Source organism: Somniosus microcephalus, chromosome 13 (genome assembly GCF_052327205.1).
Source record: "Somniosus microcephalus isolate GS21.2 chromosome 13, FLI_Smic_1.0, whole genome shotgun sequence".
NCBI lineage: Eukaryota > Metazoa > Chordata > Chondrichthyes > Squaliformes > Somniosidae > Somniosus > Somniosus microcephalus.
The window spans coordinates 9,711,346-9,855,524 of record NC_140999.1 but is presented as its reverse complement, the minus strand read 5'-3'; the positions used below and the strand labels follow the sequence as shown (position 1 = coordinate 9,855,524).

At 46.1% G+C, this 144,179-nt stretch overlaps 4 protein-coding genes across 4 annotated transcripts in view; 3 read left to right on the top strand and 1 right to left on the bottom strand.

Annotated features, from left to right (window-relative positions):
* Positions 1–6,514: 6,514 nt before the first annotated feature.
* On the bottom strand, positions 6,515–8,136 carry LOC147108043 (growth arrest and DNA damage-inducible protein GADD45 beta-like). The gene is made up of 4 exons (XM_086004476.1): positions 7,964–8,136; positions 7,687–7,788; positions 7,279–7,492; positions 6,515–6,960 (listed from the first exon to the last, which is right to left on the bottom strand). Exons 1-4 carry the CDS (start codon positions 8,005–8,007, stop codon positions 6,847–6,849), a joined length of 474 nt encoding a protein of 157 aa, XP_085860602.1. The 5' UTR covers positions 8,008–8,136; the 3' UTR covers positions 6,515–6,846.
* Positions 8,137–22,287: 14,151 nt separating this feature from the next.
* On the top strand, positions 22,288–28,346 carry LOC147108042 (uncharacterized). Its single transcript, XM_086005984.1, has 3 exons — positions 22,288–22,420; positions 25,794–25,870; positions 26,795–28,346. Exons 1-3 carry the CDS (start codon positions 22,288–22,290, stop codon positions 27,668–27,670), a joined length of 1,086 nt encoding a protein of 361 aa, XP_085862110.1. The 3' UTR covers positions 27,671–28,346.
* A 15,597-nt stretch (positions 28,347–43,943) lies between these two features.
* Positions 43,944–126,162, top strand: LOC147108041 (semaphorin-4E-like). Its single transcript, XM_086004474.1, has 15 exons — positions 43,944–44,103; positions 76,581–76,959; positions 79,427–79,572; positions 98,660–98,722; positions 104,537–104,635; positions 107,270–107,369; positions 109,211–109,321; positions 113,474–113,616; positions 115,412–115,587; positions 119,083–119,239; positions 120,656–120,878; positions 122,743–122,858; positions 122,968–123,131; positions 123,339–123,391; positions 124,712–126,162. Exons 2-15 carry the CDS (start codon positions 76,845–76,847, stop codon positions 125,494–125,496), a joined length of 2,451 nt encoding a protein of 816 aa, XP_085860600.1. The 5' UTR covers positions 43,944–44,103; positions 76,581–76,844; the 3' UTR covers positions 125,497–126,162.
* Positions 126,163–143,612: 17,450 nt separating this feature from the next.
* Positions 143,613–144,179, top strand: part of cope (COPI coat complex subunit epsilon) — a 29,272-nt gene continuing 28,705 nt past the window's right edge. The window contains exon 1 of the mRNA XM_086004473.1: positions 143,613–143,755. Coding sequence (XP_085860599.1) covers positions 143,654–143,755 — 102 coding nt within the window. The 5' untranslated portion in view covers positions 143,613–143,653. The remainder of the gene's footprint in view (positions 143,756–144,179) is intronic.

Below are 144,179 nucleotides of genomic sequence, written 5' to 3'. Positions count from 1 at the left end.
CGGGGCAGGTACCCGCTTCCTTTGAAACTGGCATGGAGGTGGGTTTGGGTGCGGGATGGGGTTGGGACCCCTGATTTTGGGATTTTAATCCCCCACATGCCTCCAATCCCGCCTCCACGGCCCAATGAAAATCCAGCCCATAGAGTACAAAAGTGTGGAAATTATGATGAACCTGTATAAAACACTGGTTCGGCCCCAACTGGAGTATTGTGTCCAATTCTGGGCACCGTACTTTAGGAAGGATGTGAAGGCCTTAGAGAGGGTGCAGAAAAGATTTACGAGAATGATTCCAGGCATGAGGGACTTCAGTTACGTTAATAGACTGAAGAAGCTGGGGTTGTTCTCCTTGGAGCAGAGCTGATTGAGAGGGGATTTGATAGAGGTGTTCAAAATCATGAGGGGTCTGGACAGAGAGAGAGAGAAACTGTTCCCATTGGCAGGAGGATCGAGAACCAGAGGACACAGATTTAAGGTGATTCGCAAAAGAAACAAAGGCGACGTTAAAAAAAAACATTTTTACGCAGCGAGTGGTTAAGATCTGGAATGCACTGCCTGAAAGGGTGGTGGAGGCGGACTCAATCGTGGCTTTCAAAAGGGAGTTGGATAAGTATTTGAGGGAAAAAAATTTGCAGGGCTACGGGGAAAGGGCGTGGGGAGTGAGACTAGCTGAGAGTCGGCACGGGCTCGACGGGCCGAATGGCCTTCATCCGGGCTGTAACCATTCTATGATTCTATTGTATGAAAACGCTTTGGGACGTCCTGAGGTCGTGAAAGGAGCTATATAAATGCAAGTCTTTCTTCCTCACAGCCGCTCCCGATCCTCCCTTCACATGACGTCCAGACATGCATGCGGTTCAGCAGGGGACACTGGGCAGCCAACAGGAATATGAACCTTGGTTAATTTCTTCCTCTCTCTAGCCCAGGAGTGCAGAACCCAATGGTAGGACCCCAACTACAGCCCCGGCTGGGGTTGGCAATTGAAGCTGGTAACTTCTGGTCTGTATGGGTCAGTACCACACCACAATTCAGCCGTCAGCAGGGCTTATGTTTTCAGCTCGATCACCATAGAAGTTCCAACACGGGAGGAGGCCATTCAACCTGTCGTGGCTGTGCTGGGACTTGCTCAATGTTGAAGTCATTACTCCAGTGTCAGCTGTGGCTCAGTGGGTAGCACACTCGCCTCGGAGTCAGAAGGTTGCAGGTTTAAGTCCCACTCCATGGGCCTTGAGCACATAAAGCTAGGGTTGGCTGACACTCCAGTGCAGTGCTGAGGGAGTGCTGCACTGTCAGAGGTGCCGTCTTTTGGATGAGACGTTAAACCAAGACCCCCCCATCTGCTCTCTCAGGTGGATGTAAAAGATCCCATGGCACTATTTCGAAGAAGAGCAGGGGAGTTCTCCCCGGTGTCCTGGGGCCAATATTTACCCCTCAACCAACATAACAAAAACAGATTATTTGGTCATTACTGTTTGTGGGAGCTTGCTGTGCGCAAATTGGCTGCTGTGTTTCCCACATTACAACAGTAACTCCACTTCAAAAAGTACTTCATTGGTTGTAAAGCACTTTGAGACGTCTGGTGGTTGTGAAAGGCACTTTAGAAATGCAAGTCTTTCTTTGTAATTCACCGGTTCTTACTCTTTACTCTTCAATATCTTTCTTCTTCAAGTGTTTCATTCCCTTATAAATGTGGTAAACCATTCCATAACGTAATAACCCTTTGCATGAAAAAATAATTCCTTTTCGCCTGCCCTTTGTACCTATTGTTGTGCACCAGACAAGATCATGTCCTCTCTCCTCACTTTTTTGTCGACCTGCCTAACAAGATATATGTGAGATAGCTTATCAGATGGGGGTGGACCTTTTAAGTGTACACATAGGCTGGCTAGACTGTGGTAGTTAGTGAATAATGAGGTAATAAACTGACCTAGTCAGACAAGCATCTAACGAGCTGTAATCCTGCCATTTCTCTGATGAGCTGTCTCTCAGTCGTAGACACAGTGATCAGTGTCAGTGAAATAACACTGTTAAATAAATCCTAACTACAATCAGTTTCACAAAATGCAGTCCAAGCACAGAATTCCAATTGGGAAACCACTTCCATTGCATAGAATTCCTGCTTCAAACATAAGAGACTTTTATACTGGTCTCTCTTTTAAGTCAGGTTCTGTGAGCGGGAGCATCTGTGATGTGGCTCCGGGAATTTAAGTTGTTAAATCTGGTTTCTGTAGGCCAGCAGCAGAATGGTAGGCCAGGATTGAATGTGAAGCCTTCTTGATCCATATGGCTGTTACACACTGCTTCCATGGTTAGACAGCCCCGCTGGCACACGAAGAACGGCCAAGTGTTGAAGTCATTACTCTAATTCCAGTTACCTGTCCTCTGAGTCATGGTTGTGGGTTCAAGTCCCACTCTAGAGACTTGAGCACAAAGTCTAGGCTGACACTTCAGTGCAGTGCACTGTCGGAGGTGCGGTCTTTCAGATGAGACATTAAACCAGCTCTCGGGTGGATGTAAAAGATCCCACAATTTGAAGAAGAGCAGGGGGAGTTCTCCCCAGTTTCCTGGCCAATATTTATCCCTCAACCAACCTCAATAAAACAGATTATCTGTTCATTATCTAATTGCTCTTTGTGGGAGCTTGCTGTGCGCAAATTGACTGCTGCATTTCCTACATTACAAAGGACTACACTTCAAAATAGTACTGTAATTGTCTAGAAAGCGTTTTGGGACGTCCTGAGGTTGTGAAAGGCGCTACAAGAAATGCAAGTTATTTCTTTATTTGGGTGATGTTACAGAGGGCTGTAGGCACGAGAGGAGGGAAGAAAAAACAAAATACTGCAAGCTGGAATTTGGATTCAGGTCTGCATTTGCACCCTGGATTGTCTGCACACAACAGGAACTTCGGCAGCACCTTCCAAACCTGCGACCTCTTCCACCTAGAAGGACAAGGGCAGCAGGTGCATGGGGAACACCACCACCTCCAAGTACCCGTTCAAGTCACACATCATCCTGACTTGGAAATATATCGGCCATTCTTTCATCGTCGCTGGGTCAAAATCCTGGAACTCCCTCCCTAACAGCACTGTGGGAGCACCTTCACCACACGGGACTGCAGCGGTTCAAGAAGGTGGCTCACCACCACCTTCTCAAGGGGCAATTAGGGATGGGCAATAAATGCCGGCCTTGCCAGCGACACCCACATCCCGTGAATGAATACATTAAAAAAAAAACGCACTCTGAAAGTTAATTGTGCCAAGCCATTTGACGAAATGATTAAGACTCTGCCATCAAGGGTTAGTATGTGGATGTTTGAGAGGAACTCTTAGCTTTGCGGCAGAGATCTCACTGTGGGACTTGGAAGTATCGGTATCTGCACCAGCTCAAGATGCAAATAAAATCTAGTATGGATTTTAAGTAAGTCTCCACAAATCCTTTGTTTGTTAGCTTTTATTACAAAGGATTTGGAGTATGTGAGTAACTAAGTCTTACTGTAATTATATAGGGCCTTGGTGAGACTACACCTGGAGTACTGTGTACCGTTCCGGTCTCCTTACCTCAGGAAGGATATAGAGAGTGCAGCAAAGGTTCACCAGACTGATTCCTGGGACTAGGGGATTGTTCTATGAGGAGAGATTGAGTAGACTAGGCCCATATTCCCTAGAGTTTAGAAGAATGGGAGGTGATCTCATTGAAAGGTATAAAATTCTTAAAGGGCATTGACAGGGTAGATGCTGAGAGGTTGTTTTCCCTGGCTGAGGAGTCTAGAACCAGGGGTCACAGTCTCAGCATAAGGGATCGGCCATTTAGGACTGAGATGAGGAGAAATTTCTTCACTCAGAGGGTGGTGAATCTTTGGCATTCTCTCCCCCAGAGGGCTGTGGCGGCTCAGTCGTTGAGTATATTCAGGACAGAGATCGATAGAATTTTGGATACTAAGGCAATCAAGGGATATGGGGATAGTGCAGGAAGGTGGAGTTGAGGCAGAAGATCAGCCATGATCTTAGTGAATGGCGGAACAGGCTTGAGGGGCCAAATGGCCTACTCCTGCTCCTATTTCTTATGATGCATCTCCAAAAATGATTTGCGAAGTTTATCGGGGAACTTCCTCTCCTTCCCCCCACCCAAAAGAATCAAGTGCACTTAAATGGCTTACGGGTCAATGACCAATTCAACTGGCTGTAGACTTTGCAATCCTGAAGCAATTTTACGCTGGTAGTTTGCTGCTAGTAGCAGATGGGTGCTATCCCCAGTGCCAATGGTGTACGATAAAGAAAGTGAACTCTGTACCTTGGGTGGCAGCTGAGACCAGAGGCTTCACTCGCCCTGAGGACCAAGGTCACAGGTTTGGAAAACATTTTCCCATTGGCCCTCCCAACTGGGACTAGCAGCCTAAAAAAGCGAAGTCTAAGGCTTGCAGGAGTCCCAGTCCCAATATGCTATTTTGTCTGGGCCAAGAGAATTGGGCGCAAGCCAAATGCCACAAAAACTGCCTTTTGATCCCACTATATAGGCTCAAAGGATTGACTCCTTTGATAATTTAACAAGATTACAGTGTTGTAGAACAGTCTTAAGGGCGCAGTTATACCACAGGTACCTAGTTTGAGACTGAAACCTACTTACAGCGATACAGAGGCAGCAGAGCCAGCATCTGTCGCTGGCACTGCCTTGCTCTGGTCAGGAAGAGAGAGCGGCACAAGCCATATGATGGTTAAGTTTCAATTTCAGGTAACAATTAATGTGACTATCTGCTGACAAAGTTACATTTTAAAAGTGACTCTACTTTTTCATCTGTTGCAATTACTTGCTGTGGAGCCAAAGCAATAGCCTTGAGCTGGCATTGCGCCAACTTAAGATTCCCCATAACACCATCACCAGTTCAGCAACTTCACACCCAACTTACAAGTGTGTCGACACATAGCAGTTTTAGCTTCACATCAACAGTGGATTGTACCAGCAAAGATTGGTAAAATCATTGAAGCCTTATAGTTCATAGAATAGTACAGCACAGAAGACCATTCGGCCCATCGAGTCTGCGCCGGCTCCTTCGAAGAGCAATCCAGTTAGTCCCACTCTCTCGCTCTTTCCCCATACCCCTGCAATTTTTTCTTCCAAGTATTTATCCAATTCCCTTTTGAAGGCTACTATTGAATCTGTATCCACCGCCCTATCAGGCAGCGCATTCGAGCCTAACCACTCGTGTAAAAAAGTTTTTCTTCCTGTCGCCTCTGGTTCTTTTGCCAATCACCTTAAATCTGTGCCTTCTGGGTAAGCAACCCCTCAGCCATTGGAAACAGCTTCTCTTTATTTACTCTATCTAAACCTTTCCTGGTTTTAAATACTTCCATCAAATCTCTTCTTTAGACTTCTCTGCTCCAAGGAGGACAACCTGTTTAGCCTTAATTTAAAAAAAATGTCAATTCAAATTGTACCCAAGTGAAAGCCATGGTCACACAAACATCCTATGATGCCAGGATGAGTGAGCTGTTCCACTTCCTTTAAGTCACAAGACTCATCACAGGATAGCTATGAAGCCAGTAACTCTAATCAGTCTTGTAAGGGAGCTGAAGCGAATTGAAAAGGTGTACAGAACTAGAACACCAAGTCACCTTGCAGTAAGGCAGGTTTCTGTAAAGTTAAATTCTTGATTTAGTCATTCTCCTGCCATGTTAAATGGCAAGCAGTGCACAACTGTAGCTGCCCACTTTTGCCAAAGGTGGTTGTGTCTTACCTGTACTCTGCTGTCTGTTGCTAATCAAAATTCCATGAAAACCCACTTCTGCACATGGAGATCAGCAAGTGAAATAAAAATTGAATTTTAAAAAGGAGACAGTCGAGTGCCGAACCAGACAGGTGCATTGCTAACGTGTTGATTTGCCTTTTCAATGTGTTGCTTGCTGGCAGAATGCAACAGGTGTCAACCTCCTCCATCGAAAAAGGTCATTGAAGTATTTCACCCCACTCCCCAAAGCAGTGGATGTTCAGATAACACAAGTCAGACCAGCATGTACTTAAGTCTTAAAATATTTATTGTAAATGTAATTTGCAATAGAAACACAAGTTTATTTTATTACATATATATCTTGGAAAAGACAAACGAAGATCACTCAGCGTTATAAATAACAACAGATTTTAAAAAACTCATGACATTTAATAACAGAGTTGAAGATTAAATTGCACAACGCCCTTTACACAACTTGGATTCTTTGTAGAAGTTCCCAGTACTGACGTTAAATGCAACAGTTCACTTCTCGACAGCTGCTGCAACTCGCCTCGAAACGAAAAACAGTAACTCGTTGTTAGGGATGATTCCCGTTTAGAAATTTAAAAAAAACAGCTCCCCAAATCTTTCTGGTGCAGCCTCGCACGGTGAACAGTGGTTTTCCTCCACTCCCGGATGTACAACTCCCATCGATCAGTGTGTGTGTGTGTGTGTGAGAGAGAGAGAGAGTCCTCTTGCATTCTCAGATCAAACATCCTTTCCTCCTCTCTGCATTTCAGTCCAGTCCTTTTTAAAAAATATATATATATGTAATGTCCTGCTTCGAAACCTCTGTTCCAATTCCAAATCTGTTTTCCCATCTCCAGCTCCTCCTGACTCCCATCTCGGTCCCGGGAGCGGTTGCAATCCACTTGCCGCTTCAAAACCAGCCAAGCCTCCTCCTGGTATGCCGATTTCTTTTTATCAAAATAGTGCCTTTGCAAACAAGATTTTTTTTCCTCCTCATCCATCCGCAGCTTCTATTTTTTAAATATAAAACCGGCATACATTTTCTGTCGTTGAATTAAAGACGCTTTTTTTTTTCTCCTTCAAGCTTGCTTTTTTTTCCCCTGCCATCAGTTTCTCTTTCAGCGTTCTTGCAGGGAAACGATAGGAACCCACTGGTTGTTGCTTCTGCTTTCCTCGCAGTAGCTTCCGACTTCCTCCAGCGCCTCGCATTTCCAAACGTCGGTGTGAGAGTTCTGGAAATAGAAATTGAAAAAAAAAAGAGTTTGAGAATCGCGTCAGCACCACCAGCGCGTCAGTTCCAGTCAGTTGCAGCCTCCTCACGCAACGCTCGGCTTTACGGTCATTGCAACAGTTTAACTCTACAAATGCCACGGTCAAATAAATAGCATTGCATAATTGGGAGGTTAAAAAAAGGAGCTAGTTTCTTTTGGTTGCTGCATATTTTACAAAACTTGCACGCTTTAATATTAGGTGGCAATATTTATAAATAGGGAAGATATTTAAAATGTGCGTCTGCACGGAAGATTTCCGGTGCTTGGAAAGATTCTTACCGTGACAAGCATGCAGTGCATGTCCCGGGGTTCGGCGCTCTCGTCCCCAGTCTCCAACAGCTCCTCCAGCCGCTTGACTCCCCGCAGCCGCACAATGTTGATGTCGTTGTCACAGCAAAAAGCCTGGATCAGGGTGAAGTGAATCTGCAGGGCGATGTCGCCCTCGTCCTCCTCATCGGCCGCCAGGAGACACAGAACGACACTGTCTGGGTCACTGCACGGGACAAGAAGACAAGAGACGATTAGAATCACTAGATCAGGTAAAAAAAAAAATATATATTTTTTGAAAACACTTGCTATTAAAATGCAATAAAATAAAGCTGCATTAAAAAAAAAAAATTATAATTTTTTTTTTTGCATGCACCCGGTTGTAGCTGCAGGTTAAAAATTCAGGAGCGGAATACTTACACATTCATCAGCTTGGCGGACTCGTAAACACCGACGGTTAAACAGCCCTGGCGCTGGGCTGCCACTATCAAGTCTTCCAAAGCTTGGTCAATAGTCTGCATTCTGAACAGAAAAAAAATAGGAGAAATATATTTAATAAAACGATTCCTCTTCAAAAAGCTGCAAATTAACAAGCACATATCATCTACGCGTGGTCCTTGCCACTTAAATAAAAGCAAAACAAATGTGCATTTTTTAAAACAATAAAAAAATAATCATCATCTGGGTGCTTGCTTACTTTTTGCTGGTGTTGTCAGTTCCAGTGATATCTTCCAGAGTCATGTTGCAGCGATTAGATCCGAGGTAAGAGAGTTCAGCTCGCAGGGTGTGCAAGAATTGAAGTGATACTGTAGCAATGCCTGCCGATCGAGTTGATACAAATCCAGCTCTTGTTCTTTCTGCAGCTCTAGCGCGGCCGCCGGTGGCTTTATAAACCTTCCGCTCCGCCCACCGACTCAGCGACACGCCGCTCCTGCTATTGGCTGCACCGACCGGTAATTAATATTCTACATACTCCCTCCTCCCACCCCCCCCCCCACGTGGGGGTAACCCAGATGTCGCGTTTTTCTTTGAAAAAAAAGTTCTGGGAATTTCCTTGTTTCTCTCCACCCACCCCGTGGTGTTTTTCTCTCTCTATCTCGGTGACTCAGTTTCGCGTGCTTACAGGGATTATCAAGCAGCAAGTCTTGTCTGCATGGGAATGAAATGAATCCCGATTCCTTTTTACAAGAAAACATAAAACCGCATAATGCAACGTGAGGTTAGATGACGAGGAGTGTTCTTGCAATTCCCCAACACCAGATGTTATATATTAAAAGCCTTATTTATTTTCCATTTCAAAGCATTTTTTTGTTGCATTTTAACATTGGGTCCACAAACAAATTGTCTGGACAATTATAATTGAGGGGATGCTTGTAGAGTTTGCCATAAATTGTTCCAAATGAATTGCTGGGAAAGTTAGGGATTAATCCGCTTTATATATTTTCAACATTTTGCAAGATGTAAGTTTGGTTGCACTTATTGATCGAGGTGATGAAAGCTGAAGTCATGTTTGGCAGCACAGACACCGTTGGAAGTTTCGAGTGCGGATTGTAGGTGAAACTAAATATTAAAACTGTCCTCGTTGGAGCGGAATGCACCAGAAAATCAAACACACACACAATCAGTTGCTGTTCTGAAGTACAAAACATAACTGAATGTACTTTGACTTCTGAATAGTACACTGCGTGCGAGATCATAAGGAAAGAGAAGCTGTCTCTCTAGTTTCCGATGGGGAGTATTTACTGTGCGTAACGAGTTTTCCAAATCGGCGGAAAACTCCGCCTGCTAGCCGAGTCAAAAACAAATCGTATGCAAGCCGGAGCAGCTAAATGTGCTTTCTGTAAGTAAGCAGATAGAAAGAACATCATTGGGATAATTGCAAGACGTTTTTGCATAAAAGCTCGCAGACATGTTTTGCAAAGTAGATGCACTTTTTTAATTCTGACATTAATGTTTTTCTGATGTTTTGCACTGCGCCTGATTGTTTATCCTTTGACGTCATTATGTTATGAAGGGCAGACTGCCCTCCCCCCATGTTCCTGCAGGAAAATAATAAAATGTCCTAAATATCTTCGTTGTATTTGTGACTGCAACGATTCTGCAAATCGATCAGGTGTGCTGACAGGCAGCTTATTCAGCTTAAACACACTCGATCGCTTGCTTTGTGAACTGAAAGATCAAACCTCTGAGAAATGGTTTGAATTCCAAACAGAATGCACGTTGATCAGCTGATTCCCCCCCCCCACTACCCTGAAAGCCGTTAAAAAACGAACGCAACTTGTAAACAAATTCAGAAATAAATACATTGCATTTACAACGAGAAACCCTTAAAACTAATCGAACAGCTCCGCCTGGCGGCTGTGCCGGCCGCTGCGCCTTCTGTTATTAGCTCACTGGTTCCATCTGGCGTTAAACTAAAGGACAACTCAAGACAGGCACCACACGATTTGCTACTCCCTAACATTAAGTTATTTTGGGGGAGGGTGGTGCATTAAAATTATTTGAGGGGCGTTGCTAGTTTGAGCACCGCCAATATTTGTTTTTTTAAATGATTATATTTAATGGAGCGATCCGCTTTAATTGCTGTTGGCAGTAAAATTACTAATATGGAGCTTTTAATTCGCGGAAGCTAAATTTTTGAGACTTCTGATAGCAATTCATTTTCTTTGAAGGCAGCCAAGACCTGCTCTGCTCAAGTAGCTCAGATGATAAGTGCACCACTTGCTTTATTATTGAACTCTATATCCGTCTTTCGGGTCAGACGTTAAACTGAGGATCCGTCTGCCTTCTCAGGTGGACAACAACAACAACAACGTGTACTTATATAGCGCCTTTAACGTAGTAAAACTACCTAAGGCGCTTCTTCTTCTTAGGCAGTCCCCTCGGAACTGAGGATGACTTGCTTCCACATTAAAAATGAGTTCTCAGGTGACTGATGAGTCCAATGCAGGACCTACAGTCTCTGTCACAGGTGGGGCAGACGGTGGTTGAAGGGGCGGGTGGGTGGGGTGCTTGGGTTGACGTGCGCTGCTTGCGCTGCCTGCGCTTGGCTTCCGCTTGTTCCTGGCGAAGAGACTCGAGGTGCTCGGCACCACAGGAGTATTATAAGACAAAAAATTTGACACTGAGCCACATAAAGAGAAATTAGGACAGGTGACCAAAAGCTTGGTCAAAGAGGTCGGTTTTAAGGGGCGTCTTAAAGGAGGAAAGAGCGAGGCGGCGAGGTTTAGGGAGGGAATTCCAGAGCTAAGGGCCTCGGCAGCTGAAGGCGCGGCCGCCAGCGTTGGAGCGATTAAAATCGGGGATGCAAACTGAAGAAATAACTTGTTGTTGGGAGGTGCCGTCATCTCAGCACGTGGAGAAAAAGAGACAGAACGGAGAGAGTGAGAGAGGAGTAAACAAGAGTCCTTATTTCATGAGAGAGAGTATGGCAGAATCTGTTGTCAAATGCGGGGCTATCCAGTGAGATGAAGTGTAACTAAAGGGAGCCATCTTTAGCTGGGCCTACTAAACATGTTGGAATGTTTGGAGGGTTTTATTGACTTGGTGGATGTAGGATGCTGATATCGGATTATCTCAATTTTGAGAAAGAATTTGTTAGAAGCCCTTGAGAGGAAACAGTTTCCTTTGATCGAGCATTGATTGACAGCATCTTGTTCTCCTCACAGTTGAGAGTGAAATATTAACCTTTGAGCTTTTCCTAGGTAAGTGCATCACCTGATGTGGTAAAGACTCTACACCTTTTATATGTTGATTTCAGTTATTGATGGCGGTGCCATCACCAATAAAAAAAGTAATGTTATAAATCTCATCATCATCTTGAAACTACTCATGAAATAACGCTGGACGGCCAGCTGGTGGCGCCATCCAAGGAGTATAAATACTCGGGCGTGGGCCCAGCTTGGCAGGGACATTTTGTAAGACAAGGAGCTAGTGAACTACAACTAGACCTCCATGTTCTGAAACAAGTTGATTAAAGCCTTGCTTTACACTCAAACCAAGTGCGTAGTGAGTTTTATTACGTCACCCCCTTTTAAAGGGGCACAACCAATAAACCGCGAATTGAACAAATTTAAATGAAACTTAACAAATCAAATCAGAATTTTGTCTCCGGGGCTGATGAAAGCACCCCAGTCCCTCCGGTGCCCACTGGTCACGGAAGGCCTCTAGCCTACCGGCGGACACCGCGTGCTCCACCTCCAGCGACACCTGGGCGCAAACACAACCGCAGAGGAGAGGCAGGCAGTCGGGCCGAACGACCCCCTCGACCGCCCCCCTGCCTGGAACTGTTGATGGCCACCTTGGCCAGGCCCAGGAGCAGTCCAACAAGGAGGTCCTCCGATCTGCCCGCTCCCCTCCGCATCGGGTGCTGTAATGACTCTACAGATATCTGATTCCAGTCCTGATTTTCCACTTCCCACACCAGCTGTTGTGCGGCCACCCTGAGTGCGATTGATAATTTAGTACCGATTAGGGGCAGTTTGGTGCTGTGAGCCTTTGTCCAGTAGGCAATGGACTGAGAACTGCCCAAACACAGCTAAGTGTCAGCCGTGGCTCAGTGGATAGCACTCTGAGTCAGAAGGTTGTGGGTTCAAGTCCCACTCCAGAGACTCGAGCACAAAAATCTAGGCTGGAACTCCAGTGCAATACTGAGGGAATGCTGCACTATCGGAGGTGCCGTCTTTCAGTTGAGACGTTAAACCGAGGTCCCAATCTGCCCTCTCAGGTGCATGTGAAAGATCCCACACACTATTTCTCCCCGGTGTCCTGGGGCACTCAATCAACATCACAAAAACAGATTAATCTGGTCATTTCTCGCATTGCTGTTTGTGGGAGCTTGCTGTGTGCAAATTGGCTGCTGCGTTTCCTACATTACAACAGTGACTACACATCAAAAAGTATTCCATTGGCTCTCAAGTGCTTTGGGACATCCTGAGGTCGTGAAAGGCGCTATTGAAATGCAAATCTTTCTTTTTTTCTCTGTGTTGACGTTCTGTTGCTTTGCATAAAACGGGGAAGCAACTTTCGCCTGAATGAAAAAGTAAGTTTGCTTTCTGAATGTAAACATATTGTTATGAGTTGTGCATGCTGCTGAAGAGAAATTACTTGGAAAAAGATTGAAGAATTTTGATAAGACCTTGTCTCCAGGATACAGATTATCAGTGTTCGATTAGCTGTTGCTAGGAGATTCTAGGCTTCTGTTTTCCTGGTTGTAGAATGAGGGAGAAGATAACATGCATTGAATCACCAATTCCTGGATTGTAATTTACATATTTCCATTCTGGAAATCTATTTTTTTTACAAGTGAGGAAAATGTCTTGCGGAAAATCGTTGTGAAAGCTGCTATACAAATGCAAAATCTTTCTTTTCTTTCTAACAATTATTTTCCTGTTTTGGGGAATATTGGGAAGACCGAAGCCATTGTTTTCGGTCCCCGCCATAACCTCCATTCCCTAGCCACCGACTCCATCCCTCAATTTCAAAATTCTCATCCTTGTTTTCAAATCTCTCTCCACGGCCTCGCTCCTCCCTATCTCTGTAATCTCCTTCAGCCCCACAACCCCCCAAGATATCTGCGCTCCTCCAATTCTGCCCTCTTGAGCATCCCTGATTATAATCGCTCCACCTTTGGCGGCTGTGCCTTCTGTTGCCTGGGCCCTAAGCTCTGGAATTCCCTGCCTAAACCTCTCCACCTCTCTACCTCTCTTTCCTCCTTTAAGACACTCTTTAAAATCTACCTCTTTGACCAAGCTTTTGGTCACCTGCCCTAATTTCTCCTTATGTGGCTCGGTGTCAATTGTTTTTGTCTTATAATAGTCCTGTGAAGTGCCTTGGGACGTTTTACTACGTTAAATGTGCTATATAAATACAAGTTGTTGTTGTTGTTGAATATTCTCCCCATCTCTCCTGAAGGCATTAACTATTGGTGGGATACAGGCACTGATCGCCCTCTAATACCCCACCCACTTGTCCACTTATCATGTGAGCACTGGCAGGATATTTGACCACAAGGGGGCATCACTGCCAAGCTCGATCCTGTCCCCGCACAAACTCCGCACACATACGCTTTCTAACATAAGTTATTGGAGAGCTGTCAGGAGCAGGAACCCTGGCTGATCTTTCCTCTCCCCAACCCAGCCACAATGTGACAAATTGTAGCGGTTCTGCACCGGCTGAGAATTGCCCAACCTGGCACAGTCCAGGGATCAAAGCTTGTAAAGGTGTTAACCAGCACAGCATAGGAACATTAGGAGCAGGAGGAGGCCATTCAGCCCCTCGAGCCTGCTCTGCCATTCGATTAGATCATGGCTGATCGGGACCTGCTTTATCTGGGAAACCATAGAAATTGACAGCGTTAAAGGAGGCCACTTGGCTCATCATGTGTGTGCCGACTCTTTGCTAAGAATCTAACACCTGTTGCCAGAATCTACAGAGAAAAAAAATTCCTTCTAATCTCAAGTTTGGAGTGAGATTTCTTTTACACACCTAGTCTCTTGCTCGTAGTCTAAATTCAATAACCTGTTTGAATCTGTATCGTTGCCATTCCCTCTCAGAGTTTTATAAACCTGGTGACATGAATCAGTCATTCAAGAAAGAAAGACTTATGAAATAATACTGGGTGGCCTGCGGGTGGCGCTGTCCAGGGAGAGTATAAATACTCGGGCAGGGGCCCAGCTTGCGCAGGACATTCTTAACAGGAACTAGTGAATAACACAACTAGACCTCCATGTTGTATAACAGTTGATTAAAGCTTTGTTTAACGCTTAGACCAAGTGCCTAGTAGTTTTCTTATGTCACCTGGATCATGTCCCCCCATCTCAATCACCTTTCCTTTGTCAACAACAGCCTCGGGTATGTCAGTATGTCCCCATGACTTCCTTGGGGGGGCAGTGCTGAAATGGAGACTATTGGCCACTGAAGCTCCTTCAATACATCAGTGTCCTCTTACAAGGCATGATGCCCAAACCACACGCAATGGAACCTCACTGGTGCTCTATATATTACAGTAGCTTGTTTTTTGAAGTGTAGTCACTGTTGTAATGTTGGAAACGCGGCAGCCAGTTTGCACACAGCAAGATCCCACAAACAGCAATGTGATCATGAATGTAAAACATCCCACGACCACTCTGCGATGAAGCGCAGGGGCGTTCTCCCCTGTGTCCCGGGGCCAATATTTATCCCTCAACCAACATCACTAAAAGAGATAGCCCTTGAGATGCATCCTAGTATTTGATCTATCGAGTTGATAGAGGCTTTGCATTGACCGGGATCGTGCAGTTGTTTGTGCACCTGCAATTGCAGGCATCACCTCTTTTTCCGGTACATTGATGACTGTATCGGTGCCGTTTCCTGCTCTCGCCCTGAACTAGACAATTTCATTCAATTTGCCTCCAATTTCCACCCTTCCCTCACCTTCATATGGTCCATCTCCGACTCTTCCCTTCCCTTCCTCGACTTCTCCGTCTCCATCTCTGGGGATAGGTTATTGACCAACATTCACTACAAGCCCACTGACTCCCACAGCTACCTGGACTACACTTCCTCCCACCCCGCCTCCTGTAAGGACTCTATTCCATTCTCCCAGTTCCACCGTCTCTGCCGTATCTGCTCCGATGATGCCACCTTCCACACCAGTGCTTCCAACATGTCTTCCTTTTTCCTCAACTGAGGATTCCCCTCTACCGTGGTTGACACGGCCCTCGACCGGGTCCGTTCTATATCCTGCACTTCTGCCCTCACCCCTGCCCCTCCCTCCCGGAACCACGATAGGGTTCTCCTTGTCCTCACCTTTCACCCCACCAGCCTCCACATTCAACGGATCATCCTCCGCCATTTCCGCCACCTCCAACGTGATCCCACCACCAAACGCATCTTCCCCTCCCCTCTCCTTTCAGCACTCCGTAGGGACTGTTCCCTCCGAGATACCCTAGTCCACTCTATCACCCCAGCACCCCTTCCCCTTTGCCCGGCACCTTCCCGTGCAAGCGCAGGAGATGCAACACCTGCCCATATACCTCCCCCCTTCCCACTGTCCAGGGCCCCAAACACCCCTTTCCAGGTGAAACAGCGATTTACTTGTACTTCTTGCAATCTAGTATACTGTATTCGCTGCTCACGATGTGGTCTCCTCTGCATTGAGGAGACCAAACGCAGATTGGGTGACCCCTTTGCGAAACACCTCCGTTCAGTCCGTAAGGGTGACCCCGAGCTTCCGGTCGCCTGTCATTTTAATTCACCGCCCCATTCCCACTCGGACCTCACTGTCCGCGGCCTCTTCCATTGTTCCACGGAAGCTCAACGTAAACTCGAGGAACAACACCTCATCTTCCGATTAGGCACTTTACAGCCTTCCGGACTCAATATCGAGTTCAACAATTTCAGATCATAACCTCGGCCCCTATTATATTTTTATATATTTTTTATCCACACTTTTGGTTTGTGCCTTTCCCTTTTTTTCTCTCTCCCACATGGCAGCTGTCTCTCACTCTGCCAGTGCATTTCACACTTCATCCAGAGCCATTGTCTGTTTCTTTACCTATCCTATTACCATCTCGTCTCACCTTGAATATCTCTTAATGTCTCTTCTTTCATTCCCTCCCCCATTTCCCAGCCCCCAAACTGCCTTTTAATCTGTTTCATTTCCTGCCTTTTTTTCTCAGTTCTGATGAAGGGTTTTGACCTGAAACGTTGACTCTATTTCTCTCTCCACAGACGTTGCCTGGCCTGCTGAGTTTTTCCAGCATCTTCTGTTGTTATCATCAGATTTATGTTGCAAATCAGATTAAACCGGTTTTCCTTTGAAATGTTTTCAGTTCAATTACCAATGCCTGAGCCTTCCCCGTTACCTAGCAGAACGCGAGTATATGTTCTAGCCACCTTCCTGGGGTTAATTAATTACTCCTTGACTAATGACGGGCACCTGGAGCACGTACGTGTGATCCTTATCACACCTCGGGCAATCAGCTGCAAAAAATAAATAAATGTTTCCTGTTTTGTGCATTCGCACTAGAACTCTGGAAGTCAACACCCATGAAGAACGGCTAGGAGCAGCAATTACTGTTGCTTCTGTTCCATTCCTCGTGGGTGACCTGTTGGAGGGAGTGCCCCGCAGGTGCAAGGTTCTACCATCCTCTTAGTTGGCTGGTGGGGGGGGGAGGTGGTGGGAAGAAGAAAAAGGTGCAATTGTTTATCATACAATTCTCAGTCACATAACTGTGAAGGGTGCAACAAAGTTATTGGATCAGCCCACTTTGGCTTCCCTGAAGATTCCCCTCCCCCCCCCCACCCAACCCCCCCCCCCCCATTTTCACCTCTTTTGAAGGCACTAGTTCCAAGGGCAACTTTGGCACTCCACTACCTCACCCAAATGCCCATTCTTTATGTGCCATTCTGGACTGTACATCTGCAGGCTATTCATAGAAACATAGAAGATAGGAGCAGGAGTCGGCCATTCGGCCCCTCGAGCCTGCTCCGCCATTCAATGAGATCATGGCTGATCATCCGAACTCAGTACCCTGTCCCTGCTTTCTCCCCATATCCCTTGATCCCTTTAGCCTTAAGAAATATATCCAACTCCTTCTTGAATATATTTAATGAATTGGCCTCAACTGCCTTCTGTGGTAGAGAATTCCACAGGTTCACCACTCTCTGGGTGAAGAAATTCCTCCTCATCTCTGTCCTAAATGGCTTACCCTTTATCCTTAGACTGTGACCCCTGGTTCTGGACTCCCCCGCCATCGGGAACATCCTTCCTGCATCTAGTCTGTCCAGTCCTGTTAGAATTTTATAAGTTTCAATGAGATCCCCTCTCATTCTTCTAAACTCCAGCGAGTATAAGCCCAATCGACCCAATCTCTCCTCATACGTCATTCCTGCCATCCCAGGTATCAGTCTGGTGAATCTTCGCTGAACTCCTTCCATGGCAAGAACATCCTTCCTCAGATAAGGTGACCAAAACTGCACACAATACTCAAGATGTAGTCTCACCAAGGCCCTGTACAACTGCAGCAAGACATCCTTGTTCCTGTACTTGAATCCTCTCGCTATGAAGGCCAACATACCATTTGCCTTCTTAACCGCCTGCTGCACCTGCATGCTTACCTTCAGCGACTGGTGCACAAGGACACCCAGGTCTCGTTGCACTTTCCCTTCTCCCAATCTATTCGATCATGGGAAGCCATCACAGATGACCCTGATCATGTCCTCTCACACGCGCTTTGCACCAGGGTTACTGTCCTCCTTCTTCTTAGGCAGTCCCTCGGAACCGAGGATGACTTGCTTCCACATTAAAAAATGAGTTCGCAGGTGACTGATGAGTCCAATGCGGGACCTACAGTCTCTGTCACAGGTGGGGCAGACGGTGGTTGAAGGGGCGGGTGGGTGGGGTGCTTGGGTTGACGTACGCTCCTTGCGCTGCCTGCGCTTGGCTTCCGCTTGCTCCCGGCGAAGAGACTCGAGGTGTTCGGCGCCTTCCTGGATGCTTCTCCTCCACTTTGTACGGTCTTGGGCCAGGGATTCCCAGGTGTCGATGGGGATGTTACACTTTTTCAAGGAGGCTTTGAGGGTGTCCTTGAAGCGTTTCCTCTGCCCACCTGGGGCTCTCTTGCCGTGCCGGAGCTCCGAGTAGAGCGCTTGTTTTGGGAGTCTCGTATCAGGCATGCGGACGATGTGACCCGTCCATCGGAGCTGATTGAGCGTGGTCAGAGCTTCGATGCAGAGGTTACTGTATAGTGACCAGGAACCCTGACTGATTTTCCTTTCCCTAACCTCGAGGCACTGAGACCAATTATAGTATCCTTACCAACGCTGGTGCTGAGATCAAGTAACTCAGCACACACTAAGGACTGAACATTGAACTAAGGTCTTCTTGGCCAGAATGGCTCAATTTATCAAAGCTCACCCATCCAGAAAGAATCCACAGTCTTCTATTACAACATCCAGCTACTTCTTAAAAGATGTTGGCTTCCACTGTCCTATCTGAAAGCCCATGCCACGTGTTAATCAATCTTTGTGTGTAGAAGGACTTCCTGATATCAGTCCTAAATTTGCCCCTTATCAGGTTGAACCTGTGCCGTTTGTCTTACTGTCACAGCTAAATTCCAAAAAGCGTTACGGATTTACCTTTTCTATACTGTTTGCTATTGTACGTACTGTATAAGATCTTCTCTCAGTACCCTTCTTTCAAGATTGAATAAAATAAAGATATGCATTTATACAGTGCCTTTCATGACCTCAGGAAGTTTCAAAGTGCCTTACAGCCAATAAAGAACTTTTGAAATGTAGTCACTAGGAAATGTGAAATGTAGGAAATGCTGCAGTCAATTTGCACACAGCAAGGTCCCACAAACAGTATTGCGATAATGGTCAAATCAACTGTTTTTTTTTAATGATGTTAGTTGAGGGATAAATATTGGCCAGGATACTGAGGATAATTCCCCAGCTCTTCTTCAAACTAATGCCGTGGAATCTTTTACATCCACCTGAGAGGGCAGACGGGGACTTGGTTTAACGTCTCATCCAAAAGACGGCACCTCCGATAGTGCAGCGCTCCCTCAGTACCGCACTGGAGTGTCGGCCTAGTTTTTTTGCGCTCATGTCTCTGGAGTGGGACTTGAACCCACAACCTTCATGACTCAGAGTGTTACCACTGAGCCACAGCTGACACCTCAATAGCTCAAGTTCTTCCGGTCTTCCCTCATACCTCAGCCCTCTGATGCTAGGAATTAGCCTCGTAATTTGTCTCTGCATTGCCTCCAGGGCTTGAATGTCTCCCTTGTGTCTCTGTGACTAGAACTAACAATATGACGAGTCCAGGTCAGCCACACACACAGCCCGGCATGGCGTTGTGACTGCAGTTCTGTCCCTACAATAATGTAAAAATTCTCAAGGCTCAGGGGGTTTGAGAGATACGAATGTAGCTGAATCCTTAGAGTTGAAGGATATTCTCTGGCATACTGCCTCTGTATTATCACTTTATTGGATTTGCACTTACTCGGAATGTTATCACCCTGTAACCTTGTTTTGTTAAAGGAGAAAAGATTTCAGCAGAATCACAAGAACGTTTGTGAACGGGAAAAGCCCATTAGGTCCCAAAAAGCCGCCTCTTTCGATAATCGAGCCCCCACTCACCCACCTTCTCATGTATCCCTCAATCTTTTCCCTTCAAAACGACACCTAATTGGCTCTTAAGGCCATTAATAATATCTACTTCAGTGTCCTTGCCTGGGTGCTTAACCGACAACTATTACCATATGAGTGGAGTGAGTCTTTGGCTTAGTGGGAGCATTTCCATCCTTGAGTGAGAAGGCGCCGGATTTGAACCCCACTCCAGACAATCGCAGAGACGATAGCAAAATACTGCGGATGCTGGAAATCCGAAATAACAACAGAAAATGAGCATTTTCTGTTGTTATTTCGGATTTCCAGCATCCGCAGTATTTTGCTATCGTATTAGCGTTTGGTTCACTGCCACACCTCTTCTAGGAATGCCCACCTTGAAGAAGTTCTGCTCTTCTCTTCGACGGGATCTCCGTTTGGCTCTTCAACCTTGTTCATCAGTCCTGACGAAGGGTTTCGACCTGAAACGTTGACTCTATTTCTCTCTCCGCGGATGTTGCCTGGCCTGCTGAGTTTTTCCAGCAATCACAGAGACCAGATTGCTAGCTCTGAGTTCTGGGTCGATGTCCGGCGGGGATATTTGTGCCCCTCCCACCACCTCAATCGTATGGGTTGTGGGAGCCCATTAAAAAAAAAACCCTTGCCATATTGGACTGACCCCCCCCTATCGGCTGGTATAAAGATGGTCATGGCCATGAAGGAGTGTACGAGTCGCAGACTGTCAGACTGTTAATCAGCCTGTGAATCCACCCACTACTTCACACCATGTGAAGGCACGAAAACAACAACCACTTGGGTGAAAAGGTTCTGCCTGACTTATTTTGTTACTTCCAATGTTCTAATTTTTTAAATAAAATAATAACAGAAAACGCTGGAAACACTCAGCAGGCCAGGGAAGCATCTGTGGAGAGAGAAACAGAGTTAACGTTTCAGGTCGATGACCTTTCGTCAGAACTGGAAACAAGCAGGAAATGGAAAGCAGGTTTAGGGGCTGGGAAAAGGGGGAGGGGATGAAAGAACAAAAGGAATCAAATCAAATCAAATCAAAATCAAATCAACTTTTATTGTCATTGTTAGTGCACAAGTGCAGTACAACGAAATGTAGGCTTGCGGCTCCCGAGAGTGTACATTTGGATTAAGACATTTAAACATTCAACATACATTTGGCTTGTAGTGTATTAACATAAATATAACCATAATAAAGTGCATTGGCAGATGTGCAGGCTTTAGAGTTTATTTGTGGAGTTCAGTAGGATGACAGCCCTGGGAAAGAAGCTGTTCCTAAATCTGGTCGTACGGGTGCGAATGCATCTGTAGCGTCTCCCAGATGGCAGGAGGGCGAACAGACTGTGGCTGGGGTGGGTAGGGTCTTTGATGATGGACCATGACCTCCGTAGACAGCGTTTCTGGTATATCTGCTCTATGGTCGGTAGCCGGGTGCCGGTAATGCGTTGGGCAGTTTTGACTACCCGCTGCAGGGCTTTCCGGTCATAGTAGCTACAGCTGCCATACCATACTGTGATACAGTTTGTCAGGATGCTCTCTATAGTGCAGTGGTAAAAGTTAGAGAGGATCAGGGGTGACAGGTTACATCCCTTCAGCCTCCTTAGGAAATATAGGCGCTGCTGGTCAGTGATAGGATAGAAAGCAGGAGAGATTAAGAGACATTGAGAGACATTATGTAATTTCGGATTTCCAGCATCCGCAGTATTTTGCTATCGTTCTAATTTTTTAACTTGTGTCCTCTGCTATTTGAACCACAGTGAACACCCTGCCTGGATTAACTTTGTCAATCCCCTTCACATTCAATTGGGTCAGCTTCACACCTCCTTTCTAAATAAAAGACTCAAATTCCTTCACTTTTTTTCAGCATGTGAAGTTCCTCATACCTGAAACTAACTTCCGTTCATCCCTCGGTACTCTCAAGAACTTAATATCTGCACACTATGCTTCAGCTTGCGTCTGATCATCATATCATATACAGGAGCAGTACAACCTTTCTGATTTCAGCCAAAAGTACGTCCCAATTTGCTATTGTAGAAAAAAAAATGTTAAAGCTCACCTATGGTTGGTAAATGCACTAGAATTGAGCCATAAGGGAATCAAGGGATACGGGGATCAGGTGGGAAAGTGGAGTTGAGGTAGAAGATCAGCCATGATCTCATTGAATGGCGGAGCAGGTTCAAGGGGCCATATGGCCGACTCCTGCTCCTAATTTTTATGTTCTTATGTTCTTATTTAGACCGGCAAGATCCTAGGTTTAGTCGCTGGTCTGTGCAGAGTTATAGTCATAGAACCATAGAGTCATAACGGCACAGAAGGAGGCCATTCAGCCCATCGAGTCCGTGCCGGCTCTCTGTGGAGCAATCCAGTCAGTCCCATTCCCCCGCTCTATCCCCGTAGCCCTGCAAGTTTATTTCCCCCAAGTGCCTATCCAGTCTCCCCTTGAAAACATTGAGTGTCTCCGCTTCCACCACTTCCGTCAGTAGCAAGTTCCAGGTCCTCACCACTCGCTGCATAAAAAAGTTTTTCCTCACATCACCCCTGTATCTCCTGCCCAAAACCTTAAATCTGTGTCCCCTAATCCTTGTACCATCAACTCGTGAGAACAGCCCTTCCCCGTCTAGCCTATCCAAACCCGTCATAATCTTGTACACCTCGATCAAATCACCCCTCAACCCCCTTTGCTCTGATGAAAACAAATCCAGTTTCTCCAACCTGTCCATGTAGCTAAGAGACCCCCCCCACCCCCACCCCCCTGGATCCCAGTTAGCTGGCTTCTATCTCCCTAGAGTAAGGATGGAGAAAATCAGTTCGGGTTCCCATTCCTGATCACTCGCCAGTGAGAATGGGATTGGGTTCAGCTGTGACACTCTCCATGAAGAATAGACACTTGGGTAAAGGATGGGTGGGTGTGTGGCTGGTGCCCGGGGAACCATACCCAGCCAGAGTCAACGCTGTCAAGAGAAGAAAGAAAAATGGAGGGAAGAAGAGAAACGCAATCATTTCATCTTCACCTGTAAAGTGATGTTTCAAAGTGGGCTTATTTTGCATTAATGGAGCAAGAAGGATTAACCCGTCCACAGAAACATTACATTTTTGTCAGATCACTCGTAACCATCGTGCCTTTTAAATTTACTTTTTTTCCCATTTCTTTCAACAGAGCAGAGGATAATTGTTGCTGCCTGGAAAATTCTCTCGCTACGTAATCACTCCCAAAAAATCCTGTTTCTAATGAAACCCCCAAAACCATAGAGCTTTAAGCACCCACTGTAGGGCATGTCAGACTGGAATATTGAGTAATATACTTTCAGCAGAATCATCTGGTGAGTGTGTCACTTAACATTTTAGCAGTAACTATGAGCTAAGTTTCTACAAGGTTTTGTGGTGCGCACAATCACAGATTTAATTGTCCATTGCAGATAGAGTCTAAACATTTATCCAAATCTTTAGATGTTCACAGAAATCACAGAAACCCCACAGTGCAGATAGAGGCCATTTCAGCCCATCGAGCCTGCACCGACACATGTCCCACCCAATCCCCGTAACCCCTACACCAACACATATCCCACCCTATCCCCGTAACCCCACGTATTTAATCCCCCTAACACTAAGGGTCAATTTATCATAGCCAATCAACCTAACCCGCACATCTTTGGACTGTGGGAGGAAACCGGAGCACCCGGAGAAAACCCACGCAAACACGGGGAGAATGTGCAAACTCCACACAGACAGTCGCCCGAGGCCGGATTCGAACCCGGGTCCCTGGCGCTGTGAGGCAACAGGGCTAACCACTATGCCACCGTGCTGCGGTGCTGTGGAAGTACTGGGATACCGGAGGGATAAGCTTCCATAGGAATTTTGGGTTACCAGAGGAATGAGTTTTGATGGGAGAGTTAGGGTGCTGGAGCGATAAGGTTCATTGGAAATGTTGGAGTACTATGGGGATCTGTTTTGATGGGTGGGTTGGGCTATTAGAGGGATTTGTTTTGATGAGAGAGTGAGGGTATAAAGGGATAAACTTTGATGGGCAAATTGGCTTTTTTTTCCTCAAACAAAAGTGGAGAATGCTGACAACGTCAGCAGATCAGCCAGCAACTGTGGAGAGAACAGTCAAGATAACATTTCAGGTGTAGACCCTTTCCCTGGTGAAGTACTGAGGGAGGTGCAGAACTGTCGGAGGTGCCGTCTTTTGGATGAGACGTTAAACTGCTCTCTCAGGTGGACGTAAAAGAGCCCTTAGCTCTATTTCACAGAAGAGCAGGGAAGTCCTCCCTCGTGTCCTGGGACCGACGTTTATCCCTCAACTAACACCTTAAAAAAAATTATCTGGTCATTATCACATTGCTGTATGCAGGGGCTTGCTGTGCGCAAATTGGATGCCGCGTTTCCTACATTGCAACAGCGATTACACTTCATTGGCTGTAAAGTGAATTGGGACGTACTGAGGTTGTGAAAGGCACTATATAAATACAAGTTCTTCCTCTTCTGCATTCTTGATTACTTAGGTTCTTGCATTCAAAGCAACTAACCAGGGCTGTCAGGCAAGTGAAAAACGCTTTTATTCTGTACAGTAAACGATAAAAATCAGGTTGGAACCAGATGCTGGAAGAGTGCTGCTGTGTTTGAAGTATAAGCTGTTTGGAAGCTATAGTTTTCTTTGTAGATAGTAATCCCACTCCAATTGGTTCCCCATCTCTCCTGATGGCACTGACTGAGTTAGGGTTCCACTGGCCCCCAACTTCCCTCCAGTATCTCGCCCTCTGCTCATTTTTCATATGCGAGACTAGGTAGTATCAGCAGGCTCTGCAATCCTGGATCAGGTCACTGCCGAGCCCCCGCTCGTTTCTTTATTTTCAGAGGGGAAAGGTACGACCCTTACCAGGTCAGCACAGCACCAAAAAGTGCAGTTAGCCTCTGAGCTATTAGGGGAATGCAAGACAAATATTTACTTTACTACCTACACTATATAAAAAAGGAGAAACAAGCATTAACGCAACTAAGCATTGTGATAAATTCCCTCCCTAAACCTCTCCGCCTCTCCACCTCTCCTCCTTTAAGGCACTCCTTAAAACCTGCCTCTGTCACCTGTCCCAATACCTCCTTGTGTGGCTCGGTGAAAAATTTAGTCTAACCACGCTGCTGTGAAGCGCCTTGGGACGTTTTACTACATTGAAGGTGCTGTATTAATGCGAGTTGTTGGTGTTGATTCAGCTGAGGACAGTTTCCCTTTAAGATAGGATTACTCTTCACTAACCTTCTCAGTAAAGTTAATTCTCTTCTCTGGCATGTGGCTAAAACAGTGCATGAGTGATTTACAGGAGGCTGATTTGTTTTTCTTCATTCGCAGGCTCTTCGCACTCTGCTGCTGCTCTGATGTTGAGCAGAAAGAGATCACATGGGCCACCAGAGCATGACTGAGTTGTGCCCCACGTGCTGGCTCACACTGACAGGCCTGTAGTGGCACTGAGGGGGGGGGGTGTTTTCATACCAGGCTCATCTGCTTACAAATTAATTGTAGCACCTGATCGAATCCTCACACTTCTACACTGAAATGGTCATCCAGATATGTTTACGTCACATTTTTCTGCTATTCCCTTTGATAACTCGTCCTGGGGTACAGTTCCACTGTGACCACAAGACCTCTACTACCTTCTTCAAATGTGAGCCCAAACAGCGAGGTGTTGATTTTAACCCTCCCTCGCCTAGTGGGAATGCTACAGTGTCAGCGGTGGCTCAGTGGGTAGCACCCTTGCCTCTCAGTCATGAAAGTTGTGGGTTCAAGTCCCACTCCAGGGACATGAGCACATAAAGTTAGGCTGACACTCCAGCGCAGTACTGAGGGAATGCTGCACTGTCGGAGGTGCTGTCTTTCTAATGAGACTTTAAACCGAGGCCCTGTCTGCTCTCTCAGGTGGACGCAAGCGATCCCATGGCACTATTTCGAAGAAGAGCAGGGGAGTTATCCCCGGTGTCCTGTCCAATATTTATCACTCAATCAACATCACTAAAACAGATTATCTGGTCATTATCACATTGCTGGTTGTGGGAGCTTGCTGTGCGCAAACTGGCTGCCGCGTTTCCCACATTACAACACTGACTACACTTCAAAAAGTACTTCATTGGCTGTAAAGTGCTTTGAGACGTCTGGTGGTCATGAAAGGCGCTATATAAATGGAAGTCTTCTTCTATGTGGAATTACATTCCATAGAATTTTGTAGCAAAGAAAGAAGCCATTCGGCCCAACTTTGTGCTCCACACGAGCCTCCTCCCACCTTACTTCATCTCACCCTACCAACATTCCCTTCTATTCCTTTCTCCCTTCTGTACTTCCTTAGCTTCCCCTGAAATGCATCATTTTTTGTAAATCTTTTTTTTGCAGATTTGTGTTTTGCAGGATTGATGTCAAGGCCGGTGGGCGGGAGCGGGAATTGTGGCCGGGAGTCAGCCGCATCCGGGGACCTCATGGAATGGGCCCCGACGTAAAGTAAGTTCCCAAACGGATGTCGGTGTGGGGAGGGAGAGGGAGAGCTGAGGCAAGAGAGGCCCGAGGATTACTTCCTGCTCCACCAAAGAATAAGAAATATCGGGGAGGAATTGGGCCTCGCCCATTTCAGGGCATTAATATCGGCCGGGCGCAAAGTTTAGCGCCCGCCGCTAATTATCGCTGCCGACTGCAAAATTCGTCACCATCACCCCGGAGGTGATTTGAGCGCTAAATCAAGTGCTACACACCTCTCTTGAGGCGCTAACGTCGGGGAGCGAGGCGCTACCTCAGAACGCTACCGTAGCTCAGGCGATGTCCGTTACCATGGAACTTAGACAGACTGGCGCTGTCCAGTTCTTAAAGGGGAGGGGCCATCTTGCTGCCCAGCCACACCCTGCTCACTGCAGCCTTGAATCTCGGCTTGCAAACACCTACTCAGCTTAAGCTAGTGATGGATACTCAGAGGCCCAGGGAGAGAGCTCGGCGCTTTAGCGACCAGGCATTGGTGGCTCTGGTTGGCGCAGTTGAACGGCGACAAGCAGTGCTCTTCCCAGAGACTGGCAGGAGGCTACTGCCCCGCGAGTTTACAAGAGTCTGGAGGGAGGTGGCACAGCATGTGATATCGCGGGGCCTGGTGCCGAGGACACATACACAGTGTCGTAAAAAGTTCAACGACCTCACTCGGGTGGTCAGGGTGAGTACCTGCTTTTCAATACCTCTACAACCCACCATCTCAACCTCACTTTGTGCACAGACGGTGTAAATATCCAAATGCTCAACACTCATCCAACAACGATGGCCACTTCATAAAACTCACATGCACATCCCACACCTTGCAGACATTCACGGCTATTCAACTATGGTAGGCACATCTGCCAAACACACGGCTGCACACTCACTCACACGCTGTCCTTTTTCTTGCAGGCCAAGCTTTCACATAACCGAAGAGAGACCCAGCGGACAGGAGGAGGACAGGTGGAGCTACACCCCCTCACTGAATTGGAGGAGAGAGTCCACAGACTCATTGCGAGCCAGGTCGTAGGCGCCGTGGCCGGTGGAGAGGTCGAACCCTTGGGGACAGCAACGATATGTTCATCAGCTTTCTCTCTCTCATACCACTTCCCCCTCACAACACCAGCCTTTTACACTTTCAATCTAACTAACTGTCTCCAGTCCTTGCTCCCTTCCTGTCCCCCCTGCCCTCACACCAGTGGCAGTGATGCGCCAGAGGAGGAGGAAGAGGAAACCGGAGCCTCACTGCCTGTGCCTCCCAAGGGTGACACTTCCGACACTGGGGCCACGCGTTCCCTGGAGGGGAGCAGGGGGTTAGGATCTGATGTGGGTGAAGCTCCTGGACCCAGCTGGCTGCAGCAATGCCATGGGGGTAGGGAAGCTCGGGGGCCATCTCCCCGGAGGGTGAGTACACGCACGAGTTCTGCCGCACAGGACTCGGACGAGGACCTCGATATAGCGGCCGTGAATACTCAGGCTCTGAGCATGCACACTGAGCTCATGGGTGCAATGGCAAGGGTACCCGGCAGCATGGATGCACTGGCGAGGAGCATGGAGGAGTCCGCTGCTAGCACAGCTGTCATCTGTGCGCAAACCCTGGAACCCATCCTCGCCTCATTGCAGGGGATGATTGAATTGCAGGGAGACCGTGGGGATCCAGAGCCCATGCCGCGTGTAATGGGTGAGGTGGCAGGATCTATTGCAGCACAGGCCGTCGCAAAGTGCTGCAATCGAGTCATTGGCTGGTGCCATCCAGTCTCAGACTGCTCTCATGCAGTCTCAGATTGACGTCACGCAAGCGCTGACTGCTGCCATCCTCGCTGGGTCGCCCACAGTCCACCGGGGATCTCACGGTACCGCAGCAGGCCAGCAGTCTGTGCTCGAGCAGATTGCTCCGGATGCTGAGGTACTGCCCCGTGGGAGTGGCAGTGTGTCGGTCGAGCAGGAAGGTGCTGTCCTCTCTTAGGATGGCAGCATTCCTGCTTCCACCACTGCCACTTCCCCATTGCACTTGGCACAGCCTGCAACACAACCAGCCTAGACTGCTGCCACCCATGCAGAGTCGGTGCAGTCTGCAGCCGGTCCCTCCAGGCCCAGAGCTAGTCGAGGGCGTCCTTCAAGGCCATCTGCAGTCTCTGGATCCAGCATTCAGCAGCCTCCCGCCAGCCTTGCTGCAGCCACTGGGACCACATTACGGAGGAGCAGTAGGGTGGGAAGGGGGGGAAGTGCAAAGAGGGATGGAGATCACCCTCGAAGGCCGAAAAGTAAAAATTAATAAATGGGTGGAATGTTTGTGGGAAAGTTTGACGTACATCTTCATATATTTGTTTACTCTTTTGATGCTTATCTTGATGTTGTAAGAACACGTTTTGTTAGTTTATGCATCGTTGGGTTTGTTTCTAATTGTTTATCCTGAATAAATAAGACACAGTTTGTAATATAAATAAACATTTTTATTGTAACTTTACAACTTTGTTGATTTGACTCATTGGAGCTTTGCCCGGCAATAGGGGTTGCGGGATGCTTGCGATTATGTGCTTCTTCATCCCAAAAGCCATCTTCTCTGTCATTGGTTAGAAGCGGTGTCTTATCAGGCGTTCATGGACAGCCCTTGCAGAGGCAACATTGTGCGCCTCCCTCCCACGTTGGTGCTGCTGATCCTCCTCTTCACCCTCCTCCTCCTCCGCCTCCACCTCCTCCTCCTCTCCCTCTTCCTCCTCCTGAGGTGGTGCATCAATCCCTGGTGGCAATGGCTGGGTCCTCAATGGCAAGGTTGTGAAGCATGCGGCACACAACAATGAAAAGCGAGTCTCGCTCGAGAGAGTACTGTATTATTCCTCCAGAGTGGTGAAGACAACGGAACCGTTGTTTCAAGACGCCAGTCGTCTGCTCAATGAGGTTCCTGGTGGCGCTATGGCTCTCATTGTATTGGAGCTCAACAGGGGTGTTGGGGTTACGGAGCAGTGTCATCAGCCAGGTGCAGAGTGGATAACCCTTATCCCCGAGGAACCATCCACAAGGTTGATAGAGGTCTGGGACACCAGTCTGGTGCAGGATAAAAGCTGGATTCGAGTGGGACACAGATCGCAATTATTTAAATGTGACCCTGTTAAAATCAGCCTTGCTTCCTTGTTGAGTATATTCAAGGCTGAGATCGATAGATTTTTGGACGCTAGGAAAATCGAGGGATATGGAAATCGGGCGGGAAAGTGGAATTGAGATCAAAGATCAGCCATGATCTTAATGAATGGCGGAGCAGGCTCGAGGGGCCGTATGGCCTACTCCTGCTCTTATTTCTTATGTTCCTTCATAGCTGCTGGGTGCACTGTCCGCTTTGGGCCTCCCATGCATCCTATCTGCACCCCCTCATCCCTATTAAAATTGGGGCCTGGGTGTCGGTAGGGTATCCTCTTGCAGAGCATGTCGCAGGCAGGCCCGAGCCTGTTCACACGTGATGTGCACACATGCACTTTTCCACTGGTGGCCACTGGATAGTGAGCAGTGAACCTGCTTGTTTTTTTTTAACCATTTCCTAGTCTAGGAGTGCAAAGGTCAGTTGTAGCGCTCCGACACAAGCTGGCTAAGAGCAAATAGCTCAGCTATTTGATGAGGAATCGAACCTAGCAGTTTCTGGTCTGCATGAATTAGTAATTGGCCAGTTGGTTGGTGCCTTTAGCCACTGGGCCATCGGGGACCTCTGCATGGATTTTAATAGGCAAGAGGTTTTTCAGACTGAAACTTTTCAACTTTCTTTATATGGGAGCAGCGGTACAGCAAACACTGCAACCCTTTCATTACCATCTCTATTTTATTGGTACACAACGCCTCTCTGAATTTCTCTTCTTTCTGCTAACGCACCATCCTACGCTCCCTTCTTTAGAGTAGATAACCGGGATTTTCCATTTAGGAGCCCTACTCACTCTTCCTTAGAGTACAAAACCAGGCTTTTCCGCTTGCCAACCTGCAATTTTCTGCCCATTCACTTTAGTAGGGTGGTGGGGGGCGGTTTGAAATCACCAGCGCAGAGGCAGAAAACCCTGGTGGACGTCTCTATTTGAAGAGCTAGCACTGGCACAGCTATCCAATGGCCTCTGTGTTGTAATTTCCATGATTCCTCTTCCTTGTATTCCTAAAATGCGTGGAACAGGTCCATTTGGGCAGGTGAAGCACATGAGCCCACATGAAACAGACCCTCCCCGTGCACACACGGAAGCAAAAGAGATTCCTGACATGAATCAGTCATTCATGAAAGAAAGACTTATGAAATAATACTGAGTGGCCTATGGGTGGCGCTGTCCAGGGAGAGTATAAATACTCGGGCATGGGCCCAGCATGCGCAGGACATTCTTAACAGGAACTAGTGAAGGACACAACTAGACCTCCATGTTGTAAAACAGTTGATTAAAGCTTTGTTTAATGCTTAGACCAAGTGCCTAGTAGTTTTCTTACGTCAATTCCTTTCGCACCAATGGGAAACCAATGTGAGTGTGCATTTTCCATCCGGCTTTGCGTTATCAAAATTATTGGATGGCCCGGTTCCCTTGAAACCAGATTTTCTGATTCAAAACCAGGTGACTATCGCCCCAGTCTAGACTGCTAAGTACGGCGGTGGTTTGCACCTGTGGTGCTTGGAGAGGATGAGAGTGCGAACGCTGGCTGTAGCAAGCACCATTACATTTAACAGGTTTGCTTTAAACACAGATAGGTTGTTAGTGAACACCACACAGGAGAACCACATGGAGCTGCAGCCCCGACCTGCATTGTAACAAACTGCATTGTTCTCTCAGTAAAAAGATGTACAAAAAAAAAACACTGCTCCACTCACATGGCCTGACATGCAATCTATTACCCAGAATCTAAATACAACACAAATATTTTAAGTGGCTTCTGCTCTGCATCCTGCTGATTTTGTCAATATTGCTGAACAATCGGAAGGTTGTTATTGCCTTGGAGTGCAGCATCACCTTGTCATCACCACAGCAGGTCTGGCTTAACTCTTCGAATGCTGAATGTCTTTCACAGCTTCCTGTTGGTGAATTGTTTTTTCTTCCATTTCTCCGAGGGAACATAGGAACAGAAGGAGGCCATTTAGCCCCTCGAGTCTGTTCCGCCATTCAATGAGATCATGGCTGATCTGCGACTTAACTCCATGCACCCACCTTTGGCTCATATCCCTTAATACCTTTGGTTAACAAAATTCGATCAATCTCAGATTTAAAATTAACAATTGATCCAGCATCAATTGCCATTTGCGGAAGAGAGTTCCAAATTTTTACCACCCTTTGTGTGTAGAAGTGTTTCCAAATTCCACTCCTGAAAGGTTTGGCTCTAACTTTTAGACTATGCCCCCTTGTCCTAGACTCCCAACCAGCAGAAATAGTTTCTCTCTATCTACCCTATCTGTTCCCCTTAATAGCTTGAAAACTTTGATCAAAGCACCCCTTAACCTTCTAAATTCCAGGGAATACAACCCTAGCACCCAACCCTCCCCCCAACCTTCGCTGGGGTATGATTCCGATGGTGCTAAAAGTCCTATTAAAGTAGCCATTCCTCATTGGTAAGGCGAGACAGAGGGGGCTGCGATTTCCTGCTTCAGCACTCCTGGTGCAGGCTAGGAGGGCATATCAGGAATTTCAGCGCCTCCTGAATTTGGATTTAAACTTTATATATGGCCCCTTAAGCTCTATGACATGCTTCTGGGTGGCCTACGAAGACAGATGTTTGGACACCTCAGGCCCAGGTGACACTGAAGCCACATGTTATCTCAGCACAGACAAGGATCTGAACCTGGGACCTTCTGATCAGTACAGCTTCGCACCACCTCAGCAAGTGGCAGTGTTTTACATACAAGGATATCAGGGAACTCCTTCACAACTTTCTGTCTGTGAATCTTTTCCAACACGTCATCGGATTTTTAGAAGTCAGTATAGGCCATCAAGCACCTCCCAAATCTGCGACCTCTACCACCTAGAAGGACAAGGGCAGCAGGCGCATGGGAACACCACCACCTCCAAGTTCCCCTCCAAGTCACACACCATCCTGACTTGGAAATATATCGGCCGTTCCTTCATCATCGCTGGGCCAAAATCCTGGAACTCCCTCCCTAACAGCACTGGGGGAGCACCTTCACCACACGGACTGCAGCGCTTCAAGAAGGCGGCTCACCACCACCTTCTCGCGGGCAATGAGGGATGAGCAATAAATGCCGGCCTTGGCAGCAACGCCCACATCCCATGAATGAATTTTAAAAAAGCAAAATACTGGAATAATATTCATCCTCCTGTCCCTATAAATCAACCCTATTGCACCTCCAACAACCACCGCCCCCCCCCCCCCCCCCCACCACTGCTCTGCACCTGTTCCAAACACTGAGTTCTGTGGAATATTTGTTTGTTAAAAGAATATAAAGGGCACTTTGGCAAGGTGCCAAAGGGCTGCCTATGGAACCGTACCTGAGCATGATTAAATGTCTTGAGAAAAGGAGGTCTAAGGGACATATACTCTTTAATCTTATGGTAGTCTTCATCTAACTGCCTCGCAAAGATTAGTATCTGTTACGGTTCAGGCTTTTTAATACCATTTTGGTTTTTGAGTCGGAATGAGAAGGCTGGTTGTCCGATTGAGCGCTCTCGCACAGGAATCACTCGTCAAAAAATCATGGGCTTACTGCCTGATCAGGGAGTCAGCCATGAGATTCGATTAGTTCAAAAGAGAGTGGACTGCCAATATCAACGTTAAATTAATAGTTTTTATTTTCAAAGGGTAATGACACAGCGACAATGCTGGCAAGCGTCTGATCAGTTACCCTTTCAGTGATTGCATCAGGTTATGTGAAGGAACTGCTCCCCTTGTAATCGGGAATGCATGTGGGAGCTTGCTGTGCACAAATTGGCTGCCGCATTTCTTACATTACAACAGTGACTAGACTTCAAAAAGTACTTCATTGGCTGTAAAGCGCTTTGGGACGTCCTGAGGTCGCATTTATAAAGGCGCTATAGAAATGCAAGTCTTTCTTTCAACTGCAACGTTTTCTTCTCCCCTCTCCCCAGCCAACTAAGAGAATGGTAGAACCAACTATACAGAAGTTTAGTAAGTAGGGAAAACTATAAGCACAAGAAAATATTGCAATGTACTACAACACAGAAAAGTTCTCTTAAATAGCCTTTAGCTGTTTCCATTGCTCAGGTTAAAAAATGTCTTCTGCAGTTTGGTGACAGAAACATAAGAATTAGGAGCAGGAGGAGGCCACACGGCCCCTCGAGCCTGCTCCGCCATTCAATAAGATCATGGCTGATCTTCGACCTCAACGCCACCTTCCCGCCCGATCTCCATATCCCTTGATTCCCCTTGAGTCCAAAAATCTATCGATCTCAGCCTTGAATATACTCAACAACTGAGCATTCACAGCCCCTCTGCGGTAGAGAATTCCAAAGATTCACCAGCCTCTGAGTGAAGAAATTCCTCCTCATCTCAGTCCTAAATGGCCGACCCCTTATCCTGAGACTATGCCCCCTAGTTCTAGACTCTCCAGCCGGGGAAAACAACCTCTCAGTATCTACCCTGCCAAACAGTCAAATACATTTTACTTAAACAATACCCTGTTGTTCTTTGATTTCTTTCCTCATGAGTATGCCTAACACCAGCTTTCATTATAGACTACTTCCTCTGACAGGCTGAGAAATCAATTAGATTCAGTCTTGCTGTAAGGGCATTTTCCCTTTGAAGTTAGGATTGTTAATCGTACGTCATTAAATTGAATATCAAAGTAACTATGCTGTTTTGGCACTTGGCAAAAATGCAGACTCTCTTAATATGTCTCTAACTGCTAAAATAGACATTTTGAAAGATATACAGTGCTTAGGTACAATGCAGCAGCATTATCAGATGTTGGAAATCTGCAAAAACAATCCATAAATGCTGGAAACACTCGGGGCGGATTAACGCACAGGTCTATGGGGCCCCCGGGAAAACCTGTTTCTGTTTTAATGCATCTTGGGAGGGGGTTGCGCGGGGGGTGGGAGGGGTGGATGGCGAATGTTCTTGCTGCCCAGGATCCCAAGAATTCTTAACCTGGCTCTGGAAACACTCAGCAAGTCAGTCAGCATCTGCTGAGACAACAGGTGATTTAACCTTTACAGTTATCAGATTGATTGATCGTGCGCTGATAACTTGGAACCCTCATTTTGCATGCTGTTGCTGTTCCCAATCACAGCCAGAACACTTCGCACCCAAACAGTGGCCCTGGTCTACTCTGCTGCAGAATACTGCTCTGCCTCACGGTCCTGCAGCCGCCACACAAAGATGGTGGGCGTGTACCTAAACGCCACCATGAGGGCGGTGTCAGGGACTCTCAAGTCCACTCCAACTGAGTGGCTCCCGGTGCTGTTCCCACACTGCCCCGCCTGCCATTCGCCGCGTCACCAGCGTGCTCCGTGAGAGGAAAAAAATCAGGAGCAACATCAACCTTCCAATTCACGAAGACTTGAAAAACCCAGACGTGAGAAATCTACTAGGCACTTGGTCTAAGCGCTAAACAAAGCTTTAATCAACTGTTTTACAACATGGAGGTCTAGTTGTGTCCTTCACTAGTTCCTGTTAAGAATGTCCTGCGCAAGCTGGGCCTGTGCCTGAGTATTTATACTCTCCCTGGACAGCGCCACCCGCAGGCCACTCAGTATTATTTCATAAGTCTTTCTTTCATGAATGACTGATTCATGTCACCCACCACGAAAGCGCTTAAACTCGCGCCAGCCATTATGGGAAACAGCAACCAATATTCATGCAGCTGGTATCATCGACTCACTGTCGCAGATGGACAGGATCGGGGGACGCATGCGACGTAAAGAACCAGCACCTCATCACTGACCCAACAGCAGAGGTCCCCGGCTTCGACCTCCCTCGAGTGGACAGTGCTCAACCCAATCCGCACAGGGTATGGACGGTGCGGCCGCCTGCTCCACAATTGGAAGATGAGGGGATGACCCCAAGGGCAACTGTGGCCATAAGTCCCAGACCATGGAACACATCGCATCAACCTGCCCACTGAGATCTGTTGCGGGAGGCACCTCATTTCTCAGCTCAGGAGGCCATCGAATGGATAGCCGAAGTAGACATCCCATTATAAGCTTTTCCCGTCATACGAAACAACAACAACAGCTATGTCCTGGAACAATGAGAGCCCGTATCTTGAATAATTCTCGCTCAAAAGAATCTTCCTGTATTCCTGTAGACAGGCTGTCTTTGGGCTCCCATTTTAATATCAGGGTAGCAGCAATATCCATTTTAATCTGACTTACCATAGCTTTTCATTAAAAAATATATGGGGATTATTATATGTTCTAGTATTCCAGTTGCAAAGTTTCATGCAATAGAACATATCGGAAATTCGGGTACAGCACATGCGATTTGGAGCCCACTCTGTTTTATATCTATTATTATTAAGGATCAGGAGTGCTAAATTGTAAAATGTACCCTGTATATAGAAACCTACAAGGCAAAAATTTCTATTATTGCTACAGAATCCCTTTGTAATTTTGTCACTTTGTAAATCAAAAGCTTAACGTTAATCTATTCATGGTTTCTTTCTTTTGCGTATTCTTAATGTTTGTCATTGTTCAGATTAAAAGAGCTTCTACTACTGCTTCATAGATACATCATCACTATGGTAACCCAGCTATTTTAGGCTACGTGTTCGGACCCAACGCAGCAACTGTGAGGACACAGGGCCCTGAAAGCACCAATGAGCTGTGTCCCATAGTGATAGGCCCTCAGTAACATCGCCGTCTCCATTCCTGCCTCAGCTCATCTGTTGCTGAAACCCATATCTGTGCTTCTGTTAACTCTAGACTTGACTATTCCAATGCTCTTCAGGCCAGCCTCCCTCCTTGCACCCTCCATAAACTTGAGCTCATCGTCCATGTCCTAACTTGACCTAGTCCCGTTCACCCATTACTCCTGACCCACATTGGCTCCCGGTCCGGCAATGCCTCGATTTTAAAATTCTCATCCTTGTTTACAAATCCCTCCATGGCCTCACCGCTTCCTATCTCTGTAACCTCCTCCAGTCTTGCAACCCTCCAAGATCTCTGCGCTCCTTCAATTCTGGCCTCTTGTGCAGCCCTGATTTTTATCGCTCTGCCATTGGCAGTGGTGCCTTCAGGTGCCTCGGCCCTAAGCTCTGGAATTCCCACCCTAAACCTTTCTGCCTCTCTCCCGCTTTCTCCTCCTTTAAGATGCTCCTTAAAATCTACCTGTTTGACCAATATTTTGGTTACCTGTTCTAATATCGCCTTACGTGGCTCGGTGTCAAATTTTGTTCAATAACGCTCTTGTGAAGTGCCTTGGGACATTTTACAGCATTAAAGATGCTATATAAATACAAGTTGCTGTTGTTTGTGCTTCCATTTCCCAATGGCACAAGTAAGGAGTGTGATGGAATACTCTCCACTTGCCTGGATGAGTGCAGCTGCAACAACACTCAAGAAGCTCGACACCATCCAGGACAAAGCAGCCTGTTTGATTGGCACCCCATCCACCACCTTAAACATTCACTCCCTCCACCACCGGTGCACCGTGGCTGCAGTGTGTACCACCTACAAGATGCACTGCAGCAACTCGCCAAGACTTCTTCAGCAGCACCTCCCAAACCCGCGACCTCTTCCACCTAGAAGGACAAGGGCAGCAGGCGCACGGGAACACCACCACCTCCAAGTTTCCCTCCAAGTCACACAAACCATCCTGACTTAGAAGTATACCGCTGATCCTTCATCGTCGCTGGATCAAAATCCTGGAACTCCCTACCTAACAGCACTGTGGGAGCACCTTCACCACACGGACTGCAGTGGTTCAAGAAGGCGGCTCACCACCACCTTCTCAAGGGCAACAAATGCTGGCCTTGCCAGCGATGCCCAGATCCCATAAGCAAATAAAAAAAATGGTGAGTTCTTGATCACAGGCTTGCCAGTGAGAGGAGGTGCTGAGCACAGACTAGGCTGTTTCTTATCACTTCAACACTATCCTTTCTTTTCACCCCTGAAAAAAAGTTATCACCTATCTCCCTCACTAACATTTTCTCTAACTCCCAAATCCCTCTCCTGATTTGACACTTTCCCTGACATCGATCTGCCTCTGTTGATTTACTCAATAGTTGCCCTTGTTCCCACCAGATCTTGGAAACTCCTCAACCTCCACAGTTCTTTCATGTCAATAGTCACTTTCACAGAGTCAGTTCCTAGGCCTGTAGGCTAAAGCACACATTGCTTAAGACTAGGCTCGCTACTTATCTCAATAACGCCAATATTGCCAATCGCTCTCTGCGGCCAAATTCTGCTATTATCCCAGGATCATTTTGGGGATCTAAGAAAACCCCAAACTCCTCTTTTCCATCACCAACCAAATTCTTCAATATCCTGCAACCAACCCCTCCATCCTCACCTCTGATATTAAACTTGCCAACTAGTGATGGTCCTCCTTGGGGATCTGATCTTTGGGCTCCAGATGACTTCAAGATGACACATCTGATAATGGAAGTTTGGAACTAAGTCTATGTGGAAGACTTGATAATCCGATACTTGACCCAGCAGGTCAACAGTACTTCAGGGTTCTGTTAGTCAACTAGTCTGGCTCACTAATGCAACCTGGAGGAGTAAACCTATTACTGGATGCTAGAATTCGTCACACTTGGGTCTAACTACCCCCTGAAAGCCAATGTCCTAATGGATAGGGTGGATCTTGGCTGGGAAAGCAGTGAGTACTGGTAACCATGTCAGACACCTAGATGTACAAAATAAGTAAATCTGAAGAAAAAAGCTACTGATACTGAAAATCTGAAACAAAAAAGACAGATAATGCTTGAAACACTCAGCATGTCAGCATTTGTGGAAAGGAATTGACGTTTCCAATGTGGATCCTTTGTCAAAAACCTTGATACTAAATATGAGGAGCTCATCAACTTCTTTGTTGCCAAAGATGAAAATCTGATACTAGAGGTACATGGCTAAATTCAAGGCTATCCATCTGGTTTTCACTGCCAATGTAGTATGCTTAGTATTGCCCCACTGAGATAGAAACATAGAAGATAGGAGCAGGAGTAGGCCATTCGAGCCTGCTCCGCCATTCAACGAGATCATGGCTGATCATCCAAACCCTAGCACCCGGTCCCTACACCGACAGCCATCCCACCCAAGCCCTATCCCCATAACCCCGTGTATTTAATCCCCCCTAACACTAAGGGCCAATTTTTATCATGGCCAATCAACCTAACCCGCACATCTTTGGACTGTGGGAGGAAACCGGAGCACCCGGAGGAAACCCACGCAAACATGGGGAGAATGTGCAAACTCCACACAGACAGTCACCTGAGGCCGGATTTGAACCCAGGTCCCTGGCGCTGTGAGGCAACAGTGCTAACCACTATGCCACCGTGCCGCCCTAGTTCTACTAGTTCAGCACAGACTGGGGATCAAACCTGTATACGTCCCAATCATCTACATTTTACACTATCGATCAGTATATCTTTGTTTTCCTTTAAGAAAGATGAATACATACATAAAGTCTGTATAGACTTTACAATTTTGTCACACTGTACATGCAAGAGAGTATACTAGCAAACTTAGGGTTGTGCACACTGAGGATAGGGATCATTTGACAAATCTTGGGGTTTTGCTCCATCAGAGCGACCTTGAGGTGCCTGCTTACTTACAGTGTAGAGTTATGGAGCACTGGGTGTATCTCTGTGAATCTCTGGAATTCTCTACCCCAATGGGCTGTGGATGGGTATGGTAGCATAGTGGTTATGTTACTGGACTAGTTAAGCTAGAGGTCTGGACTAATGATCTGGTTAGACATGAGTTTAAATCCCACCACGGCAGCTGGGGAATTTAAATTCAGTTAATTAAAAAAATTTTAAATCTGGAATAAAATGCTAGTATCAGTAATGGTGACCATGTTGTAAAAACCCATCTGGTTCACTAATGTCCTTTAGGGAAGGAAATCTGCTGTCCTTACCCGGTCTGGCCTATATGTGACTCCAGACCCACAGCAATGTGGTTGACTCTTAACTGCCCTCTGAAATGGCCTAGCAAGACACGCAGTTGTATAAGTTGGCTCACCACCACCTTCTCAAGGGCAACTAGGGATGGGCAATAAATGCTGGCCTTGCCAGCGATGCCCACATCCCGTGAACGAATAAATAAAAATGCTGAGTCATTGCGTATATTCAAGGCTGAGATAGATAGATTTTTGGACTGATGGGGAATCAAGGGATATGGGGATCGGGCGGGAAAGTGGAGTTGAGGTCGAAGATCAGCCATGGTCTTATTGAATGGTGGAGCAGGCTTGCAGGGCCAAATGGTCTACTCCTGCTCCTAATTCTTATGGGCGCGGGTCATTAGTCTGTGGTCCCATTCTGGCCTTGGTAAGTGGTCTGGGTGTATATGGTAGGGTGCCTGAGTCATTTGGGCTGCCAGGAAAGGGCTTCAGACTGTCTGGTACCTCTGGAATTCCAGGCAGCGTCCATACATTACCCACTCTAATTGATATATGCCCCACAGCTGTTTCACCCAAGGTTGTTGTGGGAAGAGTTGAGATTTGCCACAGTGGGAGAATATATCATCTTGCAGCTGGCACTAGCAGTTGCGCTAGGTTTTACAATGACGGAGAGGCTCGGCATCCAGTAAACATAAGCCGGGGTTCTGCAGAGAATATGAAGCATGTCATGCTCTCTGTCTGCTTCTCTAAGTGCTTCCGAGAATAGTTGAATGCAAGGAGGCACAACCAGAATGAATGTAGTACAGTAATGTGGCTTTCTGGCACAGTCCCTCCAGCGGTTGTCTCCCACAGGGAGTGATGGGATCTGTGTGGCATCTGTGGGCTGCGGTTAACTTGGTATGTTATATTGAGCTGGCACTCTGCTGCAGGTGTTGGTTCTGAGGATCTGCTTCCATTTGTTGTTGTTTAATTTCCCGTCATTACTGGTTTGTGTACAACTTTTAACTTTGAGGGGGAAAATTTTTAAATGAGCCGAAGGTTTCAGAAAGTTGAGAGTTTCAGGTGCATTTATTTCGTTTTTCATCCCCAAACAGGCTATTTGTAAAAAATAAAAATAAACTGCTGAAATATGGCTTTAAATTTTTTTTCATTTTCCTGAAAGAAATGTTGGATCTTTCTCAAACTCTGCTCTTTTATATGGCTTTATTCTTGCAGATTTTTTTTAAAAATAAAAAGGATGTGAATGTCTTAATGACCTTTTTAAAGCATTCCTGTCTCTGCACTTGTATCATTGCCAAGTTTGGAAACAAAATGGGGAATGATGTACTTGAAGTTACATTTCCACTGTAAGAAACAGAAAGAACCCTGTAGAATTCCATTGAAGTCTGTACGACTACTTTATTTTCATATTTACAATATATGTAACTTTTTCAGGACAAACCATTTCTGGCTTGAAAGGCAGAATTATAACAGATGCCAACATGTCGGAAAATAGTGTCCAGGACTTGTGTGCTTGCAAGAGATGTCTAAATCTGCCACTGCTGCAAACCATGCTTCCTTGTACTTAAGTTCCTTTTTCCTTTACAATACTACTTGTCCTGCAGCTATTGTACCGGGAGTACCATCCTGCAGTCCTGTCCGCCAATCATAGAAAACATAGAAAAATAGGAGCAGGAGTCAGCCATTCGGCCCTTCGAGCCTGCTCCGCCATTCAACATGATCATGGCTGATCCTCTATCTCAATACCATATTCCCGCTCTCTTCCCATACCCCTTGACGCCTTTTGCGTCTAGAAATCTATCTATCTCCTTCTTAAATATATTCAGCCTTCTGTGGTAGAAAATTCCACAGGTTCACCACCCTCTGAGTGAAGAAATTTCTCCTCATCTCAGTCCTAAATGTCCTACCCCGTATCCTGAGACTGTGACCCCTCGTTCTAGACCCCCCAGCCAGGGGAAACATCCTCCCTGCATCCAGTCTGTCTAGCCCTGTCAGTATTTTATACATTTCAATGAAATCCCCTCTCATTCTTCTAAACTCTAGTGAATACAGGCCTAGTTGACCCAATCTCTCCTCATACGACAGTCCTGCCATCCCAGGAATCAGTCTGGTGAACCTTCGCTGCACTCCTTCTATGGCAAGTATATCCTTTCTTAGGTAAGGAGACCAAAACTGCACACAGTACTGTACTCCAGGTGTGGTCTCACCAAGGCCCTGTATAACTGTAATAAGACACCCTTGCTCCTGTACTCAAATCCTCTTGCAATGAAGGCCAACTTATTTGCCTTCCTAACTGCTTGCTGCACCTGCATGTTTGCTTTCAGTGACTGGTGTTCAAGGACACCCAGGTCCCTTTGTACATCAACATTTCCTAATCTATCACCATTTAAATAATACTCTACCTTTCATCGACCTGAAACGTTAACCCTGTTTCTCTCTCCACAGATGCTGCCTGACCTGCTGAGTATTTCCAGCATTTTCTGTTTTTATTTCAGATTTCCAGCATCCGCAGTATTTTGCTTTTGTATCTGTTTTTTAGTATTGGTTGAGGATGCCCTTAATACTGTACTGCAGTGTCAGCCAAGATTATGTACTCAAGTCACTGGAGTGGGACCTGAACCCACAACCTTCTGACTCAGAGGCAAGACTGCAACCACTGAGCCAAGGCTGACACTTGAAATGGAACTGAGGACCAGGACAGCACTGAAATAAAGTGAGTCGGTGCTGCTGAAGAGAGACATCAAATGAAGTACAAGTAAATCGCTGTTTCACCTGGAAGGAGTGTTTGGGGCCCTGAACAGTGGGAAGGGAGGAGGTAAAAGGGCATGTGTTGCATCTCCTGCGCTTGCACGTGAAGGTGCCGGGCAAAGGGGAAGGGGAAGGGGTGTTGGGGGTGATAGAGGAGTGGACCAGGGGGTTGCGGAGGGAGCGGTCCCTTCAGAATGCTGAAAGGGGAGGTGAGGGGAAGATGTGTTTGGTGGTGGGATCACGCTGGAGGTGGCGGAAATGGCGGAGGATGATCCGTTGAATGTGGAGGCTGGTGGGGTGAAAGATGAGGACAAGGGGAACCCTATCGTGGTTCCGGGAGGGAGGGGAATGGGTGAGAGCAGAAGTGCAGGAAATAGAACGAACACGGTCAAGGGCCATGTCAACCACAGTAGAGGAGAATCCTCGGTTGAGGAAAAAGGAAGACATGTTGGAAGCACTGGTATGGAAGGTGGCATCGTCAGAGCAGATGTGGCGGAGACGGAGAAACTGGGAGAATGGAATAGAGTCCTTACAGGAAGCGGGGTGGGGGGAAATGTAGTCCAGGTAGCTGTGGGAGTCAGTGGGCTTATAGTGAATGTTTGTCAATAGCCTATCCCCGGAGATGGAGACAGAGAAGTTAAGGAAGGGAAGGGAAGAGTCGGAGATGGACCATGTGAAGGTGAGGGAAGGGTGGAAATTGGAAGCAAAGTGAATTAAATTTTCTAGTTCAGGGCGAGAGCAGGAAACGGCACCGATACAGTCATCAATGTACCGGAAAGGTGAGGGAGGTGACCTGAGTAGGACTGGAACAAAGAATGTTCCACATATCCCACGAAAAGGCAGGCATAGCTAGGGTCCATGCGGCTTCCCATAGCAACACCTTTAATTTGGAGGAAGTGAGTCGAGTCAAAGGAGAAGTTGTTCAATGTGAGAACACGTTCAGCCAGGCGAAGGAGGGTGGTGGTGGATGGGAACTGGTTGGGCCTCTAATCAAGGAAGAAGTGGAGCGCCCTCAGGCCTGGTGGGGGATGGAGTTGTAGCGGGATTGGACGTCCATAGTGAAAAGGAGATGGTTGGGGCCAGGAAACTGTTGAAGTGGCGGAGGGCGTCGGAAGAGTCGTGGATGTAGGTGGGAAGAGACTGGACAAGGGGAGAAAAATTAGAGTTGAGATAGGAAGAGATAAGTTCCGTGGGGCAAGAACAGGCTGAAACGATGGGTCTACCAGGGCAGTCCTGTTAGTGGATCTTGGGAAGAAGGTAGAAGCGGGCTGTGCAGGGTTGGGGAACTATGAGGTTGGCGGCCGTGGAGGGAAGATCTCCAGAGGAGATGAGGTCAGTGAGAGTCTTGGAAGTGGTGGCTTGATGTTCAGTAGTGGGGTCATGGTCCAGGGAGAGGTAGGAGGAGGTATCGGAGAGTTGATGTTCAGCCTCCACTAGGTAGAGGTCGGTTCGCCAAACAACAACAGCACCACCCTGGTCAGCAGGTTTAATGACAATGTTGGGGTTGATTCTGAGAGAATGGATTGCTGCAAGTTCAGAGGGAGGTAGGTTGGAGTGGGTGAGGGGTGCAAAGAAATTGAGATGGCCGATGTCACGCTGGCAGTTTGCAATAAAAAGATCTAGAGAGGTTAAGAGGCCAGAGGGAGGTGTCCAGGTAGAATGAGAATTCTGAAAACGGGAGATAGGGTCAGCTGTGTGGGGGGGAAGACTCCTGGCCAGAGAAGTGGGCACGGAGATGAAGGCGACGGAAAAAGAGCTCAGTGTCGTGCCGAGCTCGAAATTCATTGAGATGGGGACATAAGGGGACGAAGCTCAGGCCTTTGCTGAGGACTGATCGTTCGGGATGATCTGGTCATTATCTCATTGTTGTTTGTGGGAGCTTGCTCTGTGCAAATTGGCTGCTGCATTACAACAGTGACTACAAAAGTGCTTCATTGGCTGAAAAGTGGAATGTCTGAATGTTGTGAAAGATTCTACATAAATGCAATTTGATTCTTTATTCTATTTCATTCTTCCTATCATTTGGTGATTCAGCTCTTTGTGTGTGTGTGTGTGTTTTCCCTCCCTCTTCCCTTTGTTCTGTTCCTTTTGAAATGCTGTTCATTGGTAATATCTTCCAGTTTTGACAGAGAATCCAACCTTGAAATCTCAACCTGTCTTCCCTCCACAGATGCTGCCTGACCTGCTGAGTGTGTTCAGCATTCTGTTTTTGCTTCAGATTTCCAGCATCTGCAGTATTTTGCTCAAATTTATTTGACATTTGTTTTTTTTAAAAATATTTGCAAGCCATTTATGTTGATCTTGTCCTTCTGCTTTAAAGGGTAGCTTTCAGTCTCTCCAGTTGATGGCGTATGAAGTCCATTGCGATTGCCACCAGGCGCTTTCAAGAGTTTGAATTGTGGGAAATTAGAATTGGATTTTACTCTTGCTTCTAAGTTAGTTACGAAGGATTGGTCTTGGTAAGCACAACTGACTCGTAAACTCACGTAAGTTTAACACGCCGAATTAAGGTTTAGTTCATAATCTAAATGGGGAATGGGGATGAGGGGGAAATCAAGATAACAATCGCAAGAGTTTTAAGTAAACGTTTTTCTTGTTGAGTAAGTTAATGATTTATTTACCTGTCTCAGGTGAGGTGGATGGCAGACTTTTTTTTGGATCAGTTTAAGTTCTACAGTGTAGATTTGGTTAAATGAGAATGGTGACTGTGATGTTGAAGCTGGTTGTGTGTGTGTCGGGGAGGAGAGGGGGTGAGGGTCAGTGTCGGAGAGGAGAGGGGGTGTCGGAGAGGAGAGGGGGTGTCGAGGGTCGGTGTCGGAGAGGAGAGGGGGTGTCGAGGGTCGGTGTCGGAGAGGGGGTGTTGAGAATCGGTGTCGGGGAGAGGGGGTGTTGAGAGTCGGTGTCGGGGAGAGGGGGTGTTGAGAATCGGTGTCGGGGAGAGGGGGTGTTGAGAGTCGGTGTCGGGGAGAGGGGGTGTTGAGGGTCGGTGTCGGGGAGAGGAGGTGTTGAGAGTCGGTGTCGGGGAGAGGGGGTGTTGAGAGTCGGTGTCGGGGAGAGGGGGTGTTGAGGGTCGGTGTCGGGGAGAGGGGGTGCTGAGGGTTGGTGTCGGGGCGCACGGTGGTGGGTGAGGGGGGTTGAGGGTTGGTGTCGGGGCGCACGGTGGTGGGTGAGGGGGGTTGAGGGTTGGTGTCGGGGCGCACGGTGGTGGGTGAGGGGGGTTGAGGGTTGGTGTCGGGGCGCACGGTGGTGGGTGAGGGGGGTTGAGGGTTGGTGTCGGGGGGTGAGGGTCGGTGTCGGGGGGGGTGAGGGTCGGTGTCGGGGGGGGTGAGGAGGGTTGAGGGTCGGTGTCGGGGGGTGAGGGGGGTTGAGGGTCGGTGTCGGGGTTGAGGGTCGGTGTCGAGGGGGGGGTGAGGGGGGGGTTGAGGGTCGGTGTCGAGGGGGGGGGTTGAGGGTCGGTGTCGAGGGGGGGGGTTGAGGGTCGGTGTCGAGGGGGGGTTGAGGTGTTGAGGGTCGGGATGAGGGGGTGTTGAGGGTCGGGGCCGGGGCGCACGGTGGAGCCTCGCTGCCTCCGGCCGTTGGGCTGGTGCCGCCCCCGCGCGCGGGAACCCGGCGGTTGCTGCCGTCCGCTTTGGGGGTTCCATTGGGGGAGGGGCGGCCGGGCTCGAGTCCACTCCCGGGGACCGGGTGGGGAGGGGTGTTGGTGCCCGGTGTTTTTTTTCATTCGACGATATCGACCCCGCTCTATCAACCGGTTGAGTGAGTAACCCTCAAACGGGGGGGGGTGTCTGTCAGCAACTGCTGCCTTTTTCTGAGGGGCGAAAGGCTGATGGGGAGGGGGATCTGTAACATGAGGTAGAAGAAGTTGGTCTCTTTCCTGCTAGCTGGTCCTTCTGTTTCGTTGGTGTTGGCGGTGGATCAGGCTGTTGTATTTGAGTAGGGTTGACCAAGTACAACATAGAAACACAGAAGATAGGAGCCAGGAGCAGGCCATTCGGACCCTCGCGCCTGCTCTGCCATTTAATGAGATCATGGCTGATCATCCAAATTCAGTACCCTGTCCCTGCCTTCTCCCCATATCCCTTGATCCCTTTAGCCTTAAGAAATACATCTAACTCCTTCTTGAATATATTTAATGAATTGGCCTCAACTGCCTTCTGTGGTAGAGAATTCCACAGGTTCACCACTCTTTGGGTGAAGAAATTCCTCCTCATCTTTGTCCTAAATGGCTTACCCCTTATCTTTAGTGTGGAGATGCCGGAGTTGGACTGGGGTGGACAAATGTAAGAAGTCACACAACACCAGGTTATAGTCCAACAGCTTTATTTGAAGTCACAAGCTTTCGGAGTGCTGCTCCTTCGTCAGGTGAACCCTTATCTTTAGACTGTGACCCCTGGTTCTGGACTCCCCCGCCATCGGGAACATCCTTCCTGCATCAAGTCTGTCTAGTCCTGTTAGAATTTTATGTTTCAATGAGATCCCCTCTCATTCTTCTAAACTCTGTGCCCAGCTGGACATTGGGGGGGCGGGTGAGGTGCACCAGGTAACCTGTGTGTCCAAGGGCTGATGGTGCCTTTGAGCATGCGGTCTGCCCAGAGGTTCATGGTGAGTGTAGAGTAGGCATTGATAATTGGTTTTGGACCTGCTTTAGCCCGCATGCAAGTGGGATTGGGGTTGGTTGGTGCTCCATGCGTCTGGTAAGGTTGGTGAATGAGCAGGAGGGTGTTGAAGTGTCTGGTGATTTGGCAGTGGGGCGTGCACTGGTATCGTGACCTCCAATGGTGGGTTGTGGAGGAGATAGTGATGCTTCATCTGTAATAGTCAGAAATCTATTATGACCAGGATTTACTGGATATTTAATTATGTCCTGATGTGGGTTGCTTGTTTTGACTATTTTGTAAAGGGGTGTTGTATCAGTAACTATGCCAAATGTATAGAGAAGACTGTGTAATATATATATTTACTGAAGTTATATATTTGCAGTTATATATTGAATATATATATAATCTGAAGACTGTAATGCAAAAATTTCCACATAAGTAGAAAGAAAAAAGACTAGCATTTATATAGCGCCTTTCACGACCTTAAGACGTCCCAAAGCACTTTACAGCCATTTAACTTTTTTTTTAAATTGCGGTCACTGTTATAATGTAGGCAACAAGGCAGCCAACTTGGAAACAGCAAGCTCCCACAAACAGCAATGTGATAATGACCAGATAATCTGTTTTAGTGATGTTGGTTGAGGGATAAATATTGGCCAGGACACCCGGGAGAACTCCCCTGGTCTTCTTCAAAATAGCGCCATGGGATCTTTTACATCCACCTGAGAGGGCAGATGGGGGCCTCGGTTTACCGTCTCATCCGAAAGACGGTACCTCCAACAGTGCAGCGCTCCCTCAGTACTGTACTGGAGTGTCAGCCTAGATTATGTGCTCAAGTCTCTGGAGTGGGGCTTGAACCCATAACCTCCTGACTCCGAGGCGAGAGTGTTACCCACTGAACCACAGCAGATACTGTAGCCATAGACAATAGATTGTTGAAAGCGATTTATAACAATCCTGCAATAAGAATCTTCCTGTGGGTTGGAGTAAAGTGCATGAGTTAGTGCTGTGAATGCATCCCAATAGGTGCTGATAGCACTCCGTATAGTATTTCATCCATGACATTCTTCATGTGTGTGAATGGCAGGCTATTTCACCACGGGGGCATCATAGCTGAGCTTGATACTGTCCTAAGCTGACGCCCCTGTACATGCACCTTTCCAGCAAGGATTGATTTTCTTCCCATCCTCCTTCCCTTCCTCCTCCTTGCCAGGACAAGGATGCAGTCTGTTTTCTAGCACCCTTACACTGTCAGGTGAAATCAGCATAGATCTGAGACTTAGTCTGGAACCTTTCCAGTCTGTAGCTCTGTACTGTACCTGGTGGTTCATTTAATCACCTAGCAATTGGTGAAGCTTAACATTCCCACACTGCCTGGTGTGTTTTTAAAAAAAAAACGTGTTTGGAATAAGGGTTCCTCAATGGATTGGTGATAAAGGCAGTGTCTGCTATTGGAGTAAACCTTATAGGCCAGTTCCCAAATGGGCAGCATTTGGGGTGCCACAATTGGCTTCAGTGCCTCGGGTAGAGGTTATACTGTACATTGATTCCGCCTGAAAAGTACAGATGTGGATGTTGGGTGAGGACAGGATTGCACTTGGCTGTGATTTCCTCTGCAGTCCAGGTTCACATGAGAACGGTCAACTGGTCAATCTTCACCGCCTCCCCCAACTTTCTCCCCATCTTGAGTGCTGACAACTGGCGGGATACAACTTTACAGCTACTGTTCATGCCTTGCCCAAATGGCCACTCTTGCATAAGAACATAAGAATTAGGAGCAGGAGGAGGCCATACGGCCCCTCGAGCCTGCTCTGCCATTCAATAAGATCATGGCTGATCTTTGACCTCAACTCCACTTTCCTGCCTGATCTCTCTATCCCTTGATTCTCCTAGAGTCCCAAAATCTATCTATCTCAGCCTTGAATCTACTCAAAGACTCAGCATTCACAGCCCTCTGGGGCAGAGAATTCCAAAGATTCACAATCCTCTGAGTGAAGAAATTCCTCCTCATCTCAGTCTTAAAAGGCCGACCCCTTATCCTTAGACTATGCTCCCTAGTTCTAGACTCTCCAGCCAGGGGAAACAACCTCTCAGCATCTACCCTGTCGATCCCCCTAAGAATCTTATTGGTTTCAATGAGATCACCTCTCATTCTTCTAAACTCCAGAGAGTATAGGCCCATTCTACTCGATCTCTCCTCTTAATTAGTCGGCAGACCATTTGACAGTGAGAGTATCCCAGAAAATTCTTGTCCTCCAGATAATATCCATATATTTTCATCTGTCAGCAGGTGATGCTAGATAGAAATCAGACATGGGAACTGCAATAACCAGGAGTTACCCCCGTCCCCCATACAGCAACAGAATATTTAGCGTTTTGTTTAGGTGCCTGAGATCTCTTGCTGTTTGGCGTTTGTGTGTAAGGAGAGAACTTAGTGCTTCCCCTTTCATTTAATACTTCTTTGTGATATACTCTTGCATTGCTTTATTTAAAAAATCAGTACATAATCCTACTTGGATACCACAGTTCTTGCTCTGTGGAAACAGCAGCAAGTTGCAAGCATTTTGACTGCTGCACATTACAAAACTAGTGGTGCCCTTAAATGTCCAGAATGTTTCAGGATGTTTGTTGCAACTTTTTCCCTGTCATTTACACTTTTTAAAAATAAATCTGTAAATTAAATTTTGTTTCGAATTGAAGTTTGGAAATGGGTAGGAGTGTGAATATAACAATTGCACAGTACAGAGTGTAAGCAGAAAAACTGTAAAGATTAATCTGTTAACTGATAAGGCAACGTTTCAGCCGGAGTTGCAAAACTATTCTGCACTTCTCTGAATCTGATATCATTTCGGTCGCACCCAGGGCAGGCAGATTTTAATTGGGACACAGGCAATTGTTTCCTAGAACACTATCTGTCCCAGGGGATACAGGTGCTCTAAAGATAAAAATAAACCACAAATGAAAACGATTACATGGGGCCTTGCTGGCCTCGTTCCTTCCCTTCTCCCATGAATCATAGAATAATACAGCACAGAAGGAGGCCATTTGGCCCATTGAGTCTGTGCTGGCTCTTTCAGAGAGCAAGCCAATTAGAAGAAAGAAGAAGCTTTCATTTATATAATGTCTTATCACATCTTACAAACACCCCAAAGCGCTTTACGTAGAATTAATTACATGAGCAGTTACAGGTTTCTACAAAAAGCTGGTGGTGTTGGTTAAGGAACAATATGTCCAGTACACTGGGAGAACTCCCTGTTCTTCTTTGGGTCATGCTATGGGAATTTTAACAAGCAACCAGGCGAGGTATGAAATGAATATCTCACCTGAAGGATGGACTAATAGTCCTGTTTTTTTAATAGTCCTGTTTTTTTAATAGTCCTGAATTTTATAGGGTAATTCAGTGAAGGTGACTGCAGTAAGATCAAAGCTTAACTATGTTAAATAGCAAAATACTGCAGATGCTGGAAATCCGAAACAACTTGGAGTTTGCCTGATGTGCTGCTCACTATTACTGAGGCGTATAGACAAGGAAGGTCACAAATTAAACAAGTGCAAGGCAAAAATAACTACATCAGGAAATTATTCAGATTTCAGGAAGTTAACGTTAGCAATGTCTGTTTTTACATTTTGAATTGAATGTTTTGTAATGCATATTAACTGCCTGCAGGCTAAGAAATGAATGTATCTTGTTTATAATGATGCGTCACAATATGCCAGAAAAGTATTCAAAATATGCTAGATTATAACATTGTGCTAAAAGTAGTTGGGGTGACAGTAGAAGTGCACAATTGGCCTCTGCCCCTGGGCTTGGGAAGGGAAAACGAACAGGATTCCCATTTCTGGTCACTATCCATTGATTATTGCTGGAAAGTGCAAGTGAATGGCTGTTGGGCCAGGAATGGATTGGACCTGGCTGTGATATCCTCCATGCTCCAGGAACCTGCCAACACTCACTCTCTCTAGGAAAATTGCAAACCAATTCAGAATGCAAGACTTGCACAATGTCTCGTATCCCTAGTATCTCTAGTTTTGCCAAGTCAAGTGGCTTCCAGTGAATTGATTTTAAAAACCTCTTGCTTTCAAACCCCTCCATGGCCTCACCCTACCTCCGTGATCTTCTCCAGCTATTTGTGTCTGCACATGTCATTCACTTCTATGAGACTGGTTTACCCCTCCCCCACGTCCTCCGCTCCACCATTGATGGTTGCTCTTTCAAACATACATAGCAAGAAAAAGATCCTCCTCCTCTTCTATTCACAAGACAAATTCTACTTTTCACAAAATGTTTAAAGACTTTTCCATGACCTCCTAGAACCTTTTCCCTGTTTTCAAAAGCCTCCTAAAAAGGCCTTCTTTACAACTGTGTCATTGGCCCCACTCCATAACTTTGCTGGTGTCTGTTTATCTTCCCTTTGCCCAGAAAAGGCCTCCGCGGCACCTTTCTGTACCTGAGGACAGCTATAGAAGTGTAGTTTAAGATCAAATTTTGCATGCCAGAAGGAGAGTGGATCATGGAGGGATTTACCATTTATATATTTTTAAAAAATCAATAGTTTTAAGCATTCAAAAATAATTAGTTTACATTTTAATTTTGTGTTCAAGGTAATGGACAGTGGGAAACTTCTGACAAATTTGTCTAAATTAATAAACTCTCTGGTCAGATGCATCATAGGCCAGAGGCAGAGAAAAGCTTATTGTGCCCCACGGATGTACCCTAACAAACTTCCCAGTCTGAGAAGAAAACCCTCTATTGCGCCAGTGTGAGGTTTACGCACCTAGACCAATCATTCCCAGTCTTTTTCGTGGCCTTTCAGTAAGTCTCCGTGGGCCAAATTAAGCAAATGATTTGTGCTGTGGAACCCTGTCCAGTGAGAACTGGATTGCGCTTGGCCACGTTAATTTAATCCGGAACCATCCTTTTATCAGGGCTGGATTTCAGTCCAGGCCTTGGAGAGAAAGGAGCAGTGAGTCCATCTAGTCCTACTACTCTCATTGCTGATAAGTAGTATTATCAGTAATAATGCCAGCTTGGCTCACTTGTAGCACTTTTACCTCTGGGTCAGAAGGTTATGGGTTTGAGTCCCACACCAAGACTTGAGCTCATCTAGAGACTGATGGCTGCTGTGTTTACCACATCACAACAGTCACTGCACTCAGTGATTAACATGATTCCACAGGTCCACGTGGCCATTCTTCATGAGTCAGTCTTGACAGCAAGTGTTGGCAAGTTATTCAACTGTGGAAGCTTGGCTGAATTATTTTTTCTTTTCCTCCTGGGTCTCTGAAACTGATTATAGTGCCCCAACTGAGTTCCTATAACTCGGCACAGACTGGGATCAAACCCTTCAACTTTCTGGTCTAAATGGCTTAACCTGCCCACAGCTAGAGGGGAAAAAGAAACTAGCAACCAATGACATACAATGCTGTTGAACATAGTCATTAAGTTTACCTTGGCACACTTTATTAGAATTGTACGGTGGTCTTCACAGTCTTGTATGTGAATGTATTCTGTACTAATTACTTGGCTCCTCAACTGGGTTGCTGGAGCCTGAACCTCCAAAGTTGTTACCTGGTCCAAGATCCATATCAGATTAGATAGGAGACTCATTACTCCTCCGTCGAGAAGAATAGGTACAGACGAGGTAATCCACTGTCATTGATTGCAATCACTGTCTTGGTCAACGATGTCATGGATGGCATCGTAAGGGATTGAGTCAAGAGTCTCGTCTGGTTTTGAATACCTCTTAATGTCTCTTTTACTTCTTTTGTTCTATCGCAGCCATGCCTTCGATCTATTTTCTTTTCTTTCCAGTTTTGAAAAAGGGTTTCGACCCAAAACGTCAACTCTAATTTCTCTCCACGGATGTTGCCTGGCCTGCTGAGTTTTCCCAGCATTTTCTGTTGTTATTTCGAGTCAAGAGTGTTGGTTTTGACCATTTCTGAAAGAATTATGGTGCTTTTTCTAGATATTGTATTGTTGGCGGACTTGCCTGCAGATCTGCTGTGCTCTGCTCACCATCTTGAACAAATTTCTAACTAGTGGGATATAATCATATACTCCAAATCCACCCCCCATGCAGTATTGTGTCTTTGTATGGTTCAAGAGAAGATTTAGAAGATAGCTCCTGACTCCCCACCATCTACAAGGCTGAAGCGTTTGTAACCATCTTCATCCAGAAGTGCCGAGCGGATGATCCATATCCGCCTACTCCTGAGGTCCCCACCATCACAGAAGCCAGTCTTCAGCCAATTCGATTCACTCCACGTGATATCAAGAAACTGCTGAGCGCACTGGCTACAGCAAAGGCTATGGGCCCCGACAACATCCTGGCTATTGTGTTGAAGACTTGTGCTCCAGAACTAGCCGTGCCTCTAGCCAAGCTGTTCCAGTACAGCTACAACACTGGCATCTATCCGACAATGTGGAAAACTGCCCAGGTATGTCCTGTCCACAAAACTCAGGACAAATCCAACCCGACCAATTACCGCCACATCAGTCTACTCTCAATCATCAGCAAAGTGATGGAAGGTGTCATCGACAGTGCTATCAAGTGGCACTTACTCACCAATAACCTGTTCACTGATGCCCAGTTTGGGTTCCGCCAAGACCACTCGGCTCCAGACCTCATTACAGCCTTGGTCCAAACATGGACAAAGGAGCTGAATTCCAGAGGTGAGGCAAGAGTGACTGCCCTTGACGTCAAGGCAGCATTTGACTGAGTGTGGCATCAAGGAGCCCTAGTAAAACTGAAGTCAATGAGAATCTGGGGGGAAAATGCTCCACTGGCTGGAGTCATACCTAGCACAAAGGAAGATGGTTGTGGTGGTTGAAGGTCAATCATCAGAGCCCCAGGACATCGCTGCAGGAGTTCCTCATGGCAGTGTCCTAGGCCCAACCATCTTCAGTTGCTTCATCAATGACCTTCCCTTCAACATAAGGTCAGAAATGGTGACCCCCCAGGATATTGATGGTGGGGGATTCGGCAGTGGTAATGCCGTTGAATGTCAAGGGGAGGTGGTTAGACTTTCGCTTGTTGCAGATAGTCATTGCCTGGCACTTCTGTGGCGTGAATGTTACCTGCCACTTATCAGCCCAAGCCTGAACGTTGTTCAGGTCTTGTTGCATACGGGCATGGACTGCTTCATTATCTGAGGAGTTGTGAATGGCACTGAACACTGTGCAGTCATCAGCGAACATCCCCATTTCTGACCTTTATATTGGAGGGAAGGTCATTGATGAAGTAGCTGAAGATGGTTGGGCCTAGGACACTGCCCTGAGGAACTCCTGCAGCGATGTCCTGGGGCTGTGATGATTGACCTTCAATCACCACAACCACCTTCACAGTGATCCTTGTGAATGGATACAAGCAGCCCATAGGTTACCAAAACACACTATTTTCTATGGTTTAAAATTGTATTTGTTGTTTGTGTATTATATTTACACTGGCTCTTCCTTTGGCTATGTTCTTGGTGTGTGGAATCTCTAAACTTTGTGTGAGGAGAGTGCAGTGATCTGAATACACAGATTATCTTGATGTTTTACCAGCTTTACTAGAAGTACAGTTTTAAACTGTCTTCACTCCTGATAAAATGGCAGTAATTATGATTGATTTGGGTTCGAAAATAGAATATTGAAATGCTTGAGTCGGCAAAGTGGATGAAAACAGATGATCCAAACACTTTTTATGAAAAGTAGAATAGTGATCTAATTGGGATATTGATGTTCATAATGTTCTGGCAATTTTTTACAGAAATTGGTGTAATGCACTGTGCAAATTGCTCTGAACCGTAAGCTCGTGCTTGGTAAAGTGCACTAGAGTTTCCTGCACATTTATATATCTGATATTTAAAAAAAAATTGTATCTGCACACAGTTGCTGTTAACTTTCCCCATTAGAAATTCCATCTCCATGTTAATAATGAAAACTGCCCACATGTGTGTGTCATGCTGTAATTATACCCTTTTGCCAATGAATGTGCTGCACTGCTACCACTGGTGAGAGGATGCAATTACAATTTGAGAAGTTTACCCAGGCAGTTACCATTATAAATGTGAACATGGGAATTGATGATGTAAATATAAAAATAAGGACAGGTTATATGGCTTTAAAATGAGTCCTGTATTGTGTCTGCATGCCCTGATCTAGTTATTCCCATGCCCTTTCATCTGAGGGCTACACTTAGCCTTGACTCCCCATGTGTATCGCCACAGGAAGAACTCGCATTTATATAGCACCTTTCATAACCTCAGGATGTCCCAAAGCACTTTACACCCAATAAAGTAATTCTGCAGTGTAGTAATGTAGGAGATCGATGAGATCGTCTAGAGTTTATATAAATGCCAATGATTCAAAGTTCAGATGACTATTTTGGTTATTAATTCTGATGCACATTTACTAGCAGACTGTATATTTGGTTTGTAATTTGATAATATTGGCTCACCTGATGACCCTAATGGGTAAAGGCAGTGAACGGCTGCAGGGCATTCTGAAGAGGGAGGGCGAACAGTCAGAGGTCGTGGTTCACATTGGTACCAACGACATAGGTAGAGCGAGGGATGAGGTCCTGCAACAAGAATTTAGGGAGCTAGGTAGCAGATTAAAAAGCAGGACCTCAAAGGTTGTAATCTCTGGATTACTCCTGGTGCCTCGTGCTAGTGAGTATAGGAATAGGAGGATAGAGCAGATGAATGGGTGGCTAAAGAGTTGGTGCAGGAGGGAGGGCTTTAGTTTCCTGGATCACTGGGTCTGTTTCTGGGGAAGGTGGGACCTGTACAAGTCAGACAGGTTGCACCTGAACCGGAACGAGACCAACATCCTTGCGGGGAGGTTTGCTAGTGCTGTTGCGGGGGGGGTTAAACTAACTTGGCAGGGGGGTGGGATACGGAGTGGAGCTATCCGTAGGGGGTGATGCACAGCCAAATATAGAGGGAAAAACCAAGTCAGTCTGGAAGGCAGAGCAAATATGTAACGGCACAAGGGAGTATGTCAAGGCTGGATGGCATTTATTTTAATGCAAGGAGTCTTACGAGTAAGGCAGATGAATTGAAGGTGTTGATGATCACATGGGAGTATGATATTGTTGCTATCAGAGACATGGTTGAGGGAGGGGCAGGACTGGCAGCTCAATATTCCGGGATATAGAATCTTCAGGCGAGACAGAGGGGGGTGTAAAAGAAGAGAGGGTGTCGCAGTATTAATCAAGGAGTCAATTACTGGGGTAAGGAGGGATGATATCTTAGCAGCTTCCTCTAGTGAGGCCATATGGGTAGAACTTAAAAACAAAAAGGGGGCAAGCACTTTGCTGGGAGTGTACTATAGGCCCCCAAACAGTCAGGGGGCGATAGAAGAACAGATATGTAGGCAAATCTCAGAGGTGTAGAAAAAATAGGGTAATCATAGATGGGGATTTCAACTTCCCCAATATTAACTGGGATAGTCAGAGTATGAAAGGCTTAGCGGGTGCGGAATTCTTAAAGTGCATCCAGGAGAGCTTTTTGAGCCAGCATGTAGAAAGTCCTACAAGAGAGGGGACGGTACTGGACCTAATTCTAGGGAATGTAGCCGGACAAGTGGTAGAAGTGTCAGCAGGACAGCATTTTGGTGACTGTGACCATAATTCGGTGAGATTTAAGGTAGTCATGGAAAAGGACAAAGATGGACCGGAAATAAAAGTTCTAAATTGGGGGAAGGCCGATTTTAATATGATAAGGCAGGATCTGGACAAAGTGGACTGGGATCAGCTACTTGTAGGAAAATCCACATCAGAACAGTGGAAGGAAATAGAGTACAGCGCCAACATGTTCCTGTAAAGGTCAAGGGTGGGACCAACAAGTCCAGGGAACCCTGGATGTCAAGGGATATACAAGAATGGATTAGGGAAAAAAAGGGAGGCTTTTGGCAGATACAAAGGACTAAAAACAGCGGAAGCCCAAGAGGAGTATAGAAAGTGCAGGGGGGTACTTTTTTAAAAAATAAATAAATAAATAAATTAGGAAAGTGAAGAGGGGGCATGAAAAAACGCTGGCGGACAAAATAAAGGAAAATCCCAAGGTGTTTTATAAGTATATTAAGGGCAAGAGGATAACCAGGGAAAGAGTAGGGCCCATTCGGGACCAAAGTAGCAATCTGTGTGTAGAGCCGGAAGATGTGGGTGAGGTTTTAAATGAATATTTTGCATCTGTGTTCACTATGGAGAAGGACGATGTAGGCATAGAAATCAGGCAGGGGGATTGTGATATACTTGAACAAATTAGCATTGAGAGGGAGGAGGTACTAGTGGTTTTAGTGGGCTTAAAAGTGGATAAATCCCCAGGCCCAGATGAGAAGTATCCCAGGCTGCTGTGTGAGGCAAGGGAGGAGATTGCAGGGGCTCTGACACAAATTTTCAGAACCTCTCTGGCCACAGGGGAGCTGTCCGAGGACTGGAGGACAGCTAACGTAGTACCATTATTCAAGAAGGGTAGTAGGGATAAACCAGGGATTTACAGGCCAGTGAGCCTAACATCAGTGGTAGGGAAATTGTTGGAAAAAATTCTGAGGGACAGAATTAGTCTCCACTTGGAGAGGCAAGGGTTAATCAAGGATAGTCAGCATGGCTTTGTCAGGGGGAGATCATGTCTAACCAATTTGATTGAATTTTTCGAGGGGGTGACTAGGTGTGTGGATGAGGGTAGTGCAGTTAATGTAGTCTACATGGACTTCAGTAAGGCTTTTGACAAAGTCCTGCATGGGAGACTGGTCAAGAAGGTAAGAGCCCATGGGATCCAGGGCAATTTGACACATTGGATCCAAAATTGGCTTAGTGGCAGGAGGCAGAGGGTGATGGTCGAAGGTTGTTTTTATGACTGGAAGCCTGTGTCCAGTGGTGTACCGCAGGGATCGGTGCTGGGTACCTTGCTGTTTGTAGTATACATTAATGATTTAGATATGAATGTAGGAGGTATGATCAGTAAGTTCGCAGATGACACAAAAATTGGTGGAGTGGTAAATAGTGCGGAGGGAAGCCTCAGGCTACAGGACGATATAGACGGGTTGGTCAGATAGACAGAACAGTGGCAAATGGAATTTAACCCTGAAAAGTGTGAGGTGATGCATTTTGGGAGGACAAACAAGGCAAGGGAATACACAATGAGTGGTCGGACCCTAAGAAGGACAGAGGATCAGAGGGACCTTGGTGTGCATGTACATAGATACCCGAAGGCAGCAGGACAGGTAGATAAGGTGGTTAAGAAGGCATATGGGATACTTGCCTTCATTAGCCGAGGTATAGAGTATAAAAGTAGGAAGGTTATGATGGAGCTGTACAAAACGCTAGTTAGACCACAGCTGGAATACTGTGTGCAGTTCTGGTTGCCACACTATAGGAAGGATGCGATTGCATTGGAGAGGGTGCAGAGGAGATTCACCAGGATGTTACCTGGGCTGGAGCGCTTCAGCTATGAAGAGAGACTGGACAGGCTGGGGTTGTTTTCCTTAGAGCAGCGAAGGCTGAGGGGGGACCTGATTGAGGTGTACAAAATTATGAGGGGCATAGATTAGGGTAGATAGAAAGAAACTTTCCCCCTTAGTAGCGGGGTCAATAACCAGGGGGCATAGTTTCATGGTAAGGGGTGGGAGGTTTAGAGGGGATTTGAGGAAAAACTTTTTCACCCAGAGGGTGGTTGGAATCTGGAACTCACTGCCTGAAAGGGTGGTAGAGGCAGGAACCCTCACAACATTCAAGCAGCATTTAGATGAGCACTTGAAATGCCATAACATACAAGGCTACGGACCAAGTGCTGGAAAATGGGATTAGAATAGACAGGGCTTGATGGCCGGTGCAGACATGATGGGCCGAAGGGCCTCTTTCTGTGCTGTATAACTCTGACTCTTTGGAATTAATTTGTACAGGCTGGAAAGTCCCAAGCTCCGCTGTGAGTCTGTGCTGAACCAGCTGGTAATAGCTGGACAGTAGTTGAGCACTACAATAGAAGTAATTTGACAGTAGTGAATGAGGCCTGTAATTTGAGTTTACTGAGGAGTATTTCTTTTTCCATTTTCCACTCCTGAAGGTGCTGACTACTGGGGAACAGTTCTACAGACACCGCTACCAACCCCTCAGTACCTCGCCCAAGTGCTCCTCTTTCTCTGAGATGAACTGTGAGTGTCAGCAGGCTGTTGGATTGCAGAAGTTATTTGGGCAAAGCGCAATTCTGTTCTTGGCCAAGGTGCAGTAGTGCATTTTGCAGTAGGGGGCTCTAGGTCGCAATCTGGAGTAGTATTTCTTGATGATTATCCCCCCTTCCCCTCTTGTTCCTATTTCTTCCCTAGCAAAGATCAGCTACGTTGGCACTGACTGGAGATTGAACCTGGGGCCTCCCTGTTCTGCAAGCCTCAGCACCACACCAGATGATTCTGTGGGTAAATGCACAAGTGGAGGAACTGAGTTGTGGTTTCAATAGTCCTTACCACAGGAACACTTCAATTTGGCAGACCTAGTAAAGTAGAATCTCCCTGAAGGAGCAAATTCTAATTGTTGCACTGATTTTACTGATTAGGTTGGATCTCTGGACTTTCACCCTATCTGTGCACACTGTAGAAATACTCCAGAACTGAACAAATGTAGTTATCCACTTGTAATCGCTGTTCCCAGCCAACTTTAACCACACCCTTTACATAAAGTGTACATATACTAGCAGCACTGATGCTATTTTTGTCTTGAAATTTTGTTTGTGTGTACGTTTGTTTGTTTCACTTTGGGGTATCACGCTGGGAGAATAAAAACAACTTTTGATTTTGGACACTTCACAGTGGCGCTGCACAGTGTTAAGCGCCATTCGCAACTCCTCAGACAATGAAGCAGTCCATGCCCGCATGCAACAAGACTTGGACGACGTTTAGGCTTGGGCTGATAAGTGGCAGGTAACATTCGCGCCACAGAAGTGCCAGGCAATGACTATCTCCAACAAGCGAGAGTCTAACCACCTCCCCTTGACATTCAACGGCATTACCATCGCCGAATCCCCCACTATCAACATCCTGGGGCTTACCATTAACCAGAAACCTAACTGGACCAGCCACATAAATACTGTGGCAACAAGAGCAGGTCAGAGGCTGGGTATTCTGCGGCGAGTGTCTCACCTCCTGACTCCCCAAAGCCTTTCCATCATCTACAAGGCACAAGTAAGGAGTGTGATGGAATACGCTCCACTTGCCTGGATGAGTGCAGCTCCAACAACACTCAAGAAGCTCGATACCATCCAGGACAAAGCAGCCCGTTTGATTGGCACCCCATCCACCACCTTAAACATTCACTCCCTCCACCACCGGAGTACCGTGGCTGCAGTGTGTGCCATCTACAAGATGCACTGCAGCAACTTACCAAGGCTTCTTCGGCAGCACCTCCCAAACCCGCGACCTCTTCCACCTAGAAGGACAAAGGCAGCAGGCGTATGGGAAGGACAAGGGCAGCAGGCATATGGGAGCGCCACCACCTCCAAGTTCCCCTCCAAGTCACACACCATCCTGACTTAGAAGAGGACTTCATCGTCACTGGGTCAAAATCCTGGAACTCCCTAACAGCACTGTGGGAGTACCATCACCACACGGACTGCAGCGGTTGAAAAAGGCGGCTCACCACCACCTTCTCAAGGGCAACTAGGGATGGGCAATAAATGCTGGCCTTGCCAACGACGCCCAGATCCCATAAACGAATAAAAAAAATTAAAAAAAACTTCAAACTCCCCTTGGTCAGATTAGGTACAGAATAAAGCTCCTTTCACTCTGCTCCAGCAATGTGATATAACCCCAAGCTTAGAAGAGCATTCCCACTGTAGCAGTGCAACATTTTTACTAGCTAACCATCTTAATCATTATTCCTTGTTATGATTCACATATTTAATATTAACCAAATACGGTAGTGTTGGATGCAAGGTTGTAACAGATTTGAAAAAAGGGCTATGCACTGATTCTGTGCAGTTAAAGAAGACGGTAACTCTAAAGTAAAGCACTGACACTTTCAAATTGTTTGTCTTTACCCTACAACAATTTCTCTTTTAATTTAAATCTTCATTTACATATCTCCTCTTTGGAGCTCTAAATAACAGCTGAGGGTGCAAGTGTGAGTTGAGGTAACAGTAATATGAAGTACCTGGTGGAAACGTAGGAGAGGGAAACATCCAACTCAATACTGCAGCAAATGTCGGAGAGCTGCAGAGAGATGTTTACAAGCCGTGGAGGCAATGCAGAGACTGATCCTTAGCATCAAAGTTATGAGGAACGATTGCCAAAACTTGGGTTTTTCGACGTTGAAATGAGGCAACTAAAGAGGAAACCTTTTATACGTATGATAGTAAATAGCACAGGAAAAGTAAATCTGAATACTACAAATTAGCTGTGATAGTAGAACAAGGGGCTACGAGTTCAAGATAGCGAAAGATTAATTTAGGTCTGATCTCTGGAAATTCATCACACACAAGGTGACTAACAGTAGAACAGACTTCCTGGTAGTGTAGTGAAAGCAAATGCCCGGAAATCAATTAAGAAATATATTCTGCTTCGATGAGAGGACTGTCTATATTTTTATTTTCTGGGTGAATGAGGTCCATCTTTGGAAACATTGCAAATTCTGATCTTTTGCCACTGACTCCATCTCCTTCCCCAGCCACATTCTCAGGGTTAAACCACACTTGCTGCACCCTGAGCTGAGCTTTAAACCCATATTCTCTCCATCACCAAGACCGCTTACTTTCACCTCTGCAACATTGCCTGTCGCCACTCTTGCTTCAGGCACTCCGCTGCTGAAACCCTCAAGCATGTCTTTGTTACCTCCAGACTAGATCTAGGAGTGCTTCATGATGGTTGGAGTGATAATTTCCTTATCACTGACCTCATGTTGATAGGCACATAATTAAAAAAAATATGGTACTTTGGTGTGGAATTTTGAATGTTAGCTGTGGCTCAGTGGGCAGCACTCGCGCCTCTGAGTCAGAAGGTTGTGGGTTCAAGTCGCACTCCAGAGACTAGAGCACAAAAATCTAGGCTGACACTCCCAGTGCAGTACTGAGGGAGTGCTGCACTGTCGGAGGTGCCGTCTTTCGGATGAGACGTTCGACCGAGGCCCCGTCTGCCCCCTCATGGATGTAACAGAGCCCATGGTACTGTTTCAAAGAACAGCAGGGGAGTTCTCCCCGGTGTCCTGGGCCGATATCACTAAAACAAATTATCTGGTCATTATCACATTGCTGTTTGTGGGTGGGTGCCTGCTGTACGCAAATTATCTGCCGCATTTCCTACATTACAACAGTGACTACACTTCAGATAGTACTTCATTGGCTGTAAAGCACTTTGGGATGTTCGGTGGTTGTGAAAGGCGCTATATAAATGCAAGTCTTTCTTAAGGAAGTTGGCCAATAAAGTGCAGTATAGTATGGAATCAAATGCTATTTTAATCCATGGACTGGTGCAGTACCAATTCTATTATTTTTCTCCTTCTCCCAGTTGTCACCCTTGCCTTCCTTTTCTGGTGGTGTAGGTACCTTCCCGAGTTATTGTTAGTACATTTCTGCAGATTGGGAAATATTTTGTGGCACCCTCTGTTTTATTCTTTTGACTCTTTATCCAAACTAATTTATCAGTGGTTCTGACTAACAGAAGTGTACTTTTTACCCCTACCCTCGTACACGTATTTGTCAAACATTGTAATTTCTGGCTTTGGTCTAAACACCCTGCCAGTTGAAAATGCTAATAAACTCTGATTTACAGCTCCAAATTATTGTACAAGACTGAGCAAGCCAGAGATCTTAAAGCATTAGCCATTGCAGATGCCAAGTTTCCAACTTCATAAATTTCTCAATGTTTTTAGTAAGTTGAGATGTTGCAGAACCAGTCTGGGTACCATTTGGTCAGTTTATTGCTTGTGAATCAAACTGTGTGACAAGCTGGGACATTTCACCTGATCCTAATAACTGATTCAGAGGCACCTTTTTGCCTTTTCTAAGTCTGGTGACACAAAAGCCTGTTTTTCATGGTGTATCATTATAAGATTAATCACCCTGACTGCACTACTCTATTTATCCTCCATCAAGAACTTTTTCACAGCCTGCAAGTTGAATTTAACTTCTATTCCAAAAAGGCTCTAACTTTTCCCATTTCAGAAATCCCGCTTACTTAATTTGATGCACTATTCTGAACGATAAATGTTTTGAAGAATACTGTAAGAGCTTGGCAGACATCTATTTTATGAACCAAGTTTAAAAGACTAAGACTTGAGATAAAATTACAGGCTGCAGACCTGTAGCAGCAGTATATTTATTTACAGCACGAGCAAGAAAGAAAGAAAGGAGAAAGCCTTCAAATCTGAATAGGCCTTGGCTTATCAGCCAGTAGTTACCTTGTACTGCTTCAATCAAATCAACAACGGCACCAGGTGCGAGTTTGGCTCGTTTGGTAACCCTCCTCTCTGAGTCAGAGGGCTAGGGGTTCACGTACACTATGCACTTTACACATAATCTAGGTGACATTAAACCAAGGGCCTTGGTCTGCCTGCTCAGCTGGACGTAAACCATCCATTCAAATGTGCCCTGGCCAACACTCCTCCCTAAAGCAACACCACCAAAACAGACTATCTGGCCATTCACTCATTTGCTGTTCGTGGGATCTTGCTGTGTGCAAGAATTGTCTGCCATGTTTGCCTGTATAATAGTGATTGCACTTCAAAAGCGATCCATTGCTGGTAAAGTGCTTTGGCATTGTCTTGGATGAGGACAGGATTGGACTTGGAGGCAGCTACATTGCCCCATGATCAAATGGCCTGACAGCACTCGTCTCCAGGTTCATCAACAAAGAATGGTCACTTGGACAAGATACAGGCAGTCTGCTGGTGCTCTGTCGATTTGTACCCCAGTGTGAAGAAGGAGATAAAAGGGAAAAATGCACTAAGTAAAGGTCTAAATGTGTTTTTTTACATAGCGCCTTATCACATGAAATGCCTCCAAGCATTTTGTGCAGTGGATAGTTGGCTGTTGTGATGAGCAGAAAAGTGTAAAAACATATGAATTAATCTTAACTCGTTAAATATTCTTAAGATTTGTAGTTATCTCTTTCTCTCCTCTTCCCTCCCTTCCCCCCCCCCCCCCCCATAGATAAAACTAGATGAACACTGTTTTCAGGACAGTTTCAACTTCCAACCTTGCAATCCTCAAGACCAGAGACCCTGCCCACATACATGTGCTTGGTTACCACTTGGGCCTGTTTGAACTAGCTTGCTGTGATTTTCTCTGGGACTTTATTACGTTCTTTAGGTAGTTCACCTAAAGTATTAAATACATAAAGATGATGCTGGGTACATGTGGCTCAAAATCAATACAGGTCAAAAGATACATTTGGGTTGACCAGAAATATAACCCAGCAGTTGCATTTAACAAGTCCCAAAGCACTTTGCAAATATAGGTAAGTAAGGAAATGGAGGAGGGGCGGTTGAAGGCTTGGTTGAAATGATGGGTTTTGAGGAGGTTTAGAGAGGTGGAGAGGCAAAGGGTTTAGGGAGGGAATCCCAGAGAGAGTGGCTGAGGCGGCTGAAGGCACTACTGCACCACTGGTGAGATAAAGGGAGAGGGGAAACTGAGCATAATGGGGGTGTGGGGGGGAATATAGACTCCAGGTTGCAGAAGTAAGATTGGGCAAGGCTGTGGATGGATTTGTAGATGAAACTTGATGTGTTGGGGGATAGGCAGCCCTTGTAGGTCAGCAACGACGAGGGGTGATGGGCAAGTGGGACTTGCTGTGGAGCAGGATACAGGCGGCTGAGATTTGGTCAAGTTGGAGATTTTGGAAGGTGGTGGATGGAAGTCCAACAAGGGGAGCATTGAAGTAGTCGATTCTAGAGGGGACACAGCCACAGATAAAGATTTCAGCAGCAGAGGGGCTGAGGTCGGCGCAACAGTGGGCAGTGTTACAAAGGAAGCATTGTAAACAATTCCGAGGACCATAGAAGGCTACAATGTTGATAAAATAGTGGAATGTATAACGAATAGCGGATGAAATCCAATGTCCTGTTACATCTCCAGCTTTTTCCAGTTCTGATGAAGGGTCCCAGACCTGAAACGTTAACTTTGTTTCTCTCTCCATGGATGCTGCCTGGCCTGCTGAGTGTTTCTAGCGTTTTCTGTTGTTAGTCCGTAAATGTAAGGTGGTTCACTTTTGATTTTTTAAGTTGGATTTTTTACTTTGGGAGGAGGCTCAGTGATGTTGGAGAACATAGGGATTTGGGGTTTCAACCTCAAGATATTTAAAAGCATCACCTCAAGTATATTAGGCAATTTTTAAAAAAGCTAATGGAATATGTGGTTTTATGCCAAGAGATCCAGAATTTAAAAGTCAAGATGTAACCGTGAATCGATATAAAACCTTCGTAAGACCACAGTTGCATTACTGTACAGTTTTGGAGTCCACACCGTGGGAAGGATGTTCAGGCAATCGATGGGATACAGGACACATTCACTAGGATGCTGCCTGGTATGAGGATACGAAGACTTGCAAAATTGGGGCTGTTACCATTGGAACAGAAGAAATTACAGGGTGCTTTGATAGAGGTGTTTAAAATTATGAAGTGATAGGACAGAGTAGATAGAAACAGACAGTTTCCGGTGGTTGAAGGCTCTAGAACATGGGGACATAGAAGATTAAGTGTAAGAGATTTAAGATGAAGAGCAGGAGATGCATTTTTTTTTTTTTAGACAGAGTGTTGTGAAATGATGGAATGCACTACCAGATTTGGTGATTGAAGCAGAGATCATGTCAACATTTAAGAATAGGTTGGATAGGTGGTTGAAGGAAAGCAGGATAAAGGGATATGGGAACCGGGTAGGCACATGGGATTAGGGCTATTGCTCGTGTGGAAGAAAACGCTAACACAGACTGGGCTGAATTGCATATTTCCGTGTTGTACTTTGTAAGATGTTGTGTCAAGTTGTAGCATCTCTACTGCCATTCTGGCTGAGATCAGTGAACTCGGCCCAAGTCACTGGTTAAACTTTCCACTCTCGGGCTCAGTACAACACCACACAGAGCATTTACCAATTCACCCATTGGGGGCGGGAAGGGCGCAAGGGGATGGGGTGGGATGACTGGTGATTTTTAAAAATTAAAAACCCTATGCTAAAAAGTAAAATATTCTAGTGCTGCCATTTAAAGACTGCCTGATTATTTTGATATATTTAATTATGATTATCCCATTACTTGGATACATTTTTATAATCAAAGTTACAAATCTTGGTCACATAATACCATGTTGACATTCCCTTCAGTGACCTGCCACAGCTTTTCACATACAGAAGCCAAACTGCTCAATTAAGAAACTGAAGACCAAGAAGGCCTGTTTCTGTGCTGCGCACCTTATATAAGAGTACGTTGGTGTTTATAGCCTTTTGTTGCAGCAATGTCTGCTATTTCTGGAGAACACAATCCAAACATTGTTCCAGAGGACTGTAGCAAGCTCCTAGTTCAGTGACAAGTTGATTAAACACTGCTTTAAAAAAAAAATGAACCTAGCCATTCCCCAGGGGTCGAAACTTTGAGGGTTTGATATATCGTTCAGTGATATTTTTCATTAACCATTTCTCATGGATTTACTGTGCCATAACCTTTATCTGGAGCCTGGCAGCAAAAATGTTACTGCATTGTTTCATTTTTGTTTTTTCCGTTAGCTCTAATTTCCCCCCCCCTCCCACTTGAAAGCATCCATTCCTCTTCGAATATACTTCCAGTCGACATCAGCACCTCGTCCACTAAGCCACCGAGAGAGTTGTGTTCTCCTGCTGCCACACACAAGATTACTGCACAAGATGAAAAAATCACGGGATTGGGGGTAATATACTGGCATAGGTGGAAGATTGGCTATCTAACAGAAAACAGAGCGTGGGGATAAATGGTTCATTCTCGGGTTGGCAATAAGTAACTAGTGGTGTTCCGCAGGGGTCATTGCTGGGACCCCAACTCTTTACAATCTATATTAACGATTTGGAGGAGGGGACCAAGTGCAACATATCCAATTTTGCCGACGATACAAAGATGGGAGGGAAAGTAGTGAGTGAGGAGGACATAAAAAACCTGCAAAAGGACATAGACAGGCTAAGTGAGTGGGCAGAAATTTGGCAGATGGAATATAATGTTGGAAAGTGTGAGGTTATGCACTTTGGCAGAAAAAATCAAAGAGCAAGTTATTATCTAAATGGAGAGAAACTGCAAAGTGCTACAGTACAAAGGGATCTGGGGGTCCTGGTGCATGAAACACAGAAGGTTAGTATGCAGGTACAGCAGGTGATCAGGAAGGCCAATGGAATCTTGGCTTTTATTGCAAGGGGGATGGAGTATAAAAGCAGGGAAGTCTTCAGTTATACAGGGTACTGGTGAGGCCACACCTGGAATATTGCGTACAGTTTTGGTTTCCATATTTAAGAAAAGATATACTTGCTCTCGAGATCAGTTCAGAGAAGGTTCACTCGGTTGATTCCGGAGATGAGGGGGTTGACGTATGCGGAAAGGTTGAGTAGGTTGGGCCTTTACTCATTGGAATTCAGAAGAATGAGAGGCGATCTTATCGAAACATATAAGATTGTGAGGGGGCTTGATCGGGTGGATACGGGGAGGATGTTTCCACTGATGGGTGAGACTAGAACTAGGGGGCATAATCTTAGAATAAGGGGCTGCCGTTTCAAAACTGAGATGAGGAGAAACTTCTTCACTCGGAGGGTAGTAAATCTATGGAACTGCTACCTCAGAGAGCTGTGGAAGCTGCGACACTAAATAAATTTAAAACAGAGATAGACAGTTTCCTAGCTGATAAGGGAATTAGGGGTTACGGGGAGCGGGCAGGGAAGTGGACGTGAGTCTAGGTTCGGATCAGCCATGATCCTATTGAATGGCGGAGCAGGCCCGAGGGGCCGTATGGCCTACTCCTGCTCCTACTTCTTATATTCTTATGGTTTTGATAACCACGTTCCATGAATCCACTGGAAACCTGGCAGTATGTCAACCAACATCACTGAATGTTTGGTTGTCACTGTGAATGTGAATAACCTTGCCAAAATTTTACACTTATGGTGAAGTTTCTCAGAACTGTCGTTGTGTACTGATGGGTAGCACACAGGTTTGCTATCATTTTTTTCGATTAGCTTGCATGTTAGATGGTCAGAATAATAGTGTGAACAAACTGCTTTGCATTTGGTTAATAACTTGCACGGTTTTCTGCTCCTCTGCCATTGTACTATAATGTATAATTACAGTAATCCAATGCTTGAATAGCTGAAGATTGTTTTGCATTGAAAGAAGGAAGGAAAAATATGTGTCCCATTCTTTCACTTCAACAGCATGAAACCTGTGACATTTGTTTCACTTGCAGAGTTGTTGTCAACCATATGATTCTAGTCATGTCCACAGCCTGTGGTTCGGACTGACAGATTTTGAAAATAAGTACATAGACCTGACCTTTATAGCTCAGCCATTAAACAGAACTGACGGGCTTTTTTCCTTCTGATTTTGTCCAAATAAGTTATTTAGGAAGCGCATCCAAATTCATGACAACATAAGGAAATCCAGAATGGGAAAAGTCATTGGGCCCATCAGTGCTACTCTATCCAGGATCTATGTATGATTATTGTATCATGGACTTTCTCCCGCAACTCCAGAGAACATTAATTTCATTGCCCTGCCTTCCCATGGAAAAAAAAACCAAACCATGTTATTAAATATCTCTCTAACCCAGTTTCTTAACAAATAGCGACCCATCTCTTTTTTTTAAATCTCAAATCAACGACCTTCTCTGGGATTCAGTTCCACATCCACTATCCTGTGAGGGTAGCTGTGAAGTTTTTTTTTTGTAACTCTAACCTTGTACAAGAAACATAGGACAGGAAGACATCAATCTTGAGCATGATAAATAGCTTGTTTGCTTCAACCTCACCTATACCTTTCATTATCTTAATGACCTGTATTATCTCTCTCCAGTAATTTCTTCAGCAAAGTAATTTTAGTCCCTCAAGTCTTTCTTCATAATTTAGTCCCTGGAGGTCTGGGATTATTCTTGTCACTTTTTTTTCCTTTTGCATCTATATTCTTTTTTGAGATAGGGTGAACAAACCTGCATGTCATACTCCAGAGTTGGCCTCCCCATCAATCTGTATAATGTTAGTAAAGTAAATGCGGAATATTACAGCATTCAGCTTTGAACGTATCTGAGGGAAAATTTCAGGTACCAGAAAAACTATTAACGTAGGTCAGAACAACACCACAAAAATTTAGCTATTGCCTAATAGCTGTTGTGCAGGAGGTGTTAATTAGACTAGGCCATTGTAATTCCAGGAAATGACAATGAAAAGACTGTTAACACTACTAACACATACAACTACACCTTTTCAGGATTGAGAGTCTGTCTCGTTTTTCACTTTCATTCTCTTACATCGAGTCTGCAGCACAGAAAGAGGCCATTCATACCAACTGGTCTATGCAGACGTTTATGCTCCTCACGAGCCTCCTCCCACCTCTCTTCATCTAACCCTATCAGCATATCCTTTCTCAAATTCAAATTCAAATCACTTTATTGGCATGATAAGGTACATCTTATGTTGCCAAAGCATCAAAATACATTTATGGTTGAACACATAAATGCAGTTCTATTCATAGTGTATAAACAGGTATATCCCTGAGTGTATAAATATACATTCGCATTGTTTATATATACTCTTTTCTTAGTTTACTGGTTGTCCCTCTGTTCATGGCAAGCTGTAACATAGTGTGCCGCCAGTGTTACACAGCTTCTCTCCTCCCCCAGTAGGAATGGGAGTTTTTGGTTGTCATTCAGATTTCTGAATTCAGGGCATATTTGTGAGAATTTTTGGTAGAAATTCTCCCTGATGCCCTGATATTTTCCACAGGCTGTGAGGAAGTGCATCTCTGTCTCCACTACTCCCTGACTGCAGTGAGAGCATATCCTGTCTTCTCTTGGCAGCCTGGTCTGCCTTTTTCGATCGCTAGGCTATGTTCGCTAAGTCTGTACCTTGTCAAGGTTCTTCTCAGTTTGTTATCCTTTACCATGGTCAGGTAATCAGCTATGTTGTATTGTCTGTTTAGGGCCAAGTAGCAATTGAGTTTGCTTTGGGTTTTTGTTGTTTCTGCCCAATATGTCAGATATTTTTCCTTTTGCTTAGCGACGATTGTGTTGGGTCGAATTCTTTGTGTTACCCTGTCACTGTCCTGGGGCTGGTTATTGTTAGTATTGTTAGTAGTTACTTCACTGAGTCCCAGGACTAGTTGACTGAGGGTATTCTTCTTTATGGTCAGCTCTTGGCATTTCAGGGCGTCGTAGTGATAGCATTGGGGGTTGCTCATTTGTAGGTGATTCCAAAATTTGGTGGCTCTTTTTTGGATAGTGATTATTAATGGATATTGGCCTAGTTCCGCCCTGCATGCATTCTCCCTCGTGTTTATCAAGCTTCCCTTTAAATGCATCTGTGCTATTTGCCTCAACTACTCCTTGTGGTAGCGCATTCCACATTCGCGCCACTCTTTAGGTAAAGAAGTTTCTCCTGAATTCCCTATTGGATTTATTAGTGACATTCTTATCTTTATGACCTCCAGTTTTGGACTCCCCACAAGTGGAAACATCAAACCCTTTCATTATCTTTAAAGACCTCTATCAGGTTAGCCCTCCGCCTTCTCTTTCCTTATCTTCTATGTTTCTATGACAGGGTACTGAATTTGGATGATCAGCTATGATCTCATTGAATGGCGGAGCAGGCTTGAGGGGCTGAATGGCCTACTCTTGCTCCTATCTTCCATGTAATAAAAGAGTTGGTTTGTCTGTTTGTCTGTCCGCTATACACTCAAAAGTTATAGAGCGTACCTACACACATGTTATATCAAAAGAAAGCTTATTAGGGGAGTCTAATAGGCGTATTTACTTTTTGGTCAGACAAAAATTGTTTGGACACTATACAAAAAACGTTCAAAAAAAGGACAAAATCCGCTCATTAGCGGTTGACCAATCCTACCGCTCATTAGCGTTGAGTGACGTGAACGTTGACCAATCCTACCGCTCATTAGCGTTGAGTGACGTGATGGTTGACCAATTGGGGGGCGTTTCATGGCGTTTGTGGGTGGGGCCTAATCGTTCAAACTGCTGAGCGGGAGCTGAGCTGAGGTGAGTGGCGGCCATTAAACACCTGTCGGGCCTCAAGCTCAAAAAATGGTAATGGAGGTGAGGAAATTGTTGATTCATTAGTATTGACACATTAAATATAGATTTCCAGCAAAAAAAAAGTTGGTTTTAAAAGAAAAAAATCCATTTGCAAAGGGGACTCTGGCTTTCCCCCCCTCAGCGGTGGATGAGCTGCCTGCAGGCCTCGGGCCTCGAAGCCTCGGCCTCTCCTCGCCAGCCACGCCCGAGCTAGGCACCGCCCGCCCCGCTGGGCCCGATTCCAAACCAGCGGCCCGCGATCGCCGCCATCTTGGTAAAGGCTGGTGGGGTGGAACAGAGCCGAGCGTAGCCATCGCCGCCATCTTGGTAAAGGCTGGAGGGCGGGACGGAGCCTAGTGGGAGGTGAGTTGGGGTCACTCGGCCCGGTCCTCGGCTCCGTTTGCGGCCGGGGACTCTGGCTTTCCCCCCCTCGGCCCGGTCCCGGGGCTCGGCTCCGTTTGCGGCCGGGGACTCGGGCTTTCCCCCCCTCGGCCCGGTCCCGGGGCTCGGCTCCGTTTGCACCCGCGGGCCAGGGACTCGGCCTTTCCCCCCCTCGGCCCGGGCTCGGCTCAGTGTCCGGGCCACAGGCGCTAGGGAGGGAAGAGGGGAGGGAGGGACAGAGAGGAAAGCAGGGAGAGACAGGGGGAGGGAGAGAGACAGGGAGGGAGGGAGGCAGGGAGAGGAGAGGGAGACGAGGGAGGGAGGGGGAGGGGCAGGGAGAGAGAGCAGGGAGGGGGAGGGAGAGAGAGGGTGAGGGAGGGAAAGAGTGAGGGGGTGGGAGAGGGAGGGAGAGCTCGCCTTCTTCCTTCGCAGGGGTCCATCGGGCCGGGCCTGATGCGCTCCTTCCCCCCCTCTCCAGGCTAATCCTGAACTAAATCCAGCAGTCTTTCTCTCTCTTCTCCCCCCAGTCTCTCTCTCTCTCTCTCTCTCTCTCTTCCCCCCCAGTCTCTCTCTCTCTCTCTCTCTCTCCCCCCCCCCCAGAGTCTCTCTCTCTCTCTCTCCCCCCCCCAGTCTCTCTCTCTCTCTCTCTCCCCCCCCCAGTCTCTCTCTCTCTCTCTCTCCCCCCCCCAGTCTCTCTCTCTCTTCCCCCCAGTCTCTCTCTCTCTCTCTCTCTCCCCCCCCCAGAGTGTCTCTCTCTCTCTCTCCCCCCCCAGTCTCTCTCTCTCCCCCCCCAGTCTCTCTCTCTCTCTCTCCCCCCCCAGTCTCTCTCTCTCTCCCCCCCCAGTCCTCTCTCTCTCCCCCCCCAGTCTCTCTCTCTCTCCCCCCCCCCAGTCTCTCTCTCTCCCCCCAGTCTCTCTCTCTCCCCCCAGTCTCTCTCTCTCCCCCCAGTCTCTCTCTCTTCCAACAACAAATGCCTTCAAAAAACCCTCGGCACCGCCGGGCACTCCAGCTAGTCTTCTATGTAAAAGAACCCCAGCCTGTTCAGCCTTTCCTGATGAGCACATCATTTCAATTCTGGTATCATTCTTGTGAATCTTTTTTGCACCTTCGCCAATGCCTCAATATCCTTTCAATATGGAGACCAAGTGTGGTCTAACCAAGGTTTGCTACAAGTTTAACATAACTTCTCTACTTTTCAATTCTATCCCTCTAGAAATTAACCTGTTTGGGTTGCTTTTTTACCTTATTTACCTGCATCGCTACTTTTTTAGTGATTTGTGTATTTGTACCCCTAGATTAGGGTGACCATACACCCCCGTTTTCCGGAGACAGTCCCCGGATTAGGTACTGTGTCCCCGAGCAAACAATGTCCCCGGAAGAGTACCCAGTTCAGGAAACCTGTCCCCGAATAAAATGTTCGGTGATTATAATTCGTTATTGCAGATGCGGCTGATGTTTACAGTCAAAAACCTTGGTCGTCACGTGCTGGTGGTGCTGCCCACCATGTCGTCAAACCGGGGTGACTAATGATTGATGGCGGAACTGACCAATCAGAGCAGGGGGAAATTGAGCTGCATCGAAGTCATAAATTAGTTAGACAAATAATGTGCGGGCAGAGGCAAAATTATTCAGTGAAAACAGAGGGCGAGTGGGTGGTGTATTTGTGCAAGAGCAGAGTAATAATGGAGCAAAGAAAGCGTGCCAAATTTAAGAAAGTAAGTTATGTAACCATTATCTTAAGTACTGGGATATGTTGTGTTTTTACTAATTGAGGTGCTTTATGCAATCCCCAGTTCTACAGAACTCTGGTCCCAAAAAATGGAACTAATTTCATGGATGCTGATTGAGCCATTTGTTTTTGTTTAAAATTTCTAACATACGTAGTTTTATCTAATCAATCTTTACCGCCCACAGATTCACTTTTTAGGCCCCTTCGTCTTTGTTTTTAGCTTGTGTGCAGTGATACTGAAATAAACACTAGTGGTACGTTAGTGGCAAATAGTTTAGTGGGAATGGGGTCAAACGAGCCAGTAAGTGTGTCTCATTCACATAGAGCAGGAGGTAAGGGAGAAACTAGAGAAAGGCATGGGTTCAGGGCTAGGGCACAGGGGAGCCTTGGGAGAGGTTTGGCTTGGTGGACAAGGGGATTGCAGGATGTGGCAGATGAACAGATGGTCTTCATCTTCGTGACAAATAAGTCTGTGAGCTCCTTCCACATGTTGTTGGCGAGAACATTGGAATTTCCATAATACATACACTGGAGAAAATTCTGAAAGCTTTTTTAAAAAAAAAAAACCTCGGCTATAGGAGGGAAGGTGGGCTGAAGCAGGAGCCGAGATGGGCAATGTTACGGAGGTGGAAGTGAGTGGTCTTTGTGATGCAGAGTATTATGGAATCAGAAGCTCAGTTGCTGCAGTGGCGAACCATTTGGTTCAACCGGAGATAGTGGCCAGGGAACAGAGAAGGAATCCTTGGCCAAGGAACGGAGTTTGTGGTGGGGCTGAAAACAATGTCTTGAGTGTTCCCAATGTTTAATTGGAGGAATTTTTGGGTCATCCAGGATTGGATGTCAGACAAGCAATCTGACAACAAAAAGACTGGAAGTGTTGAGAGAGGCGGTGGAGAGGTAGAGCTGGGTGTCAGTCAGTGTACAGAAAGCTTGGAACTAATGCTGGATGCTGCATGGTTGTACCTTGTGATCATCAGTATGCAAACTAAAGATAGGAACATGGGTAAACCGTCCGTGACACTCCTGTGTAGTCTTTCATATCCTGGAACTATCGTACAGCAGAGCACCTGTTCCACATATCCACATTATCGTTGACTGCGTGATGGTTGATGCAGGTTAACCTCTACGTGTGTTCCACTAGCAGAAACAACAAAGTCGTCATGCCGGTTTTCTTGAAACATGGAAATAATACAACAATCATTAATAAATCTGTGAAAAATAAATGACATGGGCAGTGATGTGAAGAAAGAGATTTTCAGAATAGGCTGTATAGACAATGGGTATGAAAAACTGACGTTCCTGAACAGTGTGTTTGTATTATTTATAAACGGTGTCTGAATGCACTTCAGTAGTGTGCTGTCACATCCCCGGTAATTACATGGATATTTGTTTTGCATTTGTAATGTACCTGAGCAGCTGCTAAAAAAAATTGCCTCGCTGCGCTGCGCACCTACATTTTCCATCCTGGCTACTTTGCTGTGCTCCCACCCTTTATGTCCCCGGATTCGGTTTAGAAAATATGGTCACCCTATCCTAGATCCCTTTGCTCCTCTACCCCATTCAGACTCTTATTTTCCAAGCAGTATGTGGCCTCCTTATTCTTCCTACCAAAGTGCAACACCTCACACTTATCTATATTGAAATCCATTTGCCAATTACACGCCCATTCTGCACGTTTATTAATGTCGTCTTACATTTTGTCGCATTATAAAATCATTGAATCATAGAATGGTTACAGCACAGAAGGAGGCCATTCGGCCCATCGAGCCTGTGCCGGCTCCTTGCAAGAGCACTTCAGCTAGTCCCACTCCCCCGCCCATTCTTACTTTGTATTAACTACACCTTGCAATTTGATGTCGTCCGTAAATTTTGAAATTGTACTCGAAAGTCCCAACAAAAACAGACCAAGACACGAAAGGGTCTTGACAAAGCGCTCCATGTTTGTAAGTGGAGTAATGTGCAATGACACTTGGTGACATTTGGCCAGTTGCAATGGCTGCTACAAATTTTGAAAATTAGCTTGTGTCCTGCAAGGGAAATAGCCTGTTCAATACTTCTGAGACCCATGATGTCTGAGAGCACCCTAACATTGGGAGGAGGAGGTGGGATGAAATTCCTTCTGTCAGAATGTATTTTTAAGTCAGTACAAAATAGGATATCCCATTTTGTACACACTAACTTTTTCTTGGGACAAGTTATTGACGGGAACATTTCACCGTCTTCTGCCCCCCCCCCCCCCCCCCAATGGTGATCAGACCCTTCAAGCAGGGAGCTTTGGTAGTAGTGAAATATTCACATTTTTTCCTTCTCTTTCCCACAATCCCCTAGTGTTCTAATTCTGTGATGCAGTGTAAGTATTTGGGAAGGGGATGGAGAAGACTCTAAAGTTACATGTGGGCTGTCAAGCTACAAGCCACTAGCCATGTGGCAGGAATTAGAGGAGTTGATTCACAGTATTAAAACCTTAGTAAAGGCTAGGTTGAACGTCAATGTAGTTCATCTAAAAATGTGTTGATGCATGCACACTAATGTGCCTTGTACAACGTGGACCACTCCATACCTTGGGAACCTACTGTCAACAAGGGCAGACGTCGATGATGGAGTCCAACACTGCCTTCAGTGTGCCAGTGCAGCCTTCGTTCGCCTGAGGAAGAGTGTGTTTGAAGACCAGGATCTCAAACCCGGCACCAAGCTCATGGTCTACAGAGCAGCAGTGATACCCGCCCTCCTGTATGCTTCAGAGACATGGACCATGTACAGCAGGCACCTCAAAGCACTGGAGAGGTACCACCAACGCTGCCTCCACAAGATCCTGCCAATCAATTGGCAGGATAGGTGCACCAACGTCAGTGTTCTCGCTCAGGCCAACATCCCCAGCATCGAAGCTTTGACCACGCTCGATCAGCTCCGATGGACGGGCCACATCGTCCGCATACCCGATACGAGACTCCCAAAACAAGCGCTCTACTCGGAGCTCCGACATGGCAGGAGAGCCCCAGCTGGGCAGAGGAAACGCTTCAAGGACACCCTCAAAGCCTCCTTGAAAAAGTGCAACATCCCCTCCGACACCTGAGAATCGCTGGCCCAAGACCGCTCAAAGTGGAGGAGAAGCATCCGGGAAGGCGTCGAACACCTCAAGTCTCTTTGGGAGCAAGCGCAAACAGCAGAAAGAGCGCACGTCAACCCAAGTACCCCACCCACCCGCCCCTTCAACCACCGTCTGCCCCACCTGTGACAGATTGTAGGTCCCACATTGGGCTCATCAGTCACCTGAGAACTCATTTTTAATGTGGAAGCAAGTCATCCTCGGTTCCGAGGGACTGTCGAAGAAGAAGAATGCATAAGGAAGGACCTTGTAATAGATCATCTTTCTCTCTTTACATATTAGATCCCATGTTTGCATTATACTTCCAAAGTGTCCAAGGCTTATAGTCCATAAATAGCCAGGAACAAAAATCAGGAAGGGTACTTTCAGATTATCTTTTAGTTGGAATATTTCTCTGTAAATAAAAGCAAATGTTTTGAAATTTCAGTCTTTAGAAAGAAGTTATATCTACACACCAGAAGCAAAACCATACCTGTTTTGCTAAGAACCTATATATGGGATGAGTGGAGGGATCTGTTCAGTGTCTGTTCTGCTCTGGGTGTTTCTAAACAGCGAATGCAGACCTTTTGCTGCATGTCATAGGAAATTAACATGATTATTTTGGCAGCTTGAAATGCCAGTGCAGCAACAAAGTGGGACTAATTCTCAGTGGAGACGACGGCAGCTCGTCTTTGCTCTGTTTGTTTGACAGGCAGAACTAGAGAGGCTCGGCAATGTTTTCAATCGTTTTGGATTTCTCTGCATACAAATAAGGATAGAATATGAAAGTGTTTAAAGTGACTACTTTGGGTTTGTCAAAGCAGTAATATCCATTATAAAATTTACAGTGAAGGCTGCTATAAGGCTGGGATGTGTACAAGGTTTACTTTTTGGGGCGAAAGTCGTTACACTGAGGAATGGCAAGTTGGGCAAAGATACTGAACTGCAACTTCCATTTCAGGTTAATACTTCATGGAGGACTCTGTCAACCCGTGGTTGAAGGATACAACCTAGGAGATTGTCTCTCGCTTGAGCTTATACTTTACAACAAGTGTCTTTACCTGAGATGACATTTCACTTTTGGCACCATGTTGCTGACGGTCGTGGACCCTGGTCCTGCGAAACAACACTCCCTTCAGCAAAGTGGCTTATTGAAGAGGTTCTTAAATATGTTTATCAGTGACACCACTCCAAAGCTTTAAACATCCAAACACAGACATTGAAAATGTGCTTGTTGAAAGCTGCTGTGTTCCTATTTTATAATCTGCTGATCAGATTTCTACTGCATTCACAAGCCTCTGCACTGGATTGTACACCGAGAAAAACTGTGAATTATGAAGGTAAGAAGCTGGGTGCTTTTATTACAAATTGTACTTTTGTGGAAAATCAAGTCGCAGTTACTTCCAGGTTTCCCCTTTCTCTCTTTCCCTCTTTCCCCCCAAAATAGACCAATGGTACCTTGTAATAATCTGAGCTGTTCTGTTTCCACTATTTTGTTTTTCATTTGTTCTTGCGATCTGGATGATGCAACCAAGACTGCAATTACTGCCAATCTCTAGTTGTCCTGATAAGGCAGTGGTGGGCTTTCCCCTTGAAACAAATGGCTTACTGGGCACTTCAGAGGCCATTGAGAGTCAGCAACGTAGTGTGGAACTGGAATTGCTTGCAGGGCGAATGGGGTAGGGGTGGAAGGTTCTCTTTCCTGAAGGACCAATTGGGTTTTTGCGACAATCTGGCAGCTTTCATAGTCATTTTCTTTCTGGTGCTAGATTTATTGAATTCAATTTAACAATTTGCCATGGTGGGATTTGAACTCTGGGTTGCTAGACCAGAACCATAACCAGTGCATTATGAAACCAAAATCTAATTCCGTGCTCTGTTAAAAGCCATTTTCTCTTCCACAAATTTTCTCTCTTAAAGGCACTGATTTATGCTAGAATTACAGCCAATAGTCCTCCAATATCTTGCTCAAGCAGCCATTCTTCTTCATTGAATGCCAACAAACTTTTCAATCCTTGGAAGACTTGGTTTTGCTGTAGCTATTCAATTCCATGAAGATAGAAAAGTTGAATATCTGAATCCATCACTGAATTATGTGTGTGCCACTCCAAGATTCACTATAGCTTTGCTATAGCAGCGTGAGACACAATCGCACACTGGAGGTTCACTGAATTATTTTCCGCTTATACAGTAACTTTTTTTGCAAAAATGATGTATAGAAGCTTGAGCCTTCTAATTATACATTCCTGCAATTTAACAAAATTCTCCCTGACCAGATGTAATCTGAGGAAGGCAAATCCGATTCTGCTGACTCAAGATGCTTCAGAGGTTTCTGAGGAGTGGGACATTGGTCATCAGGAACTAATAGCTAAGAGTCTTCCCTCACTGAGTCAGTAGCAGATTTTTGAGAAGAAGCACATTACTTTATAAAATGGCCACAATTCTAACATTTCATGAATGCAAAACTAAGCCCAACTCCAACTGTCTTCTGACTCTCAAAAATTGTCGGATAATGACAGGATGGATATTCAAGGTTCTGTATCTGTTCTCCATGTCAATGTAATTTTCTGCACTTTCAAATAATCTTGATTATTAATGGTGACTTCATACTGTAGGCAACTGTATAATTATTGGCACAAATCTAATTCTAATGTGCAATGTATCTCTTAACTCTGTAATCTCCTTCAGCCCCACAACCCCCCCCGAGACATCTATGCTCATTTAATTCTGCCCTCTTGAGATTCCCTGATTATAATCGCTCAACCATTGGCGGCCGTGCCTTCTGTTGCCTAGGCCCTAAGCTCTGGAATTCCCTGACTAAACCTGTCTGCCCCCTTTTAAGACGCTCCTTAAAACCTACCTCTTTGACCAAGCTTTTGGTCACCTGCCCTAATTTATCCTTATGTGGATCGGTGTCAAATTTTTTGTCTTAAAATACTCCTGTGCAGCGCCTTGGGATGTTTTACTACGTTAAAGGTACTACAGGTCCACAATCCCTTATCCGCAATTCCGAAATTCGAAAAGCTCTGAAAACCGAAAGTTTTTTCGTGGAGCGTCACTCGTGTGCACGACATGACCCGAGTGGCGCCAAACATGACCCGACGCGGCCGATGCTTGACCCATGCAGGTGTGAAGCGTCAGTTGTGTCTCAGCGCTGCTACCAGTCACACGTGCGTCTGCTGCTCTCGGATATTTTTTGTTATTTTGTGATTTTTGAGTTTAATTTCACTGTGAAAATGTCAAAAAGAGCTGCAGATACCCCTACCGTTCTGAAATCTGAAAAATCCCGAATTCCGAAACACATCTGGCCCCAAGGGTTTCGGATAAGGGATTAATAACCTGTATATAAATATAAGGGCAGCACGGTGGCATAGTGGTTAGCACTGTTGCCTCACAGCGCCAGGGACCCGGGTTCAAATCCGGCCTCGGGTGACTGTCTGTGTGGAGTTTGCACATTCTCCCCGTGTTTGCGTGGGTTTCCTCCGGGTGCTCCGGTTTCCTCCCACAGTCCAAAGATGTGCGGGTTTAGGTTGATTGGCTATGATAAATTGACCCTTAGTGTTAGGGGGATTAAATACGTGGGGTTACGGGGATAGGGTGGGATATGTGTTGGTGTAGGGGTTACGGGAATCGGGTGGGATATGTGTCGGTGCAGGCTCGATGGGCCGAAATGGCCTCTATCTGCACTGTGGGGTTTCTGTGATTCTGTGATAAGTTGTTGTTAACATATTGACAGTTGGGAGATAAAGCCTTCCTTAAATCTTACTGTTTAATATTTTTGACAGCCTTATCTTATTACTTTTATAGATGCAAACTTGAAGACATTCGCTGAACAAGGAATCTCCAATTATTCAACGTTGCTGCTCAGTGAGGAACATAACCTGTTGTTTGTAGGAGCTAGAGATGCCATCTTTGCACTCAACATTGACAATGTTTCAGACATTATTTCACAAGTAAGCATATTGAGAGAAATCTCCTTTTTTATTTTATGGGTCATGCTCATTGACGTGAATACCAAACTGGTAACGCTGCAGGGACAGTGTACACCCAGGATGTACTGGCAAAACTGGGGTCTAGAATTTGGATCATCTGGGCTGTATGGCTCAGTTGTAGCAAATTAGCAATAGAGAGAGTTCCTCACAAAGTTCTTACAAGCAGCATTCGCATTGATCTCAGTGAGGAACAATGGCACAGGGAGACCTAAAGAAGTAGACCGGGTTAAAGGGGAGCAAACCTGAGCAACAATTCAGAAAATGCTGGAAATACTCAGCAGGCCAGACAGCATATGTGGAGCGAGAAACTTAATGTTTCAGGTCGGTGAACTTTCATCAGAACTGGGATGATGTTTCATTAAACTTTCCCCATTTAAAATCTGGACTCGAAACATTTTGAATAAGTGTCCCATTTATCGTGTTTAATTTCAAAATGTATATTTTTCCCCCTTCACTTTTATTAGCTTCTCTCCTGAGGATGCTAACTCATGCTGGGTATAATCTTATGCTGTCTCGCCCAAGTGCCCATTCTTTGGGTATGAGCTCGGGCAATGATTTTTGGCAGTCTGTTCAACTATGGGGGCAAGGGTATCACAGCTGATCCCAGTCATACTCTATACACACACTGTCCATCCACATGCACTTTTCAGTACGGAGTCGTGCATTAGTGATCAAGAGCGGGATCCCTCGTGGGTTTTTGTACCCTGCTAGCCCACAGATGCTTAAAAACCTATTTGATGAGATGGCACAACATATTCAAATACTGTCCCTTCACCTCTGGCAGCTTTATTCAGTTCTGAATGATGAAGGGAAATTGATACTTGTTTGCTAAAGGTAGAGTCCTAAGTGAAATGAGTTGGGTCTCATTCCAGTTTCCAGTAGATATGTAATCAGATTTCCTTTTGTTTTGAGTGCCTCTGCTTTTTTTTTGGTCCCTACTTTTCTCCCCTCCAACTTGTTGGCGTATGGTTCCACAGGTACTGTCCACCCCTGGTGTTTCTCCTCAGTGGCCAGTCGTCATGGTTCCACAGGTACTGTCCACCCCTGGTGTTTCTCCTCAGTGGCCAGTCTTCATGGTTCCACAGGTACTGTCCACCCCTGGTGTTTCTCCTCAGTGGCCAGTCGTCATGGTTCTACAGGTACTGTCCACCCCTGGTGTTTCTCCTCCGTGGCCACTCTTCATGGTTCCACAGGTACTGTCCACCCCTGGTGTTTCTCCTCAGTGGCCAGTCTTCATGGTTCCACAGGTACTGTCCACCCCTGGTGTTTCTCCTCAGTGGCCAGTCTTCATGGTTCCACAGGTACTGTCCACCCCTGGTGTTTCTCCTCAGTGGCCAGTCTTCATGGTTCCACAGGTACTGTCCACCCCTGGTGTTTCTCCTCCGTGGCCACTCTTCATGGTTCCACAGGTACTGTCCACCCCTGGTGTTTCTCCTCAGTGGCCAGTCTTCATGGTTCCACAGGTACTGTCCACCCCTGGTGTTTCTCCTCAGTGGCCAGTCTTCATGGTTCCACAGGTACTGTCCGCCCCTGGTGTTTCTCCTCAGTGGCCAGTCTTCATGGTTCCACAGGTACTGTCCGCCCCTGGCGTTTCTCCTCAGTGGCCAGTCTTCATGGTTCCACAGGTACTGTCCGCCCCTGGTGTTTCTCCTCAGTGGCCAGTCTTCATGGTTCCACAGGTACTGTCCACCCCTGGTGTTTCTCCTCAGTGGCCAGTCTTCATGGTTCCACAGGTACTGTCCACCCCTGGTGTTTCTCCTCAGTGGCCAGTCTTCATGTGCGAACATTAACAGTGAATGTTGGTAGGCTATTTGACTGTGATGGAGATCACAATTCAGCATGCTTTCTTTTCCCTCCTCGCTTAACATCCACACAGGCACACTTCCAGCAGGGGTCACTGAAAAGTGACCCAGGAGCAAGTTGGCCAATCTCAGCAGGGTAGCAATAAGGGAGTTACAATCCACCTCAGTGCTCCAAAGTTCAGCAACAAAAATTTGGCTGGGGTCCCGTTCCTGATGATTATCTAGAGCCACTTGCTGGAAAGCATGTGTGTGGGTGCTAGGTGTGTACGGAACTGGGCTTGGCTGTAATTTTCCTCTCTCCTAACAGACGAAAAGCCAATTGGCACTCACTATCTGGGGTCACACATAAAGCATGGTCACTTGGTGGAATGTATCAGAGTGCCTGTAACTAGTGCCTTTGCAACCATACCCATGCAACGAGTCAACTAGTTTGAGAGAGGAAGGGGTAAAATGTGGTAGATAAAGAAGGAAAGGGGGAAACTTGCTAAAGGAATAGTTTGTCTTTTCCATATAGAAGAACTACTACTGATAATTCAGTCATTTTTTCACTACATTTAGAAAAAATCCTATGATTTGATTTAAGCAAGATAAATAACATAGCAAAATAGTTTAGTGCTTAAAAAAAAATTGAAATTCTCATATATAATTTGAATTAAGAGTAGTTAGCGTTTGTTTTCCTGTGAAGCCAAGTTTACTTTCTACCAAAAGTTTTAATGCTCTTCACCAACTTAGCTGTGCTGCTGACGTTCAATCTTCTCGACGAGTAGAGTCGAACAGGTGATGTGATGAAAGAAATGATGGGTCAAAGTGAGGTGCTAGAACATAACAACAATGTGTTTTGTTACGAGAAACGTCTGGCTAGAAACCTTTTACTACCATGCTCGCATAAGGCTGTCTGTTGCCGACAGGATAATTGACCTTGGACACTGACACTTCAAACTGGTTTTGTTTATGCTTTGTTTGTGCAGTGGTGAAAGGTGTTGTAACAGGGTGTGGGGGCAACAATTATCAGCAGCATTTTAAACTTCTGTCTTTGTTAAATGTAACCATTGTGTGAGATTAAATATTAATGAAGCATTCTAATTTACAGTTGCGATTAATTGAATAAAAATAGATTTCTCAAACTCCTACTACAAAAGTCTGTTACAGAGACAATGTACCATGGGACTGCCACGCTACATTTGTGCAGCTGGCTAGGATGAGTCTTTCCTATAGCGGGCAGGAAGTTGCTGTTCTGTTGATGTCTTTGTTTTGGAAACTCTTTTTGACTTTTGGCAGAGTTTCTTTAACCGAGGCCAGGGAGTTGCTGTTGACTGTAATTCTGTGTCACGGCCCAGGATTTATCTAGCCGGGAACAGGTTGTTTCTTTCAGGTTTCATTTGCACAAAGAGTGAGGCTCTTTAAAAGGGGCCCTAGCTGCGTAAAAGTGCTATTTGGGGACGGAGAAGGGACTCGAGTTATTTTGTCACCATGATATGCTGTGTTTCAATACTTGGGTTATTTGCTAACAACAACAAATACTTCCATGAAAACCATGTTGCTTCAGTAAACAGAAACGAGTGTATGTTAGGACAGAGCAGAGACTTGAAGGGCAAGCGGAGAAAATGCAGGAACGGAGAGTGAGCAATATGTAAACAAGACAACAGACTTGGGCGGGGGGGGGGAATGGATACTGAGAGAGTCATTTTAGAAAGGAACACTATTGGTAAGAGTACAATTATCCCTTTGAAGGACAGTTGTGTACTCCTATTATGAGAAATTGTGATGCAGGTAAATCCTATAAAAAACATACTTGTAAAAGGAGTGGGTGGGGTTCGTTCGTGCGGCTTATCTTGTTCACTCTCCTGTTTTTGAAGGCGCGCCACACTATAAAGAGAACACCTTTTAAGAGAAGGAAGAAGAAACTTTGAATGATCAGAGCCGCTTTTCAGAAGTAGCTCCAGCATAACGACTGCATGAGAAGGTCCAGGTTGCTATGCTGCACTGCTGCCTTTCTTTTTCAATCTATGCAAACAAAGACTTGCTTAACCAACCTTCAAGAGTATAGTCAAAAGTAGACAGCATTTACCCACTACACATTTTCGGAGGCAATTGTATGTTCACGTTTTGCCTGCTGTGACCATATGCTTGCCTCAATCACCTATCTGACAGAATTTCCCCAGTGCTGCAGAAGCAGCAGAATCAACAGCGGGAGAGCTAGCAGGAAAGGCAGCAGAAGAATCTTAAGGTAGAGTACCTGCTCCTGATTCTGCCGCTGTCTCTCCTGTTCCTACCAGCTCTCCTGTTGGCTAAGACTTTCCACACGATCCCACTGGATTTTCTCCCATAACTTGCAGAAACCACAGCCCCTGCCCCTTGCTTCTGCTGCTGGTGGCTGCAGGCTGAATGGCTGGCTTCTTGCAGCTGCCTGTTACTTGTGAATTGGTGACTTCTGGTTACTGGTGGTAGCTAGCAAGGACTTCTAGGGTTGTCCTTGGGCTGTTGGGTTGGTTGGCCCTTCCGATCTATACAGCTCAGCTAATCACTGGAGAAACTTGGTCAGCCATCAAGGAGCCCATTTTGTGTACGAATTGTCTAGTGTGTTTCTGTACATCATGAAGTAAACACAGCATAAAAAATTTATTTGGTGTATATGTGTCTAACTCCAAAATGGCAGGAAAATGCACCGACTCTCTGATCTCTCCCTAACCGACCTCACTCGCTATACCAGCCTGATGGGTGCCACTGCCTGTTTGCCGGGTTCGGGTAGATTTGCGGAATGAACCTCCTGCCTATACAAGAGGTACCGGCTGCAGTTGACTAAATTGTGAAAAATCCAAGTTTTCTGGGGAAGCAGGGCCCATATTGCGTTCCCCCCCCACCACCCCGCCAATGAATATAATTGCCATGCATGTTATCCACTGTTAAAATGGCCACAATGCAATTAGTACACAAATGGAAATCACTGATGTCTCAGAAAATTGTAAGTGGGTGGTTGAGCCATTCAGGCTAGAAACAATAGCCACCCTTGCATTTTCCATTTACTACCGCCAGTATTTTAAAGAATCTGACTCGATAGTGCATGCTGTGATGCAAGGTTGCTGATCTTAACAACAACTTGCATTTATATAGTGTCTTTATCGTAGTATAACGTCCTGAGACGCTTCACGGGAGCATTTTCAGACAAAATTTGACACCGAACCGCAGAGATATTAGGACAGGTGACCAAAACCTTGATCAGCAAGGTAGGTTTTATGGAGTGACTCAAAGGAAGAGAGAGGCGGAGAGGTTTAGACAGGAACTAGGCAGCTGAAGGCACGGCCGCCAATGGTGGAGCGAAGGAAATCAGGGATGGTCAAGAGCCAGAAGTGGAGGAGCGCAGAGATCTAAGAGGGTTGTAGGGCTGGAGGAGGTTACAGAAATGGGGAGGGCCGAGGCCATGGTGGGATTAAAAACAAGGCTGAGAATTTTAAAAATCAAAGTGCTGCCAGATCAGGAGCCAATGTAGGTCAGCGAACTTAGTGAACATAGCATAGACTTAGTGAACATAGCCTGGCGATCGAAAAAGGTAGACACAGGCAGACCCGGCTACCAAGAGAGGACAGGATATGCTCTCACTGCAGTCAGGGAGTGGTGGAGACAGAGATGCACTTCCTCACAGCTTGTAGAAAATATCAGGACATAAGGGAGAATTTCTACCCAAAATTCACAAAAATATGCCCGGAATTCAGAAATTTGAATGACGACCAAAAACTCCCATACCTACTAGGGGAAGAGAGAAATTGTGTAACATTAGCGGCACACTATGTTACAGCTTGCCATAAACAGAGGGACAACCACTAAATATAAGAAAAGAGTATATACAAATTATATGAATGTATATTTATACACTCAGGGATATATCTGTTTATACACTGTATGGATAGATCTGTATTTTTGCGTTCAACCATGAATGTTTTTCGATGCTTTGGCAACATAAGATGTACCTTGTCATGCCAATAAAGTGATTTGAATTGAATTGAATTGATGGGTGAGTGGGACTTGGTGCGAGTTGGGATATGGGCAGTAGAGTTTTGGATGAGCTAATGGTTACGGAGGGTGGTAGATGGGAGGCCGGCCAGGCGAGTGTTGGAATAGTCAAGTCTGGAGGTAACCAAAGCATGGATGAGGGTTTCAGCAGCAGATGGGCTGAGGCAGGGGCGGAGTCTGGCGATGTTACGGAGGTGGAAGTAGGCCTTCAGTTTATGCTGAAACTTTCATGTAATTAAGTTGACGAGTCTAAGCAGTCTCCTGATGAAGTGGAGAGGATCGGTTTAACTCCACAAGCCTTCACTTCTCTGTATCGATTCTGAGTTTTTATTGCAATTATCAAAAAAAAAAGTAACTGAAAAATTGAACAATTTTAGTTCTCCTTTGCTACTGCAAGTTTGACTAAAACCTTGACATTGAATTAGGATATTTTAAGATTGTTGATGTAAATGTTAACTGCTTTTTATGCAGTTTTCCCACCAGACTAAACAAAATCCAATGGCATTTTCTTCCTAGTAGTAGTTTGGATATAAATGAGACGGAGTTAATCCAGCACTTTGTATTTAATTGAAGAGTCTGCAGTTTCATGGTTCTACAGTTAAAAGCTGATGAGAGTTTAAATCCTTTTTAATCTTATTTTCTTCTGTGACTCACAGGCCAACTCTTGCTGAGTGGGTGGGTGGGAAAATTGCTTCCAGGCCTCCCCCAGTGCTGTTCTGAACCATCTACTTGGAAGTGTGGCAAAACAGACCAATAATGTCTTGATTTTTTTTTCTCTGAGCTCCTTCCTCTGCGAGGAAGTGCTTGGCCCCTCTGCTGTGTGCTTCCCAATAGTGATGTGTCTGATGCTGGAAACTGCAGCGGAAGCATGTTCACTTGCCCATGCAATGTACTGTGCTGTCATGCAGCCCAGGCAGTTAGCCAAGTAGTTTTATGCTGGGATCTAGTTTCTCAGTACTTTTACATTTGTCCTGGGTTTTGGAAGTGATATCAAACTTACTTCTATGTGTGATTTCCTTGCCTTTTATATTCTGTCCTGTGCCTGTGCTCTACTTTAAGCCCATTAAAAAAAATTAAAACGTTCTATATATTATGCCGAGTCTTTTTTGAAAGTCCAAGGGGGCTAAATTCGGTTGATTTGCGCTAACAGGACGCAAATCAACTAGCGCTTGGACGCGACGCCGCTAACGCCTCCCGCGAAATTCAGCGGGAGGTTAGTGTTAAATCGCAAGAGTTTAATAACCTTGCTTGTATAACAATTAAAAGAGTACACAGGAGACAGAGTTCAGTCTTTGGAGCATTGTTCACGTTGCTTGATCTGCTTGTCCTGCTGATACTCTACCACGTCTTTCACCTATGGCGGTTTCAGCAGGTCAAAGTTGTTTCGTAGCTCTCTTTTGAGCAGTAGAATGGCAGGTGATGCTTTTGTGGTCGCATGTGGTGTGTTCCTGTAACTCAACAGGAAACTATTCAGACGCTGATGAAGCGTTCCCTGGCCTTGCGATGCCTTTAGAGAGTGTTTCATGGTCTGAACAAACCTCTCAGCTAGACCATTGGTCGCAGGGTGGTATGGTGCAGCCCGGATATGTTGTACGCCATTCACCTGCAGGAATGTAGCCATTTCTTGTGACACCCACTGTGGACCGTTGTCTGAGACAAGTTGCATCGGAGATCCAAATCGGCTGAACACCTCACCTAACTTCTCGATGGTCTTCTCAGCGGTGGTGGGCCTCATTATAACAACCTCTAGCCACTTACTGTGCACGTCAACAGCCACCAGGAACATTCTCTCCTCGAATGGACCTGCAAAGTCTACATGAATGCGGTGCCATGCTTCCTCCGGAAAGTTCCAGGGGTGAAGAGGTGCAAGCTGTGGCACATTGCGAACTCTCTGACATGAGGAACAGGTTTTAGCTTTGTCCTCAATCTGTCCATCCATACCCGGCCACCAGAAGTAGCTCCTCACTATTTCTTTCATACGAACCATTCCGCAGTGTCCGGAGTGTAGTTGCTGTAACACTGGTTTCCGTAGCGATGGTGGAATAACCACTCTCCTCCCCCACAGCAAACATCCAGACTGCACCGACAGTTCGTTTCTCCTTAAGAGATATGGTTTCAGGTTTGGGTCGTCGCTGTCAAGCTTGCCCCTGACGATAATGTCCAGCACTGCAGACAACACTGGGTCATTTCTGGTGTTTCGTCGGCCCTGTGTCGAAGTAACAGGTGCGTTCTCCACCTGCCTAAAATAGCAGATGTCCATGCTACGCGTCATGGGCTTGGTGACAGGCAGCGGCAACCTGGAAAGACCGTCGGCGTTGTCGTGCAGGTCAGACTTACGATATCTAATGTCAAATGTGTGTGCGGACAACAGCAGCGCCCACCTTTGCATTCTGCTCGCAGCAAGTGACGGAATCCCTGTATGTGGCCCGAAGATGGTCGTGAGAGGGCGGTGATCTGTTAGTAGGGTGAACTGTCTCCCGTACAAATATTGGTGAAACTTGCGAACGCCAAAAACGATGCTCGGTGCTTCTCGTTCTATTTGGGCGTAGTTAGTTTCAGCTCTGTTCAAAGTCCTAGATGCGAATGCTATCAGCTTCTCTTCTCCGTTTGGCATGATATGAGAAACGACCGCTCCCACACCATATGACGATGCATCGCAAGCTAACTGTATTGGTAATAAAGGGTTAAAATGCATCAAAGCCTCTGACTTCAGGAGCATGTCCTTTGCTGTCATGAACGCCTCCTGGCACTTGTTAGTCCATTCCCACTTCTTGTCTTTACATAGCAACCAATGCAGCGGCCTCAGCATCGAGGCTAGGTTCGGTATGAACCATCCGTAGTAGTTCAGTAACCCTAGAAAAGAACGCAGCTGGCTGATATTTTCAGGTGCTGGGGCATCCACGATTGCTTTGGTCTTGGACGGTGCCTTGTGGCATCAATCACATGACCGAGGTACTCAACTGATGCCTGAAAAAAATCGCATTTATCCCTGCGAACTCTGAGTCCGTAATGCCTCAGTCTCTGTAGCGTTGCGTCCAAGTTACGCAGATGGTCTTGGTCATCACACCCAGTAGCTAAGATATCATCTAAGTAGCACTGGACTCCAGGTAATCCACTAAGGATCTGGTCCATAGCACGTTGGAAAAGCGCTGGAGCTGATGTAATTCCGAAAGGAAGTCGACAATACCTAAATAGGTCTTTGTGCGTCACAATAGTCAGCATTTCTCGTGACTGTTCATCCACATGCATTTGCAGGTAGGCTTGACAGAGGTCGATTGTGCTAAACTTCTGGCCCCCAGCAAGTCCCGCAAACAAATCATCAATATGGGGAAGTGGATATTGCTCCACTGACAATACAGGGTTAACAGTTACTTTAAAATCTCCATATATCCTAACTCCACCCCCTTTCTTGAGCACTGGTACAATGGGCGTTGCCCATTCACTCACGCTGACTGGTTCTAGTACTCCGCTTTCAACTAGGGCTTCTAAGTCAGCCTCGACTTTTGGTCTGATGGCATAAGGTACGGGTCGTGCCTTCATGAACTTGGGTTTGCTATCCTGCTTAATACGAAGCTTCACAGTAATATCTTTCATGCTACCCAGTTCTCCATTAAAGACTTCTGCATGTTTCTTTAAGATGGCGGGTAAGCCTGGATCATTGTGTGATATCATGTAGACTGATAACCAGTCTAATTTTATTCTCTCCATCCACGAACGCCCCAGCAGGGAGGGGTAGTCTCCTTTTAACTACGTAGAGTGGTAACTTCCTAGTTTGTCCGTTCAACTGAACTGTGACCTCGGTGATGCCTCTCACGGTTACTCTTTCACCGGTATATGTCTTCAACGCTATGTTAGCTGGCGGAAGTGGAAGGTGCTTTAATGTCTTTTTGTAGACTGTCTCTGACATAAGAGATACTGCTGCCCTGGTATCGATCTGCATTCGCACAGGCTGCCCCTCTAGCAAGGGTGAGACCCAGTAGCCATGCGAATCCCCAGCTACAGTCAGCACGTTCAGTAATAGTTCCTCCTCTGAAGTGTCACTTGCCTCTGTTTTGTCCTGTTCTACAGAGCGGACATGCTTCTTTGTCTTTTGTCTGAATGTTTTTTTTCTTCCTTCCGTCTTTGACGTTTTCTCTGTGTCCTTTTTATTTCTGCATGCGCGCTGAATATGTCCCTTTTTACCACAGCTGTGGCAATCCATGTCCACACACCAGCATGCAGACGCAAGATGCCCCGTTTTGCCACAACGGAAGCATGGCCCTTGGCTCTCTGTTCTTACTTTGTGCACTTTTTCTGTTGCACACAATTGTTGAGCTTCCTTAGCTGCCAATTCCATGGAAATACTGATTTTGGCCTTTTGTAGTGTCAGATTACTCTCCATTAATAGCCTCTTCTGTACGGCTTCAGTTCTCATACCACACACTAGCCTGTCTCTTATAGTATCATTTAGCACGTCATTAAACTCACAATGCTCTGATAGTCTTTTTAGTGCAGCTACAAACATGGTCACTGTTTCTCCTTCTTCCTGGTTACGCCTGTGGAACCTAAACCCCTCAGCTATGACTAGGGGTTTGGGTGAAAAATGCCCTTTTAGTATCTCCACAATTTCGCTATATTGTTTAGTCCCTGGTTTATCTGGATGCACTAAAGTACGCAAAAGATTGAAAGTCTCTGGTCCCATCACACTTAACAGTGTAGGTACTACTTTGTTCCCTCCAATGTCATTTGCTTGTGTGAAGTATTCAAATCGTTCTGTGTATGAGCTCCATTGTTCGACATTCTCATCAAACGGTCCAATGTTACCGATAATTCCAGCCATTTTCCTTCTCTCAGGCTCCTAATTATCATTCACTAAGGATCCTTCCAATGTTGAACTCAACTAAAATCACGATCAGTATTTTAGTGCTTCAATTCACAGATCGTTTCACAGTTGAATAAATGTCCTTCCCGATTTACTCACTGCTTTTCCTCCCCTTCCTCAAGTCGTTAGTACCTTATACACCGTCTCGTCTTCCCGCCATTTCAAGCTCCTTTATCCTCGAGCCAGCCTCACTTTAATTAACTGTCCACGGCAAAAATAACAGTTTTAAACACGTAAAACCCGACTATCTTCCGCACAGCAGAGCCACGTAAGTTCAGACGTCCTCGTCGCCACTTTTGTTAAATCGCAAAAGTTTAATAATCTTGCTTGTATAACAATTAAAAGAGTACGCAGGAGACCGAGTTCAGTTCACAGCCATCACTTTCCAAAATCTTCTCAACTTCCTGCACTCTTTCCCATAGTGCATTGCACATCACAACTACAGTAAGCTATGTGGGACAATTCAAATACAACATTCAAAATACACAACAGTTAGCGGCAGCGCTAACTGTTTGCGCCGCCGGTGATGATGTCATCGCTGTGCACAGCGCCCCGGCTGTAATATTGGGTGGCGCCCCCCCGACTTATGCCGGATACTATGTCTGCCGGGGTCAGGGCCTACCTGCGGCCGGGGCGGCGTTAGTTAAAGGGGAGGTGGCGGGTGGCCATTTTTGTTGCTGCCCCTGGCCCCTGTGAAGCCCCGCAGGGTGCCGGTTGCTCTCCGTGAGTGCCGGGTTCGTTTGCCGGCACTCCCGATCCCTGGTGGCCCAGCTGGGCGCCAGGATGCGCTGCGCCAGGCCCCTCCCCTTTAAGGAGAGGAAGGCCTGCAGTACCGCAGCGCGATGTGCTGCAGTATATGGCGCTGCGGCGCATAGCGCTGTGATATTGGCTCGCAGCACCCCAACAGGGATGCGGGGTGCTTCCAGTAGCGCCCCTCCTCCCTCTCGGGGCGCTACCTGGGAAAATCGGCTGCGGTGAAGCTCATTTTTTCAGGGCGTTAAAATTAGCGCCCGGCGAAGGTAGCGCCCCCATCCCAATTTCCCCCCGCCCCCCCCCCCCCCCCAAAGTCTCCAATCGACCAGCTCAACATATTTCCAAGGAGAAAAAGTGAGTCTCTGCTGCAGGCAACTGAACAGAAGCCGGTACTGTAATTTTATATTCTCCAATGTCACCGACTGTTGCGAGACTTCTGTTTCGGGAATCAGTGGTACTACAATAGTGTAAAAGTGGCTCTACCAACCAGGTAGACAACTTGTAAATCTTTGTAGTACAGTTCATTTAACCATCAGTTCAGCACTGAATATAACAAATCTAGCAGAGGCCACTTAATAAAAATGCAGTGCAAGCAATGGCATGCGCATAGACTTTCAGAATACCAAGCCATTTCCCATTCACTCCCGACTGCATAGGAGTCCTGATCCAGGCACAATGTTTGATACAATGTTCTGATTCAAGCATAAACTGTTCTCCCAATTAAAGTGCTGCGCAATAAAGGGTGGGGGGTGGGAAACAGAGTGTGCTGGGAGCCATGGCTAACTGCCAGAATGTTGTCTTTATACAACCTGGCCTTGGAAATACAAAAATTATGGTAGTTGTCATAAATCTCATCATCAAGAAACTACCTATGAAATAACACTAGACGGCCAGCTGGTGGCGCCGTCCAAGGCGTATAAATACTCGGGTGTGGGCCCCAGCTTGCCAGGGACATTTTGTAAAGACAAGGAGCTAGTGGATACAACTAGACCGCCATGTTCTGCAATAAGTTGATTAAAGCCTTGCTTTATACTCAAACCAAGTGTGTAGTGAGTTTTATTACATCAGTTGTCTTACTCAAAAATCAAAAGGTTAGGGGGTAGAGTTTCCACTTTGGGTGCAATCGGAGCACGGAGCCTGGGAGCCCGGTATAAAAACCGGCGACCAGCGAGGCCCGAGAGCAGTCGGAGCACGGAGCCTGGGAGGTGAGGAGCCCAGTATAAAAACCGGCGACCAGCGAGGCACACCAACTCAGCAGCGGGGAGAGAGGTAAAAAGTAATCAGTGTGTGACGTCACCAGGGAGCAGGTAAGTGATTGATTGGTTGGTGAGTATTTCTCTTTTTTAAACTTTAACTCTGTAGTTTATAGTGACTAGGGTCTTTTCTGGTGTAGCAGGGACTGTAGGTAGACTATACAAGCGCCTTAGAGATATCTTTAATTGGTGATAGTGAATTTAATTTAAATTAATTAAAGGGTAAGTCATGCCAGGAGAGCCCAGCCCCGTGATGTGCTCCTCTTGCTCTATGTGGGAATTCAGGGACCCTGCCCCTGATGACCACGTGTGCAGGAAATGCATCCATCTGCAGCTACTAGCAGACCGCATTGAGGCGCTGGAGCTGCGGGTGGATGGGTTGTTGAGCATTCACGATGCTGAGAGGGTCGTGGATAGCACGTTTAGTGAGTTGGTCACACCGCAGGGAAGGGTTGCACAGGAAGAAAGGAAATGGGTGACCACCAGGCGGAGCAATAGAAGCAGGCAGGTAGTGCAGGAGACCCCTGTGACCATTCCCCTCTCAAACAGGTATACCGATTTGGATACTGTTGAGGGGGATGACTCACCAGGGGAAGGCAGCAGCAGCCAACTTCCTGGCACTGGGGGTGCTCCTGCTGCCCAGGAAGGGAGGAAAAAGAGTGGGAGAGCAATAGTGGTAGGGGATTCTATAGTAAGGGGAACAGATAGGCGTTTCTGTGGCCGTAGACGTGAATCCAGGATGGTTTGTTGCCTCCCTGGTGCCAGGGTCAAGGATGTCACTGAGCGGCTGCAGGGCATTCTGGAGGGGGAGGGTGAACAGGCAGAGGTCGTGGTCCACATTGGTACCAACGACATAGGTAAAAAGAGGGATGAGGTCCTGCAGCAAGAATTTAGGGAGCTAGGTGGAAGATTAAAGAGCAGGACCTCAAAGGTTGTAATCTCTGGATTACTCCCGGTGCCACGTGCTAGTGAGTATAGGAATAGGAAGATAGAACGGATGAATGCGTGGCTAAAGGGATGGTGCAGGGGGGAGGGCTTTAGTTTCCTGGATCACTGGGCCTGCTTCTGGGAAAGGTGGGACTTGTACAAGTCGGACGGTCTACACCTGAACCAGAGGGGGACCTATATCCTTGCGGGTAGGTTGGCTAGCACTGCTGGGGGGGGTTTAAACTAACTTGGCAGGGGGATGGGATACAGAGTGGAGCTATAGTAGGGGGTGATTTACAGCCAAATACAGAGGAAAAAACAAGTCAGCTGGGAAGGCAGAGAAAATATGTGAGGGCAAAAGGGAATATGGCAAGGCTGGAAGGCATTTATTTTAATGCAAGGAGTCTTGCAAATAAGGTGGATGAAGTTGTTGTTGAACACATGGGAGTACGATATTGTTGCTATTACGGAGACATGGTTGAGGGAGGGTCAGGACTGGCAGCTCAATATTCCGGGGTATAGAATCTTCAGGAGAGACAGAGGGGGGTGTAAAAGGGGAGGGGGTGTTGCAATATTAATTAAGGAGTCGATTACTGCTGTAAGGAGGGATGATATATTAGCGGGTTCCTCTAGTGAGGCCATATGGGTAGAACTTAAAAACAAAAAGGGGGCAAGCACCTTGCTGGGTGTGTACTATAGGCCCCCAAACAGTCAGGGGGAGATAGAGGAACAGATATGTAGGCAAATCTCAGAGAAGTGCGAAAATAATAGGGTAATAATAGTGGGGGATTTCAACTTCCCCAATATTAATTGGGATAGTCAGAGTGTGAAAGGCTTAGAGGGTGCAGAATTCTTAAAGTGCATCCAGGAGAGCTTTTTGAGCCAACATGTAGAAAGTCCTACAAGAGAGGGGGCGGTACTGGACCTAATTCTAGAGAATGTAGCCGGGCAAGTGGTGGAAGTGTCAGTAGGAGAGCATTTTGGCGACAGTGACCATAATTCGGTGGGATTTAAGGTGGTCATGGAAAAAGACAATGACGGCCCGGAAATAAGGGTTCTAAATTGGGGGATGGCCGATTTTAATATGATAAGGCAGGATCTGGCCAAAGTGGACTGGGAGCAGCTACTTATAGGAAAATCCACATCAAAGCAGTGGGAGGCTTTCAGAAGGGAAATAGAGAGAGTACAACGCCAACATGTTCCTGTAAAGGTCAAGGGTGGGACCAACAAGCAAAGGGAACCTTGGATGACAAGGGATATACAAAAATGCATTAGGAAAAAAAGGGGGGCTTTTGGCAGTTACAAAAGACTAAAGACGGAGGAAGCCCTAGAGGAGTATAAAAAGTGCAGGGGCATACTTAAAAAAGAAATTAGGAGGGCGAGGAGGGGCCATGAAATAACACTGGCGAGCAAAATAAAGGAAAATCCTAAGATGTTTTATAAGTATATTAAGGGCAAGAGGATAACCAGGGAAAGGGTAGGGCCCATTAGGGACCAAAGTGGCAATCTGTGTGTAGAGCCAGATGATGTAGGCGGGGTTTTAAATGAATTTTTTGCATCTGTGTTCACTATGGAGAAAGACGATGTAGACATAGAAATCGGGCAAGGGGACTGTGACATACTTGAACATATTAGCATCGAGAGGGAGGAGGTACTAGCGGTTTTAGCAGGCCAAAAAGTGGATAAATCCCCAGGCCCGGACGAGATGTATCCCAGGCTGTTGTGTGAGGCAAGGGAGGAGATTGCAGGGGCTCTGACACACATTTTCAGAACCTCTCTGGCCACAGGGGATGTACCAGAGGACTGGAGAACAGCTAACGTAGTACCATTATTCAAGAAGGGTAGCAGGGATAAACCAGGGAATTACAGGCCAGTGAGCCTAACATCTGTGGTAGGGAAATTATTGGAAAAAATTCTGAGGGACAAAATTAGTCTCCACTTGGAGAGGCAAGGATTAATCGGGGATAGTCAGCATGGCTTTGTCAAGGGTAAATCATGTCTGACAAATCTGATTGAATTTTTCGAGGGGGTGACTGGGTGTGTGGATGAGGGAAATGCTGTGGATGTGGTTTACATGGACTTCAGTAAAGCTTTTGACAAAGTCCCGCATAGGAGACTGGTCAAGAAGGTAAGAGCCCATGGGATCCAGGGTGCCTTGGCGCGTTGGATCCTAAACTGGCTGAGTGGCAGGAGGCAGAGGGTGATGGTCGAAGGTTGCTTTTGTGACTGGAAGCCTGTGTCTAGTGGGGTACCTCAGGGATCGGTGCTGGGTCCCTTGCTGTTTGTGATCTACATAAATGATTTGGATGAGAATGTAAAAGGTGTGATCAGTAAGTTCGCAGATGACACGAAAATTGGTGGGGTGGTAAATTGTGAGGAGGAAAGCCTCAGGCTACAGGAAGATATAAACGAGTTGGTCAGATGGGCGGAAAAGTGGCAAATGGAATTTAACCCTGAAAAGTGCGAGCTGATGCATTTTGGACGGACAAATAAGGCAAGGGAGTACACAATGAGTGGTAGGACCCTAGGAAGTACAGAGGGTCAGAGGGACCTTGGTGTGCATGTACATAGATCCCTGAAGGCAGCGGAACAGGTAGATAAGGTGGTTAAAAAGGCATATGGGATACTTGCCTTCATTAGCCGAGGCATAGAATATAAGAGCAGGGAGGTTATGATGGAGCTGTACAAAACGCTGGTGAGGCCACAGCTGGAGTACTGTGTGCAGTTCTGGTCGCCTCACTATAGGAAGGATGTGATTGCTTTGGAGAGGGTGCAGAGAAGATTCACCAGGATGTTACCTGGGATGGAGCGCCTCAGCTATGAAGAAAGACTAAACAGGCTGGGGTTGTTTTCATTGGAGCAAAGAAGGCTGAGGGGGGACCTGATTGAGGTGTACAAAATGATGAGGGGCATAGATAGGGTAGATAAAGAGGAACTTTTTCCCCTTAGTAGGGGGGTCAATAACAAGGGGGCATAGATTCAAGGTAAGGGGCAGGAGATTTAGAGGGGATTTGAGGAGGAACTTTTTCACCCAGAGGGTGGTTGGAATCTGGAACTCTCTGCCTGAAAGGCCGGTAGAGGCAGGAACCCTCACAACATTCAAGAAGCATTTGGATGAGCACTTGAAATGCCATTGCATACAAGGCTATGGACCAAATGCTGGAAAATGGGATTAGACTGGACAGGGATTGATGGTCGGCGCAGACATGATGGGCCGAAGGGCCTCTTTCTGTGCTGTAAAACTCTATGACTCTATGACTCTGAATCGGGAAGTTGGGCCCAGAATGTGCTCAGAATTGCGCTGGCTAGATTACAGTCCCCGTTTCCACTAAAATTCATCTTCCATGAACCGCCTCAATCGAGCAGTGTAATAGAACGTAATTGGGTTTTTTTCTTCTTTAAAAAGAATTCCTTGATGTATTTAAGACTGGTAACCTGATGTAGTTTTATTAATACAACTGAAAATGGGTTTATCACAAAATGTTAGCATTTTTAATAAGAGTGTCCAGTCCTCCACCTGTGAGGAACCTGATTCAAAATCACTGAAAATGACTTAAAAAAAAAAATCTATACTGAACCATTCACTAGTTTCATTGGTGTACACTGGTCTGTTTCTTAGTAAATTAATTAGTTTTTGAAATGAAAAAACTTTGAAAACGTGCCGACTGGTGCCTGTGCGCCCAAGAGAATGAGCGCAATTTGAAGAGCCTTCCCGAACCAGCGCCATCGACGGAATCTCGCAATTTCTACCTGTGGGCGGGGCCTGATCCGGGCAAATTGAATCTTGACCCAGTGTAAAAGTTCACGGAAACTCGAGCACAAGTGTTTTTGGGTGTAACTCACTTGCGTTTTAAATTCCCCGATCTCTTACTCTGGTTCGGCCGATTCCGCCCGGATTGCGCTGATATTATTGGCGTAAAGGAGAGGAAACTCGACCCCTTGTTAGCTATGTTTTTTAAATTCGCGAACGGAGCTATACCAATGATGCAGATGCGCAAAGATTAGGTTGTTGCTGGATGTTGTATTGAAATATTCCTTTTTACCCCCGTTTTTTTTTTCAATGCTCAGCAATTTAATTGGGCGAACAGTTTATGCAATTATCAGAACTTCATATTCAGCAGTGTGTTTGGATCTGGAATTTTCCCAACTCGAATGACTCTGGAGAGTTGTCAGGTTCTGGAACGCTCTACCTGAAAAGGTGCTGGAAGCTGATTGCATAAATAAACAATTTAAAAAGGGATTTGGAGAGGTACTTGAGGATGAGGAACTTGCAGGGTTACGGACAAAAAGCGGGGGGGGAGGGGGTGGGACTAGACACGACTGCTCTTTCAAAGAGCCAGCACGGGCTCAATGGGCCGACTGACCCCCCTTCTGTTCTGTCATTTTCTATGATTCTATGACTGGGAAGTAGTTTGGTATTCTGGAATTCTGTGCGAGAATTGGGTATGCTTTTAACCATGGCTAACCATAGTGAAAACTGCAGGTGGGTTCATATTTTGCCAACCTATTCGACGTACCAGGAAAGTGGTAATTAGCACTTGCTGTTTGTGCTGATCACTTGGTATTGTGTCATAAAATGTAGGCGTGACTCCGAAGAAACGATATGGACTGGAGCGACCAACGAATTATGTTTCAAACCAGTAAAGGCTGCAAAGGCTACAGGTCAGGCAGCATCTGTGGCAAAACGGGAGTCAGTCAACGTTTCAGGCCTTATGACCCTTCCTCGGGACTGGGAGATATTACAGATGATCAACATTTTAAAAAGGAAGACAACAAGGGAAAGGGGAAAAAACACAGCGCACACACAGGAAAAGAAATGCGGAGGCTGCAGTGGCTTGGGAGGCTGGTGTAAAAGCAGGTCAATACCAAGGGTGCAGACAACCCCACCAATAGTGTTCTGATTGGTGGGGTAGTCTGCACCCTTGTTGCCAGGCTCCCGGGCCACTGCAGCCTCCGTCTTGCTGGTTTTTCCTGCTTCCCATTCTACCTATCCCCCTTTAGCTAGTCACGCTGTGTCTTGTTCGTATATGTCTTTCATTTCTTTGATTCATCTATGCCTTCTTTTGTCTCCTGCTAATATTACATCTGCATTTAATTGTCTCCTGTTCTCGTCACAGGTCATTCTTCTTTTCCTGTCAGTGTGTCTTTTTTCATTTTCCTTTCCCCTTTCCCTTGTGTTCCTTTTTAAATTCTGTTCATCTGTAGTATCTCCTAGTCCTGAGGATGGGTCATAAGCGCCTGAAACATCGACTGACTCCTGTTTTTCCACAGACGCTGCCTGACCTGCTGAGTATATCCAGCTTTCTCTTTTTTTGTTTTCAGATTTCCAGCAGTATTTTGCTTTTCGAATTCTGTTTGAAACCTTTCAAGCTTGTCCCGAGTAATGACTGACTGTATGGTCATCTCTAGAATTGCACATTTACAAATCTCCCTCATTTTTCCAGGAGATGTGGGCCGTTCCTGAACAGAAGCAGAATGAATGTATGTACAAAGGAAAGTCGAGAGAGGTATGTTTCACAATTATTTAATACCCAATGCAGGCAGCAATGAACTGTAGCCTTGTAGCCAATGATAACAATGGTGCAATAATAAAACCCAGCACTGATGAGTAAAGAACCAGCAAGTACAGGCATTCTGGAGTGATTCCAGGTTCGCCCGAGTGTGCTGCTACTTCTCCAAAAGTATATTGCAAGTGTAAAAAAACATAGAAACATAGAAGATAGGAGCAGGAGTAGGCCATTCGGCCCCTCGAGCCTGCTCCGCCATTCAATGCGATCATGGCTGATCATCCAAATTCAGTACCCTGTCCCTGCTTTCTCCCCATATCCCTTGATCCCTTTAGCCTTAAGAAATATATCCAACTCCTTCTTGAATATATTTAATGAATTGGCCTCTACTGCCTTCTGTGGTAGAGAATTCCACAGGTTCACCACTCTCTGGGTGAAGAAATTCCTCCTCATTTCTGTCCTAAATGGCTTACCCCTTATCCTTAGACTGTGACCCCTGGTTCTGGACTCCCCCGCCATCGGGAACATCCTTCCTGCATCTAGTCTGTCCAGTCCTGTTAGAATTTTATAAGTTTCAATAAGATCCCCTCTCATTCTTCTAAACTCCAGCGAGTACAAACCCAATCGTCCCAATCTCTCCTCATACGTCATTCCTGCCATCCCAGGTATCAGCCTGGTGAATCTTCGCTGCACTCCCTCCATGGCAAGAACATCCTTCCTCAGATAAGGCGACCAAAACTGCACACAATACTCAAGGTGTGGTCTCACCAAGGCCCTTGGTGTAACATCCCCAGCACTTCCCTGACTCAGATTGAATGGCTCCATGGATCAAAGCTATATGCAGGTGCTTTTAATACCTTTCCATTGCCCTCTCACTGAGAAGAACTTCTGCATTATCTAACAGTTTCCTGTTGAGCAGCCATGATGAGAGCTATTTGCCCCTCAGTATGGTATTTTTCATGCCTCTCTGCTTTCTGGTACAATACAAATCAGATCATAGGAGCAGGAGTAGGCCATTCAGCCCCTCAAGCCTGTTCCGCCATTCAATTAAATCATGACTGATCTGTGTCTTGTCAATTGTGGGGAAAATAAATGGTGCAGGAGCAATGCTTATGTGCCACAGTGGGCCTTGCCCTATATTTGGTCAACAAAATTCTATATAACTTTTAAACTATATGGGGGAGAAATTCGGTTGGTAGCGCCAGCGATTAGCGCCTAAAAAGGCCGAGAAGTGGGGCGTTCGCCAATTTTTGGCCGGGCGCAGTGAACCCAGCGCCTCCTGCCATATTGAGTGGGTCTTAGCGCCCGCTTGCAGGCGCAGGCAGATCATGACGTCATTTCAGTGTGCAATGCCTTTTTGGCACCCCGGACCGGAAATTCAGTGGTGCACCCCTTCGTTCCGCCTGGCGCTAATAAGGACAGCTTACTGGAACGTTCCCCAGCCGCTCTCGGGCTTAGGGGGGTGCTCTTTAAAGGGGACTGCACTGGTATAAAAGCGGCAGCCATTTTGGGAGCACAACTTCTTTGAGATTTTCACAGAGTTGCAGTGTTGCACTCTGAGAGCCACATCACTAGTGACCCAGCACTGCCAGAGGACCTTCAGCCTTCAGACCATCACCCTGCTGCTGGTGAGCGTTTACACCCTGTATAATTTCTTGTTATCTATTATTATGGGGGCTGCTTTGGAGGGGAACGTCCTGCTGCTCGACCATCTGGAAAGGGCACAGAGACGGAGGGAGAGAGGGCCAGGAATGGCCAGACGGAGGAGGGCCAACAGACGTCGCCACACCAGACCTTACGCTGCCAGGGTATTCAGGCAGCAGTTCTCTTACCTCAACATGTCGGAGGAGCAGTGTCTTAGGAGGCTGCGATTCAGAAAGGAGGTGGTGACTGAGCTGTGCCACCTGCTTCAGGCAGATCTTCAGCCGCAGATAAGGTGCAGGACCTCTCTGTCGCTGGCTGTCAAGATTACAGTAGCACTGAATTTCTATGCGACTGGCTCCTTTCAGGCAGCAACTGGGGACATTGCCAACATCTCCCAGTTTGTGGTGCATAGCTGCATCCAGCAAGTAACAGATGCCCTGTTTAAAAGGTGGCGGCAGTACATCTCCTTCACTGCAACACCGGAGAAGCAGCGGGAATGCGCAGAGGGCTTCGCGGCAATAGCGGACTTCCCCATGGTGCAGGGCGCCATTGACTGCACGCACGTGGCTTTGCGGGTGCCTGTTTTGAACCCTGAGGACTTCCGCAACCGCAAGGGGTTCCACTCCTTGAATGTGCAGCTGGTCTGTGACCACCAGCAGCTGATCCTCGCAGTCAATGCTCAGTTCCCAGGCAGCAGCCACGACGCATTCATCCTGCGCCAGACTTCAGTAGCAGACCTTTTCGAGGCCCCGGCTCACCCAGAAGGCTGGCTTCTCGGTGACAAGGGCTATCCTCTGTGCCCATGGCTGATGACCCCGCTCCGTTCGCCCAGCACCCCTGCAGAAGAGCACTACAACGTCAGCCATCAGGCGACGAGGAACATTGTGGAGCACACAATCGGCGTGCTGAACCAGCGGTTCCACTGTTTGGACCATTCGGGAGGCGCCTTGCAGTACTCACCAGAGCGAGTCTCCCACTTCGTCGTTGTCTGCTGCATGCTCCATAACCTCGCCACCCTGCGCACCCAGCCAATGCCAGCAGACATTGAAGGACTAGCAGAGGAGGAGCAGGAGGAGGAGGAGGAGGACCAAGACGGGAGGGTCCCAGAAACTGGAAGGGCCATCCGTCAGAGGCTGATAAGGAGTCGGTTCTAGGCCCCTCTCACGGAATGCTTGGTGCCAATCGAAGACCAGGAATGGAACCATTCGGATAACCCAAAGCCTATGAAGGCCAGTATGAATGTAAATAGCAGACATGGCCAATGTCAATAAAATAAGTTTATTTTGAAAACTGTGCTTCCTTCCAACATGACAAAGCAATGGCACCAGAAAGCTTAACTAACAAACTAACACATAAGTGACTCGCACACCCGGGAGACTATCCAAAACATTATTAACATTCAGACCAGCATCCACGGCCTTGATTTCTAGAAATAAGACGTCTCAGCAGCACCTTCTACTCTTTCCCCTTTGATGGTGATCTACTTCTCTTGCGAAAACGGCCCCTTCCCTCCCTGCAGCTCCTCCGTAATGGGACCCCAGTGGCTGCATGAAGGCTGGGGGACGCCTGCTGACTGTCCGAAAGCGCAGATGCCCTGAGGGACGGCCTGGACAGACTCTGGGCTTGGAGGGCCCGGATGCTGACTGCTCCAACTGGGCATGGGTGGAAGCAGTCTGTCCTGCAGGTGATGGCAGCTGCAGTGGAGACGTGCCAGCGGTGGCATCAGGAATGCTGACATCCTGAGAGCGGACACCTGCTCCGTGGTCGGCCGACACATTCGCACTCTGACGGGCCAGCACCGGAGCATGCGAACCAATCGGCTGGTCCACAGATTGCTGGCCTGCTGTGATGCTGCAAGGGCCCCGGGTAATCCTGCCTGATCCGTCGAGGGTGGCAGCAGTCAGAGCTTGCATGGCCTCAATCTGCCTCAGCATGAGGCCAGCGAGTGACTGCGTGGCAACACTCAGCACTTGCGTGGCAGGTGCCAGTGCTTCGGTGAAGCCCTGGACAGTCTTTTCCAGTGCTTCGGTCAAGCCCTGGACAGTCCTTTCCAGTGATGTACCAAAGCCCTGAACAGTCCTTTCCAGTGATGTACTGAAGCCCTGGGCACTCCTTTCCTGTGCTGCCCCGAAGCCCTGGGCACTCCTTTCCTGTGCTGCCCCGAAGCCCTGGGCACTCCTCGGCTGTGCTGCCCCGAAGTCTTGCACACTCCTTGCCAGTGTCTCGATGGATTCAGGCATCCTTGCCACTGCAGCCATCAACTCAGTGTGCCTGAGCCGAGCCTGGGCGCTCATTTCTGCGAGGGAACGCACCTCTTCTGCGCTCTGTGCAGCAGTCATCGTGGCCTGACTCGCCCTCCGGGGAGACAGCTCCCGAGCTTCCCTACCCCCCCTTGCGTTGCTGGAGCCCACTGGTTCCTGCAACTGGTTCCTCCTCAGAGCCATCCCCCCCGCTTCCCTCCAGGGAAGCACTATCCCCAGTCTGCAGATGGGCTGGCTCGCCTGAGGGTGGTACGGATGGTCCGGCTTCCTCCTGCTCGTCGCCTCCGGAGTCAGTGTCCCTGGCAGCTTGATGGCCCGGCTCCCGAGCTGGTGATGCAGCATCTGAAAGCAGGGAAGTTGAAGAGTGGCTTTAGCGAAAGGACAGGGTGGCAGCAAGGGATGCAAGAGTGCTGCAATGCTCTGACATGGGTCCAGAGTGGAAAAGCATGCTGGTGGGGGGAACAAGTGGAAGGAGACAGTTCAAAAAGGTGATGACCTTACCATCGCTGTGCACAATGGGGTCGGCAGCTCCAGTGGTGACAGGACCACTCATCCGGCCTCCAGCAATCTGGTGGACTCTCTCCTCCAGGTCCGTCAGTGTCTGCAGCTGAGGAGAGCCTCCTCCGGTACGAATCTGTTCCCTCCGGTTCCTGGCCAGCTTGGCCTGCAGGAGAAAGGACGGGAAGTGATGAAACATGCTGCCCTGAGTTGTCATCTCATGCCCCCCCCATGGTGGAACAGCCCTTACAGTATGCCCTGAGTTGTCATCTCATGCCCCCCATGGTGGAACAGCCCTTACAGTATGCCCTGAGTTGTCATCTCATGCCCCCCATGGTGGAACAGCCCTTACAGTATGCCCTGAGTTGTCATCTCATGCCCCCCATGGTGGAACAGCCCTTACAGTATGCCCTGAGTTGAATGTGCGTGCCGAGTTGAATGTGCGTTCCCAGAAAGGGCCATGGGTGCTGGCTGACAGATGGCCATTGGGGCATCGCGCACCCTCTGGCCATAAAGTCAGGTGCAGATGGAGGGATAAAGAAGATTGCCAAAAAGCCACTCACCCTAACGACCCGAGTGAGATTGTTGAACTTCTTCCTGCATTGCACAGGAGTCCTGGGCGCCACGCTGCTGGATTTGACTATTTGCGAAACTTCCCTCCAAGCTCTGCGGTACTCGTTCTGATGAGGCCTCCTGCCATTGTCGGGGTACAGCACTGCTCGCCGGCGCTCCACTGCGCCAACCAAAGCATCCAATGCCCCATCGGTAAAGCGCTCCGCTCTCTGCCTCACCCTCTCCATCTGGTCAAAGTTTGTAACGCCACAGAATGCACAGCGCTGATTTTGAGGCCTACAGGGCGATGAGTGTGGCTGCTGATCCTAAATGACCCGCCCCTTTAAGAGCTGGCCGGCGCCAGCATGTCTCGTGGTCATCGATTATTGACAGCACCTGCGCTGTGCCCGGCTGCCCAGATATTGAGTAGCGCCGCCAGGTTAGCGCCTTAGGAGTCCTGTGCAGCGCCTGATTTTACGCCGTAATCACCTTTAGGGGCGATGCAACCCAATATCGCTCGAGGTGGCGATAAGTTGCACCTGGCGATAGAATTTGCGCACCGCCAATTCTAGCGCCCCAAGCAGGGCTATACCCAATTTCACCCCCTATCTCTTGTATCTTTGCATGGTGGTGCAGCTCTGAGCAAAAGGTGAAGTGTTGGGGGGATAGAAATCAGTACATGAGTCAACCCACTTGAAGTCCAAGAGTGGCAGCGAAAGTGCATTCCATCTTTCTGCCTTCTGAGACAGCCACTGTGTGGTATGAAGGTAGAAAATAGTGTGCAAAATGATCTGCATAAGTTGGTAAAGTAAATCCACTGCCTTCAACGTTTTATCTATAGTTAATTTTTGCATTACAGACAGATTGCCGCAACTACATACGCATTCTCCACTGGTTAACTGAAACCAGAATGTATATTTGTGGAACAAATGCATTTCAGCCGACATGTGATTACATGGTGAGTACAGTTGCAGAGATCCGTATCATACATCCGATGATAAATCGGTACTCAAGTTTAGAATTACGCAAATGAAATGAGACTGGGAGTTGAGGTCTATTCAAGTGTAAGCTTTGTTTAGCGTCTTGGGTATTCATTTCATACCACATGATGTGATTGTAAGCCAATCTCAACAAGGAATTGAGATTGTAATTTATGTAAAAAAGCTGATAGTGAGGTGTTTTGTGCAGATTTTACCATTAACCAATATAGTTCTACTGTACGAGAAAAGTGCACTGACATGAGATATTATATGCAGCTTGGTACATGTTATGTTTGCTCTAGAAATTAAATTACGGCATGCTAGTTTCATTTTGTTTTGTCAACAATAAGCTTAAGTACTGAGAAATAAATTACCTTTGTACAGTAATCCCCGGGACAGACTCCACATGCAGAATCCATCCAACCTTATTAAAACCTGTGGTTACGTGCATGTGTATGTGTGCACTGTGTACACCACAGTGTTGATTTTGAAATTTGGAATGTATATCCTCCATTACACATTGTTATTACACAGTACTGAATGAGACTGCTGAGGTAGCCATTGCTGAAGTAAGGTGCAGGAACATGGTCAGTGAATGGCTTCAGTATCTGACCTAGAATTTCCTGATTCCAATCCCTGGGGACTGCTGCACCACATTACATCAGGGTGAGGTATTATTTGTGGCAACTTAACATTCTAATTAACAACAACAATTTATATTTGTATAGCGCCTTTAACCTAATAAAACGTCCCAAAGCGCTTCACAGGAGTGTTATCAAAAGAACAAAATTTGACACCGAGCCATATAAGGAGATGTTCGGGCAGATGACCAAAAGCTTGGTCGAAGAGGTAGGTTTTAAGGAGCGTCTTAAAGGAGGAGAGAGAAGCGGAGAGGTTTAGGGAGGGAATTCCAGAGTTTAGGACCTAGGCAGCTGAAGGCACGGCCGCCGATGGTGGAGTGATGAAAATCGGGGATGTTCAAAAGGCCAATAAGGCTTAATTTTCTTCTTTTAAGATTCCATGTACAAGTTTTGTTCCTGCGATTGTGAGTTTTTTTTAATGTAAAACTTTTTCTGTTTTTTGTTGTACTTTTTTGTTTCTGATTTTCTTTTGCACCCTTCTCTTTCCCCACCCCGCCTTAATTTTCTCCACATCTGTCCTGAAGGCACGGACTGCTGCAGACGTACAGTCCGTGGGTAATGGTGGTCCTCGGTTACCTCGTCCAGGTGGCCATTCTCGCTTGTAAGCCAAGACAGTGGACAAGATTTTACACCCATTGACTATGGGTGAAATACCACGTCCGAGGGCTATTCTACTGTGAATAGCATCACAGTCCTCACCCAAGGTTCACGTGTGCATTTTCCAATAGGGGTCACAAAATCGTGACCTGGACTGGGAGGTGACATGAATCAGTCATTCATGAAAGAAAGACTTATGAAATAATACTGAGCGGCCTGCGGGTGGCGCTGTCCAGGGAGAGTATAAATACTCGGGCACGGGCCCAGCTTGTGCAGGACATTCTTAACAGGAACTAATGAAGGACACAACTAGACCTCCATGTTGTAAAACAGTTGATTAAAGCTTTGTTTAATGCTTAGACCAAGTGCCTAGTAGTTTTCTTATGTCAGGAGGTCTGGCTGATTCTTTCTTTCCGCCCCCACCCTTTCCATAACCAAGATATACTGAGGCCAACTGTCTGAGCTGTGTCAAACCCAGGTCACAGAGCAGTTGGGACAGTGTGCTAATCCACTGTGCACCTTGACTGTCTATATTTCTATCCTTTTGTTTTGGGGTGTTGGGTGTGGGAGGGGGAGTGGAGAAGAGATAATTTTCTGACAAAACAGCAAAAATTAATATTATTTCTGTGGTTCCATAATTACATAATAAATTACATGTATTGCTTGTCTGGGAGTAGAGAGCTTTCAAGGTGAGAACCTGCATTGCTATTACTGTAGATGAACTTGCTGAACTACTGGGCTGTCTTATTCAGTTATTCAAACTACAAGTTTAAAAAGAACTATTGGCACATTGGGGGGAATTTTAACCCTGAAAAACAGGAGGGTTGGGGTCCGGTTAATGTATTAACAATGTGAATACCAACCCGCCCACTTCCGGGTTTAATAGAGGGACGGGCAACCATCCCGCTCCCAGGAGATGGGGTTGGCAGTTGAAATATTATAATGATGAAGATGGAAGCCTCTGATTTAACCTGCTGTGCCGGTTTAACTGTGGCCAGCCAGGGATATCGGGCCTTGGGATTCCCAGCAGCTGCAACGAGGCGAGGACAGCCTCAGGAAGCAATCCTTGTGGACCGGGAGGAGCATGAGTGCTTCCGATCGGACATCCCCCACCCCACCCCAGGGCTCACACCTGCCTGTGGTTGCGGCCATTTGTCCAGCGTTCCCCGCCCGACTGGAAGCCAGCCTGTCAATCGGGCTGACTTCCAAAAGGGAAACCGCAGGCTGTGGAGTTAAAACTGCACTCTACCGGCTCCTCCCCGCTCCGGGCGGGGTCAAAAACTTAAAGTTACGGCCATTGTCATCAAGTTACCTCAGTTGAATTTAGGATATATATACAAGAAAGCATTACCGTGGGCATCTGTTGTTTGACAGGTCATTAACAATGGCAAAATCCAGCTAGAGAAAAGTCCTGAAGAGGCTAAAGGAAGGTGTCCATTTGACCCGACTCAGAGATACGCTTCTGTTCTGGTCGGTATGTAATGCACTTCTTGAACATTCTTCAACAGAATATTTTTGCTAATTTGTAGCTGTTGCATTGCAAGAAACAAACCTGATAAAAGAAAGAACGTGCATCTATAATCGTGCCTTGTTAGGCTCCAAGCACTTCAAGTTCGATGAATTACTATTTGTAGTGTAATTACTATTGTGTAGGCAAACACACAGTAAGATGCCACAGACAACAGTTGAGATAAATGGCCTGTTAATCTATATTTTTTGGTGGTAATCGAAGGAAGAATGTTGGCCAAGACACTGAGAACACTCCTTGCTCTTCGAATAGTGCCATGGGATTTTTTACATCCACCTGAACTGGCAGACAGGTTTAACACCGCAATCAAAAGACAGCGCCTCTGACAATGCAACACTTCCTCAGTACTGTACTCAAATGTCAGTCTAGATTATGTACTCAGTCCTGGAATGGGGATCGAAGCCGCAACCTACCAAAAGGTTAAATCTACCAACAGAAACATCGTTTAATAAAGTACAAAGACTCCATCCGTATGCTGGAATTTGGACTCCAAAAGAGAACATTATTTTCCCCCCAAAGAAACTGCAGATTCGGGAAATCTGAAACAAAAATATAAAATGGTGGAAACACTTTGCAAGTCGGGCAGCAATTGAAATATCAACTTGCTCCATAGATGCTGCCTGATCATCTAGTGTTTCCAATATTTTGTGGTTTTTTTTTTAACATCAAGTCCAAAAGTGGGGGGGAAGAAAAAAGAGCAGATGAGTGGGAGAGTACCGCCCGGTGTGGTGTTGCATCAAACAAACAAAAGTGCTGGGCTCTGCTCTTGGCCCCAATATCTTTCAGCTTGGACGGGGGACGGTGGGGGCGGTCCCACTCCTGATCAGTAATCTTAAGACCTCTTTTGGAAAGTGCGTATGTATTAACTTTGGGTAAAGACCGGATTGGGCTCCATTGTGATGACCCCCATTGTCAAATCGCACCAATTTTCACAGTCCAGGTTCATACACAAAATAGCCATTTGGATAAGGTACCAGAGGTTGTGCCAGTGCCCATGGAATCATAAAGAAGAAAGAAAGAACTTGCATTTCTATAGCGCCTATCACGATCTCCAGACACCCCAAAGCAATTTACAGCCAATGAATACAGCTTTTGAAGTGAAACACTGTTGTAATGTAGGAAACACGGCAGCCAGGACCCACAAATAGGTAATGACCAGATCATCTTTTTTCGTGATGTTGGTTGAAGGATAAACATTGGTCAGGACACCGGGGGAAACTCCCCTGCTGCTGTTCAAAATAATGCCATGGGATCTTTTACGTCAACCTGAGAGAGCAGACGTGGCCTCGGTTTAACGTCTCATCCGAAAGATGGCACCTCTGACAGTGCAGCGCTCCCTCAGTACTGCACTGGGAGTGTCAGCCTAAATGTTGTCGTCTCTGGAGTGGGACTTGAACCCACAACCTGATTCAGAGGTGAGAGTGCTACCCACTGAGCCGTGCCTGACACATATTTCAACATGAGTCACTGGCATCAAGAGAGATGGGGAGAAAGAAGAGAACAAGAAAAATTGTGACGTTTTTTGCACAGTCGGCACTGTGTGTATAATTTAGATTGTAAGCTGGATAAAGTATGTAATTGAGACACACATATTCAATTAACAGAACAGACTACAATAGGGTAGATAGAAATTGGAAATCTAAACCATTTTCTATTCATTTGATGGTAACCTTCACTTGAGGCCAATTGACAGTACAAGGTGTGGTAGCTGTAGTTTCTAAGCCTTTGATCAGGAAGTGAATGAAATGTAAACATCTTTTTGATTACATTAATTTCATGTATTTTAGATGGAGAATTTTACTCTGCAACGGCAAATAACTTTCTTGGCTCTGAGCCCATTCTACTGCGTAGCCTGAAAAACAACCTGAGGACCGAGTACAAGACTTCCTGGCTAAATGGTGAGCACATCTTGTGTGTGATGCTAAAAGTCCCCAGTGGGTTCTTTTTACCATTTGGGGGGCGCGGGTGGGGTGGGGGGAATCTGCAGATGGTTTAGTGTATTGTGTGAACTCCAATATTGCAGCAAGGGAGTGTAACGTAAATTCCTGGAGAATTTTATTCACTGCTCGGTTTTTTTGCAGGGTAAATACTGCGACAGAGTCTTCTCCAGTCAGTTACACCACTTAAAACATGTGATGAAACAAAACCTATCCATTTCTGTTTGGTGCTTTTGTGAATTAAGCACTGGTTTAAAAATTCTTGGCTATTAATTGCGCTATAGAATAGTACAGCACAGAAGGAGACCATTCGGCCCATCGAGTGTGTCAGTTCTTTCAAAGAGCAATGCAGTTAGTCCCACTCCCCTGCTCTTCCCCCATATCCCTGCAATTTTTTTCTCCTTCAAGTATTTATCAAATTTCCTTTTTGAAGGCTACCAGTGAATCTGTATCCACCGCCCTATCATGCAGTGCATTCCAAATCCTAAACACTCGTTACGTAAAAAGGATTTTCCTCATGTCTCCTCTGGTTCTTTTGCCAATCACCTTCAATGTGTTCCCTCTGGTTATTGACCCTTCAGCCACTGGAAAAGGTTCCTCTTTATTCACTCTATCTAAATCCTTCATGGTTATAAACACCTCTTTGCCAGAACCTGAATGCCATGGAGTCCCCTAAATCCTACCCTTTCTGATAATCTAAAGGTGAACAGCCAAGCTTACCTCATCTTCCTTCCTACTCTGTTCAATCTTGGGGTGCCCTGCACTATGACCTCAGTTTCTCAGTAAAAACAAAATAATGGAATGATGTTTCATTTACTCTGCAAAAGAAATACAAATTTTGAACAGGATAGGCATTGCTGCAGATCATGTACATGTACTCATCTCAAATTGTACATGATGGGGATGGAGGAGTGTACTTTTTTCTCTGACCAAAGCCAATCAATAATTTGAGTTTAAAAAAAAGTAATTGACAACAGACTTTTCTAATTATCTGCATTTCATGAGTAACACACTGATTTCTGAAGAGTTACCTGCATGTACTTTATTTCCCTCAATTAGTTTCATGGAGTATGTTGTATTAAACAGAATAAATAAAGTGTTTTTGAATACCAACATTTTAAGGAAGCCTAAAGCAATTCTTAAATCTCAGACAATTTAGCTACATCTTATGCTTTGAGCAGACTACCTGGATGCTCTGACTCAAAAAGCTGAAACATACAATAGATGGGGGGGCGGGGGGGTGAAATTTCTCCAACGTCAAGGTGAGAGATATTAATGCTAAGGAAAGAAGACTCGGCTATTAGCCCAGGTACAGCACGATTAGATGCAGAACAAGGCTATCTCTATTGCCCCAATAGCCCCAAATACAGAGGGGTACGCCCCTTCCTTTTCCCACATAATAGCCCCTCTTAATGAGAATAGTCACAATAGTGTTGAATTAGGAGCGGTTTAGTGCTGTGGGTCCATCTCTCTTAAGCAGTCCCTCGGAACTGAGGACGACTTGCTTCCACATTAAAAATGAGTTCTCAGGTGACTGATGAGTCCAATGCGGGACCTACAGTCTCTGTCACAGGTGGGGCAGACGGTGGTTGAAGGGGTGGGTGGGGTGCTTGGGTTGACTTGCGCTTGGCTTCCGCTTGCTCCCGGCGAAGAGACTTGAGGTGTTTGGCGCCTTCCCGGATGCTTCTCCACTTTGTGCGGTCTTGGGCCAGGGATTCCCAGGTATCGGAGGGGATGTTGCACTTTTTCAAGGAGGCTTTGATGGTGTCCTTGAAGCGTTTCCTCTGCCCACCTGGGGCTCTCTTGCCGTGTCGGAGCTCCGAGTAGAGCGCTTGTTTTGGGAGTCTTGTATCGGGCATGCGGACGATGTGACCCGTCCATCGGAGCTGATCGAGCGTGGTCAAAGCTTCGATGCTGGGGATGTTGGCCTGAGCGAGAACACTGACATTGGTGCGCCTATCCTGCCAATGGATTTGCAGGATCTTGCGGAGGCAGCGTTGGTGGTGCCTCTCCAGTGCTTTGAGGTGTCTGCTGTACATGGTCCATGTCTCTGAAGCATACAGCAGGGCGGGTATCACTGCTGCTCTGTAGACCATGAGCTTAGTGCCGTGTCTGAGGTCCTGGTCTTCAAACACTTTCTTCCTCAGGCGACCAAAGGCTGCACTGGCACACTGAAGGTGGTGTTGGACTTCGTCATCGATGTCTGCCCTTGTTGACAGTAGGCTCCCGAGGTATAGAAAGTGATCCACGTTGTCCAAGGCCTTGTCGTGGATTTTGATAATGGGGGGGCAGTACTGTGTGGCGGGGGCAGATTGGTAGAGGACCTTTGTCTTACGGATGTTTAGTGTAAGGCCCATGCTCTCATACGCATCGGTGAAGGTGTTGATGATGGTTTGGAGTTCGACCTCCGAGTGAGCGTAGACGCAAGCGTCGTCTGCATATTGTAATTCGACGACGGAGGATGGAACGACCTTGGATCTGGACTGGAGGCGATGTAGGTTGAACAGTTTCCTGTTTGTTCTGTAAATTAGCTCCACTCCAGCAGGGAGCTTACTGAGGGTAAGATGGAACATTGCAGCAAGGAAGATCGAGAAGAGCGTTGGTGTGATGACACAGCCTTGTTTGACCCCGGTCCATACATGAATTGGGTCTGTGGTGGAACCGTTGGTCAGGATCACGGCTTACATGTCGTCGTGAAGCAGGCGGAGGATGGTGACAAACTTTTGAGGGCAGCCGGATTTGAGGAGGACACTCCATAATCCCTCACGGTTGACAGTGTCGAAGGCCTTTGTGAGATCAAAGAAGGCCATGTATAGCGGTTGGTGCTGTTCCCTGCATTTCTCTTGTAATTGATGTGCGGTGAAGATCATGTCCATTGTCCCCCTTAGTGGGCGGAATCTGCATTGCGACTCTGGGAAGAGCTCTTCGGCCACTGGGAGAAGGCGATTGAGGAGGATTCTTGCGATGACTTTCCCTGTGGCAGACAGCAGGGAAACTCCTCTGTAATTACCGCAATCGGACTTGGCACCTTTCTTGAAGATGGTCACAATTACGGCATCTCTGAGATCCCCTGGCATGCTCTCCTCCATCCAGATACAAGAAATGAGTTGATGAATTCGCGCCAGTAGTGCTTCTCCGCCATGCTTTATTGTCTCGGCAAGGATTCCATCTGCTCCTGAGGCCTTGTTGTTTTTCAGTTGTCAGATGGCCTTTTCAACCTCATGCCGGGCTGGGGTTGTGCTGAGATGGTGGCGGGTAGCATGCTGCGGGATGGAGTTGAGGACACTCGCATCGAAGACAGAGTCTCGGTTAAGGAGATCTTCGAAGTGCTCCTTCCAGCGGGCACTGACTGTGGGTCCATACTTTGAGACTGCCCAAACTTGTTTCACGTTGGACATTTTCGGCTGACAGATAGCAAACACTTTTACCCCATCAGTCTAGGCTGGATTTGAATTAAGTACCTTGTTGCTCGAGTAGTCAAGATTCAATTTTTATCAGTTCCCTGGCTCATGCAGCAACTGCAGCTAAGGTGATTTGGGGAGCAACTTGCAGTCTCCCAAACTGCTCTGAATTGTCCATTAGCTGATACATGAGAGTGAGCCAATGATGACTGTGCTAACCGTCTGTTTTCCTTTCCTGTGGGTAGGTGCCCTGCCTCCATTTGGTATTTAACCCATGGTGATTTACTGAGACTGGAAACTCGACAGAGTGGGGAAATCAAATCTACCTCTCGTTACACTAGCTGATTGTTCGTAACTTTCGGAAATCTCCTCTAAGGCCCAAATTACATTTATACCAATAGTTAATGTGAATTTTATGAATAAAATATGTAATTTGGATTGAATCAGAAACTATACGAAGAAACTGTTACCTTTATGTACATAGGCTGATATTCGCCCAAGCTGTATAACATTAGTGTCACAAGACGTCGTTTGTAAAGCTTTGACCCGACACTTTGAAGAATTTTTGTTTCAGAAAACCCGTTTCCCTTGCAGCTTTGTATCATTGTCTACACAATATCAGCTTAATATGCAGATGGCAGATTTCCTATGTGCTGACGATTTTTCTCTATTGATCACTGCTGCCCGATAACTACTTTTTTTTTAAAAACAGAGCCTAACTTTGTTCATTTGGATGTGGTGCAAGAGAGTGATGATGGGGATGATGATAAGATCTACCTTTTCTTCAGTGAAACAGCCGTTGAATTTGAATTCTACAATAAACTGGTGGTGTCGAGAATTGCTCGAGTATGTAAGGTAGGTGTTGACACTGGGCAATATGGCAAAATTCTGCAGTGTTTCAGTTTTGTGGTGAGTAATAACGTGAGGGCTGAAGTAACGTGGCCGAGTGCTGCAGCAAGCTCCACACTGGCCTTTCACCTCTGGGCGCTGGGTTCAAATCCAGCCCAGACTGACAGCATAAAAGTGTCCCCGGTCAGTTGTAAATATCCTAAATGAAATGAGTTGGGGCAGTTTTTTGATCCAAGTATGTACCCACAGCATCCAAACTGCCCCTAACTGAACATTATTGCCACCAATCTCAGTAAGAGAGGCCAAAAATGTGAGGAAAGGGGCGAGGGCACTCCTCTGCAATGTTCCCTGTAATTTTTTTTTGTTGGTGTGCGGGCCCTTTAACTGGTTGCGCGGCCCATCCAATTTATCACGCATGCGCAGTTAGGTCCATTGAAAAGCCGGTGAGCGGCCTGCGTGGGACCCCCAGATTTTGCTCCTTTGTATTTAGGGCTGGGGCAATTTTTTGGGTTCAAGTAAAGAAAGCTTTATTCTGCATCTAATCTTGTTGTACCTGAGCTGAGAGTTAATGCTGAGTGCTCCATTCCCTGGCATTAATATCCCTCCCACTAATTATACAACAGTCACTTTAAAAAAAAAACACAAAACACCTTATTTGTTACATAACACTCTGGTCGAGCGATTAAACTTCATGGTTGTCTTAAATCCGCTCAATACTCTTATTACATTTACTGACAGTGCAGTAATCTTGTGATAGGCTCACTGGGAGGGCGGGGAGGAAATAGTGGATGTAGTAGGTCTTGTCTCTTGGGAAGACTACCTTCTGTTGCCAGTGATTAAGTAATACTAGAAGTCAAAGTCATGAAGTAGCACATTCACTTGTCCACCCAACCAAAAGGGACTGAAGTGATTGAATATGTTCCAAAAAAAAATTAACTGTTCCAACCACCCAGTAGTTACTGTTGGCCACGGCACACTGTTTTCAAGTTAATTGCGTAGTTACATTAAACCAGATTATGAATGTATGCCTGAATTTACTACTTTTACAAAAACAAAAAAGTGCTGAAAATGCACACCAGGGTCAGTCATCATCAGATTCAGCCTGCATATCACCAAGTCCCACACTGGATGCTATCTTTACTCACTGAGCCAAACACGGAGCTCTTCTCATTGTTTTAAAAACAGGAACAGGGAAATTCTGACCTCAGTATTACACCCCCCCCCCCCCCCGGCAAACGACGGGCTGGAGGGGTGGGGGGGGGGCATGCGGCGGGAGTTAAAAATTAAAAATTGGGGAACACATCCCCAATCTGTCGCATATGTACCTGCCAACATTTTTACGCTGGCGGGTTGCGTGGCATTCATGTCATTATCCTATTTAAATCCGGCTCCCACAGTGCAGCTGGGAAACCCAGGGCTCAGGACTACTTGCAGTGAAATGATGGCTCCAGCAGACTAATGCTTTTTAGAGCACGCCTTGTGAGCCGAGAGGAGCCAGGAGTGCTTCCCCCGGTCCTTCGAGGAAGCCTTCGGCCTCCCCTCTGCCCATCGCGGCCTCTCCTCGCTGCCGTAATCGCCGTCCCCCCACCAAGCCCCGATCTCTCCCTCCCATTCGCTAGGCTTTTTGTTCTCCATTGCCTTGTCCCCTCCCGCTCCTAACAGTGAGTCACTCCACCAAGCACCCTGGGCAGTACCATTGACAGAGGTCTTGTAGTTGGACATCTGGGTGATTTATTACCACTGATGAAGGACACCTTAAAACGGGTTCCTGTTGATGCTTGTCTATTCTTTTGGATTTCAGGGAGATCTGGGTGGCCAGCGGACTCTCCAGAGGAAGTGGACCACCTTCCTGAAAGCCAGCCTGATGTGCTCTGCTCCTGAGTTACATTTTCCATTTAACATCATTCAAGATGTCTTTGTACTGAGGGCATCAAACTGGAGGGACAATATTTTCTATGCAGTTTTTACTCCGCAGTGGTAAGAATAAACAGAAGTACACATTTGCAAACCAAACAAATGATGTTGCCCAAGTTTGTGAAATTCTGGTTCCGTAATTGAAGTTTTAATACATCATCTCCCCAGTGGTTCTGTTTCCTCAACAGCTGTTTATAAGAACATAAGAATTAGGAGCAGGCGTAGGCCATACGGCCCCTCGAGCCTGCTCCGCCATTCAGTAAGATCATGGCTGATCTTTGACCTCAACTCCTTCCCCGCCCTATCCCCATATCTCTTGATTCCCCTAGTGTCCAGAAATCTAGTTCACCCTTGCCTCAGCTCATCCGCTGCTGAACCCCTCATCCATGCCTTTGTTACCTCTAGACTTGACTATTCCAACGCACTCCTGGCCGGCCTCCCGCATTCCACCCTACGTAAACTTGAGGTCATCCAAAACTCGTCTGCCTGTGTCCTAACTCGCACCAAGTCCCGTTCACCCATCACCCCCTGTGCTCACTAACCTACATTGACTCCCAGTTAAGCAATGCCTTGATTTCAAAATTCTCATCCTTGTTTTCAAATCCCTCCATGGCCTCGCCCCTCCCTATCTCTGTAATCTCCTTCAGCCCCACAACCCCCCCCCCCCCCCCCCCGAGATATCTGCGCTCCTCTAATTCTGCCCTCTTGAGCATACTGATTATAATCGCTCAACTATTGGTGGCTGTGCCTTCTGTTGCCTGGGCCCTAAGCTCTGGAATTCCCTGCCTAAACCTCTCCGCCTCTCTCTCCTCTTTTAAGACACTCCTTAAAACCTACCTCTTTGACCAAGCTTTTGGTCACCTGCCCTAATTTCTTCTTATGTGGCTCGATGTCAAATTTTTTTGCCTTATTATATTCCTGTGAAGCGCCTCGAGACGTTTTACTACATTAAAGGCGCTATATAAATAAAAGTCGTTGCTGAATATACTCAATGACTGAGCATCCATAGCTCTCTGGGGTAGAGAATTCCAAAGATTCACCACCCTCTGAGTAAAAAAATTCCTCCTCACCTCAGTCTTAAATGGCTGACCCCTTATCCTGAGACTATGCCCCCTAGTTCTAGACTCTCCAGCCAGTGGGGAAACAACCTCTCAGCATCTACCCTGTCAATCCCCCTAAGAATCTTATTGGTTTCAATGAAATCACCTCTCATTCTTCTAAACTCCAGAGAGTATAGGCTCAATCTCTCTTCATAGGACAACCCTTTCATCTCAGGAATAAATCCAGTGAACCTTCGTTGCACCGCCTCTAAGGCAAGTATGTCCTTCCTCCGATAAGGAGACCAAAACTGTGCGCAGTACTGCAGGCCTGGTCTCGTCAAAGCCCTGTACAATTGTAGTAAGACTTCCTTACGCTTGTACTCTAACCCCCTTGCAATAAAGGTCAACATGCCATTTGCCTTCCTAATTGCTTGCTGTACCTGCATGCTAACTTTCTGTGTTTCCTGTACGAGCACGCCTAAATCTCTCTGAACACCAACATTTAATAGTTTCTCTCCATTTAAAAAAAAACTGAACAAGCTCAGTCCTACTAGGGTGTGATTCCTTGCAGCTCTTGGTACCTTGCCCAAATGACCATTGTTTGTGTTGTGAGCTTAAAATATTCAGTGTCAACAGGCTATTCAACTACAAAGGGCATCACAACCAAGCCCAGTCCAGTTCTCACGTGCCTTTTCCACCAGGAGTCACTGAATACTGATCAGTATCAGGAATGCTGGATAATTTTGTCTTCTCCCTTTATTCCCGCCCTCTCTACCCCAGGGACAGTAATCCAAATTTTAGCACCCCACATGCTGCCCTGACTAAGGTTAATTAATTCAGTACAGATCAAGCATTGAATATTGTTGAATCCGTGAATCTTTAGGTAGTGTGTCCTTCAAATAATCGACAGAGACTGCAGAGGAACAATCAACAGGTGTTTACTGGATGAGGGTTGCTCTAAAACTAAAAAGTACAGATCCCTACTCTGGGTTATATACAGGCGTGGTCACTGCCGGTACTACAGTATACAGGAGCTGTAAAAAGTAGTTCTCCCCTTAAAGGCACATACACTACAATGATGAAATCTGCTGGTCCCCTTGGCATGCTCTAAAAGAGGAGTTACTCGGTCTCTCGGGTATGTCACTGTTGGATTTGTTAACGCGGTGAAAAGACATTCATAGCAAAGAAAGTGTTTACTTCTCTCCTAAAGGTAATATACGAGTACTGTGGGTTATGGTTCCACGAGTGCCAGTTGCCCTCCAGTACTTCAAGTGTCTGTTCCTCATACATGAACTAAACAATGAATGTTGGCAGGCATTTTGACTATGGGGAGCATCACAATCAAATCCGATCCTGTCTTCACCTGACGTCCACACACGTACTTTTTCAAAATGGAATCCCCCGCTGATGGTTCTTTTTATTTTCTTTCTCCATAGCCCAGGAGTTTTGAGTACAATTGTAACATCCCTATTGTCACTCTGGATGAGAGCAGCTAAATCAGCACTAAGCAGGGATTCAGAGTCCAACATTTTCTGTGTTTTTTTTTCAGATTTCCAGCATTAGCAGTATTTTGCTTTTTGGTTATTTTTCCTCTTGTTTCCTACCCAATGTTGCTTCTAATTTTTTTTTTGGCTGCGTGGCCCATTCAAACTTCCTTGCATGCGCGTTTTTTCCATGAAGAAAGCAGCCTGCATGGGAGCTTCAGACAGCTGCGCAATCGCGTGGCTGCGCAGCTAAACGGAAACATTGCTCCTACCCCCTTTTTTTACAGCAGCGATATCTTTACTTCATTAATGCATAATGTGCACACGCTGTTGACCCCTTCACCATCTATTTCCGCGAGGACCCAATCAGACTCGGCTGTGATGGCCTTGCCATACTTGTACGTGGCGGCTATGCCAGTATGGTAAGGTACTACAATGGTGGTCTCTGTGTTCCTTACCCCAGCAAGTGTCAGCACCTTTAGGAGAACCGTAAAGAAAATTGGAGTGGAAACTATGGTGGTGGCTATGTTGCGGGGGGGGGTCTGGGGTCGGGGGGGGCGGCGGGCATCAGTTTTGCTCTGGGGTTCCCCACAGATTCATTCCTGGCCTCTGCTGGGCTTTGAGAAGAGGATGGAATGGAAGTGAGGCATTAACCCACAGCAAGGATGGGAAGAAAAGTCAGAGGTTGAGTCAAACCAGGTCACCCCTCCTGGTGAACAGTTAGCAAATGGCAGTGCTGTTGTGTTTGGACACTTGTCCATGCTCTTGTTTGAGCAAATGTGTGACTTAGGTGGAGCAAAATAATCAGTTTTGTATCTTTATCTCATTTTAATTTATAAAGTTCAGAATTACACATTTACAGGAATCTGTGTTAATGGTGGAAGCAAAGACAGGTGTTTTAAAATTTAATACCATTTATCAGCAATTGTGCAATAACAGGGAAAGGGATCAAGGTGATAATAGAGGGGAAAAGTTGTGTGTTCATCAGTATTGTCCTGTAATAAAGCAGTAATGTAACACTCTTATTTGCTTAGGGGAAAACAGGACATTTCTGCAGTTTGTGCCTTCAGTATGGCAAAAATTCAGGAAGTGTTCAATGAAGGGAAATACAAATCATCTGTGACAGTCGAACAATCTCGCATCAAGTGGGTGATGTACAGTGGAACAGTCCCTATCCCTCGCCCAGGAGCTGTAAGTATTCAAACTTACCTTAAAAAGATATAAATCTTCACAACAACCTAGAGCTGCGGTATTTTTCTGTGCTTTCCACACTACCCTGGACTTTTTACATTCTATCAGTAATGGTTTTGAGTTCACTGCAAGGCAGTTCAGATGACAAAATTAACTCTGGCATTGAGTTATCCTTCATGACTCTTTATGATGTGGTTTTTTTTCCCCCTCTTAAGTTTCCCCCTTCTCTCAAAGGTACTGATCCATGCTGGGGCGCAATTGCACAAGTGATGGAAACCACCTCCCCACCCCTCCCCCCAGTACTTCGCTTAACTGGCAGCATGGAGGCCAATCCAAGTTTTGTCTTCAACTGCGATTCTCACGCACGCGTATTCTAGCAGGAGTCACTGAATAGCTATCAAGAACTGCAGTTCTGGTGGTTTTATACCCCTCCCTAACACAATGGCTTATTTTAGCACCCCTACCTTTAATTCAGCTGAAATCAGCTACCTCCGCACAGATCAGGGAAACTGTTTTATTTTTGGAAGTGTAGAGTTTGTTGTTATAATTGCCCTTCAGAAGGTGGTGGTGAGCCGCCCCCTAAAACCGCTGCAGTCCGTGTGGTGAAGGTGCTCCCACAGTGCCGTTAGGGAGGGAGTTGCAGGATTTTGACCCAGCGACGATGAAGTCCTCTAATGTTCTGAAACAGTAGCTTGTCTTGCATCCCATACCACGACAAGAGGTTTCAATGAACTGCGCTGCCTACCCAGGAGATTTCCCAGCTGTGTATTGGCAATTTATGATATAAAATCTGAACTTCGTAAAACATTTAGGCCCAGAAAATGTAATAATTTCACAAATGCATTTTGAACAGTGATCATTTTAGCAGACTTCCCAAAGAATTCTAATTTATTAAGAATTCCAGCAAAGCAGTTTCCCTAAGCATTAAATGTGCCACACCATACAGACCAGAAAAGTTCCAGGTTTGATCACCAGGTGAGAAAAGGGGCATTCCATTTGGCCTCAAGTGCCCCCATGATAACGGAGGGGGGAAATCATCCAGGCTTTCCACTCCTGAACACTATCCAGTAACTCCTAGCATGCCAGTCTGTGACTCTTGGGCAAGGACAGGGTTTGTGCTCAGCTGTGATGGTTCCACAGTCAAATAGCCCGCCAACATTCACTGTCTAGGCTCTTGCGTGAAGCACCAGAGCTCTGCTGGCACCTGTGAAACTATCCTCTGGCTTGAGTCAGCACCTTTGGGAGAGGAGGCAAGAAAACTGTGGAGGAAAGAAAAAAGGAATGTATCTGACCATAGCGCATGTACCTCATTTTTAATGAATAATGTTCATAAATATTATCTTCAGGAAATTCAGAGTTCGTAACATTTGAAGGCCCAGTTAACACATACAATTTTCTTTCTCTCTTTTCCCATAGTGCATCAACAGTAATATCCGTAGAAGCGGCTTCAAGACTTCTCTAGATCTGCCAGACAGAACACTCCAGTTTGTGAAGGATCACCCTTTGATGGATGATATAGTAACTTCCATCAACAACCGACCAAAGTTAATAAAACAGGGAACAAAGTATACCCAGATCGCTATCGACAGAGTTACTGCTGCCAATCAGAAAGAATATGATGTCATTTTTCTAGGAACGGGTAAATATTTTCTATGCAAGTACTGTAGTGTCAATAATCTCTGCTTTACACAGCGTTACATTTACACTACATATTAGTTCTAGGGGTATCGCATGATCGGGTCACTAGAAAAGGCCACCACACCATAGACCACTTGGCTTCTGAGAAAGTGATTTACAAAAGATGTGAAACTAGATTACTAAGAAAATATGCAAAATACTTAAGACACACACCTGCCTAATACAACATCTATAGTAATGAATGGCTAACACTGAACTCCAAGGCAGTGATTCAACTGAGTAAATCAAGGCTGGCTATATTTATGTCCATCAAGATGAGAGACATAAATGCTAGAGAATTAAATATTTCCCCATTTTTGGCACCTATTTTAAGCATTAAGCACACCCAAGTCGGGCATAGAATGGGTTAGATGCAGATTAAAGCTCACTCTACACTGTCCAAGTGGTGTACCCTTCCTTCAAATCCCTCTGAACCAGTGTGAACCATACTAAATGTCCTTGCCATCTTACTGACATCACTAATGCTGGGGTAGTATTTGCTAATTTTGTGTTGTGGACTCGTATTCATTTTTCATGCCATTTTAGTTTGCGCTTGAAAAAGAGCTTCAGCAATATATGATTCATCAGTGGAGTGTTACAGCAGGCCTGTTGTGTCCCCTGGGCTGGGGGGAGGGGGGGTGAATAGGCTAGGATCTCTGCTGCTAATACTTATCAAGTGGACCCCTATTGGAAAGTGAATACAAACATACAAAAAATGACTGGCCCATCCAGCCTGTCCCATAAAATTGTGATGTCTTGTGCATCACAATACAAACACTCCCCATCCTACCCGGAAACCATGTAATCTCCTAGGAGAGGCGAAAAGACATAAAAATCCAGGCCAATTAGGTGGGAAAAAAAATCTGGAAAATTTCTCTCCAACCAACCCCCTTACGCGATCAATACCCTTAGGCAAACCAAGCTAGTCCAGGAGAGAACTCTGGCCCTGATTAATGTTATACGGTACCTACCTCCTGTACAAGGTGATCTCTGCCCCAGCCAGAAACAGGTCTAGCTCTCGCTTGAATGATTTCAAAATCAACATTCACCACACGAGCTGGTAGCCTGTTCCACAAGTCCACTATTCTCCGAGAAAAGAACCACCTCCTGACGTCTAGCATAGCTCTCTCTCTACACAATTTGAGATTGTGACCCCTAGTCCTCCCTAACCTATTACGTTGAAACAGTTTGTCCACACAAAGATAATCTAAACACTTCATCTTGTATACCTTGATCAAATCACCTCCCCCTCACCCCCACCCCCCAGGTCTGTGCTTCTCCGGAGAATCAATGGTTGAGAACTAGCTTGGCTATGATGTGCTCTCTTTGTCACTGGCCAGGTTCACACGGGTAGAACTGCAAATAGCAAGTTACTGGAGGGCTTTTAGTACTTGAACATCTTTAGTTGCTGCTTTCAGGAGAAGGGAGAGAAAATTGGGTGAGGGATGGGATGGCGGGGAGGTGTTGGTGGCGGAGAAATTAGCATTAGGGCCAAGTTTTCCGCTGTGGGGCTGTGCCTAAAAGGAACTGGGTTTAATATCCAACCTCATTTCATGTAGGATCCTTGTAGCCAGGAGAGAAAAGAAACTTTCACCCCATCAGTTGGACCACATCCAAGAAGTGAAAGAGCAGTTTCCTAACCAACGACACCACTCTGAATCCTCCTCATTTGAGTTTTAAACAATTTCTGAGATTTTATTTGTGTCAGTGGAGTGAATTAGCATAGTTTCTGGAAAATAGCATGAACATTCATAATCTGTAGACTATATCTTGCAGCCTCTTATTCGAAACCTGCCCGTCAAAGTTAGTCATATGCTCTTTTTCAGATAGTGGATACCTGCACAAAGCCCTCAGCTTGGAAAGAGAGATGTTTATTATTGAGGAGGTGCAGATGTTCCTTTCTGCAGAACCAGTGCAAAACCTACAGCTTTCTCCAAAGAGGGTAAAACAAGTCTGAAGTCAAATGTATTTTTCTTTGGTGAAATGTTTTGCTTTGAACGTGGATTTCGTTAAATAACGTATCAACTTCAGAACTGCTGTTTGTCTCCTAGGGCCAGTTGTATGTTGGATCCCCGTCGCAGGTGGTACAAGTGCCTGTCGCTGTTTGCACTCAGTATAGTAACTGCTGGGACTGTGTGCGGGCAAGAGACCCTTACTGTGCGTGGGACAAAACCACAAGCCAGTGTGTTGACATTTCAAAAAATACCAAAGTACTGTAAGTAAACCATGCAACAATATGAATATCTTTGAGGCAGATGTTTAAATTACTTTGTCATCATTTGGAAGCGAATAGCTGTTTACTAATGAGGCCGGGACAGCAAAGCTGCACAGTTTTGATTCGTTTATTTAGATCATTTATTTATTGGCACTGTATTTTTGTTGCACTGTTCCCCATTTTAATGTTTATTTTTACTTTCCTTAGGAACTTAATTCAGAATATAGAGAACGGAGACCCTTCGGAATGCCCCAGCCACAGTACGTTTCCTAGTCAATGCTGGCTTGTTCTCTTTTCTCTCCCCTCCTGTTCCCTCTCCCAGAATTTTTTCCTCAAATATTCAAACTTTTTATATATATATATATAATATATATTAGAGCTGTGCATATTTAATAATGCTCATTTCACAAAGTCACACTTTTGGTGAACATAACATCCTACAGAATAAAAGATGGTAATGGATGCATTAAAGTCAAGGGTAAATTTTGTAATGCTCCAGCCTTGCTCAACGGAAATCGGGTGTCCCCCGAATTGAGCGTGCTGCCCTCTGATTGATCTGCACTCCTGTTAAGTGAGGCTCTGCAGGCCGGGGTCAGAGCCTTTCAGACTTTACCTTCATCGGTGGTCCTAGGTAATCGGGACCACGGCACATCCCTCATTCATTCCATAACGCTGGGACGTCGTACAACACACCCCACCCTTACTAGAAACCCGTTTGTTGAAGCACACTCTCTGTAGTGCAAGGCGACTGCATAATGAAACTGAGTAGAATTGAGGGGAAGTAAGAGGGCAAGTCAGCCTGCACTACTTTTCCACCATTCCTTTTAAGAGTTGCAAAGGCCTGAAATGAATTTACCTGTACACACACACACTTTTTTTTTCAGCAAATGGTGCATTAAGCAAGGGGAAGTAAATGAATTGTTGGGGAATAACTAACAAAAAGAGTTACGGGGAATATGAACGATTCTAAAATAATGTCATTTATGTTATGTAATTTAACCACTAACTGTGCAGATGAATTCACCAATAAGCCTGCAGGCAGTCATCGGACAAGTGAGTGATGTGCTTGGACTGTTCTTAATGAGCTAATGATGCTCGCTGAAGTACAGTACCATTTACCTGTACCACTTCTCCAGCTGTTTTAGTGACTGATGTGTGTTGCTGCAAGAGAATAGCAAGTTAGATTGTTCAATCTGTGGGCTGTCTTGAGTGCGTTGAGCTGTTGGAACAGGATTACCAACTTTTATGATATTAAAAGGGTTAAAACCCAGCAAGAAGTTGAGGCACTGTTAATGGTCCTTGGGCTAAGGAAGGATAGAATCAGATCGGGTTCCTGCTACTGACTCTTAACCAGTGGCCCCCCTTGCTGGTAAATGCACCCGTGATGACCAGGCCTGACTCTGCTACGCTCCACGGTAAAACAGCCTGACGACGCTCGCTGTCGAGGATTGCCCATAAAAAATGCAAATTGGACAAATGCCTATTGAATTGTACAGTATTTTTTAAATTTCTATGTATTTCTCAGTAATACTGTTCTTATACTATATCTAATATTAACACACACACTCTTTTTTGTTCAGAAAACTATAAAGCAGAAATCCGAATGATTATTCCTGGAAACAGCATTGTGTTGAATTGCTATTCTACATCTAACTTGGCTCACATGCAATGGTTACTCAACAGAACAGCGATTCCAGCAGCAGATTCAAAATACCTCTACTTCAGTGATGGACTATTAATATTTAATGTTTCTATAGCAGACGAAGGACAGTATGACTGCCAGTCTGTTGAAACAGTGGCTGGGAAACCATTTGCACAAGTCACAGCAAGTTATCTCCTCCAGTTGTCTGGTACAGATCAACACCCAATTCCAACTAAGGCAATTCCTGTTGCTAAATCTGGAATTTCCATCATGCCAACCTCACCAGGCAATACTGTTCGCATTAGTAACTTGCCAATGGCACAGAGTTACCTTCAGACTGAATTTACATTAAAGGGTTTCCTGGTACTCTTTGTTATGATGTTCATACTTCTCCTATCATGGAACGTTTATAAAGGACACGTGCCAATGCCATTGCGTCCGTCTAGAAGTGGAAACACAAGAAGAACACAGACTTCCCTTCTGAACAACTCGGTGCAGCAGCTGGAGGAGAAAACGCCACTGCCTACGGGCCCTCCATTACAGGGCGCGCTGAGCAATGTCGACCTCCCGCTTACGAGCATCACCAATGCAAGTTCACTTGAGAAGAACAGCAACAATAATTCCATTCCACTAGAGAATGCTAACTCCAGCTGTGCTAGGCCATTGTTTGTCCTTGACGAATTAGAATATATTGATTCTGATCAGACTGAATCAAAAGCATAATAAGCCTAAGGAAAAGACATTGATGCTTGGGGAAATCCTCACGGTGTGAATACTGTGTGTGAGTAATCGGGTAGTGCAGTGAGATCTTTCCCACCCTTTACATTGCCCTTGGCAACCACACACACATTCTTATGAAAAGGTCTGCTTTATCTGGACTAATATTAATGTGGGAGAATAAACCATAAACAATATGCATTCAGTAATCGGCCATAGACCATCAGAAGTCCTATAAAAGGGTGGGGTAATATACTTTTATGTATATTTCTCCCCAGGAAAAGAGGTGACGTTCCTTTTATCCCTTTTTATATTTAAAAAAAACCTCTATAACTTAAAAGTACTAAGGGTTTGTATTGGAAAGGTACTATAAGGTTAACTCAGTGGCCCAGCAAGGAAACCGTACTTGAATGCGGTGTGGGTTGGCGATAAGGGTACAACGCTGTAGCCCAAATTCTCTGACCCACATTCTCTGACTGTAACTGTCCCCCAGGAGCATGTGATCACTGAATTCCCCCTCGTGTGTGTTCTCTGCAAGGACCCACATGATACTTATGCTGCTGTGATTCAATCTTGCTCTGTTTTTCTTTCTTTTCTGTCCTTCCATGTAGTACCAGAATACCTGTGTTACTGACGTCTGCCATCCATATTATCAAATCCACAGTGACCGCACATTTGACTAGCTTTTTGCTTTTACAGTTGCCGTTTGCGAAAACCATTTTAATGAAGAACATAAGAATTATTAGGAACAGGAGAAAATCATTAAGTCCAACAAGCCTATTGGATCAACCCTATGGGCTGAAAATTGAGTAGCGCCCCCACTAACTTTACCGGGCGCTACTTTTAGCGCCCTGGAAATATTAGCGCCCCCGCGACGGAAATTGAGTGATAGCGCCCCAAGAGGGAAGCGAGGGAATATCGCGGCACTGCGGCATGTCGTGCACGCTTTTGCAGGCCTTCCTCCCCTTCTTAAAGGGAAGGGCCCTTGCGCAGCGTGGCCCAGCTGGGCCCCCGGGGATCGGGAATGCCGGCAAAAGAGCCCGGCACTCAAGAAGTGCTGGGCTCATGGAGCGCAGCCGGCACTCCGTGGGAGGGGTGGGTAAGGAGGCCGGGAATGGGAGCGGAGGCAGGTGCTGGCAGGCGGCCAGCAACAAAAATGGCCGCCCCGCACCTCGCCTTTAAATAGCGCCTCCCCGGCCGCAGGTAGGCCCCCTTGACCCCGTCGGACATAGTGTCCGGCAGTAAGTCAGGGGGCGCTCCCGAAGATCACGAGCAGGGCGCTGTGCACGGCGATGACGACATCGCCGGCGGCACAGCACCACGCTGAATTTCGCAGGAGGCGTTGGCGGCGCCGCGCCAGGGCGCTAGTTGCTTTGCGCCCCGTTAGCGCTAGGGCACTAACGGGAGGCGCAAAGCAACCGAATTTTCCCCCCTATATACCTGCCTTATCAACGCATCCCTCAATCCTTTCTGACTTCTAATTGTCTCTTGAACACATTTATGCCACCCACTTCAATAGTCTTCCCTGCTAAACTGTTTCAAAACTCTTATACTTTAGATGATATTGTTCTGCCTTTTTATTGCTCCTAACTTTTGTATTTTTAACAAGTGTCCCCTGGTATTGAACCAATCATCATAGTGCTGCAGACTCCACTGTCCATCAGCAAAGCTACTGGAGAGCCAAGAGGAAGCTCCAAAATTCCCATGGGCGTCCACGATAACTCAGTTAGGTAGCATTCAACTTGAGTTATACAGGGTAGAATGTCCGAGGTTCTTTGCGGAGTTACCTGGCGCCAGCTAAGGCAGCCACGTTTCCTCGGGGCTGGAGAGGGACGGAAAATGAGCCACGGTTCCTGCTCCTGATTGCTTTTCAGGAATTCCTGTTGGGAAGTACACCTGTGGTATCGGGTAAGGAGAGGATCAGGCTTGGTAGGGATTTCTCCCATGGTGAATAGTATACTGTACTCTTGTTTATGCTCATGCATAAAGAATAGTTAGTCAGGCATGATACGGGAAAGTGAGTTTACCCCAGAGTGAGTCAGCACCATCAGGAGATGAGGGTAGAAAATAGGCAGCAAGAAAAACACCCTGCCTCTGAATACATCACTCAGTTTAACATAATTTACTCTATCCACTCTGCTTTGCCGGTTTATGTATAAACATAGAACTCCCTATAATTCTCCCTAACTCTGATCCTACTAATCAGTGCTGTTTACAGCCTCTCCTCAGGCCGGGGCTTAACAGTATTGAAATTACAGACAAGACTTTCATTTGAATAATAACACTCAGTGTATCCTGTTTTTACAGACCCCTTGTGGATTATTTTCATTAAACTGCAGTAATGTAGGCATGATCAAACATCAGCTACCAAGTAGTGCAGGCATGCAGTCTGCAAAAGCGATAATCCTGTTTGGTGGAAAAGGGAATGGTGTGAAATACTTAGATGAGCAACTTCCAAACCTTTCCCCACTTGGACCGGTGGGCCTGATGTGTTTTGTGGACACCAGGAATAATTTAGTTTTAAAAGTTTCCCTTTTTTGTTTAAAGTTATTAAAGAAAAAAGATCTGAGAAGTTTAATTGGGCAGTTTGTCGCTGCTGCTCCATGTCAGGTAGCTGATTGGCTGGTTGTCCTTTTTGAGGTTTAACCTGGTCTGATGATATCACTCACCTTTTTTAAGGCTGAAGACAAAGTATAAAAATTCACCACTTAGATCTGAGGTGGTCAAGCCTGATCGTCGTGGGGTTAAAAATGTCCAACCGTCAGAATGTGTAATAAGCGTTGACTGAGTTCCCTTATCCTTCCGAGTTTCTGGGCTACACAGGGATGATACAAGCAGCCAGGGTTCCCATTCCTGATTGCCATGCAGTGACCTGTGCTGGAAAGCGATGTCCTGGTCTTGCCCCAACACAATCGATTAGCCTGCTCTCACTCGCTGCCTAGGCTCATACAGGAAGAATGGCCACTCGGATGAGGTACTGGAACGCTGTTGTGGAACAGTAATCCACCGTGAGTCAGTACCCTCTGGGGAGGGATAAAGTTGATTGGGGTGGCGGGGGTGTGAGGAAATGAAGAGCAGGAAAATGTTGATAGTGTGATTAAAAAGCTTCATGGGTGGTAAAATACAAAGCCAAGAGCATGCCTTGCACCTGAGCTGAGCAGCTTTTTCAATCTTGGTAAACCTCAAAGAAAACTTGTTTTAAATCTTCCAACTATTCTAAATCTTAAACATTCCATTAATATAGCAGGTGAGACAGATCCTTCAGTGGTGCCCATTTCCTTTCTTGCAAGAAGTCCCGCTCACCCATCACCTCTGTGCTTGCTGACCTACATTGGCTCCTGGTCCTGCAATGCCTTGATTTTTAAATTCTCATCCTTGTTTTTAATCCCGCCATGGCCTCGCCCCTCCCTATCTCTGTAACCTCCTCCAGCTCTACAACCCTCTGAGATCTTTGCACTCCTCCAACTCTGGCCTCTTGCACTTCCCCGATTTTCATCGCTCCACCGTTGTCTGCCGTGCCTTCAGCTGCCTAGGCCCTAAGCTCTGGAATTCCCATCCTAAACCTCTCTGACTCTCTCACTCTCCTCCTTAAAACCTGCCTCTCACCTGTCCTAATATCTCCTTGTGTGGCACGGTGGTCAAATTTTGTTTGATAACGCTCCATGAAGCACCATGAGCCGTTTTACTACGTAACTGCAAGTTGTTGTTGGAGTCCTGCAAAACTGTCTTGAAAATATATTTGAATTTTTTTTTTTTAATGCATTTTTAATTTGTCTTTTCCCCAAAGGAGGACTGGTTGAGTGTTACTAAGTTCACATTCATTGTGCGCGTTTCGGCTGAGGGTTGTAGCATTGTTTCTATCTGCTAACTTCCACCTGACTGCTCGACATACAAATTCCTTATTGTACAGACAAATTTATATTTTTATACTTGGAATTTTTTTGTGTGTTCTGGTTGTTTTATATGCTTGCATGTTGTACATACATCTTTGTAAGAACTCTCTTCCCAGCACACCTTTATCTATGTATCCTGTAAAACCACCAGAGGACAATACTTGACATTACCTCCTCTTAGATTTTTTTAAAGGGTGAAAATGACATTTCCTATTGAAAATTTATGACCCCCCGTAGATCTCTGAGACAATATGGTTGTCTTGGATAAATCCGCAATCTGGATTGTGTGCTCACAAATGTATTGTTACTATTAATACGCCTGTGGAGCTACAAGTGACACCCCGCCCCCCCCCCAATGTTACTTTTGGTAAACTTGCTGCTCCATGTTTCCTACTCGGTCGATTTTATGGCTTTCTGGGTCATGGAATGTTGACAGAGCTGGGATTCAGTGCTGTTCTTTTTTATTTTCTTGCTCGGCAATAAGAAGATAAAGGAAGTGGATTCGGAGGCAGCCCCAGCATCCAATGTGCAGGTGGAAGGGAATGATCATAGTCGAGCCAACTGATTCCACGGGGTGTTTTCCTTTCTCTTTCCTGTGAGGAAGTGTCTGTCACTGGCCACAGTGGCATAATTAAAATCAGGAGCTCCGCACTAATAGTATTAGCTGTAGCCACAGAGGAGCGTTCCATCAGCCATGCTGAAGCATCATCGTGAGTGGCTTTTGAGGTTGGATTTGGGGCCTCAACACTAAGTTAGTGAATAACACTGCACCCTGCCTGAATGTTTCCCTTTGCTGACTGTTCCCTTCACATCTTTTCTGCTTTGGTAAGTGAGAAGTAATAGAATGCTCCTAGGTTGCGGGGCACGTGCATCCCTTTTATAATAAGGAATATTACAAATGGGTGGTCATTGTGGCAATTACTGCACAGAACTGACTCAATCCGGTGGTGCTGCAGGCAGGACTGAGTTAGCATGGTCTGTCAAACAAGTGGGAGAATACCAGAAAATTAGCCGTGCAATGTGCCAACTACACGGGGAGAGAATACCCACAAATTAAGTTATTTTTGGGTGGGGCTTTATTGTTGTAGATTTTTGCATCTGTCCATCTATTGCAAAGCTGAAACCCACACACACTTGTTGTCATGCCTGTAATCCTAACTGCATACATGTGCTTGGCACAAAAATTAAAAACACCTAAATTTCTCTCCGTGCTCAAGCCTGTGAAAATTTAGCCCCGTGTAAATATCTCACTTTAGACTAATAAAATTTGGGAGACATCTTGAATGCATCTTTTCAGTTCGGATTGTGTTAAGTGATATTTTGCATTATCGATTTACTGCAGAGAGCCACCATGTTAAGGGGCATCGATAGGACCATTTATATCCACTCAATAGAGCAGAAGCTCTTCCTTTGGCTTAATGGCAAATGCACTGCCTTGCAGGCACCAGAAGATCCCAGGTTCAGTTCCCAGTTAGATAATCCCAGCCAGTGCTACAATTGGACTCGGAGAAAAATGAGTCGGGGATCCTACATAGGATATACAGCACCAAAACAGGTCATTTGGCCCAACCAGTCCATGCCGGCGTTTATGCTCCACTCGAGCCTCCTCCTGTCTTTCCTCATCTAACCCTATCAGCATAACCCTCTATTCCCTTCTCCCTCATGCTTATCCAGCCTCCCCTTAAATGCATCTATACTATTCGCTACAACCACTCTCTGTGGGAGCGAGTTCCACATTCGCTCCCGTTCCTGATCTCTAATTAATGCCTCCCTGCTGGTGGGCGATCGATGAGGACAAGGTTGAGTTTTGACTATTATGTCTCCCGTGGTCAAAAAGAGCCAGAGAAATGGCTACTTTGCTGAAGTACCTGAGTGGGGGTGATTGCACCTCAGCAAGGAGTCTGTGTGTTCAGAAGTTTGGGGGGGGGGGGGGGGGAGGGAGGGAAAATTGGACGGGAAGAGAAGTTGCAGAAGTCAGACTTGTGGTACCAGGAAAGAAATTGGTATACAAAAAAGGATCTGTTGATTGTGGGCACAAGTCTACCACAAAGGAAACCCGCTCTAGAGCATTGGCCTCTTGGTCTTTGTTGCATTTTCTTGACTATTGTCAACTCCGGCTTTCCATGAGAAACCTTTTTGTATTGATATCTCTTAAAAGATGTTCACTCTGTTTTGTAAATGCTTTCATCAAAATGTTAACAACAATGTTCAGATTGGTGTGTTTTCAATGTGCAACCAGCTTCTGTATAAAAATAAGTTTTTAAAAAATCATTTGATTTTTGTTAGTCTGCAAAGGTAGTGGCTGCCTTTTAAAACTACTTCAGTACCAAACTAATGCAAAAAAAAACCTAAAAAAAATTCTAATGATGAATATTTTAAAGTGCACTTGTAGAAATGTACAGAGCTATCGGAGATTTCTGAATGTGTAATATTTTTGGAATAAATACAAAATTTGTAATCTTGTTGATGGAGCAATGCTACTGCCCTCAGAGTTATTAAATAGCATACGCTTCCTCCATCATACACTACCAAATGCTATTTACTAATCCAGTTTTTTAAAAGTTTACTTTTATTTTTAATATGCTGCCAAACTATTGCAGCAAAATTCTTGTACAGAGATTGTGATTAAATGAGATTTTAAAGTTTCTCCAGATGCTTTTTGTGGCCCTTCCAGGCATGAACGGGAACTGTAGGGACAGTCCTATCCATCCATTTTAGTAGCAGTCCTGTCTGTCTATTTTAGAGGTGGTCTTATCTAGCCGTAAGAAGTCACACAACACCAGGTTATAGTCCAACAGCTTTATTTGAAATCACAAGCTTTCGGAGCGCTGCTCCTTCATCAGGTGAAGTGGAGAAATGCATAAAGACACAGCTTATATAGTCAGAGAATCATGTCAGATGTTTACAGGTAATGTTTCCAACTGCCATTTATCACACCTCGGCAGAGAGATAATCACAGCAATCAAAGGTGTGAAACAGTTGGAAACATTACCTGTAAACATCTGACATGATTCTCTGACTATATAAGCTGTGTCTTTATGCATTTCTCCACTTCACCTGATGAAGGAGCAGCGCTCCGAAAGCTTGTGATTTCAAATAAAGCTGTTGGACTATAACCTGGTGTTGTGTGACTTCTTACATTTGTCCACCCCAGTCCAACTCCGGCATCTCCACACCTTATCTATCCGTGTGTAACTCACTTTGTCAAATTAGCAAACATTAATTGTTTCACGGATCTACAGCAATTGTTAGAGTGAAAACTCCAAAGATGAGATTCTCCCCTTGTAGATAAAAGCACCGCGTGGTGTGGCACTGAGCCCCATGGAGTTCGGTCCATGCTCTGTGCAGGGGCAGTAGTAGGGGTATGACGGTTGGTGTCCATAGCCTAGAGCTAGGAATAGAAAAAATCAATCGGGGTCCCCGCTCCTGAACGGTATCTGGTGACCCCTAGTGGAAAGTGTGTGCACCATGTGAGACAGAATTGAGTTCCGCCGTGATGCCAACATTTTTATTTTTTTTAAATAGTAATTTAGGCTCTGATATGAAGCATGGCAACTTGGACGAGGGAGGCTGTGGAACCATATCCCTGCACGAGTCAGTGCCTTAATCTTTTTGAAATTGTTGTGTGGGCTTACTATGAATCAGCAATGACGTTAATAATTTCAACCAAACTCAGAAGAGGAAATCTATGGGTTGCCTTGGTTATTACTGTTTCAATGAAGCACATTTCAGCAAATTACGCCAGCTTTAGTATACTTTTGTTCAGAGGAAACATTAATACGTGAGCTGTGTTGCTAGTTCAGCCTCCTATGCTTGAACAACATGTCACGCATGTCTCCAGATACTCGCAGTAGAAGGTGTAAGGATACAGCTTAAACAAAACGGTCCAAAGTTTAAAAAATATCAATTTACAGATCATACAGCTTTCACCTGATTGTTTAATAAACATGATATTTTATAATATCACGACTTCATAATAGCACAGTGCGTTTCATACTCTACCTCAACAAAATATGAGTGGTATGAACAACACCTGAGTAATAGATCATAAAGAACTTGCATTTATATAACGCCTTTCATGATCACGGGACAGCCCAATGCGCTTTACATCCAATGAAGTACTTTTGAAGTGTAGTCATGCTTTTAATGTAGGGATGCACGGCAGCCATATTGCGCACAGCAAGGTCCCACAAACAGCCATGAGATAATGACCAGATAATCTGTTTTAGGTGTTGGTTCAGGGATAAATACTGGCCCCAGGACACCGGGGAAAACGCTCCTGTTCTTGTTTGATTAGTGCCATGAGATCTTTTACATCCACCCGAGAGGGCAGATAGGACCTCGGTTTAACGTCTCACCCGAAAGACTGCACTGGAGTGTCTGCCTGGATTATATGCTCAAGTCTCTGGAGTGGGACTTGAACCCACAACCTTCTGAATCCAAGGTGAGAGTGCGACCACTGAGTTGCACCAAAGCCAATGAGTACATTTTAAATAGCCTCCCTGGTGGCTTAGTCAATTTATTCAGTAAGTAGCTGAACCACACAGACCAGGAAAGTGTACATTTGGAACCCGAGTCTGTACCAAGTTAGCCAATCTCAGCTAAAGTAGCAGTAAGGGAGCTGCCGTTGGCCTCCAAACCATGGGTTAGGGATTGCAAGGCAAAATCAGCCAGGGTTCACACTCCTGATTGCTAGCCAGTGACCCCTGATGGGAGTACGCCTGTGTTAAATGAAGACAGGACTGGAGTTGGTTGTGAAGTAAGTTTTAAAAAGTTGTACACTTTTTTAAAAAAAACACATGGTGTTAATCTAAAATAATTTTACAAGCCAAAGGATTGAACAGTGATTCATCCCATACCCTGCTGGATAAATAACATATGGACAGCACAACCAGTGCTGTGATTTTACAGAAATCTGATGGTCTGGTTCCAAAGCTTTATGTGCTTGCTGGATGGGATCTCAATGCTCCCTTAATGTGTCAAACCAAATTATTTTAACCCCTCCCCTGACATCTTTTATTGTTTCAAGACGCAATAATGGTAATGATGTCAAGTTACATTTGAACATGAAGTATTGTGACCAATTAAGGCCCCTTCAGTGGGCGTAAAGGTTGTTTAATGTTTAAAACCATAGGCGTTAACAAACATACTGTATACAGTTCTCTCACTGTCCAGTGCGGTTAGAAATATATCCAGGCCAACTTATCTAGTCCTGTTGGAAGCAGAGACCCACTTCATGGGTGGCACAAGCTTTGGCAGAATTCACTAGTACCACTTCTGCTCGGTGCTGAAGGAGGTGCGACTGGAAGAAAACGTAAGCAGCAGATTACAGCAAGTTGAGCACTGTTCTCTGAAGCCTGTAGTGCAATGTTAAAGCCCCTTGAGAATCAACAGGACTTGGGTCTGGATAACCTCTTATCACGGTCATGATCAACACCACTTTGTTCCATTACTCCCACTAATATTAAATAGGCTTAACATTTCTAATTCCACTCTTTTTTTAATGTTCACCAATCTTCAAATTTAGATTTTATCTTTTGAGGGTTGTTGGAGGGGTGCAGAGGAAGAGAAGCTAAGTGTTTTCAGACTTGGGAACCTGCAAGTTATTTGGAAAAACTAAAAGGACAATTCATGTGAACCGCATTAGATTTTCAAAGGTCGTCCATCCTGCTAGTAAGCCTCGAGTACTATTTGATGGTCATTAGTATTCAGCTAGAATCAAGTTGTATCACCTACGATCCATTCAGTTTCTTGTACCGAGAAGTGGTGCTTCAATCTGATCTCAACGTATGAAGATGTGATTAGTAATAAATGATACTCGCATTCAGGTAGTGTCGTCAAACCATACAAAGCTGTTCAAAAAAAATGAAACACTATTGAAGTGAGATGACTTACGTAGGCAAACGTGGCAGCCGTTCTGTACCAGTAGTGCTTGACACACAGCGGTGAGATGAATGACCAGATGGTATTGGTTGAGGGAGGAGGTTAGTGGAGTTTCTGCAGGGGGTAAGGAAGTCTTGCTGAAATTATATAGGGCTTTGGTCAGACCACACCTGGAGTACAGTGTACAGTTTTGGTCTCCTTACCAAAGGAAGGATATACTTGCCTTTGGATGTGGGGTGGGGTGCAATTAAGGTTCACTAGATTGCTTCCTGGTATGAGGTGAGATTCAGTAGAATGGGCCTATACTCCCTGGAGTTTAGAAGAATGAGAGGTGATCTCATTGAAATGTATAAAAAGACTTGACAGTGTAGATGCTGAGAGGCTGTTTCACCTGACTGGAGAGTCTAGGATAAGGGGTCGACCACTTAGGAATGAGAGGAGGAAGGCAAGTGGTATGCTGGCCTTCGTTACAAGAGGATTTGAGTACAGGAGTAAAGAAGTCTTACTCCAATTATATAGGGCCTTGGTGAGACCACACCTGGAGTACTGTGTACAATTTTGGTCTCCTTACCTAAGGAAGGATATACTTGCCATAGAGGGAGTGCAACAAAGGTTAACGAGATTGATTCCTGGGATAGCGGGACTGTCGTATGAGAAGAGATTGAATAAACTAGGCCTGTATTCTCTTGAATTCAGAAGAATGAGAGGGGATCTTATTGAAGCATACAAAATTATTACAGGGCTTGATAGGGTGGATGCTGGGAGAATGTTTCCCCTGGCTGGGGAGTCTAAAACCAGGGGCCACAGCCTCAGGATAAGGGGTTGGCCATTCAGGACTGAGATGAGAAGAAATTTCTTCACACAGAGGGTGGTGAATCTTTGGAATTCTCTACCCCAGAGGGCTGTGGAGGCTCAGTCATTGGATATATTCAAAACAGAAGTCGATAGATTCCTGACTAGTAAAGACATCAAGGGATATGGCGATAGGGCCGGTGAATGGAGTTGAGGCAGAAGATCAGCCATGATCTCATTGAATGGCGGAGCAGGCTCGAAGGGCCAAATGGCCCACTCCTGCTCCTATTTCTTATGTTCTTAGGAGAAATTTCTTCACTCAGAGGGTTGTGAATCTTTGGCATTCTCTACCCCAGAGGACTGTGGGTGCTCAGTCGTTGAGTATATTCAAAACAGAAGTCGATAGATTTTTGGACTCGAGGGGAATCAAGGGATATGGAGATCGGGCGGGAAAGTGGAGTTCAGATCGAAGATCAGCCATGGTCTTATTGAATGGTGGAGCAGGCTCGAGGGGCCGTATGGCCTCCTCCTGCTCCTATTTATTATGTTCTTACACTGTCCGCTGTCAGTACAGAAGCTTCATACGTACATTCCTTTTTGTGCCCACTATGTCTGTATCCACTGTGTTAAAACATGGAGGCTGGAGTAAGTACTACAGGGATCCCACTGCCAGATTGTCAGTTCTGGTGTGAAACCAATTCTTAGGGTAACTTTGGTTTATCCCAGTACCCCCCAATCCAGGTTTGTGAAACTGCGTGTCTGAGGGCAGAATTGAGCCGCTCTGACCCCCGCCCCCTTCCAAATGTACCTTAGTGCATTATGTAGAGAGTCAGAACCTCTAGAACAGGCTTAACGATGACCTCTGTTAGTGACACCAGCCACATCTTTACACCTAACTCACTAAGTGGCAGCTCAGTTAGTAGCACTCTTGCCTCCCAAGTCAGAAGGTTCAAATCCCACTCCAGAACTCGAGCGCGCACTTTAGGCTGGTATTTCAGTGCAGGACTGAGGGGAGCGCTGCATCAGCGGAGGTGCTGTTCATCGGATGGGCCATTAAACCAATGCCCTGTCTGCCTCTACCAGCACTTCGATGGATTTAAAAGATCCTATAGTGCTATTCAAAAGCAGCGAGTTCTCCTAGTATCCTAGGCAACCACCATTCCTGTCTCCACAGGAGAGCAGCGGGAAGCTATTTACGCAGAGGGCTGTGAGGTTGTGGAATGCATTAGCAGAATGAAGCAGAGACCAGAGGTTAGATAGGTGGTTGAAGGAAAGGGTGAATAAAAGGAAATGGGAACAAGGCGGACACATGGGATTCGGACTAAAGAAGGAAAGCATACTCGTACTGCAACAACAACAACTTGTATTTATATAGCGCCTTTAATGTAGTAAAACATCCCAAGGCGCTGCACAGGAGTATTATAAGACAAAAAATTTGACACCGAGCCATTTAAGGATAAATTAAGGCAGGTAACCAAAATCTTGGTCAAAGATGTAGGTTTTAAGGAGCGTCTTAAAGGAGGAAGGAGAGGTAGAGAGGCGGAGAGGTTTAGGAAGGGAATTCCAGAGCTTAGGGCCCAGGCAACAGAAGGCACGGCCACCAAAGGTTGAGCGATTATAATCAGGGATGCTCAAGAGGGCAGATTTAGAGGAGCGCAGATATCTCTGGGGGGGTGTTGGTTGTGGGGCTGAAGGAGATTACAGAGATAGGGAGGGGCGAGGCCATGGATGGATTTGAAAACAAGGATGTGAATTTTGAAATGAAGGCGCTGCTTAACCGGGAGCCAGAAAGGAAAGTAGGGATGGGATTTACTGCATTGTATGCTGTATATCTAGCTTCCCCCCCTAGTGGCCTAGTACAGTATTAAACCACACAGACGACAAGGTGCCAAGTTTAATTCCTGGTCTGTATTGAGTTAGCTGCAGGGTGCTAATTTAGCTGCGGGAGAGGTTTGGGGTGCTATTCTGGGAGAATCAGCCAGGATCCTCACTCCTGCTCGCTGTAGTGTTGGAAAATGTACATGTTCTTTGGGTGGGTGCGTGGATGTGATGATCTCTGTGGTTGAATGGCTTAACACTCATTATCTGAACAATGAAGATTGGCCACTTGGGTGTGAGGTATTGTTACATATGGTACCTTACCCCAGCAAGAGTCAGCACCTTTAGGAGAGGAAAGGAATTTGCAAGAGGGAAAGAACCCAAATCACGCCTGGAAGCTGATCTACGCCTATCCCCGAGAAAAGAAAGACTTGCATTTATATAGCGCCTTTCATGACCTCATGATGTCCCAAAGTGCTTTACAGCCAATGAAGTACCTTTTAAAGTGTAGCCACTTGTTGCAATGCAGGAAACGTGGCAGCCAATTTGCGCACAGCAAGCTCCCACAAACAGCAATGAGATAATGACCAGATAATCTGTCGTTTTAGTGATGTTGATTAACGTATAAATATTGGCCCCAGGACACCGGGGAGAACTCCCCTGCTCTTCTTCGAAATAGTGCCATGGGATCTTTAACGTTCACCTGAGAGAGAGCAGACAGGGCCTTGGTTTAATGTCTCATCCGAAAGACAGCACCTCGACAGTGCAGCACTCCCTCAGTACTGCACTGGAGTGTCAGCCTAGAATTTTTTATAGACAAGTTTAATTTTAAAATACATCTATGTTATTGAAGGGCATGATAGATTGTGATATGCACATAATTTCCAGGTTAAAAACACAATTTTCACACTTGGTTGAGGGAGGAGTGTTTAGCAGAACAGCTCACCTTCAAAGGCGATAGCAAAATACTGCGGATGCTGGAAATCCGAAATAACAACAGAAAACACTGGAACAACTCAGCAGGCCAGGCAACATCCGTGGAGAGGGAAACAGAGTCAACGGTTCAGATCGAAACCCTTCATCAGAACTGAGAAAAAAGGCAGGAAATGAAACGGATTAAGAAGCAAGTTAGGGGGCTGGGAAATGGGGGAGGGGATGAAAGAACAAAGGGAAGGTCTGGGAGGGGTGAGGAGACATTAAGAAATATTCAAGGCAAGAGACGAGATGGTAATAGGACAAGTAAAGAGACAAAGGATGGCTCTAGATGAGGTGTGAAATGCGCTGGCAGAGTGAAAGACAGCTGCCATGTGGGAGAGAAGAAAAAAAAGGGAAAGGCACAAACCAAAAGTGTGGATTAAAAATATGATAGGGGCTGAGGTTATGATCTTCAAATGCTGCCTTGCAATCTTTAACGTCCATGAATCATTAGTCCACCTGAGTTTTACATTTCATCCAAAGGACAGCATCCCTGACAATGCAGCATTCCCCTGGAGCATTGATCAAGATTATGGGATCAAGTCCTTTTGTGTGGCTTAAACCTACAGCCGTCTGACTCGGAGGCAAGTGTGCTAGCAGCTGCGCCAAGCATATTGCAAATGCACTGAATCATAGAAAAGCAAGACTACTATCTAGATTCGGGTCTCCATTTTTTCCCCTTCGCAAAGCTCAGGCTATTCTTACATAACAGCATGACTATACTCGGCCGTACTTTGTTCTGTCACAGAAATTGCCTCAGGAAAACTTTCTCGTCTTTCAAATTGAAACAAGTACCTTTTGAAATGGAGACCATTCATCTTTCTCAGATTACAGCGCTCCGTCAGAGTCCCGCTGAAACTACCTTTAGAAGTCACCTAACGGCCCACAAAGGTATTGAGATTAAAGCAGCCATGATACAAACTTTGCACTATTTTTTTGTGGTCTTTTTGAAAGTGTCAATGAGTCACCAAGGTGGAAGATTGCATTAGTTTCCAGTGTCAGCATGAAATAAATTGGTGGCGCTCACCTTTGAGTCAAAGGGTCATGGATTCAATCCAGGACGTGTGCACATAATCTGGGCTGACACTTCAGTGCAGTACTAATGAAGTGCTGCAGTGTTGGAGGTGCCGTCTTTTGGATGAGATTTTAAAGCGTGGTAGACGTGAATGGCACTATTCGAAGAAAAGCAAGCGAGTTCTCCTGGTGTCCTAGCAATATGTATCCCTCAATCAAGAAAGAACTTTTATTTATATAGCATCTTTTATGACCTCAGGACGTCCCAAAGTGCTTTACAGTCAAGGAAATACTTTTTGAAGTGTAGTCATTGTTGGAGCAGGTCAGAGGCTAGGTATTCTGCGGCGAGTGTCTCACCTCCTGACTCCCCAAAGCCTTTCCACCATCTACAAGGCACAAGTAAGGAGTGTGATAGAATACTCTCCACTTGCCTGGATGAGTGCAGCTCCAACAACACTCAAGAAGCTCGACACCATCCAGGACAAAGCAGCCCACTTGATTGGCACCCCATCCACCACCTTAAACATTCATTCCCTCCACCACCAGCGCACCGTGGCTGCAGTGTGTACCATCTACAAGATGCACTGCAACAGCTCGCCAAGGCTTCTTTGGCAGCACCTCCCAAACCCGCGACCTCTTCCACCTAGAAGGACAAGGGCAGCAGGCGCATGGGAACACCACCACCTCCAAGTTCCCCTCCAAGTCACACACCATCCTGACTTGGAAGTATATCGGCCGATCCTTCATCGTCGCTGGGTCACAATCCTGGAACTCCCTCCCTAACAGCACTGTGGGAGTACCTTCACCACACGGACTGCAGCGGTTCAAGAAGGCGGCTCACTACCACCATCTGAAGGGCAATTAGGGATGGGCAATAAATGCTGGCCTTGCCAGTGACGCCCACATCCCATGAACGAATAAAAAAAAACATGGTAGCCAATTTCCGCACAGTACCATGGGACTTTTTACATCAACCTGAAAGGGCAGCCAGGGCTTTCGTTTATCATCTCATGCAGCAGATGGCATTTCCAACAGTATTGTATTGAAGGTTCAATCTACATTATGTGCTCAAGAGTCTGGAGTGGAGCAAACATCCATGAACCTTCTGAATCAGAGGCAAGAGTGCTACCACTGAGCCAAGGCTGACATTAAGTAATACACTCTGAAAGGAAGAATAGCAAAAGAAAATACAGCTTTAATGGTAAGGTTTTAAATCGAGTAAAGGAGCAGAGGGACATAGGTCTATACCAGTGTTTATGCTGCACAGGATACAAAAGCAAAATACTGCGGATGCTGGAAATCTGAAATAAAAACAGAAAATGCTGGAAATACTCAGCAGGTTAGACAGCATCTGTGGAGAGAGAAACAGAGTTAACGTTTCAGTCAGACCTTTCGTCAGTACTGGAAAAAGTTCCAGATTTTAAGCAAGTACAGGGGCTTGGAAATTGGGGAGGGGAGGAAAGAACCAAAGGGAAGGTCTGTGATAGGGTGGAAGGCAGGAGAGATTAAGTGACAAAAGGGATGATTGTACATATTCTTATGTTCCTGAAGGGTATGGTACCATGGCGGTTATGTTACTGGACCAGTAATCCAGAGGCTTGGACTAGTGATGCAGAGACGTGAGTTCAAATCCCACCCTGGCAGCTGGGGAATTTTAAATTCAGTTAATTAAATAAATCTGGAATAAAAAGCTACTATCACTAATGAAACTACCAGATTGTTGTAAAAACCCAACTGGTTCACTAATGTCCTTGAGGGAAGGAAATCTGCCGTCTTTACCCGGTCTGGCCTATCCCTCTTCTTAGGCAGTCCCTCGGAACCGAGGATGACTTGCTTCCACATTAAAAATGAGTTCTCAGGTGACTGATGAGTCCAATGCGGGACCTATAGGCCTCGATTTTAACTCAGGTGCGGGCTATTGTCGTGTTCCCCAAATTTCATGTTTCCCACACGAATCTAAATGGGAGATTGATGCAATTTTAACTCAATTGGCCAATTGATTTCCAACGTGTGGGAAGCCTTTGCAAATGGGTTTTTCATGACTGATAGTCCCCTCCGATGACGTCATCTTTGCTGCAGCATTTAAGGTCCACAGCAAGCCTTGCTTCTTCTGCAGGCTTCCAAGCTTTCTCCATTTGATGGCACAGGAACCTGCAGGAACAATGGCCAGAGGGAGGCCAAGAGCAGCTCCTAAGTTTGACAAGGCAGCACTACAGGCATTGGTGGATGGGGCTAGGGCCCACAGGGAGGTCCTGTTCCCTTCATCAGGGAGGAAGAGGCCTCCCAGTCAGACCAAGGCTGTGTGGATACAGGTGGCTGGGGAGGTCAACTCCTTGGGGGTCACACGGCGCACCTGGATGCAGTGCAGGAAGAGATTTCATGACCTTTAGCGCACTGGAAAAGTGAGTATGAAGTTCCCATCACCCTCAATCTGATCCCCATTGCCTTTCCTCACCAGCACTCAGCTTTAGCAATCTCTTCCTCCACATCCCACTTGACACTCACATCCATGCACCCTTACCCATTCCATCTCTCTCTATGCTCACAATCACATAACTATTCCACCATGCAGCCCTCACAATCCCTATCACTCTGATGCTTTGAACACAACTGACAACACACAGGGAGGGCCCTTGGTCTTGCAACCTCACTCCATTTTTGTCTCCTTCTAAGTATCTATGCTATGCAATTTCTACACTCACTCCTTCATTCTCACTCAACCTCCACCTGTTCAAGGCCTTGTTGTGGATTTTGATAATCGGGGGGCAGTACTGTGTGGCGGGGCAGGATGGTAGAGGACCTTTGTCTTACGGATGTTTAGTGTAAGGCCTATGCTCTCGTACGCATCGGTGAAGGTGTTGACGATGGTTTGGAGTTCAACCTCCGAGTGAGCGCAGACGCAAGCGTCGTCTGCGTACTGTAATTCGACGACAGAGGAATGTGATTCCCGACCCACCGCAATATGGTTGGCTCTTAACTGCCCTCTGCAGTTCAAGAAGGCGACTCACCACCACCTTCTTAAGGGCAATTCGGAACGGGCAATAAATGCTGGCGGTGCCCACATCCCCCAAACGAATAAAAAAAAATTCTCCCTCGTGCTTATCTGGCTTCCCCTAAATGCAGGTATTTTAAAAATTTGTTTATGGGATGTGGGCGTCGCTGGCAAGGCCGGCATTTATTGCCCATCCCAAGTTGCCCTTGAGAAGGTGGTGGTGAGCCGCCTTCTTGAACCGATGCAGTCCGTGTGGTGAAGTGCTGCTAGGTTGGGAGTTCCAGGATTTTGACACAGCGACGATGAAGGATTGGCGATATACTTTTAAGTCAGGATGGTGTGTGACTTGGAGGGGAACTTGGAGGTGGTGGTGTTCCCCTGCGCCTGCTGCACTTGTCCTTCTAGGTGGAAGAGGTCGTGGGTTTGGGAGGTGCTGCCGAAGAAGCCTTGGATAGATCTGTATTTTTGTGTACAACCATGAATGTTTTTCGATGCTTTGGCAACATAAGATGTATCTTGTCATGCCAATAAAGCGAATTGAATTGAGTTGCTGCAGTGCATCTTGTAGATGGTACACACTGCAGCCACGGTACGCCAGTATGCAAGAGTAAAGTTATATAAGGTCAAGTCCTTGCATGCTCCTTATCAAAACAGACTCTATATAAAATGCATTAAAAAAAATCCTATCAGGTCCTGTGTGCAGGATCCGCCCAGCCTCTCCGGGCATGCGCAGTGCAGCCGGTGCCCGGCGCCACGTGTACTGCGCCTGCGCGCTGGGAGGCCGGGCCGGGCTAAGATGGCGGCGCTGCAGGCGGACGGCGAGCGGCTGTTCGACGTCAGGAACAGCTTCTACATCGGCAGCTTCCAGCAGTGCATCAACGAGGCGCAGAGGGTCAAGGTGAGGCGGCCCCGGAGACAGAATGGGAGATGGGGTCTTTAGCGGCCGGTCGGTGTCTCCTACTATGTCTGAAAATCAACAGAGCGGCTCCAGGAGATTGGACAAGGCCCCGGGACTGGGGGAGAGAGAGGGAGGGGGACAGGAGAGAGGGACGGACGGAGGAGAGGACAGAGGGACAGAGGAGAGAGAGAGAGAGAGAGAGAGAGAGAAGGGGACAGAGACTCAGTGAACTGGGACTCTGAAATAACTACTAACACTAATAATAATAATCAGCCCCAGGACAGTGACACCCTATCACAGAAAATTCGACCCAACACAATCATTAGTTAACAAAAAGAAAAATATTTGACCTACTGGACAGAAACGACAAAAACCCAAAACAAACTCGATTGCTATCTGGCCCTAAACAGACAATACACCACGG

Bases quoted from the DNA above. Each gene is read 5' to 3' on its own strand.
- LOC147108043 (XM_086004476.1), bottom strand. From the start codon at position 8,007: ATGACTCTGGAAGATATCACTGGAACTGACAACACCAGCAAAAA. The intron at 7,493-7,686 runs GTAAGTATTCCG...TGTCCCGTGCAG, and splicing joins TCCGCCAAGCTGATGAATGT to TGACCCAGACAGTGTCGTTC. The intron at 6,961-7,278 runs GTAAGAATCTTT...TTCTATTTCCAG, and splicing joins TGCACTGCATGCTTGTCACG to AACTCTCACACCGACGTTTG.
- LOC147108041 (XM_086004474.1), top strand. From the start codon at position 76,845: ATGTGCTTGTTGAAAGCTGCTGTGTTCCTATTTTATAATCTGCTGATC. The intron at 98,723-104,536 runs GTATGTTTCACA...TTTGCATTACAG, and splicing joins ACAAAGGAAAGTCGAGAGAG to ACAGATTGCCGCAACTACAT. The intron at 123,132-123,338 runs GTAAGTAAACCA...TACTTTCCTTAG, and splicing joins TCAAAAAATACCAAAGTACT to GAACTTAATTCAGAATATAG.
- LOC147108042 (XM_086005984.1), top strand. From the start codon at position 22,288: ATGGGTGGGTGTGTGGCTGGTGCCCGGGGAACCATACCCAGCCAGAGT. The intron at 22,421-25,793 runs GTGGGCTTATTT...ATTGATGTCAAG, and splicing joins CTGTAAAGTGATGTTTCAAA to GCCGGTGGGCGGGAGCGGGA. The intron at 25,871-26,794 runs GTAAGTTCCCAA...TTTTTCTTGCAG, and splicing joins GGAATGGGCCCCGACGTAAA to GCCAAGCTTTCACATAACCG.